Raw genomic sequence first — 140,851 nt, 5'->3', positions numbered from 1 at the left:
CGCGGGACTCCAGCACGAGGAGGGGGCCCCGCGGGTCCCGATCCCCGCAGCCCGCGGGTCCCCGCCATTGGCAGAGCCGGAGGGGGGGTCACCCCCCGGGGGGGTGAATGGTACAGTCCTCCGCCCTCGCCTCGGCCGGGCCCGCAGCGAGCGAGCGCCGAGCCCAGCACAGCCGCCCGCGGAGCCCGGAGCTGAGCCCGGAGGGGAGCCGGGAGACGGCGATGGAAGGAGTCAGCAGCCACCGAACCCTGTCCTATAGCCGCTGGAGCTACGACAGGTAGGCGGGCGCCTGGAGGATGGGTCCGCGGGGCCCCTCGGGTGGCCCTGCGTGGGCGCCCTCCGGTGCTCTCATTCCTGCAGCGAAGCAGCGCTCCGGGGGGTGGGAGAGGGCGTGAGCGCTGGGAGCCCCCCCAGCGTGGACTCAAGACTCTCGATCATCCGGGACGTGGTACCGAGAGCCTATTCGAAGCGGGAGCCGAGTGAGGGTGTCCTGACACCTGCGGGACACAGCTGTCGGGGGCGGACACCGGGACACTGGGACGTGCGAGCTGCCACCCGCCTCCCACCCCCACCCCCACCCCGACCCCGACCCCGGCTGCCCCGCGGGTGTCCATCTGTCCGTCGGCGCTGGAACTGCAAGAAGGAGCGCGGAGGCAGCCCGCGGCGGTTGGGGCGAGGAGGGGCGCCCCCCTGGCTCCAGGCCGCACCCCGCCTGGCACCGCGGCTGCCCGCGTCTGCGCTCCGGGGCCCCCGGCCAGGACGAAGGCCAGCCGGGGTGGAGCGGCCCCGCTCTCTGCCCGGGACCTGCGAGTCGCCGCCTGCTCGGCAGAGCGGGATGGCAGCCCCAGGCCGGCAGTCGGGGCGCCAGGAGAGCCCGGGCGCCCCCCGGGTTGCCAGACTCCCTGCCGCCCTGCGGGGATGGAGAGCGGCTGCCGGCGTGGGCGGCTGGAGACGCGCTCCCCACGCAGTCGTCCTGGAGGAAGGGCTCATCCTTCCTGGCGAAATGAGAAAAATAAGGACAACGGAATGAGTTGGTCATAAAGCAGAGTAGATTTATTCTGAGATTTTGTCTTTTCTACCTTTTTTTGGCGTGTTAAATGCCGCCCCTCTTTTTAAAATGAAATCATGATGAGAGTAAATCGTAGATTTTTGTTGTTGTTGCTGTTTTTAAAGTTCATAACCCCATGTCAATCTCCAGAATTCTGGAGTTAAATTTTCTGATCCATGGCCCTAAATGGTGTGGGCTGGAAGAGAAACTTCATTAACCGGCTGCTCTCGCCTCCCTGAGGTCCCGCTTTCTGCCGCTGTCCTTGCTTCACTCTGCTAAAACCTTCCTCCATCTCTAACAGCCCTTGCTTTCACAGATTCAGAGAAACAGGTGTCCCTCCTGCCCGAGGCGAATTCCCCTAAGACCCCTTGGTACCTTTGCTCCCTAGGTCTACCTCCCACTGAGCCAATCTCTCTTCTCTGTCTTCACCTTCCCCTCTTTACAGGCGAACTCCCCTCAGCCTGTAAACCTAGTCGAGTCTGCCCTGTCTCCCTCCTCAAGGTGGGTGCACTGGTCCACCTCCTTCTTTCTTTCATTGCCGTCTTTAGGGAAAAAGTATCATCTCTATTGATTCTGTTTCCTCATCAACCCTTCATTGCAGAATCCTAGCGATCTGCTTGCCGTCCACCTCACAATGCCAGTGAACTTGCCCTTTTGAAAAGCAGTGCTCTCTCTGGAGAGGAACTCTAAAATGATTGGAATATTTAACTTAAAATCACAAAACCTTCAAGCTGGTGTTCAGATCCCAGATCACACATGTATGTGTTTATTTATTCAACAAACATGTATTGAATGCAAACCATGTGCTGGGCCCCACAGATAAGGCGATAAGAAAACATGATTCATTCCCCCAGATGAGCTCACAGTCTAGAGTCTAGTAGAAATAAGTGGTAGCATATGTAAGCCAAAGGTCTAACACACATAATGGAGGAAAACTTGAAATCGAGGTAATTCTATATAGTAGCTAAACTTTCTTCCTGCAAAACAAACAATCAAACTCATCAGGACCGAAGTTAGAAGCCTGGATTCAAATCCTGACTCCCCCTAGCTGACCTTGAACAAATTACTTTCCCTCTCTAGGCTTCAGTTTCTTCATCTGTAAAATGGGGCAGTATAATGAGTATTAAATGAAGTAATAAATATAAAGGGCTTAACATTCTGCCTGGGACATGCAATAAGCGGTACCTGTTGCTGTTTTATTAATAAATATTGTAAATGTCCCTGGGAACCCTAGTCGTCCACACAAGCTTAGTTTGAAAATCATCATTCTCCTTTTTAGACCCTGAATAAAGACATTTCCTGGGCGTCTGTCCTCAGAACTCTTTTCTTCTCACCCTGACGACCTCCACACCCAGGGAGCTGTGGGAAGAAAGCAGTTTCCCTGGCCCTTGTCCAAACCAGCTGAATCAGAATCTCCAGGTGTGGGACCCTGGACTCAATGTTTGTGTAAAACTTTCCAGGTGATTCCTACAGTTGCTTTGGCTGTTGTCTGGAACCACTGGTCTAGACCACCACTTCCACTTTCTAGTTAGTACTTAGTTTTTAAAACATAAGTGGATTATTCAAAAGATTACACAGTCTTGGGGCCGGCCCCGTGGCCGAGTGGTTAAGTTCGCGCGCTCCGCTGCAGGCGGCCCAGTGTTTCGTTAGTTCGAATCCTGAGCGCAGACATGGCACTGCTCATCAGACCACGCTGAGGCAGCGTCCCACATGCCACAACTAGGAGAACCCACAACGAAGAATATACAACTATGTACCAGGGGGGCTTTGGGGAGAAAAAGGAAAAAATAAAATCTTTAACAAAAACAAAAAAAAAAGATTACACAGTCCTCAATAAAGCTGTTAAAAATAGTAAAGAAGCAACACATGCATGTAGTACACAGGTATTAAAAGTGAAATTCTGTGATTCTGCTGCCCCGTCCCCATCGCCACCCCCATCCCCTAGAAGTAAACTGCTCTTAACAGTTAGACTTTCCACCCTGCTGTCTGGCTTCTGCTCCTGCCACATCTTTGAAACTGGACCACACTCACCTTCAGGTCCCCATAGAAGCTGACCTCTCTGCAGTGTGTAACCTGTTCATTTAAGTTGTTTTCCTTTTTGCCTCTGGGGCCGTGTATGTATCAGTTATTGCTGTGTAACAAATCACTCCTAAACTTAATGGCTTAAAATAATCACTGTTTTTGTTAGCTCAAGATTCTGCAGATCAGCAATTTAGGCTGGGCTCAGCTGGGCAGTTTTCATGGTCTGGGCCAGGCTCAGCTTTTCTTGGCTGCACTTGGTCACATATCTGGTGTCTCAGCTGTAGCACTGAATTGGTCAAAGTAGGTTGGAATGTCAGCCCACGTTCAAGGGGCAGAGAAATAAGCCCCACCTCTTGAAGGGAGGAGCTGTAAAGAATTTATGGCCCTTTTACAATCTACCACAATATGTGGCCTATATTTCTTTAATTGCTGACTCCTCTCGTGCCCACCGTGCGAATGTGAGTACATGCCAAAGCTCTCTGCTCTTTTCCATTCTGTTCCATTCCATTCTGTTCTCAGGCTACACCCTGGTCTCAGTTATCATCTCAATGCTTTTAACATAGAAATCCATATCTTCAACCCCAGTCTTTCTGCTGACCCCTAGCCCTACATCTCTACACTCCTGTGGATATTCTACCAACATCCCTAACTCCACATGTTCAAAATCAGACCCTTCGCTGAAAGCTCTATATTATGTATTCAGCATCCTTATAGACAAGTGAACTCCCCAAAGCTTTGACATTGACCTTAAACTTTCCAAGTCTAGTCATTTCATTTGTCTGTTCTTACCTGTGCTACCAATTGCTAGAAAGATAAGAGATGAAACGACGTACGTAAAGTGACTGGCACAAAGTATCATCAAGTCCCTGTGTTCTTAACAGCTTGGTACTTAGTTGAGCATCTTGTCTCTACTCAACCTCCAGTCATTAACCCAAAAGGTTTCAGTGCCCGTGGAAGTGAGCAAACTAGCACTCTTCCCTCACAATTTCTGGACCTTCCCATACTAGAGTCTTTTCTTCAGTTATTCACAGGATAAATTCCTAGATGTTGACCCCTGGAATTGCTTCACTTTTAGTATCATACACACATTCCATTCTCTGGCCTCAGGCACCTTCCTCATAGATTGCTCCCCCCACCGCACCCCACTATGGAATCATCCGATGCCTCCATCTCTGCCTTTTCTCCTGGCCTGCCAACCTTTTCCTGGCCTCTCTTCTTCCCTTCCCAGCCTGGACCACATGGGAGATTATCTGAGTCACTCACTACCATCACATTCTACTTCCTCGAAGCAGCTCCAGCCCTGCATGACCCAGTGTTAGAATCTCTGCCTGTCTTTCTTATTGTGGCACTGGAATACTACCACAAAACCACACAGCTATTGTGTGCAGATTGTCACTACTTTCTTAGTCTTCATCTTCGGCGAGGCCATCTACATCAGCTCTCAGCTGATCTATTTCTCCCTGGTTAGCTTCACTCCCACTCCCCACAACAGCTCTTCCAAACCTGCATCACTCTCCCGGCCTCCCGTACTTGACTCCACATCCCGTACTCTAAGCGAATCATATTGCCTCCTGCTCCTTTGAGAAAAATTCATCGCATTGGGCAGATCTTCAGTAACTTCCTGACTCCACATCACTTCCACTGCACTTCAGTCACTCCCTTGTGGGGACTTTTTTATTGTTTCCAATTCTTCGCTATTATAAACAATTCCATGTTAAACATCCTTGTATACATTTTTTGCCTCATGACTGATTATTTGATTGATGTTTTGATCACAATGGACTGCATATACAAGGACAGTCCCGTAAAATTAGTACCATATAGACCAGGTGTACAGTAGGCTGTACCATCTAGGTTTGTGTAAGTGCAGTCTATGATGTCCACGCAATGACAAAATCGCCTAATGACGCGTTTCTCAGAACGTGTCCCCGTCATTCACTGAGACAAGACTGTAAACTCCTTGAAGAAGGGTTGTTAGTTTTAGATTTTAGTTATTGTTGCCAGATTGTCCTCCAGAAGGAGCGAATTGATTTATATTCCCACAGTCAGTCCCTCTAATTGCATTGTTTTATATGATCTGTTTGTGAGTTTGGCCTCCCAAACTCTGAGACAATGTGGCGAGCCCGCTCGGAACTTGGATTTTGGAGTCAACGTGACCTGACTCTGAAGCCCAGCTCCCTCAATTGTTGGTTATGTGACTACAGACAAGTGGCTTAACCTCCATCTACGGAAAGATAATAATAAAAGTGCCTGTCTCTTTAAGGTGGTCTATTCATTCCATATTTATTTATTGATTACTTCCTAAATGCCAGGCAACAATGTAGGCACTGGAGACAGAGCAGTGAACAACACCAGGTCCCTGGTCCCTTAGTTCTTACTGTCTAGTGGGGGAGATAGACACAGACAAAAATATACATCATACGTCAGTGCTAAGTGATTTGTACAATATGGTAAGTGCAAAGAAGAAAAATAAAGTAGAGTAAAAGGATAGAATCTGAATACGTGGGGGTTGGGGTGGTGGTGAATATGCTGTGTCACATAGTGTGGTCTAGGAAACTCTTTCTGATAGGGTGCTATATCGGCAGAGGCCTGAAAAAAGCCAGGGAGTGAATCACGTGGCTAATGGGGAAGAACGTTCCATGATAGGGGAACAGCAGGGAAAAAGGTCTTGAGGTACAAGTGTGCCTAGTGTGTATTCGAGAACGACAAGGAGACCAGTGTGTCCTTGAGTCTCTTTGTAATAGTTCCTTCCTGTTCCTCTCCCCCATCCTCAGGGAACCACTAATCTAATTTGTTTGCATTTCCTAGAATTTTATATAATTGCAATCATTCAGTATGTGCTCCTTTTTTGTCTGGCTTCTTTCATGCAGCATAGTTATTTTGATATTCTTCCATGTCATTGCATGAATCAGTAGTTCATTTCTTTTTATTGCTGAGTAGTATTCCATTATATGGAGATACCACAGTTTATTTATCTATCCACCTGTTGGTAGACACTTGAGTTGTTTCTACTTTTTGGCTATTACAAATAAACTTTTTGTGACTAATCATGTACACGCCTTTGTATGGACATATGTTTTTATTTCTCTTGTGTAAATATCTAGGAGTAGACTGGCTGGATCATATGGTAGAGGTGTGCGTTTAATGTTTTAGGAAACGGCACAACTTTTCCAAAGTGATTGTACATTTTACCTTCCCACGAGCGATGCATGAGAGTTTCAATTCCTCAATGTCCTTGTGACAGTTGGTACAGTCTTTTTAATTTCAGCCATTCTAACAGGTATGTAATGGTATATCATTGTGATTTTAATTTGCATTTCCTTAATGACTAAAGATGTTGAGCATCTTTTCATGTGCTTATTTATCCATGTATCTTCTTTGGGGAAGTGTCTGTTAAAATCTTTCTCCCCTTTTTTTATTGGGTTACTTGTTTCCTTATTCTTGAGTTTTGAGAGTTCTTTGTATATTCTGGTTATGTGTCAGATTGATAACTTGCAAATATTTTTCTCCAAGTCTGTGCCTTTCTTTTCATTCCCTGATGTATTTTTGAAGAGCAGAAGTTTTTATTTTTGATGCAGTGCAGTGCATCAATTTGTTCTTTTATGGATTGTGCTTCTGGTGTCACGTCTAAGAAATCATTGCCTAATTCAAGGTACCAAATATCCTCCTAGGAATTTGCTAATTTTAAGTTTAACATTTTAGGTCTGTGCTCCATTTTGAGTTAACTTTTGTATATGGTATAAGGTTCATAAAAAAAAAGATATCCAATTGTTCCAGCACCCTTTGTTGAAAGGACTTTCTCTTTTTTGTACCTTTATTGAAAATCAATTGTCCTTATATTTAATTTATTTCTATACTCTCTATTCTGTCTTGATTGCTGTAGCTTTATAATAAGTCTTGAAATCAGCTTGTTCAGGACTTTCAGCTTTGTTCTTTTTTATTTTTTTCCTTATTACTCCTCGGTTATAAAGATCCCTTTCTAGTTATACAGTGTTTGTGACCCTGCGCAGGGTCCATCTCCAACCCAGAATCAATGTCCAATTGTTTATTGCTAGTGTATAGTAAATACAGTGGGATTTTTTTTTTTGTGGTAAAATATGTATAACATAAAATTAACTATTTCAACAATTTCTAAGTATACATTTCAGTGGCATCAATTACATTCACAGTGTTGTGTAACCATCGCCAGTATTTCCAAAACTTTTTCATCACTCCAAGCAAAAACACTGTATTCAATAAGAAATAACACTCATTCACCTCTCTCCCCAGCCCCTGGTAACCTCTAATTTACTTTCTCTCTATGAATTTGCCTATCCTAGATATTACATACAGGTGGAGTCATACAATATTTTTTCTTTTGTGTCTGGCTTATTTCACTTGGCATAATATTTTCAAGGCTCATCCATGTTGTAGCATGTAAAAGAACTTCATTCCTTTTTTGACACAATAATATTGCATTGTATGCATATGCCACATTTTGCTTATCCATTAATCGGTTAATGGACACTTGGGTTGTTTCCACCTTTTGGCTATCATTAAAATGTTGCAATGAACATTGGCCTGCAAGTATCTGTTTCAGTCCCTATTTTCAGTTCTTTGGGGTATATACCTAGGAGTGGACTTGCTTGATAATTTGGTAATTCTGTGTTTAGCTTTTTGGGGAACCATCAAACCATTTTCGACAGTAACCGCACCATTTCACATTCGCACCAGCAATATATGAGGGTTCCCATTTCTCCACATCCTCACCAACACTTATTGCCTTTTTAAAAATATTATTATAGCCATCCCCATATGTGTGAAGTGGTTTCTCATTGTGGTTTTGATTTGTATTTCCCTAATGACTAATGATGTGAGCATCTTTTCATGTGCTTATTGGCAATTTGTATATCTTCTTTGGAGAAATGTCTATTCAAGTCCTTTGCCCATCTTTTTTGTTTTCTAATAAACTCTTGATTGGAAAATGCACATATGAAAAATGCACATATGAAATATGAAAAAATGAAATATGAAAAACTGCACAAATCATAGGTGAAAAGTTTGGTGAATTTTCACAAAATGATTACCCTCTTGTAATCAGAAACCCTCCTTGTCGCTACCCCCTCACACCAGAGTTACCACCATCGTGACTTCCATTAGGCTGACTTCTAATAGCAGAGATCAGTTTGGCTGTTTTTTGTCTTAATTTAAGAGTGCCAGATGTACCTATTGTGTCTTCCTTCTTCAGCTTAACAGTAGATTCATCCGTGTTTTTGCATGTAGTTTGTTCATTCTCAATGCTGGGTAATGTCCGCTGTATGAATTTACCACAATTCTCCATTCCACCATGATGGACCCTTGAGATGTTTCCAAGTTTGGGCTCTTATTACTAGTGGACCTTTTTATGCATGCCTTTTCGTTGATAGTACTATTTTGGAGGGTTGTTTGATTTTTTTCAGCTTTATTGAAGTATAATTGATGCATACAAATTATGTATATTTAAGGTGTATAAGTTGATGTGTTGATATACGTATACATTGTGAAATGATGGCCACAATCAAGCTAATTAACATATCCATCATCTCACATAGTTATCATTTCATTCTTTCTTTTTTCCTTTTTTTTCTGTGTGTGTGTAATGAGAACAGAAGATTTATCCTCTTAGCAAATTTCAAGGATATAATGCAGTATTGTTAACTGTAGCCCCCATACTGTACATTAGATCTCCAGAACTCATTCATCTTGCATAACTGAAACTTTGTAACCTTTGAACAACATCTCCCCATTTTCCCCACCCCCCAGCCCCTGGCAACCATCATTCTACTCTCTGCTTCTATGACTTTGACTATTTTAGATTCCCCATAAACGTGAGATGATGCAGTATTTGTCTGTCTGGTGTCTGGCTTATCTCAGTCAGCATAATGTTCTCCAGGTTCATCCATGTTGTAGTAAATGGAAGAATTTCCTTCTTTTTTAAGGATGAATAATATTCCATTGTGTGTGGGAAAATATATATCAAGTTTTCTTTCATCCATTCGTCTGTTGATGGACACGTAGTTTGTTTCCATATCTTGGCTATTGTGAATAATGCTGCAATGAACATGGGAGTACAGATATCCTTTCAAGATCCAGATTTAATTCTCTTTGTATATAGACCTAGAAGGAGGATTGCTGGATCATGTAATAGTTCTAGTTTTCATTTTTTGAGGAGTCTCCATACTGTTTTCCATAGTGGCTATACCAATTTACATTCCCACCAACAGTGTACAAAAGTTCACTTTCCTGATAATGTCCTTTGAAGTGCAACAGTTTTTCATTTGGACAAAGTCCAACTTATCTATTTTTTTCTTTTGTTGTTTATGCTTTTGGAGTCATATTTATGAGTCCATTGCCAAATCGAAGGTCATGAAGATTTACCACTATTTTCTTCTAAGTGGTTTTAGAGCTTATATTTGGGTCATCGATCCATTTTGAGTTATTTTTTGGATGTAGTGTGAAATCGAGGTCCAAGTTCATTCTTTTGCATGTTGAAATCCAATTGTCTCAGCGCCATTGTTAAAGAGACTATTCTTTCCCCTTTGAATGGACTTAGCACTCTTGTCAAAAATCAATTGGCTGTATCTCAATTTTAAAATTTTAAAAGTCAATTGGCCATAGAGGTGTGGATTTATTTCCAGACTCTCAATTCTATTCCATTGGGCTGTATGTCTATCCTTGTGCTGGTACCTCACTGTTTCGATACCACAGCTTTGTAATACGTTTTGAATAGGAGAGAAGGACAAGGAAGCAAGACGCGACCTGTGCTAAATATGTCTAGGGATGGGCGGGACTCCCAAGAGATGGAGTCACTGAGATGGCACAAAGAGGGCAATGGAAGGAGCTTGAGCTTTGTTTTTAGACAGATTTGGTTCAAATCCCAACTGTACCTCTTACTAGCTGGGTAATGTGGCACAGTTAGGGAAAATCCTTATTGTTTTGTTTGATTATAAAAATCATATCTACCACTTGTAAAAATGAAAGAAACAAAGGCCAAACAGTTTAGAAATGTATTAAGTAGATAGTTACTTCATATCCTTTAGTCTCAGTTACCCCATTTGTAAATGGGGTGATGATTTTCTTACAGTGAAGGGTCATTGTGAGAAGTGAATGAGATAACATTTGAGTGCCCTTTCAGGGAGGCTGTAGGTTAGCAAAAACAGACCACACACGTATCCACTACAGCATTAGGTAAAGGGAAATTCCTAATTTCATTGGCTTGGACCTTGTTGATGACAAGGGGATCACACTGGCCAGGAGTTTCTACAAGATTTCTTGGTGCAACTTTCTTCAGGCTCCTGGGTTCCCACCCAGGGCATACAGTGGCTGGTGACATTGTCTACACAGGTAGGATTCTGTCAAGTTGAGAAAGTAAGCAAATTCTTATTGTAAAAGTAGCCCTTTTGTACTTAAGACTTACTTTACCATTCCGAGAGAAATTGACACTAACAAAATATGTACTTCTGATTTCAAAAATTAGGCTTTCCTGTCACAAGGCAGAGAAAAGGCCCTCCTGGTTCTTGGCTAACTTGCTGTCAGCAAAGCCACATACTTTTGGCCGAGGTGGGGCTGTGGTGGGAGGGGAAGCCAGAGTCAGTGTCTGGATGGTCCTGAACAATGGCTCTGGCTCCTGTTTTCTAGTGTTCCAGAAAGTTGTTCCTTCACAGTATTCAAATCACTTGCACAGTACATGCGTGATCGTGGGAAAGCTACTTAACTGCTGTGAGCCCCCATTGCTTCATCTTTAAAATGGACGTAGTAGCAACCATGTCATAGGTACTATTGTTGTGAGGATTAAATGAGTCGATATGTGTAAGGCTGACTAAATGTAGAGTGCTTGGGACAGTGCGTGACACATGGTAAGTGCTATTTAATTGTTAGCTGTTGTTATCATGACTGGGCACATAGTAAGCCCCTCCACTACTATCAGGACTTTTCTGTCCAACTGAATCTCAAAGTTAGGCCATTCCTAGATGCAGGGATAGGTGTGGTGACCCAGGCAGGCCCTGCCCCAAGGAGAAGCCCTGTGGGGAGAGTGGGTAGGAAAGGAGAGGAGGCTGAGGTGGGCCAGGACTGCATCTCGGGAGGCAGTGCAGGGATTGAAGAGGCATGGCTAATGAAGACCCTGGGGGCACCAGCTGGGACCAGTGGGGTGAGAGGGGCACAGTTGCAGGACCTTCAGGCTAGGGATGAGAAGGTGGGTCAGATGGGGCTTTGGGGGCTGGGAACCTTAGCCAGTGCCTGAAGCATGGGTAACAAGGTTCAGCTGACCCAAGAGGGACTGGCTTTTTAGCCCCAATGGAGAATTCACAAGTAGATCAGGACACTGAAACAGATCCCTCTCTTAGGACTTGGACCTGTGCCGTAGCTGTTGAGAGAGCAGCACAGAGGAATCCGTAGAGATGAGCCATTGAACACTAGTCCCCACTGCTGGTGGGTCATAATCAGCAGAAAGGCTGGAAGGGACTGGGCAGCAGCAGGGCAGACAGGCCTGGGGCAGCCAGGCTAGCCATTGTGTTAGGTAGGTTTACATGCAGCTTATTCTGGGATAAGGAGGTGATGCTTTTACTGTCTGTACACTGAGTTTAGGAAGCAGGAAGATGTGTTGGAAAGAGCACTTTGAAGGGAGTCAGGGGTCCAGGCTTTGATTCTGGCTGCCCCGTTAATTCCCGTTCTGGCTCTGGGCAAGTCACTTGGCTCTCTGAGCCTGTTTCCCCTGAAGTTAAAGGGGCTGGACTGGTTGACTAAGCACTCTTGTAGTTCTGGTCTTCTGTGAGTGCATGGCCTATGGCCTCAGTGTGTGTTCTGTGATTGGAAAGCCCAGGGTGGAGCGGTGAGAATAGGGCAGGCTGGGATCGGAGGCCCTGGCCATAGCAGTGCCAGCTTAAGGGTTTTTGAGCAGGGTAGGCTGGGGGACCTCAGAGGCAGGTGACTGGAGGTCCTGCTTTCTTCCAGAGCTTTTGGAGTATAACTGCTTTCCTTTTGAGGGATTTGTAGCGCTATAGGACCTAGACCACTGGACTGGATGGGGCAAATGGGAGCAGTGGTACGGGGGGCAGTGAAGAAATAGCTTTGGGGGAGGGCAGTGAGTGTGGGGGGGTGGGGGCGTGGTCTGTCTCCCATGCAGCTGGTGTGATGGGGGCACAGGGTGATTACGGGGTGGGAAGAGGAGTCAGTCAGGGAAGCGAGGACTTCTCCAGTCCTTTGGGACTTGCCCATAGGGAGGTTTGAAGTCATCAGGCACATCAGTTTCCCTGGTAGGGTCACTGGGTGCATCCAACCAAAAGCAGAAAGACCCTGGAATATCATATCTGTGACCAAAGGTGGAAGGAAGGGCCAGCTATGCTCACAGTCTGGGGAAGAATTGCCAAGCAGAGACTCCTGGGCACTTGTTGATATTTAGTTCCTTCATTCTGGAAAATCCTGTGCCTAGATGAGAGAGAAATGCCAATCGAGCCTGGGTCCCTTCTGGGAGAGTCTGGCCCAGCATGTGCTTGGGAGAGATGCACACTTTTCTCTCCATCCTGAGCGGTGTGGGCTGAACTGGAGGGGCAGCAGTCAGATCTCCTGGCTGAGATGTGTGTTCCCAGTCAGCTGCCCTCTGCTGCCTGGGGCAGATGTTCTGGTCTTCTTTGTTTCTTCTGAACAAAGAAAACCCTAGATGTGTGTGTGTGTATGTGTGATGAATCTGTCGGTGAGTGCCAGGCCAGGCTGTGGAGAAGTCAGCAGGCTTTAGGGAACAGCCTGCCCATGCTGTTGCCATGGGGAGGCAGGTTTCTGCAGATGTATGATGCTAGAGAACCGTGCCAGCTGACTGGAACCTAATGTCAGCATGAGGGGCATAGCGTTCAGGTCAGGGGGACAAGGTCCCAGCATCTGGGAACCTTTGCAGTCAGGGAGGGCCCCACAGCAGGGTACCTGGGACCCAGGCTTATCTTCTTCTGAGGTCACGTTCCTCAGCAAAGAGTTAATCCCAACCTGGCTCTGCCTCTGTGCCCTCTCCGGCACTGAGGACCAATGGAACACCACGCCAGGAATGCCACAGTGCACCAGCAGGGCGCTGCCTTTGCCCTGGCGCCTCCCTCCACAGGCTGCTTTGCCCTGGATGGGATATTGTGGGTGGTATTCCCTCCTCTCCATCACCGAATGTCAAGAGCAGATACAGTGATCCGTTAGGCTCTTCTGGGAGAAGGCTTTCGTGAGTGTGATTCCCTGTGTGTGCAACTGAGTGTGTGCACCAGAATGAGCATATCTGGGGATGTGCATGTTGTGCCAGGGTGCATGTGCACCACTGCGTATAACAATGAGTTTATGCACCTTTGTAGGGAGGGGTGTGTAAGCCACCAAGAGTGGCTATGTGGATGTGTGTGAGTGGTGTGTATTTGAGTGGAAGTGAGTGTGCTGGAAAGAATTGACTGTGTGTGTGTGACTAGCCAGTTCCCTTCCTGCCTTCCTGCCTCCCTCCCACTCTCTTTTGCCCCTGCACCTGGCAGGGAAGATTGGGAAGTGCCAGGAGGACGGTGCACTGCCCCTTCCCTGGGCCCAAGACTAGGCGTGACTGGAGCCATAAGCCTGCTCTCACAGCCGCCTTTGCCTGGGCAGTTTCTGCCCACCTGCTGGGCTGTAGAAGCACCCACCCAGCAAGGTCCCACGGCGCTGGAGGGGTCCCCTTAGATCAGATCTCGGGGCTGAGAGGTGCCTGTGTGACCTTGGGCGGTGAGCTGTGGGCGACCTTTCCTTGCCGGCCAGGCCCATCCTAAAGGAGTTGGGAACAGGGACCCTGCATCGACAGGAGGGGCTCTGGGGCAATCCCCGACCACATCAATGTTGGATGAGCCTCTGCTACCTCCCCGGGGCCTCGATACCATCTTCCCTGGTCTCACTTTTAGTGTAACTAGAGAGCCCAGGGACCAGCCCGGGCAGCGACTGGAGATCTTCTCAAAGACGGCATCACCTGCGGGGGGATTGAGCTGGGGTGGGGAGGCTGGCGCAGGCTCCGGTGGGGTGTCCCAGCTGGGGTAGGGGCCGGCCCGGCCCAGCCTCGCGGGGCGGGGGTCGGTTCCAGCCTGGCCTCTTCTAGGCCCCTGGGTCCCGGTGCTGGGTTACACCTCCTCCTCCTCGGGCCACTTCTCCCTCCCAGGGGTGTCATCTGTCCAGCCGCGTGTCCTTGGGGCAGTTCAGTCCCATCCCCCCTCCTGGCTTTGGAGGTTTTCTGCTGGCAAAGGGGCTGGAGGGGCATCAGCTAGATGAAGAGAGATCCCCTAGGGCAAGGAAGGGGAGTAGCCGCCACACTGCAGAGCCTCCTTCCACCGGTGAGTGTCTGGAGGGCGCCCCATGGGGGAAAGGGAGAGGAGGGCGGGACTGTGAGCTGGGGGCCTGACTGGCCAAGCTTCTCGCCACTCTGACCTTTTCTACTTCAGCCCCTGCACCTTGTGCCTTGTGACACCACCCCCAGCCTTGCCCTTGGAGGCAGGTGGGTGAAGCAGGCTGGTAGTCCGCTGAGCATGTGGTACCTGTTGGCAGCCTTTGGGATGAGGTTATTGCTGGGCTGTGGCCTTGGTGGTTGAGCATGGACAGCCACTCTGGTGGGGAGCAAGTTTGGATTGGATGGGCAAACTGTGGCAGGTGGGCCGGCAGCCTGTTTTTGTAAATAGTTAAATGGAACACAGGCAGGCCTATTGTTTACCTCTTGTCAGTGGCTGCTCGCTACTGCCTCAGAGTTGAGTACAGCTTGGCTCGCAAGCCTAGAATATTTACTGTCTAGCCCTTTAAAAACATGTTTGCCCATCCCTCTCAGATATTCTCCAAAGCAGGCCCCCTTTACCCTACACCTGTCCATTCTCTTCCTCTCCCCCCACACCTGGGCACATCCCCTCCCTCCTCCCTCTGCATCCCCCGCACACCTGGCTCTCTCCACACCTGGGAACTTTACTTTGGGGACCACTCACCTGGCATCCCCTCCCTACTACTTTCTCTGGCAAGAAAGGAAAATGATTGAGGGCAACAGGCACTCCAGAATCCAACAGGACATCTGAGAGCTGAGGGTTGAGCCCCTGCAGCCTGACCTCAAGCCGAAAGTGAGGCCCGTCCTAGGCCACGGGAGCAAGGTGAGTTAGCTGATGGTAAGCAGTGCTCCTCAGGACCCCCAAACATATCAGGGCACCTGAGAGGCCAAACAGACCAGTTCTGGGTGTGGGCTTCCTGTCAACTCTCCCTCTGGGCCTGGCCAGGAGCAAGTGACAGAGCTGAGGGCCCAGTGGAGCAGTGGGGAGATACTGCTGAGCTGATAATTATAGGGCACCAGGATGCCCTGGAGGGAGCCTAGGAGCCAGGGAGCTCCAGAGGCACAGCCCCTCCCCAGTCTGCTGCCCTAAGCCTTCCAGACCCTGGGGCCCATTGTGCTCTCTTTCCTCCAAGCCCCAGGCCTTTGTGAACAAAGCTAAACCCCCTTTGTACAGCTGAGTTCAGGGGTCTGTTTCCGGGGAAAGACCAGAGCAGAGGGAAACCCCAGAGGCTGAAGACACAGCTGCATTCCTGCTGCTCTGTCACTAGGTGGCACCCTTGAGGTGTTGGCTCCTGCTGGGGAGGGTTCTGAGTGTTCTGGCACTCACCCCCCGTCAACGGGTCCAATTCCAGCCTGAAAAGCTGTGGTGACACACACGCTGAATCCCACCAGGCCTGACCAGCTCTGTCTGCCCCCTGAGGCAGCTCATCAACACCTCCAGACTCTGTAGTTCAGGACGTTTTTACTTGGGAGGTGGGACGGGGCCATCAGGGACTACCCGCAGTTGTGATGATCTGTTGTCATTACCTGCCTACCTATCCTCCTCGCCCACAGGGCTTCTTGAGAGCAGGGACTGTCTTATTCTCCTCTTGGCTGCAGGGCCTGGCACAGCCAAGAAGGCAGAAAGTGTTTGGTGGTGAACGAGGTGCACAGGAGAGAGTGTGGCCATCACTGTTTACCGCCATAGTGTGTCCATTGAAGGCGGTTTTAGTCTCCAGCTACCCCACTGACAAGCCAGGAGGAAGGAGTAGGCACGAGTGGACCCTGGGAAGGGAGCTGGTTCAGAGACAGGAGGAGCCTTCCCCACTACCCTGCTTTTGGGTGGTGCTGGCATTCTCGGGGTCCTCTAGTTGGGACGAGAGGCAGTGAGGGGACACAGGCTAGGGCCAGAGAGTGCTGCTTGTTTCCAGGGAGTGTTTCCAGGCATACCTGGCCCTTGTCTGGCACAAGGAGCAAGCACACGCTCATCAGGGATGGAGACAGAGGCTGGCAGTGGCCTTGCCCCTCTGACCTGTCCTCAGCTCAGTCCATTCCAGGAACCTCGCAGTCTAACAGGGAACAACTGTGTGGCTGTCCAAGCATCCCAGCAGAGGCTTAGAGAGCTGCGTCTATGTGGGGGAGGACGGCCACCCTCCCCACCATCTCCCAAGCAGCTGCTTCTGACCACTAGGGACGATGCTCACAAGGGACCTCCACCCAGCCCAAGGGGTATGGACAGTGTGAGTGAGGTCTGAGGTCTGAATTCTGCTGAGAGGCTATGGATGATGGGTGGGCGTCCCTCCCTGCTGCAGTTCCTAGGCAGGAGGAGGGATATTTCTGTTGACTGTGTCCCATTGAATCAGTGGAGGCCAGGCCAACTCGTGCTCTTGGAAGGGGGCAGCTTGCAGAATTCTCTCCCTGGTGGGCTGACACCGACATGCAGGAGCCATTTCCCTGTCTAGCACAGGCTCCAGAGCAAGACTGGCATCACTCACTGGGGTAATTACTGGTTTGGGTTCGATTTCCATTCAAAACAGTAATCCCAGCCTGAGCTGGGTGTCAGATCTGAAGGTTGATTATTAGTAACATTTATCAACAGCCTCTCAGCTTCAGGCAATTACAGCTAATCTGCCATTCCTGCTCCCGTTGTGCAAAACTGCCTGCTTCTTCCCTGCCCGCCCCCTCGGTTCCCCTCTCCTCTTCTTCTTCCCTTCCCTCCGCTTAGCACCCAGCCTGAGGGAGGGCAGGAGATGGGAGCCACCTTCTGAGTCACTGTCACCCCCGTATGCAGGGGGCACATGTGCATGCCAGGCACCTGGGCTCCCCAACAGCAATCTCCATGTTGCAGAATCTTGTAAATTCTGAATCTGGTTCTATCAGGACTGAGGGGAGTCCCTGCGGTTTACAGACATGAACCCATGTCTCCTGGCTCCTTGTCACATGATGTGTTTTCAACCGTATGCAGGTCCCTCCTGACGTGGACTCAGTCTGTCCTCCCCTCCAGGCCCGAGACAAGGGTGAGGCAAGTGGGCTTTCACTTCAGGTACAAAATTTAAGGGACTGCCAAAAAGCTCAGTAATCCAGATAAATAACATTTTAATGCGATAATTTTTTAAAATCAAAATTAATGCAAAAGCATCCATAATGAATAAAACCAAAATTTTAACAAAGACAGGCTCCAACTCTAGATTTCAGGACTTGGCCGCCCTTGCCTCACCCTAATTCCTGCCCTGTAGGACCCTGTCTTTGTTTAAAAGTTTGATATTTTATTGAGGATATTTTTGCATTCATTTTGATTTAAATATTATTTATTGGGATCACTGAGTTTTTTGGCACCTCCTTAAATTTTGCACCCCAGGTGAGTGCCTCATTCAACTCACCCTAGTCCTGGCCCTGTCCGCCCACCTCCTATTGGATCCTAGCCCCTGCTCCCTTCAGTTCTCACTGCCTACTGCCTCAGGTCGGGGGCTCGGCTTCTCTCTGAGCCGGGGCCCCCACCATGGGCTGTCCTTCCTGGATGCCCATCCTCCACTCCATCCCTCTGCACCTGCTTCAGCCTTCAGATACCTACAAGAGGGCCTGCAGGTTGCCATGGTGACTGCTGTGGTAATTGGAGGACAGAACACACTGGTCTTGCCCACTCTTATAATCATGTCCAGCCAGGGCCGACTTAGTGCAGGCATGCCTGACAGAGTCCCTGCAGGAATCTAAAAGGAAGTTAAAACACTGCTGGACATGTATGGAGATGGGGAAAATGACATTCACCTGAATCCCTCCCAGGGCGAGTGTGGCTGAAGGAAGACTGATGATCTGTGTGTGACAGGGAGGCGGAAGGCTGAAGTCAACGTGGATGCCGGCTAACCAGCCTTCTGCAGAGGGTAGGTTTAAGTCACTGAAGGGCCTTTGTTTTGCTCAGCAGCATCTGGAAGCTGCGGCACATGTGTGAGGAAAGACTGCTCTCCCCTGCGCTTCCGCCAGGCTGTGCTCAGCTGACTAAGGGCTAAACTAACGGTTCAGAAAGACCCATGTTGAAGGGGTGCCCAGAATGCCAAATTGAATCCAGGACTTGAGTCACTGTCATATCAAGGTCCAGGCGTAGGTCACTCGGCCACTCAGTGTCCAGATACTGTCACAGTGGGCAGCCCCAGGGTCTCAGGTGAAACATATCAGAAACACTTCTGCCTGTCCTACAGCTTGATCTTCCTTCTGAGGTCCCCATAGCACCACTGAGCTGGCACACTCTCCGTCAACCAGCCTGGCAGTACCTCATCCCGTGCCTACTCTGCCACCTACTGGGAAAGTCACTGCCCCTCTGAGCCTCAGTTTCCTCTTCTGGGAAATATCAATAATAGTGCCCTCCTTTGAGGGTTGTGCTCACAGTTGAAAGAGCCAACGTATGTAAAAGTGCTCTGCAACTGCCAGGTACTGTGACAGATGCAAGAGTCGAGGGCTGTAGGGCGCTGGAGGACAGAACCGGGATCAAAGGGAAGTGTGTCTGGGCTTGAAGTGAAGGAGAAATTGCCAACTGCGGAGGTGAAGGGACCACCCTGGAAAGAGTGAGCACTCTTATGGCGGAAATGTGATCACTGGTCAATCAGCTTAGCTTTCCCAGGGCTTCCTGCCCTGGGAGGTGTGACCTTTGAGGACGCAGTCTCTCCTCCAGCCCTGAGCTCTGTGATTCCTTCTGTCTATCCTTCCCCAGGCCTCCTTTAGGGTGTCATGCAGTTGGGCCCCACACCAACCTCAGGGGAGGCTGGGCCTCCTTGGAGGAAGCTGGCTTCACCCACAGTCCACATTCCAGTGGACCAATGTATAAATCTGAGAGTTTGGGTAGGAAGGGTACCGGGGGGACATTGTGCTTAAGATAGTGCTGGCCTGAGCGTTGGCTTTGAGATGCCCTTTGACCCTGACTGGAAAGTTGCAGTCCACCCACAGCAGAACAGAAGATGTCTGAAAGAGAGTTCATGAAGATGGAGGCATGGGGTTTCCAGTGCCAGGTGGGCACCCATGCACCTCCCCATCTAGAAGCTTCCACGTGCAGTCTGTCTGCACATGTACCTTCTGCCGCCTTCTTCACACTGACTTTGGAGCTTTGAGGCTTGTGTCAAAGTGGAGAGAACAGCAGACTGAGAGTTGGGAGGCCTGGCTCTGACCCTTGCTCCCTCTGAGCCTGATTTTCCAGCTGTGCCACGAAGGGTGTGGGTGAGAAACCCTTCTCAGCTGTGTCCATGGTTCTTCTGTTTTCTGGAGAGCCGTGAGAATTGACAGAATGGGCTCACCTTTGCACTTTCCTCCTTGGCCACTTAAAGTCTCCTAACAAGTCTTTAGGCTTGGCAGACCTAGGGGCCAAGGGCTCCAGGGTCCATCCAGAGTGGGGTCAGCGATGTCTGGTTTTGCATCTAGGCATCATTTTCTCCTCAGAAATTTGAAATTGAATCTCAAAGATTCCTAATTATTATTCTAAGCTCTCATTGAAAATCTGAGTGTAATTTTTACAAGAACATGGACAAGTTGGATAAGAAAGGGAAGAAATGGGGCTGCGGGAAGGGAAGAGAGAGGCAGAAGGTGATGTGATCCAGATGTTAGAGTGAGTGCCTGGTGGTAGAGGAGGCTGGAGGGGCTGGCAGGACTTGGGTGGAGTAAAGCAGCTTAGATTCTGTCCTGAGGCAATGGGGCGCTTCTGAAGGGTTTAAGCAGGGTCAGGAGACATGATCAGATTTGCATTTAGAATGCTCACCCTGATGCCAGTCGGAGGATGGATTTGAGGGGAACAAGTTGGAGACAGACACTATCCTGATGCCAAGATCCAGGCAACTGATAGGAAGGCCCTACAGGGGGTCTGGGTCTAGGGAAGGGGGTGGGTATAAAGTTGAGAGATGCCTGGTAGATGACATCGGAGGCCTTGATAATTGTCTGCACTGGCTGGGGAAGGTGGACAGGTAAAAGTGGGAAGCTATGATGGCTGGAAGCTTGTGAGGCTGGATGTGTCACTCACAGAGACAGAATACATACAATGAGTGCTCGGGCTCACAGGTCCCAACCTGCATACCTCAGTGCGAGGGGCTGTGGGACATCCAGGGGGATGTGTCCACAGAGCAGATAGATAGAGGGGTCTAGAGTTTAGGAGAGGGGTGGGTCCACGATACAGGCATGGGTGTTTCTCGATGTGGGGTTGGGGGAGGTGAAGTCCTGTGAGGGCACAGGATCACTCAGGACAACTTTGGGTAGAGCGAGAGGACAAGAGACTGAGGACACAGACAAGGAAAATCTAGATCCCCCATCAGTCTCTCAAATGCACAATGTATATGTGTCCCAGCACGGAGCCTGCCACTGACCTCTAGCACAGGGCTGGCCACAGAGAGGGCATCAGTGGATGTGTCCTCTGGCTGTGGTTCCTCCAGATGGGGCCTTTGTCCTCAGTGCACCTGGCTGTGCCTGGGTTGCTATAGTAACCACAGTTGCAGGGATGATACATGGTCTCTGTGTTGCCATGGAAATGAGTAGTTGGTTTTCCCTGAATGGCATGGCTGCTGAGGCCTTGGGGATTCAGTCTGTCCTGAAGGGTTTCGGAGGGAGACTGTGACTGGGAGAGAGGGTTTCCATGTCCTAATAATTCAGTGATGCTTGTTAGTCCGACTGTTGCCACGGTGATGGAGGAAGACACCCAGGTGGCTTGTGCTAGCTTCAGTACTGAGCCGATGAGACAAAGACTTGCAACAGGCTCCAGGTTTTTGTGTGCAGCCTGGAACAGGACCAGCCCCCAAACTCACGCCGTCCTCTGGCTGCCATGGGGGCCAGGACCCCTCTGCCTTCTTTTGGGGTTTGCACCCTTTTGCCGAGACAGGGATTTTGTTCCCAGGAGACACTCCCCGGCCCATGGGATCTCAGCATTCAAAGCAACACAGGAAACCTGGGCCCCTGAAACGAGGCCACCGAAGAGATCGGTAAGCACTCAGCACCCCCTCCCTCTTTGGACCATGGACCCCCTCCCTGCGTCCACTGCACCCACTCCCCCTCATTGACTTCACCCCTTTGCAGTTCCAAGGCCTCCCCTTCCCCATCACCACATGGAGTCCAACCTCCCATCCCTCCCAAAGCCTCTAGACAGGTGAACAGGGAGCCCTCGCTCCTCCCCTGCCTGGGATCTCCGGGGAGTCCTCTGCCTCAGGAGTGAGGCCTCTGCCCTTGGCACTTCCGCACTCCTGCCCTCTGGCTCTTCTGGTGGGCTCTTCCTTTCAGCCTCTCCCCCACCCCCACAGCTCTGGTCATTACTGCCTCATTCTGGGCTGCCTGCCTGCTCTCCCAGATTCCACAGAGGGAGCGCCCGACAGAAGTCCCTCCACCCTGGTCTCACTTAACTCCCATCTGAAGGGGCTGAGAGCGACGGCCTGAGGAGGCCTTGAATGCCCACGGTCTGGCCAGGCAAGGGGCAGCGATGGCGGGGTGAGGCAACAAGGCTTGGAGTCACCCCTGCTTTTCCTCCTCAGGAGAACAACCAGGAGGAAGTACTGGAAGGAAGGAAGGGAGATCGCTCGGTGAGCCGGCAGGGGCGGAGGGAGTGCTGACTGGGAGAGGGCCATCCACAGGGGACTGTACAGGGAGGTGGGGGGCAGGACGTGGGTGGCTCAGTGGTCATGGTCCCCATATGTGCTGGGCCGTGTGTGTGTGAAATGGGGTCCAAGGGAGGGTGTGACCCCTAAGCAAAGTCTGCGCTCACTGTGGCTGTTGTGGCCTTGGTTTTTTCTTCCGGGACCCTCCTGTGACCCTTTTGCCCCAACTCCAGCCAGGCGGTGCTGATGAGGGGGCCCAGAGTTCTGGACTCCGCTCCCCAGGCTGTCCTGGGACTCTCAGCCAGGCCTTCCCAGGACCACTGCGGGAATTCCTTCCCATTGTCCCCACCCAGAGCAGCATACTTCCTGCCCCAAGCGGGCATCCCCAGGCCTGTCTTCTACAGTCAGGAGATGGGTCTTTCCCAGGACTCCTGACCAGGACCTCATTTGTGCTTTACTGATGACAGGGTCCCCAGGATGTAATTTTTTGCCCAGAGTATGGGCAGAAATACCTGCCCTGTGAAGGAAGGGCTCAGCCCTGTGTACAGATGAGGCAAGGTGATGGGATCCCCTCCCCAGCTGCAGCTTGGCTGCTAAGGGCCTCCAGCACCTGAGGACTCTGCCTACCCTTCCAGGGACCAGGCCAGAGAAATAGGGGGGCATCTGGGACTCTGGTTTGCCCCATCATGGATGTTGGTCCTGGGTTTCTGATAGGGTGTGTGATAATAGTGTCCTAAAAGGGAAGCTCTGTGGAGATCCACGGGTCTCAGGTACGGCCCCGGGGCAGGGGCCCCCTATGTTCTCCCTTTCTACACACAGCCTCAAACCAGGTTAATTTTCAGCCTAAGGAAAATCTCATGAAGAGAAAGATGGGAGACGGAGGTGGGAGGAATGGTGTTATCACTTGAGCCAACTTCAGAGGCTCTTGGGAAGGAGGAGGGGGTGCAAGTGGTGAACCCCAGGGGATGCCTCTGCTGCATGACTCTAATGAGGCTTGAAGACTGCAGCTCACTTGTCTTCTACAGCTGGTGCATTTTGAGTGATGTAAGCTGATGAGAGGCTCCTTCCTGCACCCAGCGCCCATACACTGTCAAGGCTGGGAGAGTCTTTGAGATCCCACATCCAACCCCTTGTTTAACAGGCAAAACTGAGGCCTCAGGGCAAGGTCACACTGCAAGTTCGTGGCAGAGTCAGGACTAGAACCCCAGGCCCCCTGCTCAAGGCTCTCTCTCTGCACTGCAGGCCAGGGAGCCAGCCTCACTGTATGGGAGTCAAGAGGCTTACTGGGAGTGAGTGGTCCTTTGCTTATGACCTTGCCTCATGTGAACAGAGGCCCTGAGCGTACTGTAGACCATGTACCGACAGCTGATGGCTGGCTGGCAGGGACTCCTGGCCATAGTGGGTTTCTGGGATGCCTCATTTCTGGGATTTGGTGCCTCTCTACTTTATCCAGGGCCCCCAACACCACTCTGGCTCTTCCAGGTTGAAAGGCTTTGCCAGTATGTCTTAAAAACTGCATAATTCAGGGTGGTGTCAACAAGTGTGATGTTTCACCCATAGTGGCCAGTCCTGTATGGGCACATAAGGCTGTAGGTAGATGGATAAGGGAGGTGAGGAGCCAGGCAGTTGAGCGCTGAGTCATAGAAACATATCTCCACAGGTTGGGAATAGTCACAATTAATGGCAAAGATGGATGGTCCAGCCATGTAGAGATACGGTCAGAGCAAAAGAACCTTGTCTCAGTGTTTTTATCCTAGGTTCTACCATCATATAGGAGCTTCTACGTCCATGAGGACAGTTCCTCCATATGCTGGCCTCTGAGTTTCTTGTTGTCTTCAACTCATTGAATGGCACCTCCACTTCAGCTGCTCATTACTGTAATCTTGTCATCATTTGAAACTGTTCTGCCTCTGAAATCTTAATCTCTGTGTACCTCCTACGCATTCTGTCTCCCTTGCCTCCACTATATCTGTTCTTAGAGACCCTCAGGCTCCTGCTTCCTAGTTTTTCTCCTCGCCCTGAATCAACTCCTGAATCAAATCTATCCAATCTGGACCCTGTGGCTTGTTACTTCAACTGCTCGCCATTCACCACCTGGCCCCTTAGTCTGCTACTCCATCTCTAGAACATGGTAACTGCCTGCTTTCTCTAGTCCTGGCTTGTAGTGCTGGGGGGTGGGGGGTGGGGGTGGGAATCCCTTCATTAATTGACACTAGTCCAATAGCTTCAACTGAGCCTCCAGCAGCAGCCAGCAGTCCTGCTGCCTAGGGCTACTCCCGTTCCCCTACAGCTATTTCAAAGCTTTCACATAACCCTCTACGTTTCTACACCACATCTTCCCCAGTCATCTGCAGCAGCCACCCTGAGGTCTCTCTTCACAAAAAGAAAACTGGTCTGGAGGGAATTTCTTTAACCTCTGCCCTGGATCCAAACTTACCTGCATCCATTCCCATCCATGCCTCCGGCCCTCATCATGGCAGAGAGTGTCCCTCTTACGGTTAACCTCTCCACCAGAGATCTGGGAATCCTCCCCGCTGTTGGCGCCACTCTCCTGGCTCCTTTCATTGTAACTCAGTTAAGAAACAAAACAAAAACACCTTGACTTTACAACCTCCTCTCTCTCCTGCCCTTCTCAGCCAAGCATATTGAAATCAAAGTCACTGTTTATTATCCCCACTTCCTTACCTCCTGCTGAGTCCTCAAGCCACTAGAACCTGGCTCCTGTCCCCACTTCACCACCTACGCTTCTCATGCCTGTCTTCAGAGATTCTTACTGTAAATCCTGTGGAAGCCTTTCCGTTCCTAGTTTACCTCTTATCAGCATTTGACGCAAACTGAGCGGGCTGCCTTCTGAAGCACACTTTCCTTGCTTTCCATGACCTCACAGTCTCCTTCTTTTCTGCCTACCATTCTGATTATTATTTCTCTGTTTTCTTCATGAGATTTTCTTCTCCTGTTCACCACAGAAACGCTGATGCGGCCCAGGATTCTGTCCTGGTCTCTTTTCGCCCTTACGCTTGTTTCTGGCGATCTCATCAGTTACCATAGCTTCAGCTTCCGTCTCTAAGCTGATGACTAGAGTTGCTCCCTTCACCTTTCTCCTTAGTTTCATTTTTTCTTTTCAGTTCTATCAGTTTTTGCTTCATGTGCATTGAAGCTCTGTTCTCAGGTGCATAAACGTTTAAAATTGTTGTGTACTGTCAAGAACTTAACCCTTCATCAATATGAAATATCTTTCTTTCTCTCTGGTAATATTCTTGTTCTGAAGTCCAATGGGTGTGATATTAACATAATCACTCCAGCTTTGTGGTGATCAGTGTTTGCATCGCGTATTTTTTTCCATCCTTTTCCTTTTAACCTCTCTGACTTTATATTTAAAGTGGGTTTCCTTTTAGAAAGCATATAATTGTGTCATTTTTATCCAATCTGACAAATTTCGCTTTTTAATTGGAGTGTTTAGACTATTTACATTTAATGTTATTATCGGTATGGTTGAGTTAAATCTACCATCTTGCCATTAGTATTCTGTTTTTCCCGCTTGTTCTTTGTTCCTTTTTTCTTTTTTTCTTGCTTTTTTTGAGATTGGATGTTTTTTATAATTCTATCTCCATTCTTAGCTTATTAATTGTAACTCTTTTTTGGTTTATGTTTTTGGGCTTTTTCTTAGTAGTTGCTCTAAGGTTACAATACACATCTTCAACTTACCATAGCCTACCTTAAAACAATATTTTACCACTTTATGAATATCATAAGAAGCTTACAACAGTATACTTCCATTCTCCCATCTTGTCTCTTGAGCTGTCGTCATGCATTTTGCTTTTACCTGTGATGTAAACCCAACAATACGTTATTTTTCTTTCTTTAAATCGTTATCTTTTCTTAAAAAAAAAAACACCTTTATTGGGATATAATTCATATACCATACAGTTCAGCTATTTATAGTGTACAAATCAATGGGTTTTAAGTTGTGCAACCATCACTGCAGTCAATTTTAGAACGTTTTCATAACCTTCCCCCCAAAAAGACCCATGCCCATTAGCGGGGACTCTCCTTTCCTCTACCCACCCACAGCCCTAGGCAACTGTTAATTTACTTTTTATCTCTATAGATTCACCTGTTGTGGAATTTCATATAAATGGAATCACATAATATGTGGTCTTTTGTGACTGGCTCTTTAGCATAATATTTTCAAGGTTCATCTGTGTTGTAGCATGTCTCAGTATTTCATTTCTTTTCATTGCCAAATAATATTCCATTGTATAGATATACCACATTTTCTTTATCCAATCATCAGATGATGGACATTTGGGTTGTTTCCACTTTTTAGCTATTATAAATGATGCTGATGTGAACATTTGAGGACATGTATTATTTCTCTTGGGTGTATATCTAGGAGTAGAACTTCTTGGAAACTCTGGGTTCAACATTTTGAGGACTGCCAGACTGTTTTCCAAAATGACTGCACCATTTCACATTCCTACCAGCAATGTATGAGGGTTCCAATTTTTTTACATCCTTGCCAATAAATATTTTATCTGTGGTTTTGATTATAGCCATCCTAGTGAATGTGAAGTGGTATCTCATGGTGTTGACTTATATTTCACTGATAACTAATAATGACTAATGATGTGCCTATAGGCCATTTCTATATCTTCTTTGGAAAAATATCTTTTCAAATTCTTTGCCCGTTTTTTAAATGGGTTATTTGTCTTTTTATCATTGAGTTATGAGCATTCTTTACATATTCTAGATACAAGTCCTTTCTCAGATAATGATGTGCAAATATTTTACCCCTGTAAAATACCCTTTGCAACATAAAGGTTTTAAATATTGATGAAGTTTAATTTATCTATCTTTTCTTTTGTTGCTTGTGCTTTTGGTGTCATATCTAAGAAATCGTTGCTTAATCCAAGGTCGCAAAGATTTATGCCTATGTTTTCTTCTAAGAGTTTTATAGTTTTAGCTCTTACATTCAGGTCTTTGATTCATTTTGAGTTAATTTTTGTATATAGCTTGAGGCAGGGGGCACCAAGTCATTTTCATTTTGGTATTCAGTTGTCCCAGCACCATTTGCTGAAAAACTATTCTTTCCCCCATTAAATGGTCTTGGTGTCCTTGCCAAAAATCAGTTGAGGTAAACGTGAGTATTTCTGGACTCTGAATTCTACTGCATTGATTTATGTGTCTTACCAATACCACACTGTCTTGATTACTGCAGCTTTGTCCTAAGTTTTCGAAGTCAGGAAGTGTGAGGTGTGCTCTCCAAATTTGTTCTTTCTCAAGATGTTTTTGGCTATACTGAGTCCCTTGAATTTCCATATGAATTTTAGGGTCAGCTTGTCAATTTCTGCAAAGAAACCACCTGGTATTCTGATGGGGATTGCGTTGACTGTGTAGATCAATTTGGGGAGTATTGCCGTCTTAACAATATTTAATCTTCTGATCCATACACACAGGATGTCTTTTTATTTATTTAAATCTTCTTTACTTTCTTTCAAAGAAGTTTGTGGTTTCCAATGTACAGTCTTACACTTGTTTTTTTAAAATTCATTCCTAGGTATTTTATTCTTTTTGATACTCTTCTAAGTTGAGTTGTTTTCTCAACTGCATTTTAGGATTGTTCACAGCAAGTGTCTAGAAATATATCTAATTTTGTATATTGATCTTGTATCCTGCAAGCTTACTGAACTTGTTTATTAGTTCGAATAGTTTTTTAGTGGATACTTTAGATTTTCTTTATACAAAATCATGTCATCTATGAATAGAGATAGTGTTACTTCTTCCTTTCTAATCTGGATGCCTTTTATTTCATTTTCTTACCTAATCATCTTGGCTAGAACCTCCAGTGCAACATTGAATAGATTTGTCAAGAGCGAGCATCGTTCTTTTGATCTTAGGGGGAATGCTTTGACTTTCACTTTTAAGCATGATCTTAGTTTTGGATTTTTCATAGATGTCCCTTGTCAGGTGGAGAAAATCCCCTTCTATTCCTAGTTTGTTGAATGATTTTATCATCAAGTGACGTTGAATTCTTTCAAATGCTTTTTCTGCATCTATTGACATGATTATGTGGTTTTTGTCATTCATCCTATTGCTATTGTGTGTTGTATTAATTGATTTTTGGATAAACCAACACTGCATCCTTCAGATAAATTCTACTTGGTCAAGATGTGTCATCTTTTTCATTTCTTGCTGGATTCAGTTTGCCAGTTAGTTTTTTTTTTTTAATGAGGAAAAAATATTTCATACGTACCTACACATTTACTATTTCCAATGCTCGTATGTGTATTCAAATTATCCTCTAGTCTCATTTTCCTTTTCCCTGAAGGGCTTATTTTAACGTTTCTTGCAGTGCTGATCTGCTGGTAGTGAAATCTCTTAGATTTTATTTGTATGAAACAGTCTTTATTTTGCTTTCATTTTTGAAAGATACTTTGGCCAGAAATAGAATTAAAGTTGATAGTTTTTTGTTTCAGTGCTGTAAAGATGCTGCTCCACTGTCTCTGAGTTTGCCGTGTTTCCGATGAGAAGTGCACTGGGATTCTTTTCTCTGTTCCTGTTCGTAGTCTCTCCTCCTTTCTCCTTTTCTGGGTGCTTTTAAGATTTCCTCTTTATCACTGGTTTTCAAGTTGATTATGAGGTATCTTGCTGTAGTTTTCTTCATATTTCTTCTGCTTGAGGTGTTTTGAGGTTGTTAGGCTTATAGTTTTCATCAAATTTGAAAAAATTGGGGGTATTATTTGTTCAAATATTTTTTCCTGCCTCCCCCCTTCCTTTTGTTTCCTGGAATGCCAATTACTATTTGATATTTTCTACTGTCCATTGATACTTTGGGTTTTCTTTTTTCAGTAATTTTTCTCTCTAAGTTTTATTTTGGAATATTTCTATTGCTATGTCTTTGAATTCATAATCTTTTCTTCCCCAAAGTCTAGTCCTATGCAGTGGATTTTTTATTTTAGGTGTTGTGTTTTTCGTCTCTAGAAGTTTGATTTGGGTCTTAATTATATCTTCCATGTCTCTCCTCTTCTTAATCATGTTTTCCTTTACCTTCCTTTCTATATGGAGTAATTTTATAATAGTTCTTTTCACATTCATCCGCTAATGCCATCATCTTTGTCATTTCTATTGTGTTCCTAGTGATTGATTTTTTTCTTCTAGTTATGGGTCCTATTCTTCTGATTCTTTGCATGTCTGATAATTTTTGCTTAGAGGATGGATGCTGTGCAATTTTACACTGTTGGGTGCTGGACTTTGCTGTATTCCATTAAATAGTGTTGGGCTTTGATCTGACACAGTTAAGTTACTTAGAATTTGGGTCCTTTTGAGGCTTTCTTTTCATCGTTATTGGGGCAAGTCCCGAACAGCCTTCAGGCTCGGGTTGCTTGGGCCTCACTACTAAAGCAGGACCCTTCTGAGCACTCTGCCTGATGTCCTGTGTGTCAGGAGGTCTTTCTACTCTGACTGGTAGGAACACAAACTATTCCCAGCCTCCTATGAGTTTCCAGGATTATCCTGCCTACTCTTCTCTGGTAGTTCATCCCCCAGCCTCATGTAGTTTTCTCACAAGCGTGTGCAGGTCAGTACTTAGCCAGAGTACAACTGCGCATGCTCTCTCTCTTTCTCCCTCCCTCTCCCTGTGCGCCACCCTCCTCTCTGATATTTGCCATCAAATTTCAGCTCTTTAGGTCTCCCTGAATACAGAACTCTCTCTCCTCCCCTAAGTGAGACCACTAGGCTCTGTGTGGTGTTTCCCTCCATAGGCCAGGCCCTGCACACTCTCTCCAGGCAGTAGTTTGGGCAATCGTGGGGCTCACCTTGTTTACTTTCCTCCCTCAGGGATCACTGTTCTGCACTGCTTTATGTCCAGTGTCCAAAAACTTGTTTCATATATTTCACCTGGTTTTAAAATTTCAAGACAGAAAGGTGGTCCCTGTTACTCCCTTGTGGCTGAAAGCAGAAGTCTCTCCTTAGTTTTAGGCTCACAAATTTAACTGCACACCCTACATCCCCACTGGATATCACATGGACTCCTCAAACTCGATGGGTCGAAACCAACATCTTCCCCACTCCCCAACCTTTCCCTTCTCTTACTTCCACTATCTCATGGGGGCATCCCAGCCCCAAATCGTAGAGACCATCACAACCTCTTCTTCACCCATCCATGGTAGCTAACTTAAATCCTGTCAGTTTCATATTCTTGGTTATTCTCAAATCTGTGCATCTCTTTGTGTCTCTCTGGCCACCGGATCGATTTAGACCCTCACCATTTTCCATCTAATTGACTATAGCAACCAGCAAACTGCTTCTTTGCTTCCAGCCTTGTCTCACTCTAATCCATTGGCCACACTAAAGCCAGAGTGCTTTTTCCAAAGCACAGATATGATCGTATCATCCCCCACTTAACGTTTTTCAGTGGCTTCTCTGAAGCTTTAGCATAAAGCCCAGTTCTTAGTGGAGACAGAAGGCTCTTTACTCTCTGGTTCCAGCTACGCTCTCCCGCATCCTCTCATCTCCTGCCTTTCCCCCGACAAGCCATGCCAGTCTCCCAGTCTCATGTGCTCTCTTTTATTTCATGTCTGCACCTGGGGTTCCTTCCATTTCTTCACCTGGTAAACTTCTCATCATCCCTCAGGACTTGGTAGCACCTCTTCCAGGAATCCTACTCAGATGTGCTCAGTCACACACAGTGCTAAACTCTATCATAAGTTTTGATCAACTTTACTGTAATCATGACTTATATCTGAATCTGCTCCTGGGCTGTGACTCTGAGGGTAAAGCCCTGTCTTGCTTGGCTCTCTACCCTTAGTCGAGGGCCTTGCACAGAGGAGGTGCTCATTATAAACGCACTGAATGAATGAAAGCTAGATGTGGAGGCATGGCTGGTGGAAACAAGGAGACCGGAGGCCAGCTGCCCTCCAGTGACCTGGATGTCCCCAGGGCTGTCAGGCCTAGAGCAGAAGGGCTCAGTGCTTGGCTTGAGGGTTCGTGCTATCTCGATGCTCTACTGCACATGGGCTGGGCTTACACGAGCCTTCCTGTGGCTGCGTTCATACTGCTTCAGAGGGAGCCCTGCTGTGTCACCTCGGCCTGCGTGGGCCTGCACCCCAGAGAGGGTCTTGGGGTGGCTGGACCTTAGGCTCCTCAGCAGAACCATCTCCTGCATGAGGGTTAGAAACTGTGTGACAAGGAGCCTGACGTGTCACAGGAAATTCTTATTCAAAAGAGATTTTAGAATAGGATGTATTGAAGGGTTCTGATGACTGGGACATGCCACCTGCAGTGTAACTCTGCTGGGAAAGGTCTCATTGGCTCGTCCATTTAAAAATTATTTATACATTTACTGTCATTCGATTACAGGCTCCATGAAGGCAGGGGCCATGTCTGCCTTTTTCATTGTTGTGCCCTCAGCCTACAGTGCGGGTATACAGTCAGCACTCAGTAAAGAATTGGTGAATGGACAATCATCACCAAAATTTACTGAGGACTCACAGTAGACCAGGCACAGTTCTAAGCCATTTACACACATTAACTCATGTAACAGTCACAGCTACCCTGTGAGGTAGGTACTGTTATCATTCTCAACCTGCAGATGAAGAAACTGGGACACAGAGAGGTTAAGTAAATTGCCTGGGGTCACATTGTCACATGAGTGGTGAGGCAAGCTTTCAAAGACTTGTACCCTTAACCTCTATTGAATGAATGAACGAATGAATGAATGAATGAATATTTTGATTTGTAGTGTCTACAAAAGGGGACCATAATAGATAAAGGTATTTTTCCTAAAACAATTATTAGAACTTCAGATTTTCCATAATTTGGACTATCCACACTCAATATCAATGAATCTTTCTCTCTCTCTCTATATATATATATGTGTATATATATAATGTTGTATACTTACATATAGTATATATCATTACTATCAGTGTTGTGATCTTACTGCGGGCCAGGCTTTGTATTAAGTGTTTTACATACATTGTCTTGTTTAATATTCATAATCCTGTGATATAGGTGTCAGCGTCCCTGTGAGTTCCTATGATGTAGCTAAGAGCTAAGGTTCAGATAGGTTAAGCCCAAGGTCGCAGAGCTTATTACAGAGCAGGATTTGCGCCCACGTCTATTTGACTCCACATCCGTGTGCTTAAGGGCTTTGCTCCCTCTCCCGTAGTCTGGCTGAAGCAAGGCCACCCTGGGCTTTCCAAGCTCTTGCTCTCCCAGGAAGCTCTCAAGTCCTAGAGCACGGTCCTCATTTCACAGCCCTCCCCGAGGGGACTGTCAGTGCCCCAGGCAGATTTTCCGGGCCCCTGTCCAGTAGGGAGAGCTGAAGCTTTGACAGTTCAGACACTGTGGTGCATAGTCCTAGTGCTTTAGAACTTGAGGGGCACCATATTGGAGCCCATCCTAGACAACTGAATCAGAATCTCTGGGAGTGGGGCCAAGAATCTGAATTTTTAAATAACTCTCCAGGTGACTCTAATGTCTAGACAATTTGGGAACCACTGGCCCAGGCTCAGAAAAGAGGACATGGACACTCCTCAAGAAAAGAAGTGGTGGCTTCCTGCCCAGGCCAACTTCACAACACTTCTAGAAGCATGTCGTGTGAACATATACTGTAAAATAACATTAAATATTTTTGAAAGACATATGTTCATTGTAGTAAATTTGGAATACATGAAACCACATAAGGAAGAAAATAAGATTACTTGTAATCCCAACACCCAGAAGTAGCTCGTGTTAACGTTTCAATTTATTTCTATTTTTTAACTTTCTTTTGAAATATATATAATATACCTAAAAATGCACACATTTTAAGTACACAGCTAATAGTGCATTTTCACAGCTGAACACAGCCATGTTAACAAAACCCAGACCAAGAAATAGAACGTTGCCAGCACCCGAGAAGCTCCCTTTGAGCCCCTTTCTGGTAACTGGCCCCTCCCGAAGCAGTTTTCTTGCTTCCTGATTCCTGACATCATAGGTTAATTCAGCCTGTGTTTGACATTTATGTAAATGGAATAATTCCTTATCTCCTCTTTGAATCTGGCTTATTTTGCTCAATATTATATTTGTGAGATTCATCTGTGTTAGGCATATAGTTATACAATTGTTAATTTATTGGCACTGTAAAGAATTTAATTGTGTAACTAGAACAGAATTTATATATCCGTTCCGCTGTTGATGGGCATTTGATTTGGGAAGTGTAAAGTATTTGTCAATCATGACTAGTGCTGTTGGGAACATTCCTGTACGTGTCTTCTGGTGCACGTGTGTGTGCATTTCTGTGGGGTACGTACCTAGAGTGAAATGGCTGAGTTTATGTTTGGCTTAAGTAAATCCTGCCAAAGTTTTCCAAATTGCTTCTACCAATACACTTTCACCAGCGGTGTATCAGTCCTGGTTGCTCCACAACCTCACCAAAACTTGGTCTACTCTGTCTTTCTATTTTAGCCATTCTGGTGAGTGTGTGGTGTGTGGTATTGTGGTTTTACTTTTCATTTCCCTGGTAAATAATGAAGTTGAGAATCTTTTCCTTCATACATTTAATGAAGTTGAGCATGTTTTCCTTCATACGTTTAATGAAGTTGAGTGTCTCTTCTTTCATACGTTTCTTTTTAATCTTTTACTTATGTGCCCACCCCTTGTAACTCCTTAGTTCATTTAAAAAAAGAAAGAAAGAAAGAAAAAGAAAATGAGTAAGGCCAAAAAGCTGTTACCATAAAGCAAAAAACTGCGGGTAAAGTACTACATTATTTTTCCCTTTGTTGAAGTCTGTCATCTTAAAAGTAAGTTCTTTCTATTTGTAAGATCTTAAAGAAAATATATGCTCTGCTGTTCTGTCTGTTAGCTCTTTCTTCCTATGCTTTTCTCAGCCATTGAATTTTCACTTGTTCCACCAACAGCATTTGTGTCTTTTGGGGGGATGCATTTGTATCAACTTTGCACTAATATTCTTCCAAGAAAGGTTGTTGTGACAAAGGAAAAGCTTCAACTGAGGGTGAGGAAGTAGGTGGCTAATGCCCAGCAATGTCACTGTTGCTGTTCCACTGGGAACAGCAGGACCTTTGCCGAGCAGACACGAGTTGTGAGCATTGCAGAGTAGATTCTAAAAGTGAGGTTGTTTTGCTTTGTTTTGTGTTGTGACTGCAGAAAATTGTTCGCTAATTGAAAAAAATGGGTTTAAATTCTTTTTAGGTGCTATTTTGGGGGAAAAAAATCTTCACAGGTGTTATCTGAAAAAATACACAGTATGAGTTTGTTCTCAAGTGGTGATTATATACGTTTGTGTGCGCATATATCCTTTCAACAAAGTTGTGTAGATTTTTTCATCTAAATTTTTCGTGTAACATATTTTCCCGTATCATTAAATATTATTAGACAAATGATGTTTTCATGGCTATATAATGGTTCTTTTATAGAGTTCTTGAAATTTATTTCACCATTCTCCTCTTTTGGTTAATTCAATAATTTCTAAATTCTCAATGATAAACACCTTTGCATATAAATCTCTGCGCTCACCTGATTACTTTCTTAGAATAGCTTCAGAGAAGTGTAATTAATGGCTCAAAAGAGGGCATATCTTTAAAGGGGGTTGATATGTTCCTATTATCACATTTCCTTCCAGAAAGACTACTAATCAGCACGCTCCCCAGCAATAAGACATGCCTCCCTCTTTGGGCGCTTGCCAGCCTGCGCTCGCTTCAGTTACAGCGTCTCTTGTCATCTAGAAGACTGTGGTTGTTAACCTAATAAAATCTGTGTGGCTTCTGGATTTAGGAACATGCCTAGAAAAGCACCCCTACTTTCTACACGCGATTAGAAAAATATTCGCTAACATTTTTACTTGTAGTCTTCTCTTTAAAGTAAATCTTTAATCCATCTGCTATTTGTTTCTGTGTATGATATGAAGTAGGGATATAACTTTTTTTCCCCCCAAATGGACAGCAAGTTGATCTCTAACCCATTTGCTAAATAGTCCCACATTTCTTCAGCGTTTTGCAAGGTTCTTTATCATGAACCAACCTCCTTTGTAGACATGGGTCTATTTCTGCATTGTGTTGGTCTGTCTGGTCATTCTCGAGCCAGGACCACTGTTTTGGTTATGTCAGACTCCTAGTAGAGTTTGATAGCTGGTGTGGCAAGTGCCTCTTTATCCTTTTACTTTCGCAAAATTTTCTTGGCTATCTTGGGAGATTGGCTTACTTTTCCAGGTGCATTTTGGAATAGATTTGTCCAGTTGAAAAAAAAATCCTACTGCACTTGTGATTAGAATGATGTCACATCTGTAAATTCATTTGACAAAATTATAGTACCATAAGGGAATGGAGAATGCATCTCCTTTTATCAAGGGTGTTTGTCTAGGTAAGATTTCTGGTTTGTTTTATTAGAGTTTTAGTTTATTTTCATGTATGTGAAACATGAGACATTTCCCGTGAAGTTTTCCTAGAAGTTATTTTTTCTATTGCTTTTGTGAATAGGATCTCTGTTAGTATCTTTTTTTTTTTAGGAAGATTAGCTCTGAGCTAACATCCGCTGCTAATCCTCCTCTTTTTGCTGAGGAAGATTGGCCCTGAGCTAACATCTGTGTGCATCTTCCTCTACTTTATATGTGGGACGCCTACCACAGAGTGGCTTGCTAAGCGGTGTGTAGATCCGCACCGGGGATCCGAACCACTGAACCCCAGGCCGCTGAAGCAGAGCGCGCAAACTCAACAACTGTGCTACCAGGCCAGCCCCTCTTGTTAGTATATTTTTAACTAGATGTTTCTGATACATAGGAAAATTATTTAGAGTTGGGTGTCAGAGCTGAAAGGGTCTGGGTGAATTGTCATCCTCACTGAGCCCTGGGGACTCTGAGGCCAGAGGGTTAGGGACCTGCCCCAGGCCACAAGGTGAGTCACAGCCAAGCCGAGTCTGGAGCACTAGGTACACAGCGTGTGTCCACTGGAAACCCCCTAAGCTAGACAGAGAGAAGGGCATGTTGTAACTCATCAGTCAGGAAGCCAACTGCTGTTGCCATGGAAACCTGAAGGCATCGTCTTCTGGGAGGACCAGGATGCAGAGTCCAGAAAGAACAGGCTGCACTAGGGTGGGGCCATTCTAGGGCAGCCTGTCTCTGGGCCTCGGTGCGTGCAGGTGCGCGTGTGTGTATGAGAGAGAGAGAGGCAGTGGAGGGAAGGGAAAGAGAGAGAGAGAGTACACTTACTAAAGAGGGAGGTGCCCACCTCACCATTGTCCTCTAAGGCCTGGTCCAATACTCTGGATTATTGCTGGGTGGTGCTGCAAGAAGGGGCAATGTGCCACTGAGATGGCTACCCTGTGTCCATCAGGGTCCAGTCTGAGGCTCCTCTTAGAGCGAGCTGGAAGTGCTCTAGGTAGAAATGCTGGCATCTGCCAGTCACGGGCCCTGGATCCCAGCTGGCATCTGCTGGAGACTGGCTCCTCCTCCCTCAGATTCTGGGGTGGCCCAAGAGGGAGGCCTTCACCCGGGCCACACAGACAGTGGAGTGATGGGAGCAGAGACAGACCCCTCACCTCAGGACTCACCTCTGCTGCTGATGGGCTGGGGGGCAAGGACAGTGCAGGAGAACAGGATGATGCTCAGGAAGCCTGGACAGGGCCTGACCTTCAGGTGGAGCTGAGGGTTGGGACAGCCAAGGACAGGGTGTGCCTCTGCCACAGTCTCAGCCTGGCCAGACACAGGAAGGAGACATCCCCTGGAGTCCTGAGAGCATTTGCAGAGGTTGCAGCTGGGAGCCCTGACTTCCCGTTCACCTTCTTGCCAGCCTCTCCCCACCAGGAGCCTGTGCCTCTTGCCTTCTTATCCCTCCCTGTGAGCGCAGGAGAGCCTGAGCTCAGCATTCACCGCAGCCTGAGTAAGGCCCACAGACCCCCATGGAGGCCTGCTCTTGCCGGGCATGAGAGGACCTTCTGGAAGCAGGTGGGGCATCTTTGTTTGGGGTTGGGATGCTAGCAAGAGCTGGAAGGAGGCAGGCTGCTGGAGCCAACTGTGGTGCCTGAGGCTGAGTCTGATGGAAACAGGGGTGTTTAGCCAGCAGCCCTTGTCCCCTCCCTTCCCAGCTCTCTGTAGTCCTCCCTGAGTCTCAGGCTAGGGCCTGACCTCCAGGGATGTGAGCTGTCACCCCAGCTTTCCCACCTCATGCTGCCAGGATCCCCCTCATACTTCTTGATCTGGGGATATAGGCTTAAAGGGCTGGCAGGGGGAGGTTTTCTGTCTTGGAACATGAGGGTAATATGGGAATGTCTTGCGTGTGTGAGCTCTGTGTATGGGAGTGGTATGTGTGAGTGCCTGTGACATGTGAATGCGGAGAGAAATAGAGGTGGTGATGGTTTACATGTGAGCATGGTGGGCATGTATGTGCTGGGGAGGGGAGGAAGCGTGTGCGGTATCTCTGAAGTCATGGAGACGTGTGGTGGGTAGGGTAAGGTATCCACTGATGTGGGAAATGCCTTGAGTTGGGGGACAATAGGTATTTGGTGGGGGGCATGCATGTATGAAGCATGTGAAGGAGTTTTGGGTACATATGCATGTGTGAGCCTCGTGTGGTGGCTTGGGCATGTGGATAATGGGTGTGTATGAGATAGAGTTGGAGGCAAAAATGTATGTGGCGTTTCTGAGGTGATGTGTGGGAGGCCACTGTATACATGTAAGCTTGTCTGCGCGTGATGTAGGAGGGGCTGACACGTTACTGTATGTGGTGTGGTTTGGGGGGCTGCTGTGTATGGGTCCAAAATATGTGCATGGTGTGTCTGAGGTAACGTGTGTTTATGTTGGGGTGGGGGGTGATGGAAATGAACTAGTGGATGAGTGTGCAGAGTGTGTGGAGAAGGGATAAGTGGGCATGTAATCCACCCTACACCTCAGGAGTTGGTGGGCATGATGTTCCCCCCCAAGCTGAGGAACCTGAGGCTCACATAGGGGAAACGAGTGCCATCCCGTCCCTGGCAGCTCACAACCCAGACTCTAGAGGGTTGGGGGTGGGGACTGGCCCCTCGGGTGGCAGTGGTGGCAGGTGGGGGAGGGGTGTTTATGGCAGGTCACATTCGGTTCCTCAGGGTTACTGTCCTGGAGCTGGCTCTCATCGGCTCATGAGAATCTGTTGCAAGATCAAGGAAAATTTTTGTAAGCAAGTTGTTAAACATAGCCATCATTAAGAATTAAACTATATAAACTTAAAATTAAATAAATTATGTTTAAAACAAAGATAATAAATGCTCAAAACTCACCACTTTCTAATTTTCTTACTACACTGATCTGTGCTCTGGAGGGGGCTTACGTGTGTTGTGTCCCTGTGGAGGAAACCCGCTGTTAGGCGCTGCCACACGCCTCTTCCCGACCCTGCGTTCAGGCACATCACAGATACTCCATGGAGGGAGTATTTATTCCACAGAAGTCAGCAGATGCCACAATTAAGTCTTGACTTATTATTTTGTTGATTGTCTAGAGTTAAGAAAGTGATGGTCAAAATCTTACTGACACAGGCTAAATTTTAAAGTTCGTCATGTCTGTAGCTACTGCATTGTGAGTAACATAAAATACTGAAGAAATATTCTCTCAGTATTCAAAAACTATTAATCAATTAGCAGAGAAGTCGGTCAAATCACTGATGAGCGAGTGAAGTTCTGACATGTCTTCGCTGTTTCTCTTTCATCTTACTTGTTAAATGAAAATATCAACTGGCACTAGAGTTGGAACTACACTCGTTTGTCGTTGCAACCGTAGGTTGGCTCCAGTTAGAGAGTAAGGCAAAAATCAGCGAGCACATTGATTTCTGGGACAATCAACTGGATCTTTGGAATTTTTTGTAAATTACATGCTGTGCATCCTTGAGATGAGCAACATTTTTAATAAACTTATGTATGTGTACATGCAAACATTTTTTGGAGAGCCGGGTGTTAAACATCACTGTTTAAAGCTCTTAATAGGCCCTACATGACCCAGAACCCCCCACAGCTCTCCTTTATTGTACATGGCGGTTGGGGAGGGAGGCACTGGGGAGGTGGCAGGTGCAACTGGCAGAGGCACTGGGAACAGCTTCTCAGATTTCCAGACAACCCTTGTCTTGTCATGAGCTCAGCCGTGACCGCCTCCGGGTCCTGAGCGTTGGGGCTCACCTGGAGGCCCCATTCATTGTGGACTCGCTACCTAAGCGCCTTCTCTGTGGCAGGAGCTGGGGATTCACAGGGAGGCAGAAGACGTGGTCACTGCCTGCATGGAGCTCACAGCCCAGGGAGGGAGACACCAGTCGCAGCCAGTCAGTCCCTGGAGAGCGTGGGGCAGAAAGGAGGCAGCTCACCCAGCTGCAGAAGGAGGGCGGCCAGGACAAGGGGAGTTGGCTGGATACAGGTGTTCCACCAAGAGCAGTGCTTCTCAGCGTTCAACGAGCAGCACCCAGGGCATCTGTTAAAAATGCTGAGACTGTCTTTCTGGAGGTCTGGGCGGGGCATTGCCCGGGAGTGTGGTAGGCTATGGTGATGCTGGTGACCCCAGGTCACACTTGGAGAAACATTGATCTGCGGAGAAAAGAGGTGGTGCAGAGGCAGAGAGGAGAGAAAGATGAGGTGACATTGGGAGATCTGCAAGGAGACTTTCAGGGTGGCTGGAATGGCGCACAGCTGGGCCAGCCTGGAGAGGAGGGCAGAGAGGAGCAGGAGACAGAGGGGGCAGCTCGCACAGCCTCGCAAGCCCGGTGAAGGGGTTTGGATTCTGTCCTGTGGAACGAGGGGCCGTTGAAGGATCCTTGTTAGCAGACAAGTGGCATGCCCAGGTTGACTTTGAGAAGTGTGACGCTCTTGGAGCAGGCAGAACTGAAGGTCGGGAGACTGGAAGGGGGCTAGAGACACATGAGGCCCAAACCGAGACAGGCATCAGGAACAGAGGGCAGGGGATGGATAGGAGGGTGTCACAGGTTGAATCCACAGGGCTAGATGAAGGAGAGAGGAGTTAGGGTGGCATCTGAATTTCTGGGGTGATTGAGTGGCTGGCGGGGTCATTCGTGTTGCCGGAAACACAGGAGGAAGTGCAGGTCTGGAGTGAGACAAGTTCAGTTTTGGACCTGGAAAATTAAGGGTACTTCTGGAGGCCCCAGGAGAGCCATCAGGAAGTAGATTTGGGAGCCCTGCAGATAAGTGAGGGAGCCATGGGAGTGGAGAGGTCACCCCGGAGAACACAGAATGAGAAAAGTATCAGAACAGGTGTCCAGATCTGATCTAGAAGGGCCAGGAACTCACGTGCCTGTCTTGCCCTCATTTCTGGAAAGGGTGGCCTAATCGCCAGGTCCCTCCATGCACGAGAGCCAGAGAGAGGATGGGAGAAGGTTGGAGGAGTTCAGAACCACGGGCTGGGCAACTGGAGGCCACAATGGTTAGGAGTCATGGGGCCTCAGTTCTAGTTCCAGTCCTGGCTCTGCTACCAACTTGCTGTGTGACCTTTGGCAAATCACTACCCACTCTGGGCCTCAGCTTCTTCATCTGAAAATGTGAAGGTTGGACCAGACCACTAACTTTCAAGTGACATTTGGAGCCCAGGGTCACCAGTAGTAGATCCAGGGAAGCATTGTTGGGAAAGGGAGAAGCTGAAGATGTGGCATCCAGCCCCCACCCCACCCCCAACTTCATCCAGAGCCACTTGCTTTTATGTTTTCTATGTCGGCTGCCAACGGAAAACCACTGAGTCAGAGGATCCCAAGTCTGTGAAGCCTTGTCAGCATAGAGGCTGATGGAGACTGAAAAGTAAAAAAACCTGACGAGAAAACCAAAGATCCTCATTCAGATACTGTGTGGGCCTTGATGCCCATCTCCCACGTAGCACAGTCACGGTCACGCCCACCGTTACATGGGACTCGCTCTGCCTGGTTGTGGGCGATTTCAGCAGTCAGTGCAGCTCAACTTGCTCCTTCTCCTGCCTGCTGGGTCACCAGCCTCAGCCATCAGTGCGCCCCTGGTGGGGGTCCGTGTGACACTGGCCCTTCTCTGCGATTCCCAGGGTCAATGCAGTGTGAGGTTGGCTGTGAAGCAGCAAGTCCAGCCTCCCTGTCCCTAGATGTTGTCTGTCAATTGTCTCTACAAAGACACAGCAAAGATTCTCTGAATAGGACACAAAACACTTGAGTTCTTCCTAAGGCCTGGCCTTAGTGATGATGGCCATCGTGCGCCAGAGGCCTCAGTGGGTAGTGACCTGGCTTCCCTCAGCCCCGTCAAGCATCCCCCAAATGTCCCTGACGGCTGGGCACCATCAGTGAACTGGAGGCGAGGCTGGAGCTAGACCGGTGTTTGGGAGGGCCATGAAAGGGAGGCCCCAAGATGGGAGCAGAAATACCCTCAGGGCCTCCACACAGAAAACCAGGCCCCTTCAAGTCTGTGGACCTCACATCCCCCAGAAGCCCAAGCCTAGCTGCCCGCCTCTCTCTGGCATCCTGTGGTGCGGGAGGAGCATGGGGCCTCAGCTCAGAGGGACAGAGGCAGTGCTTGTCCGCCCTGTGCCCCTCCAGCCCAAGCTCATGTCCCAGCGTACAGGACCCTCCCACTGCTGGGAAGGCTGTCCTCCCCCTGCCCCACCCCTAAGGGATCCAGAGACCCCAAATCAGGCCACACTGGGCCCCAGGATCCCAGGCTTGAAGACAATGCTTTTGGGAAGCTCCAGGGTCCCCCAGCTCCCTTGCCACCCTGGGAACAGTTTGGAGGAAGATCTCAGCAGAAGTGGCCTCCTCCCTGTCACCTCCTCAACATCCCAGACAGGGCTCAGAAAGTTGCTCCAGGACCCGTGGGAAGAGACGCCCCCGTCCCAGCCCTGTTGTCCCTCCCTGCTCCTCCCTTTGCAGTCTCGGTTCCCCAGGACCACAGAGGCCACTTTAGCCACTTCTCACTCGGCAGGGTGGTTGGATGGGGCAGGGGTGACGACTCTCGGTGTTTCCTGACAACAGGCTGGGGGACGCAAGCACCAATGTGAAGCTGAAGAGTGTCGTGGAGACAGGGGGCGGTGAGACCGAGTCTGCCCAGGCCACGCCCGTGGCCGGGGTGTGGCCCTGGGCCTGGGGAGGGTCGCTGTTTGAGAGGAGAATGCAGCTTTATAAAATGACTCCGTAAGTATGGCCTGGGTGGGCGGGGCCACTGGCCCCCACTGCCCCATCTGGGACGTGGGTGTGGACGAGGAGCACTTGCAGCAGGTGGCCCTGCAGCGGGCACAGGGGGACCCGGAGAGCTGGGAGGCTCCTGGTGTCAGGGAAACACGAGTGTTTGGGCCAAGTAGAGGCTGGCTCTGAGCCTCTGGAGAACCAGGGAGCCCAGGTGCTCTCAGGGGCCTGTGGAGGGCCTGCCCTGATGTTCTAGGCCACTGGGCTGGGGCCTTCCCTTGAGAGTCGTGTGTGTGTGTGTGTGTGTGTGTGTGTGTGTGTGCATGTGTGTACACATGATGGGCTGTGGTCTCTGCCATGACTGCTGACTGCAAGCTGGCCTTTGGCCCAAAATAAGAGCCCTCTGAACTCAGGAGCCCAGGAAGGCAGGCCCATGACGTCTTTCTTGGGCATCAGAGGCTCCACAATGGTGATTTCCCTCATGCAAACCTCTGGGAGAGTTTAAAAATGCACATTCCCAGGCCCTACCCCCAGAGATTCTAGGATGAGGCCTAGGAATCTCTATTTTTACAGCTCCCCATGTGATTCTGATGGCCAGCTGTAGCTGGGTGAGGAAACCATCCCTCTATGGGGACGCCAACCCCGAGCCAGTCTTACTTTACTGTACGCGACTGGAAGCACAGGCGTCTGCCTCCAGGGCCACCAGTAGACACTCACACTTCGGCTCTTGAAGATGTTCTGGTAATCAAGAATCTCATGTGAGGGGAAGATGCAGCATGCTCTTTAATAACCTCTTCCTGAGGCACAGAAGGGAAAGAATGGTCCAAAGGGCGGGCCCTTGAGGGAGAAAGACTCAGGAAGGAGAGGGGTGGGGCCTAAGGAGAAGGATTCCTGCGTCACAGTGTCTGGGGCCTCACACACAGGCCCCTGCACTGTCCCCATCCTGTCCCGTGGGTGAGCCTGGCTCCTTTTGCACAGACAGAAGGAAAAGAGAATGGAGGTTAGAGAGGGGACCTCTTGGAAGGTGAGCATGCCCAAGGATAGTTATAAATTTCATCGACGGAGTTCCTTTTTAACATTTTTAATGTCTTTTAAAAAAGAACCCACTTAATTTAAAATGACCTTTAAAGCCCTCATAATTAACACAAAGGTTACTGAGCACTGAATTAACATGAAGTAAGGGAATGTTTACACGGTGACGCTGGAGTCTGAGCCGGTCTCAGTTGGTCTGTTTCCTGTCTGCCTGTCCAGGGACGCGCGTTCCTGTCTCCCATCGCTGCCTACGTCCACACCTCCTGGCTGTAGAGCAGCCGAGGTGTTCTCTCGACCCAGTTTGCTTTGTCAATCCCCAAGTGCTGAACCTTTGGGCTCTTTCCAATTTCTTGCTATTATAAATATCACTGCTATGAATATCTCTGTACAAATTACTTTCTTAGTATTTTACTGGGAAGCATTCCCCAAGCGGAATTACTAGGTCAAAGGGCATGAGCAATTTTATAGTTCTTGTCACACATTACTAGATAGTTCTTCAGAAATACTGAACCCGTTTACCACGGCAACAATTGGGTATGGCTGTCCCCACAGCCCTCCAGTATTACAGTTCCTTGTTTTTATTCGTTTGGAGCTGTATTGTTTTGATTTGATTTTTCCCTTTTTGCCATATGGTCAGGAGAGGTGCTGTAAAGTTGTCTTCAGTGTGTGTTACTGTACTGCTTGGTGAAGTTGGGCACTCTCTGAAGGACCCTGAGAACCTGGTGGACCTCATCTGTTCTGCAAAGCTTATGGTGGGATCAGTCCTGAGTCGAAGAGCTGGGCCAGGGCTGGGAAATGGAAAGTTCTGGCTTTCTAGACTTCCTCAGTCCTCAGCCCCTGGCAGTAGGCCAGCGTGCAACCAGGCCACGATTCCAGAGGCTCTGAGGCTGAGCCATGAGTGGGCTTTGAAAACAGTAGCCCTTGTCCCGGGCAAAAGACTGAGATGAAGAGGAAAGGGAAAACCCATGGCGCCATGCGTGTCCCTGGCCTGACAGGCTCTAATACTGGACGGCACGGCCACTTGCCCCAGCTGTGGCCTTCTGGGTGCGCAGATTACCATGTTGTACTTGTGGCCATGGCCGTGGGGATAAACCAGATTCGGGGCTTCGTAGCACACTTGTCTGTTGTCTTGATCCTGATGCTCACTGGGGAGCGGCACCCAGAGTTTATCCACTGCCTATCAACCCAGGGCTCTGATGGTGCCGGAGAGGCCAACTGGGTAAGGCCAGGAAGTCTGGGTCCTCGTTTCTGGGCTGAGGTCCAAGCATGGGGAGTTTGGGATAAGGAGGGCATTAGGGCACACCGACCCAAGGCAGGGTCCAAGACTGTGGCCTGAGGGTAATGTTGGGAGCACTCATCAGTGATATCAGGGACTCAAGACAGAGACAGTCAGGTTCAGGGGCATGAAACCCAGTGATGGAAGCTGGTGGCATGGCTGTTGCAGGCAGGGCCATGAGACATCTGGGGATCTCAGAACAGACAGGCCAGATGAGGGAGGAGAATAAGTCTGGGCAGACATGGCTGGTGGGCAGCAAGAACTAGCATAGGGTGTGAGCTCAGCAGCCAAAGTCACAGCGTCAAAGGACTCAGAAAACTTGAGAACAAAAAGACAGATATGGACATTCCTAGGTAGGATGGAGCAGTAGGGCAGTTTGTACAAACAAGGGGGTCTTAGAGTCCCTGTACCAAGGGCCCATCCATGTTGAAGCAGGACCCTGGGGGAGGGGAGGGCACAGGGTCAGTGAGTGATGCAGCCCACTGACAAGGGCCCTGCCTCTTGGAGGGGAATTGGCAGAAGCTGGCCAGGGCATCAGCATTCCAGCCCAGCACCTGGATTTCAGCAGGCTCCTGCCTGCAGAGGGCAAGCCCGGATGGTGGACATCAGGCTAAGGGTGAAGCATGCATGTTGCTGGGGTAACAGGGAGCTGTCCTGGGCTCACCAAGGTCCTCTCACCTTTGGGAAGGAAGCAAATCCACTTCCCCTTTCATTTCTTGGTCACTGCAGTAGGGAATAATGGACAGAGGAGACACGGCAGATACCCCAGGACCAGCCAAATGGCAGCTAGACAGAGTTGAGAAGTGGTTTGGTGCGGCAGAAGTATGGACTTTAGATTCAGATAACCTGGTCTGATCCTGGCACTGTATGTCACTGTGGACCTCAGTTTAACATCTCTGAGCCTCAGCTCCCTCTTCTGTGAAATGGGAATGTTCATTATAGGGTGGCTGGAAAGGTTAATTTAGAAAAGAATACGTGGAAGTGCTCAGCACAGATTGTTGTTGCTCAACAAACGCCAGTTTCCTTCCTTTTGCCTCTTCTCGTACCTAGAGTGCGATTGAGTGGAACTGTAGACACAGGTATGCTTCCACCCTAGGCCAAGGGGGCCTTGGGCTGGGGAGTGGGGAAGTGGGGGCCGGGAGAGGTTGGGGGCCAGCATGCTCCCTGGTCAGCCCAGGAGCAGAGCTGGATAGAAGATCAGCTTCTGGGTCAATCTGACCTGGGGGTCACGATGATGAATTTAGCAGGTGCAGGTACAACATGAGAAACAGCAAGTGGATTGATTAAATCCTGGCAAGTTTCTTGGCCTCGGTTTCCTTATCTGAGAAGTGGGTATCTTAACACTTTGTTTCTAGAGTTGTGTGAGAACTAGCAGTAATATGTGGAAAGCACTAGCATCATTCATGCACATAGTAGGAGGTCCATCTGCAGGTGATATTGTGGCTTCTGTGGCTGCTGACACCTCTATAAACCTCAGAATCCTATCGCTATAAGGGGTTTCTCTCTGTGCCCCCAGCGTCCAGCTTGGGGGTTGACAGACAGGGAACAGCACATAGGCATGGTGTTAGTGCTCTGGCTGGCTCAGTCTGTGGCTAATCGTGTCATCCTAGACTTGGCTGAGGAGTGGTCGCCTAGCAGGAGGCTGCCCTGAGACCCCTGGGACCTTGGGGGCTCTGGGGCTACTGCCAGGGGCAGAGTGGGCACTTGGCAGTTCTCTTATCTCACAGAGGGTGTTCTGAGGGTGGCAAGTGCAGCAGGTCTGCTCAGGCACTGGGCTGAGGTCTCGCTGGGCACATGGTGGGGCAATGTTTTCCCCTGCAGAAGCATTATCAGAGGCAGGGTGAGGATGGGGGTGCCAAGCAGCTCTGTGCAGTCCAGAGGGAGCTGGCCCTGGGTTCAGTCCCTGTACAGGTCAGCTGCCTGTGTCCTGGCCCTGATCCCAGGCCTGGGCCATTCCTGGGCACTGGGGACCAGGTGATGGGCCTTACTCTTCTCTGGGGGCAGGAGGACTATGCAGGGGGTCCAGACAGCTGGGGAGAGTCAGACTGAAGCTGCTTCAAACTTCTCCCAGGGCCACCCTACCCTGGGCACCACAGCTTTGGGGCAAGAGGATTGCAGGGTTCTGAATCCCAATCTGCCACCTGCAAGCTGGAGACCTGGGGCAGGTCTAGTCTATTGACTCTTCGAGTGTCTTTTTCGAAAATGCCCTCATGGGTCAGGTGCTGTGCTTGTGCTGGGCATGCAGCAGGGGGCAGAATCAGACCTGGTCCCCACGCCATAGAGCTCTCAGTCTAAGGACCAGACTAATTACTGCACCAGGAACACCTGCTGATGTTTGGGGACTTCAGCAATGGCTACAAAAGCATTCTGAAGGGGTAGGAAGCCAGCCACCTGCACAAGGTCGGCACCCGCCAGGTACGCAGCCCCTGCACTTTGCAAATGGCCTCCAGTCCCCATCCCCCTGGGACGACCCTGGATCTCTCTGGACCCATCAGGGTCCTCTGGGCAACGTGTGCAGCCCATTGCCTCTCCCTGTGCATGTGCGCGCGCACACACACACACAGAGCCATCACTGTGTAAAGTGGGACTCCACCCTCTCATTGTGTCTGACCTCCCTTCTGAACCTCTCACTCTAGCCAGCTCCACGCCTGCATCTGATCCGCTCCCCATTATTCCAGTGTCTGGCCTCATGAGACATTGGTTTGCCGATGGCCTTACCCCATCAGTCAGACACTGCCTGGGTCCTGCTGCTCCAGCTCATACTTGTGGCTCCTCCTTCCTCCAACAAGACTTCGTAACCACCACTCCTTATTGAGCACCTGGGAGGCAGTACAATGGGACTGTGGATGAGCTATTTCCCAGCCTCCCTTCCTGTGAAGCCAGTGTCAAGCACACTACAGGGAGTCCCCCAGCCCTGGGTGTGCACCCCGGCTCTGCTCCTCACTAGCTGTGTGAATTCAGGCAAGCTGTGGAATGTTTTGAAACTTGTCTCCTGATCTGTAAAATGGGAAGAATAATAGTACCTTCTCCATAGGGCTGCTGTAAAGATTAAAGGAGACCCTGTATGTGCAGCTTCTAGCACAGTGCCTCGCACACAGTAGGTGTGTAATAAATGTTAGCTTCTGTTACTATTTTGTGCCTAAGAAAATATTTGGAGCAGATAACAGGAAGAATTATCCTCATTTATTCACGCAGCAAATATTTCTCCATCTTCTACTTTGTTCCAGGCCCTGCCCTAGTTACTGGGGACACGGCAGGGAGCGAGTTGGGAGAATCCCTGCTCCCAGGGAGCTTATATTCTCCTAGTTTCCACAGCCCCAGACCAGCCTCTGTCGTCCGCCCTCCCCTCCTCGCAGTCAGTGTCTTCCCCAGAGGCCGTCTCTCTGCCCTCTCTCCTCAGCCTCAGCCTCCTGCAGCCCTCGGGACTCCCTGAATTTCCATCTCCCGACCCATCCTCTCCCTGGGCTCCAATGCGCCCTTCCGCTCACCCGGAATGTGGTGTCCTCCTCGCACCCAGCGCATCGGAACTGGAATTCACCATGTCCAACCCCCTCTCAAACCTGCTTCTCCCACTGTTTCCCTGAGGAGTCCCTGACCACTCCTGCCCGCCTCAGACTGCAGCTATTCCATCATCATCATCATCATCATCACCACCTCTTCCTATGTCAGCCGCAGTTCTCAAGGCTTCCATTTATTAAATCATTTGTAAGTGCCTAAGAAATAGTGCCGAGAGTTTGCAGATGAGAAAACTGAGGCCAGCGTGGTTACATAAATAGCCCAAGGTTCCACATCTAGTAAATGGCAGAGCCAGGACTAGCAAAAAGCAAAAAGCCAAAAACCTGGAGACTTGAGGCAGCCTGGCCTCAGAAGCTGTCTCCAGAGGCGGTGCTTTCCCCACCCCTGCGCGGCCTGCCTCGGGTCCTGTGGGCGCAGCACCCGGTCCGCTTCTCCGCCCCAGGCCAGGCTGTCTGCTCCCCTCCTGCTTCACCACAGACCCTGCTCCGAGGGCTGCCTGTGATCTTCTCCCTCACGAGGTGGGACCAGGACATTTCCCAAGGCCAACTAGCCCTGTCATTGCCTGTTTTTAAGAGATTCAAAACCAAATACTCAACCTGGCCCTGAACAACCTCCCCAGACCCTTCTGCCCCCTGCCATTCCCTGCTTACCGCCCCCAACCCGAGTGCTCTCTGCGTCCTGTCTCCCTCACCCCTTCTTCCTTTATTAAACTTTTATCCAGCCTCAAATGCCACCTCTGCTGCAAAGCCCCGCCTGACCCCCCACCGGACTCCACTGCCTTCTCCCCTGCGCCCCCACGGCTCTGGGCCTCAGCCTCTGGCTGGGCTGACTCCACTCCTGGGGTTACCATTTGTCGTGTCTGCGTCCAAATGGGTCCTCCACTGCCCTGCGATCCCCACAGTCCTGCGCCGTCTCTTATTCATCTCTGGGTCCAGGGAGGAACAGGGCTGGTGCAGGGTGAGCCTTGACACTGATGTGAACAGAGTGGCCTACAGTGTCACCTGGTGATTCAGGGCAGGAAGGGTCTGAGTGTCTGTCTCTTCTCCCATTTGTCCCGCTGTAGAAATCAGAAATGGGGAATGATTCCTGGATTGTCAGATTCCAGAATGGCTGAGCTGGAAGGGCCAGTAGAGGTCACCTGTGCGAATCCCTTATCTTTGAAAGTTGGACTGAGGCCCAGGAAGGGGAAGACCCGGCTCAGGATGGCTGGGCGGGGAGAAGTCATGACTAGAACCCAGACCCCTGGCTTCCAGCCCAGCGCACTGTCCGCTTTGCTGAAATGTTCTTTCTTTTCTTTGCTCTTTCTCTACATGAACTACCTGCTACAGGCCCTGCAGTTACTGAAACTGAAAGTCAGTCCACAGTTTCCCAGCTCTGGATCTTTCCTTCTGCCCATCCGGATAACCCGTGCATCCTTTATTTTATGCCTTTGACATCTCAATTTTGCACTCTTCTTTTCTTATTTAGTATTCTCTCTCTTTTTTTGTAATTAATATTTAAATTAAGGTCTTCTGGAGAATGGGGTTGATTTCAGGGCTGCTTATTTTCTTCCTCTGAAGTCTCATGGGAGACACTAGTCCACCACCCTGCTGTTTTAGTTGTTGTCATTTGATATTTTAATATCTAGTAGAACTGGTACCCCTCTCTGTAACCATCATTATCAGAATTTTCTTTGCTTTTCTTACCTAGTTTATTTATTTTTTCTTCTAGATGGTCTTTGCATGGGTTTTCTAGAGGAATTCAGAGCAGGGAAATGGTTTATCCCATGCTGCCCCAATCTCGGGATCGACACAGGTCAATTGAATTGGGCACTCTTACCTCATGGCTCTGAAAATGGAGAAGAGGCCCATCAATTGGGTGAAATAGGCAAAAAAGGAAGCAGTGGCCCAAACCCCTGACCTCCTGCCTCCCTCCCCACTGCCCCCTATTCTACCATCCTGGGATGTAGGGCAGGATGCGCGCACAGTGGAGGCAGGCTCCCTCAGGATGGGTGTAGCTGGTGCTGGTGAGCACTCAGCGACAGTGGCCTTGCCTGAAACAGGGAGCCCCTGGGCAGCTTGCTGTGTAGGATGGGAAATCTGGAGAGCAGGCCCAGCTCACGTGTCCTCTGAACAGGCACATGGTGCCCTGTGGCATTCCCACCTCCCCGGCAGGGGCCCAAGCTTCCTGTAGAGTCTGTCTCCACCCCTGGGTCTCTTTGGTGCAGGAGTTGCCTCTCACTGCCAGCTCTCCCAAAGTTGGGGCCTCAAAAATAGCAGCTTCCCTCACATGAGTCTATATACTGCTACAAACACTCACTCGAGTTAGAGAGTGAACACCTAATTATATCATTGACCCAACTACTTTGTGAGACAAAATTTAGGAACACTATTGACTGACACTAGTCAGCAAGCCAAAGTGGTCTCTCTGGGCTTCTTTTCATAGAACCCGACTTCACAAACCGTCTTGGGATCGTCCTCACCTCCCTAGATCATCGCCAAAGGGAACCTTAAGAAATCCCTCTATATTATCAAGTTTCAGAATCCTCTTGGAAATTTCCTTTGAACTAAGTGAAGACTAATTTAGGAAGAATTACTATCTTTAAAATAGCCTTCTTATTCTATAGGAATATATTAGGAATTTCCATTTATTCAAGTTATTTTTACAAGTCTGTAATATTTTATAATTTTATTCATGTGGATCACAAATAAGTCTCATTAATATTATTTTAAAACATTTCAAACATAATCTTGTGAAAATGAAAATCTTTTTCATTTTCATTGTGTAAATGATTATTATTTTATAATAATAGAAATGTTATTGACTATTTTCATTTTATCTTTTTGTCTGGTGACTTTATTGAACTTTCTTATTCTAGAGGTTTTCTCGTTGATCTGCCTAAGTTTTCTCAGGATCCAGTACAGTGTGTCATACTGTACTGGATAGTTGCAATAATACAAAGTATGACTCCACCTTTCTGGTATAGTAGACTAATGACTATTCATCATGACTGTCGCCCTCAGGAGCTTTTAAAAAATATGGGTAGTTGGTCTAGCTCCATCCCCACTGAGCCACAACCTCAGGCTCAGCAAGAGGACCTGGGACTGGAAGGGGTGGGAGTGGGAGGTAGATTCCAGACCAAGGAGACAGCATCTTTTTTTTTGAGGAAGATTAGCCCTGAGCTAACTACTGCCAATCCTGTCACTGAGCTAACATCTGTGCCCATCTTCCTCTGCTTTTTATACGTGGGACGCCTACCACAGCATGGCTTTTGCTAAGCGGTGCCATGTCTGCACCCGGGGTCCAAACCAGCAAACCCCAGGCCGCCGAGAAGCGGAACGTGTGAACTTAACTGCTACGCCACCGGGTCAGCCCAGGAGACAGCATCTTTGGAGGGAGAGAGAGCAGGAGCCTGGCTTGTCTGAAAGCAGACCAGTGTGGCTGGAGAACAGAAGCTTGATCGGCTTTGTAGACACTTAAACTTTTAGTCTGTGAGCAAGGGAAGTCAGTGAAGGATTTTAAGCAGCAGGTGGGATGGTAGCTTTGCATTATGGAAAGATGACTCTCGCTGCATGTGAGAATGGACTGCGGGGGGCCAGAGGGAAAGGGGGTGCAGATCATTATGTAACAGTCAAGCAACTAACTCCTACCTCTGGCTTACTATGTGCCAGGCGGTGTTTGAAGTGGTTTACGTATATTAACTATCAAGTCCCCAGGGAATTCGTGGCAGAGCCTGGTTTGAAACCCGCAGATCTGGCTCCAGAGTCCACCCTCTGAAGCTCCCCATCCACAGATGAAGCAGTGTGGACGAGGGTGGTGGCATTGGAGATGGTGAGAAGGGGACCAGTTGAAGAGATACTTAGGATTTAATATCAACAGGGCCTGGTGATGGATTGGATATTGGGGAGGAGGGAAGAGGAGATATTAAGGTACCAGTTTTTCCACACATTTGGAGTTTCTCTGGGACTCGTCTGTTCTTTTCCCCATTGGGTTGTTCATATGTGCTTATCACCTCTACTCTTCTTCGTGGGGAGGGAGGGAGGGAATTGAGACCCACTGACAGGTACATTCTGCACTTCTGATCTGTCTTCTGGGTGGGGGACCAGCTAAGGGGACGGATCTCTGCTCATCACACCTTTTGCTTGGGGGTGTGAGAGCAAGATGAGCCTGGTCTGGGTGTTCTCTACTCAGCTCTCCCAGGGCAGTGGGAGTGGGAGGTGAGAAACACGTGTCCTTTTAATGTAAATTGTCCGATGGGGCCCTAGATAATGGAACTCTAGTGATATTGGGGGCCTTAGACATTAATCCAACCCCCTCATCTTATAGATTGATACATTGAGGCCAAGAAAAGTAAGAAGAGATTTGTTGATGGTCATGCAGGGGGCCAGGAACTTAGACCTAAAACTCAGGTTCCTGATGCCCAAGACACTAAAGGCATCTTTGGGTCAAGTGAGGACATTGGTCAACAACATTAGCAAGCATCTGGTCACCTGCCCCGGTGGGAGGCCCGGGGAGGATCCTATAGTGTGTCAGAGCCCAGAGGCGGGGTGGAGCAAAGCTAAGAATCGGTTGGGCTGAGCCAGAGAAATGCGTACTGACAGCTCATAAAAAGCGGACGGGCTGAGGTGCAAGTGTGGGGAGCTGGGACCCAGTATGGAGACCTGGTAAACTTGGGAGCAGGTGGGGAGGAGGCTGCAGCAGAAGGGAGAGTGACCTGAGCTAGAGGAACATACAGCACCTCTGATGGCCCTGTCTGCTGGGGAACGGAGACCTCTGAAGTCCATTCTGAGGGCTAGCCCAGCTTGCCCATCTCCGGGGAGATCCCAGAAGTCCTGACCAGTGTGAGAACCAGGACAGGGCCAACTGGCCTGAGAAGATCAGGTCAGAATCCTGGGCCTTGTCCTGCTGCGCAGAGCCCCTATCCCCAGGGCACCCACTCTCTACCAGCCTCGGGGTGGGTAGTGACGGCAGGAGGGAAGGTGGGCTATAATTAGGACCAGAAATCACGGAGAGAGATGCAGAGAGGTCCTGGGAGGCGTGGAGCAGCCTGGAGTTGGAGGAGGGCAGAGGTGTGTACTGTTGCCCCAGTGCCACCAGCCCTGGGCCATCTCACCTGAGGAAGCCTAGAAGGGGGCCACCGATGGCCCTCTTCCACGCCAGAGATCAGAGATGCTGAGGGGGAAGCGGCCCTCTCCTCCCTCCTAGAGCCCAGGCAGGGCGGCTACACTGGGACGGCTGTTCCCATGCTCCTCTGAGATGGGCCCAGCCCTGGGCACGGGCTTCGGCCGAGGCTGACTACATTCTTGCTCTTGTGACCACCCACGGTGCTTATGCTTCCTTCTGTATAATAGCTCCTCGGGGCTGCTGTGAGCAATCAATGAGATGATACGTGGACCGCTTAGCACGGTGCCAGCCCTATGTAAGGGCTCAATCAGCAGGAGCTCTAATGACTGAATGTTGTCACATCTCCGTGTTGCTTGGACTTCTGACACAGCGGTCACAGGTTCACCTTCCTTCTCTCTGCAGCCTCACACTCCCTGTGCAATGGGCAGGACAGGCATTGCCTCTACTTAACAGATGAGGAAACTGAGGCAAGCCTGGTGAGTGGTTCCTGGTACCCCTGTGCGTTAGCAGCACAGAGAGGACAAGAATTCAGCCCTCCTGACCCTAGCATGTTTTCACTGCTCTGGGCTTCTTGTATAAAATATAAGACTTTTATCCTTATTTCAGAGTTAAGCAAACTATAATCATCTTCTTTTGTCTCTTAATAACCCTGCTATAAGGAGTCAAAATACCAGAAAAATTTAGTGCTGGAAGATAGCCTTCAAGATTGTTCCACCCCATGATTTTCTTGAGGCACAGAGAGGCGACATACTCACTCAAGGTCACACAGCACATTAGAGCCAGGATGGAACCTGGATCTAGTGTTCTTTCCTCTCCAACCCCTGACTCCAGCCCCATAGCACCGCCTTTCAGGACACTGCTTCTTCAGTGACTGGGTGGCTTTAGAGCCTGATATTTATGAGCCAGCAAAAGGGAGGGGCCTATGAGTGAAAAGATGGTGCGTTAGGTGTAATGAACTTTGCAAATGGTTTAAATTGCATTTCAGGGTCTGATTCTTCTTGCCGGAGAGATTGGTTTGTGAATTCAGAGTAGGATTTTTCAAATGCATTTCACATTTTAAATAACCAGGGTTTTCTTAGATGAGGGTAAAAAAACAGGTCAAAAACGCAAACTCATAGGCTTTTCTGAAAGGTTACAAAATAAAATGTTCTTTGCTGGAGGATATAAAGGCAATGGCTCTCTGTTTGACAAAAGAGAGGGCTCTGCTAGATAAATCCTGCATTATGAACAAATGAGAGCTCTCTCCCGCTCTTCCTGATCAGCTGAATTCCTCCTTGCTTATCTGCAAATCCAATAACCCTGGTCAAACAAACCCTCCTGCAGGCTGAGCTCAGGCCTGGGCGCTGCTCCGCAGGTTTCGAAGTGGGCAGGAGGACTTGGCTGGGAACGGAAGCTTCCCCAGGACAGGGACACTGTGCATCAGCCCTGGGTCTCCCTGCCCCGAGCCGAGGCCCTCTGAGCAGGAACGCTGAGCACATGCCTCAAAATGCCTCAAGAAGAGCAGATCCCTGGCGAACTGGGCAAAGTGCGGGTATTAAGGTTCGGCATCCTTCCCGCACATGCCCTGTACCCCTCCAGGATAAATAACCTAGCTCGAAATTGCAAACGTTTCTCATGTCCACGTGCATTAGAGTGTGGCCACCTGAGGGTCATCTTGGTGATAATGTGATCCTACACAAGATGACTAAGGATATTTCACCTGCACAGCTTTTAAGATATTATTCATTTATTTACCAAATCCATTGTACACTGACAGTGTTTGTTTCCTGTCTGTCTCCCCCAACCCTGGTGGTGAGGGTGTTGTCTATGCTGTTTAGGGGTCCTAGGAGGTCTCAGGAGCCAAAACCTGGAGATAAGAAGAAGCCCAAACACCTGGAAGGAGGAACACCTGGAAAGAAGGATGTGGTCCCCAGGGTGGCCTCGCTGATGGCACTAGACTGTGTCTTTCTCACCCCGGGCAACTTTTTATGAGACCATTCATGTATGTGCCAGCGTGCAAGCTTCTTTATAGGACATTATACTTTGCTACAATATTGTATTCCATCCCATAAAACTGTTCTCTGCCATTAAAAATTCCTGGTAAAGGATGCTTAATAATCCATCCTGTGAACATAGAATTATTTACTTAACCCGAGTCTCCATTGATAGACATTTTGCACCCCCACTCCTGCCAATCTCCCCCACTAGAAATAAAGCTGTGATGACTCTCTCTGTACGGAAACTTTTGACTCCATTGCCCATCTCCCTTGGCTAGATTTCTAGAGCGGGAACTAATGAGTCCAAGGGCTCAGGCTCTCATCATTTGGTTTGCTCTAGAGGATAGCAGTTAAGCCTGTGGGCTCTAGAACTCTCCGCTGCCTGAGTTTGAATTTGAATTCTTCCACTTATTATCCGTGTGACTTTGAGCAGGTTATGTAACCTCCGGTTTCTTCATCTGTAAATGGGGATAATAAATAGTACCCACCTCACAGTGTTGTTGTGAGGATTACATGAGAGAAGCCATGTGTAACTGTTGGGTTGCACAGGCATGACTCAGGAGGTGTAGTCATAACGCAAACTTTATTTTTGTTTCCCACAGTCTCTTTCATTTTATTCTATGGGGCTGTTCTCCACCCCCCCACACACATCCCCCCGCAAATCTAGATGAAATTTAGGGTGAGTCCCATGACTTTTCTGGCCACTTCCAGGTAACCAAAGGTTGTCCTGTCAATAATCAATATGTCTCCACCGAAATAAAAAAAATCTTTAAACTTCTAAGTTACGCCAACTCCTCTTGCCCATCATGGTCTGCTGCAGACCAGCTGCCTGCGGGAGAAGGTCCAGCTTGCAAAGGTCAGTTCTGAGCCTTTCCCAGGGCCAAGGTGAAGGGAGGGAGGGGGAAGAGGAGAGGAGAGGGGTGGGAAAGTGCTTCCCTCACTGAGTCTGATGAGCCGGTGCCACATTCTCAGGCCAGTTCTGTCATTGGTGTGCTTTCGTGGGTTCCTGGAGACCATCTCATCATTGGGGTGTCTCCCTAAGGGCAGCTCCCTTGCCGTGGGTGATGCTGTCTCCCTATAGTGCTATAGGACACTAGGGTTCCTTTCTTAGGCCCTGAGAAACCTGGACTCATCCCCTCCCCCAGTGTCAGCTCCCCTCATGAGGCGATCCTCTTGGCTGGAACCTAAGATAATCTCATCTGGCCCTCCTGCTGGGACCCACACGGGTCCACAGGAAACACTCAGGTATCCTTTGCCCCACACACACCGGGGAGCACAGGCTGACCCTGAAGCAGTAGCACCCTCAGGGCCACCAGGGATACCAGCTGCCACCTGCTCTTTGGATTTCCAAGGTATGAATCAGTTGTCTGGACACTGAGGCCCCAAGACCATTGCGGCCACAGATTAAGCTCTCCTAGGGGTCTCCTTCAAGCCTCACTCTCTGGATTTGCAGTGAAAGCAATAGCACCCTTCACCCCCACGCTTAGGGCGCACTGGACCCTGAGGGCTCTCTTTAAAATTCCTCTTAAACCTCCAATAACCCTTTTTACAGCCTCTAGAGATGAGCATGTTTCTATGTCCTAGAGGTGGGTGCCAGCTAAGGTGCAGACCCAGGTTTACCACGCCTCTTTTCTAAGTCCCGTTCGGTGGAATCCCACCTCACTTTGGAATTTGATGTCTATTATCCTGGGGCCTCAACGGGAAAGTTCCACGTGTCATCCTATTGCCCACATTTGCTTTTACAAGGAGGAGGAGTGCCTGGCAGAGCGCGTGTACTCAACAAATGACATCATGTGTGACCCAGTCTCACAGATTCTCCACTTACATTCACTTTGTCACCATTACAGTTGGTTTTATTCCTATTACCTTGTTTTATGCTTGATGACTTTTATGTCTACTTTAGACTATGTGTGTCTCGTTGTTGTTCTTGTGGAGATTTTCGTTTGCTATTATCTCCAACTGATTTGGAAACTATTTTCCAAATGTCTATATATTGCTTTTAATTCTACTAGTGGTCTCCCTACATTTGCTCAAAGACATCAGTAAGCCTATTTATCTCACCTTAATCATGTACAATGGGGCAATGGTCTGTGTATATATTCTGAAGTTATGTAAATGGGAATTTCAGAGGGCACTCTGTGGCTGCCCGCACTCATGCTACCATCTTGCCATGATGTCTGCCCGACAGCTTTGAAGAGATACTGGGCTCTGATGTAGGGCCCGCTCACCTCTGTCCTGGACTTTCCTCTTAGCCATCTAGCAGTTTTCACTACCTCCAGTCTGCTCCCTCTCTCTCCCCCATTCTGCTCCCAATTATATCTTTCTAAAAGGGACATCTGGGCAGGTTACTCAGCTTAAAACCCTTTAATGGTTCCCCATTGGCTGTAGGATAAAATCCAAACTCTCTAGCCTGGTGTTCAGGGTGCCGTGTGATCTGGCCCTACCTGAACTTTCTAGACCCTTCTCCCGCCACATCAAACCACTTACCTCCAGGCCACCTCACTAGTTTGCAGCTCGGTTTTCAAGGACATTGGTCACACATCTAATATTCCCACAGCTCTGCTCATGTCATCCTCTCTGTCTGGAATGCCCTTTGGTAAAAGAGCCCAGCACGGCACCTGCCAGTCATAGAATCCTGGTAACTGGCAAGCTTCCCTTTTTCCTTTCTTATCAGTCTACCAAAACTCTACTCATCCTTCAGGGTCCACTTCAACTGTCATCCTTTTCCTTCTCAGGAAAAGCTCGTCCTGACCTGACTCCCCACCTCCAGTACCCTTTGACTGTCCCTCCTCTGTGTCCCGGGCCCCCAGCACTCTGCATTGTAATGCCAGCACCTTGGTGCTGCCATGTCTCCTGCCAGACAGAAAGCTGCCTGAGAACAGGACTGAGCCTGACGCCTGCCGAAGCCCCCGTAGTCCTGTATGGACCTTTGAGCCTGGTGGGGTCTAGTGGGTGGGTGATTGATGTGAATTGCCTTCCTCAGACTGCAATGAGACAATGCCCAGCTACTAGGCAGGGCACCTTGGGACTTGGTGCCCAATCTGAATAGACATTCATTTATTATTCATATCCGTTTGCTTCCAAAAGTGACAAGAGGTGGCCCACACTCAATAAAACTGTTAAATTAGAAATAGAAAATTTAAGACTCCACATGGAAGTGGCAAGGTGCCAAAAGGTTAACCTTCTTCTTTGGGTGAACTAGTCTTGCTGAGGGGAGGCTGCAGTGGGGTCCTCCAGCTGGGATGGTAGATGTGAGGGTTTCCTTTGGGCTGCTTCAGTCCCCACGCATTCCTTCACCCCACCTCACAAACCGTGACCATGTTTGAAAATGCCTAAGATGCAACGAGCAACGAATTTGCTTGAAATTCACAGCAAATCTCTCATCCTTGCAGGATTTGGACAGGTGGTGAGGAGAGCTCTTGGGCTTGATATGTGGCAGCGTTTCAGTAGAGATAACCTTGTTCCTGGGGCTAAATTTGAAAAGCTCAGGCCCTTCTTCAGGGGTCACTGTAGAGCACAGGTGCATTTTAACCATGGCCTAGTACAATATTCTTCATCTGGCTTTTTGATGGAAACTAAGGGCATATACTTAAAATGTCAACCAGGGAAGCCACTTGAGCAGGAAAACCCTTCGCTAGTTCTGAGTTGAGTGTGAACATTCACACCCCCCCTTAGAACTCACAAAAGCTTAGATCCCCCCATGCACACACCATCCACCAAAACCCATTCAGACTGCAGGACACCTCACACACACACACACACACACACACACACACACAGAGTCATGCACACTCACCCACACTCATGCGTACACTGGCACACAGTCCCACTGGCTCCCACATATCCCATGCACACACGCACAGCCTCCGCAGGAGGAGACATGGAGAGCCATCTTATTTCCGCACCTCACTCTGCCTCCAGCTTTTGCTCCCTTAGGATAGAAACTAAAGTGTCTATTTAATAGATTCAATTACTCCGTGCTCCTGAGACCTTCCAACTTGATTCTGATTGCCTTAAGGTGTCAGATAATTTGGGAATAAAGAAGAAAAGCAGCTTCAAATTCTTGAAGGGGAAGTCTCCTAGGCTCTAGTCAGCTCTGATGGGGTAGCTGCTAATGGCAGCTTTGGGAGGGGTGGTCTGGAGGGCGGGGCTGGCCTCTGGCTTCTAGGCGGGGCTCTGTCCACGGGTCCTGAAGGCCTCTGTCCTGGGGTAGTGCTTTGCCATGCTGCCTAGGCCTCTAAGATAGGGACCAGTCCTTTTCTGCTGCCCTTCCTGGGAGGGTGACAGGGTGAAAAGAGAGGCCCTGGCCAAATGTCCCAGCAGGCAAGAAACAGCCCTACTCTTTGCCCCTGCACCCCACTCCGAGGTGACATTTTGCCTGCTCTCTGTCCACAGTGACAGTGATAGCTCTTGTAGGGTGATAAATAATCAAAGGTCACAACCTTCAGGGAACACTGATGCTGTGCAAAGCGGAGACGGATCTGCCCTGTCCTGCACTCCGGAAGCCTGGAGAGAAGCTGGGTGTGTTTGCATGCGTGTGTGCATGAACGTGCACTGCATGAACAGCGACAGGCAGGAAGGAGACTAAGGGCAAAGGCTGTGGACCCAGAACGCTTGCGTGTGAATCCTAGCGTCACCATTGACCAGCTGTGGGACTTTGGGCAAGATCTTTGCCTTCTCTGTGCCTCAGTTTTTTCTGCTATAAAATGGGTATGATAATAGCACCTACCTCCTAGGGTGGTTGTGAGGATTAAACATGTTATAGTATATAGATAGCACCTGACACTCAGCAAATGCTCCAGATATCTTGGTTACTGCTTTTCTAGTTAATGGGCAAGGCAAGGCTGACAGGCTGAGAGAGTCCTTGGGTGGGGAGTCCTGGCTGTGGACCCAGGGCAGCAGGAGGGGCCCTCCCTCAGCCCAGCTGGCTGTTCCCACACTCTCTCCCACTGTGTTCTGCAGTCATGACGGCCTATTTAGCACCAAAGGATCCCCACATGGACACTGTTCTGGCATGGTTAGGGGGCTGGCGCTCCTGAATCCAGGGTGCACACGAGCCTGTGCCCCTCAGCAGACCCCGCCCTGATCACTTGGCCCTCCTCCCTGTTTCCACCAGCCCTGCTGCAGAGCCTCTGCCCCTCCCCCAACATGGCTTGCCTTGCTTTAAAGTCGGTGCCATCACAGCCAGGACCTCCTCAGCACCCGGAGCCGTGCAGATTGTCTTTGTTGAGAGATTTTTGCTTCCCTTTAAGCGTGGCTCCTAGAAAGGATTTTAGAGGACAGAGACCCTTGGTTCCATTTGAGCTCCATCACGTCCTACCTTTTTGTCCGTGGGCATCTTAGCATTCCTGAGGCTTTATTCTCTGGGAAATGGGGATAAAATACTTGCCTCTCAAGGCTATTGTGGAGATTAAATAATATAGATGTCTAAGGGCTGGAAATGCAGTAGACAATGTCATCCTTCCCCAACTGCTATAGCCTAGACGGGAGGGACTCCTGGGCTGGGAGAAACACCTCCTCTACGAAAACCAAAGAAAGAAGCTTCCCTGGGCGGGATGTGAGAACTCCCTGGCGGGGAGCGACTGGGACCGGAAAGGCCAGCCTCCTGCATCGGACCTTGCGGTTCCCGGGACCTCTTTTGGTCCAAGGCTAGCATCATCCCCTTCCTGCACAACTGGATCCCACCCGCTACTTCTCGCCCCTCCCCTCGATCTGAGCAGCGCTTTCCCATCCCTTAGTGGAGATAGGTAGGCCAGGTACATAGGTAGGTAGGTGTTAGAATGACCTCCGTTTCGCAGAGGAGGTCGGGGACCCGCCCAGTGGGAGCGCAGCTGTTTGCTCAAGGTGGGCGCGGGCGCGGGCGCGGTCACGTGTGGGGAGCCTGGATGCCGGCGGTTTCAGGGAAGGCACGGGAGCCGGCCTGGGGGTGGGGTCTCCTCGGGGGCGGGGCGAGGGAGGAGGGGGCGGGCCGTCGCTGCCACGCAGGGCCGGGCCCTCGGCGCGGGACCGAGCCCCTCACGCCGCGCCGGGCCGTGCGGGCCGCCTCTCCCGCCTCTTCGCGCGCGCACGGCGCCCTCCGCCGCTTTGCCCATCGCGCAGCGCAGACAGCCGTTCGCCGAGCCCGCGGCCGGGGCCCTGGCGTGCAGCGTGGGCCTCGGCGGGGCCCAGCGCCCCGGCCCGGGAGGATGCGGCCCTGGGCGGCCCGGGAGCTGAGCAGGGCCCCCGCGCCGTCCCCCGCGGGCCCCGGCCTCCAGAGCCGCAGCCGCCGCCCCGACCCCGAGAGACATGACTTCCAAGCCGCATTCCGACTGGATTCCCTACAGGTACGCGGACGCCGGCCCCCACCTTCTCCTCAACTTGAGGGCGCAGCCCGGCGCACCAAACTCCAACGCGGAGGGCGTGGGGCGGCAGGGTCGAGGGCGCCGGGGCGGGGGCGCCCACCACTCCAAACTCGGGGCGCAAGACTGTCCGGGGACACCGGGCCGGGACGCAGGGCACTGGTACCCTCCCCATCTGTTCCGACACTGGGGGCGCGTATTGGAGGCGCTAGATCTTCCTACCGCAACCTTGAGGGTCCCAGCGGACTGAAGCCCACCTGCCCTGCTTCCCCCCTTATCTGCCCGGGTTGTTGGAAGGGGCCAGTGCTCTGGGCCTGTGTGGGCCTTGTTGGGTCTGGCAGCGCCATGTGTCCGGCGGCTGGGGAGGGAGTGCACACTGCTAGGAGCCCCCTCCTAGGCCCAGCACACAGGTCACAGGCCAGGATAGTCTAGCCATGCGCACACCCATACATCTGCAGGCGTGCAACCACAGGACGTTGGCACATTAGGCCAGAGAGGCTCCTGCCTGTCGATTCACACACTCCAAGCAGGAATTCCTGGAGCCAGTTATTCTGAACCAAGAGCACAGGCTGCTTATGTACACACGGACCGTGTATCTCTACACACACACACACTGATTATTGGCCTCACACAGGTGCACTCCTACATTTCCATGTACACACACATCCTGTATTTGGAGAATACTTGACATCTGCTACCCACTCACAAGTACTACTCATATCTTTCAGAGACTCAGAAATCCACTTCCTAATGGGTCTATACCTGGACACACACCAACTCCTAATACGTAGAACTGCCTTTACGTGAACAAGAGCACTCAAAAACCCAGGCACACTGAGGGAAGCACAGCCACCCTCTGTTCCCTGACACTAACGTCTGTCCCAAGGACAGCTGGGCTTTCCCACCTGTGTGGAGGTTGGGGCTGGGGAGGGTCTCGGGGCTTCACACAGGTGGCAGCCTTTCCCCATCTACTACTCCATTCTCTCTATTACCACTGGAAAGGAGCTCATTGCCATGGCAGCACCAGATCCTTGGCCACTCATTGGCTCCTTGGTTGCCATGGGCTACGGGGCTGTCTCTAGGCCTCCTGGAGAGGCATGTGTGTAAAAAGGGTGCGGGACTGTTAAGGTCCACTACGTTATTGCTAGCCCAGGTGCACGTTCCTGTAGGTGGTAGGAACAGACAGACACCCAGGACCTGCCTTATAACACAGCCTGCTTTCGGGAAGGGACCTGATTCCAGTCACTGGTAGAAAATAATTCTGACAGAGCTCTTCTTTGAGCTGTCCAGATAGCATCCGAAATGGAAACCAGCTGAAACCGCCTGAGGCTTGTTAAAAGCAGATCCTTCTGCAAACAAGCACCTGTCACTGGCCTGGGGATTCGGGGTTTCTCTTGAGAATTGCTGTTGTTTCTAATCTCAGCTCCTTTGGGGGCTTCAGGGCTTCCCAGGTTGGAATTTGTGGGTGCCCCCTCTGCCGACACACACACGTGTACACTCATGAGTCACCCATAGGGTTTCCTGCAGACATATGCAGTCACTCCTCAGAATCTCACATGGACCAGGGAGATGATTCCCCTCAGGAGACTGGGGCTGTGCTGACTCAGAAGAGCTGCCACCCCACACAGGGCAGCCAGGCTCTGGGCAAGGTAGTTTCTGGAGCATCCTGGCTTTCTTGACACATGTGGCCTGAGGACCTTCTAGAAGACAGTACAGCCCCTCAAAGTACCATTAACCTTTTCTAGCCACCCAGCAGAGGTGCCTGGGTAGTGCCTGTGGGCTGAGTGGCCTCCTGCTGTGGAAGTAGCTGAATGGGGATGCAGGTGGCGGGGTGGTAGCTGTAGACTAGCTCATAAGGGAGGGAAGGGGCAGCACTTGTGGTTGTGGATGTAATGGTGTGTTTAGGATCTGGCAGACTGGGGGCCAGGCCTGGGTATGGTTCAAGGAAGCCTCCCCCAGGAGCCAAGGGCCATCATAACTTGTAGAGTGCACAGGTCTCAGAGGAAGTCTGCTTCAAACTGGGGGATGGGGCTAAGCCTGCCTCTGAGAAGGGGGGCCCCAGGGAGATAGGGTTGTCTCTGGGCAATGGCCCTGGCCTCCAGTGATTGCCCGAGGCCCTGGCATCCTGAGGAGTGATTCGGCACTTGCCCAAGCCGCCCATCCCCTCATTCCTTCTTGGGCCCACACACTCCACCTGGAGCACAGAATCCTGCCACCCTGGACACCTAGCCCTGAAGAGCAACTCAGCACCCTTGTGGCCCTGCCCTGCTTGCTGTCCCATTGCTCTGTCACCCCCACCCTTTGGCTCTGTGGCAGGCAGGGTTGGTTTTCTAGCTGGGGGCAATCTGTACTCAGAAGTTGCCAGAATCTCTCCTGCCTTGCTGGGAACTTTTTGAGCCTGCTCTGAGTCTGAGAAAGCACTGGACTTGGGGTGTAGACTTCCAGAATGGGGAGACCTGGGCTGAGAGGAGGAGGTGCAGTTGCCCCTTGCATTAACTGGGCTGCTGATTGCAGTCAAAGCCACATGCCTGTCTGATCACAGAGAAAACTGGGGCAGAAGACAGGCAAGGCGGTTTACTTGCAGATGCGGGGGATGGGCATGTGTGAATGTGCTCTGGTGTGAGGTTTCCCTAATGTCACAGCATGTCAGAATGGACTGTGTCATTTCGTTTGGGGGCGAGAGGTCGGTCGATTTCTTGTTAGCGCTCCTGGCGGGTGTTTCCTCCCTCTGTGATGGTTGCACCTGCATTCCCTGGCTTGGCTCATTTTCTTTGAAGCAATGACAGTTGATGATAATCTTCTTAAGAGTAATTGTGGCTCAGTTCATAATGATCATGGATTAATCTCACATTCTGATTCAGAAGGAAGCCGTTTAGTTTATAAAGTTTAACAGTTGGAATTTTTTTTTTTGCCTTTTATTTTTTTCTGTTTCAATAATTCCCATATCTGCTGTTTTCTCCTTACCTGTGTTCTTGAATATTAAATGCCCCTACTGCATAACTTTACAAGCTTTTATGAGTTGTGGGTGGAGCACTGACAGGGAGGTTCATGCTGGGTGGGAGTGATGGCTGACCCTGTCCTGGGTGTTCCATCTGCATGGTCCTGCAGCCATTGCCTGGTGTCTCCCTCCCCAGGCCCTGAACTCCTGGGGAGCAGGGACTGCATCTGGTTCTTGGCTGTGTGACTAGCATGACCCACATAGACAAGATGCCCACTACTTTGAATCAAAGTGGCATCCCCAGGTAGCTTTTAGGACTTCCTGGTTTCCTGGCCCCACCCGGGTTCTCAGCACACCTGAGGGAAGCAGTTCTCTCCCCTCACAATGGCGCTTCCTGGAGTGCTGCTGGAAAAGCACAGCTCTAGTTCAGAGAACGAGAACCTCGGGCTGGAGGGGCCCTCCCAGGCCGTCCAGTCCTCTGTGCATACTCCCTGTAGCATCCCTGCAAACGACCTTCCATCAGATGGCTGTGGCCATTAGAAAGTTCTTTCTTGGGGTAAGCATGTCTCTGCGTTTCCCCTCCTCTTGGCCCTTGTTAGGATCCTCCCACCGCTTCCTCACTCTGCTTTCTGGGGAGCAGAATATTACTGATTAAGCAAGACTCCTGACTCTTTCAGTTCTGCCTCTGGGGGCAGCCTCAGAGGGGCCCCAGATGCTATGGCCCACTGCTTTTCCTCTGACAATGGAGGAGGAGCAGAGCCTCTGCTCCTAGATCCACAGAGAAGCTATCTCCACTCCCACCCCAAGCCCCCTTGGGAAGTCTTCTTGCTGCTACCTGGGGTGGAAGGAGCAGGAAATACAAGGTTGATGGAAATGATTCAGGGAGCAAGGGCCCTCCAGATGCCCTCAGGTTGGTTTCTGCCCTCCTCCAGCTCGGGTCTGGGAGCTGCACGCAGTGTGCTGGGTGTGGCGTATCTAGCATCCAGCTGAGTGAGGCTGTTATTTCCTCACTCTGGACCCCTGCTCCTGGTGCTGCCCTTGAGCCCTCGCCATCCCGTGGGATGGCTTTGACTCACTGACCAGTCATCTTGAGGCCTCTGTAAACAAAACCCCAAAGTCTTTCATCAGGATGATGTCCGGCCTGTCTCCTTCATTCTGCCTGCATGGGGAAGACCTGGTTGTGGTCCCCACATGTAACACTTGACCTCCTCCACTGAGGTTTCTGCTTGTTATGCCCTTTGGTAGCTGTCCGGAGTCTTCTGAGTTCATACTGCCGTGCTGAAAGCTAGTATCTCTTCCGCTTTGCATCACCCTTGAGTCCGCTGAGAGGCCTGCCTTGTCTTCAGGTCATCAATAAACACACTAACCAAGGGAAGCATGATGCTGGAAACCTTCCTTGACTATGGCGTGACCCGTGGTTGCAAAAACCTTTGAATGTTTGTCTAATTGGACTAGCATGCCACTTACATTTCTTCGTCTTGCCCACAAGTCATTGTCACTGGTCCCTGTGATTCCATGTGGCAGCCTGGCTGTAGCGCCCTCCCGTTTTTTCCTCATAGGGCCTGAGGACATGTTTCCTGGCTTGCTGGTGAACTTGGGCTTGCTCCTAGTGATCACCTGTCTTCTAACCATTCAAACCACCCCTCTAGCTATTCAGTTAACCCCCTGCACAGTCTTACCTGGGGCCTAGTTAGACTCACTGAACTGCAGACTATTTCTTTCCCCAACTGAACATAAGGCTGCATTTGCATACTTCCAGCCTTGTAGCAGCTCTCTAATTTCTTTTTTGTTCTTTAGAGATCACCAGCTGTGGCTCATCGTCCCTATTTGCATAGCTGAGCATTAGAATCATCTCTGTCACTTGCTTTAAAAGAGAGAGTGAGGTGGGGGATAGATCCTGGGGCAACCTCCTCAGCAGTTCTGAATTACCAAGTGAGGGCTGAGTGCCCCTAGTAGTTTTAATGCACCTGCTAAGTTTGGGAGCCAGTGGCTGGAAGACTGGAACTCTCGCAAGCAGCATGGTCCTCTCCCTTCAGAGCTGCTCCCCCATTCCCACCCCCACTGTGTGTTCCCACCCCCACTGTGTGTTCTCACCCTCACTGTGTTTCCATGATGTTACAAGCAGCCGCTAGGCAACAGAAGCCACAGATCTGGGCGTCCTGGGGGGGTTTGACATTAAGAACAGGTTTGAAGGCAGACACCCTGGGTGGTATTTCCTCTCCTGACAGCCCACCTCCCTGATTTCCTGGGTCCAGCAGGGGCAGCTTCCACTGTGACTGAGGGGAAAGCATGAGGGCAGGAAGGGGAAGGGCGAAGGAGCATGGAGTGTGGTCTGTGCCTACGTTGGCCTGGCCCTCAGCTCTGATGGATTAGCTGGAGCATCTTAGGGGTGGGGTCTAAGAAGAGGGAGTGGGAGAATCGGCTTCCTAAATATGTTGGCCATGTCTGGCTTTTCCAGCCCGTAGGACAAGTGCCCCTGTCCTCATTTGTTGTCAAGCATGGTTCACTCTTCAGATACCTGTCAGGCATCTCAGGGGAAGCAAGGGGATGTGGAAGGACTGTCTCCCTGCGAGGTGAAGGGACCACCTCGTTGACCCTGGGCAGAGTGGATGGATTGGTGGACACGGCAGACTGGGCTTCTCTGACCCTCATGAGCCGGTGGCTTTGTGCTTTCCTGGGTCTCCCTGGTCCGGCCCCCAGCAGAAGGTGACCATAATGAAGGAGCTGCCAGGGTCAGCTGGAAGACCCATCCATCAGTGCCCTGTCTCCTGTCCGAGTCTCCTGGCGGGGCTGCAGCTGGCAGCCTGGGCTTGGCAGTGATTCCATAATTGGAGCCCAAGTCATTAAAAAGCCATTACTGTCTCTTCTTGTGGTTATCGTTTAATGCTGCCTAAAACAGTGCCCATCAGAAAGAGGCAGGCTGGGGAGTGTTGGTGAGAGGGCCAATGCCTGGGAAGGTGCTGTGGTAGGAGATGAGGCAGGGCTGGCTGCCGGAGAGGAGGGGCACTGGGCCCACCGAGGAGGGGAGAGTAGCTTCGGTTCTGCTCTCCCTGGGGACAGCCATCATTGTTGTCATTGTTGTCCCAACACGCTGCTGTTTGCTGGGAGTCTCTGTTATTCACCAGGGACAGATGTTGTGCTGCAGATACATTGTTAGGCAAAAACACCCACCGAGTACGAGCTTGTCCTTGCCACATGATTGTGGCCCCCTCGGACCTTTGCGGCTCTCCTAGAAACACCAGGAGCCTGCTTGCCTCCACGTGCTGCTGCCCCCCTCCTCCTTTAGGTGGGTTTTTGTGAGCCCTCCTGGCTGAGTCTTGCTCAGCCAGCCATATTCTTACCCACCAGGCACACATTGCTTCTCCCCAGCCTGCATGCTCCATTCCTCCTCCAGCTGCTCCAACGTGCCCGGTGGTGAGGGAGGTGGTGGGTGGCTCTCTAGGCACTTCCAGGGCATCTGAGTTTCTGGAATCTCTTCAGAAGCCTAGCCCTTGTATTCATCTATCTTTCTCTGAAGGCCTGTGGTTTAATCCATTCTACCTGTAGTCTTACCCAGGAACCATGTTCCCAAAGCCTGTGGCTCTTTGTCATTCTCCCCGATCAGGGAATGGAGGTGGGCGCCAAGGAAGAGGAAGTAATGTCTTCATGGAAGGCAGCCTCCTTCCCAGCGCATAACTATGTGGGAAGTACATGAAAGTGGGACAGTGGCCTGTGGTGGTAAAAGGCCCCACTGCATGGTTAAGGACAATAAGGGGACACTGGGCAGTGAGACCACTATAGCTGGAACCATCTTGTGTCAGTTGGGCAGCCAAAGTGACTGGCACTTCTGGAGTTGGCTATGCTAATGTGAGCTTACCTCTCAGCTGGATGTCCCCTTTTCTGAATGACCCTAGATATTAGTGTCAGCACCACGAAGTCATCTTCTTTGTCCTGTTCAGCCAAGCCCAGTTCCAGGGATGACCCAGATGATTGCCCCAGCCCTGCCCTGTGAAAGCGCGAGTGGCTTGCATCATCCCAGTAAGCCATGAAATGGCCTCTCCTGCTGGCAGGAAGGGGAGCCAGCACTCTCTTACGGAGCTGACATGGGCTCCTGTGGTTCTCTTCACATGACTGAGATTACAGGCTGCCCTATGCGTGCCCAGGCACAGAGCTTGGCAAGCAGAGCATGGTTGGATTTCAGGCCGCGTTGCGCCTATCAGCCAGGTACCACACAGAGCCTAGACTGCAGTTTGCATCCATGTTCTGGAAATCATGAATGAGCATGCACTGCTCGTGCAGCAGCCCACGGAGGACAGTGGTGTCTGCAGACTAACTCTTTGAAGTCTGTGTGAGCAGACGCTCTGCCCTTGCGTTATTCAGTCGGGCCATTGGCCTAAGGTGGAGAGACAGGTGAAAGAGTGTAGCCTCTGGACCTGGCAGGGCCCTGGGCTCTTGCTTGCTCTAGTCCCTTCACCCTTTCTTCAGAACTCCTGCTGCCTCCCTCTGTCCGGTGGTGCATCCTTCTGTGATGAGATGCTCATCGTCCCAGCCAGCTTGAATTGTTAGGAGCTGGTTCCCTGTTCTCTGGTCCTGGTCATGCCCTCAGGGAGTCCCACATGCAGCTGTGCACTCTTAGGCAGGTGGGCTGTTTTAGGTAAACTGAGGCCTTGACTCAGAAGCATGTCTGTTGAGTAGGGTTTTTCCTGTGCCCTGGCAGCTGAGGGTTCAGGGAATGAGGCTGTTCTGTGCATGGCCCCAGATCACAACTGGGGCTCCTCGTGAGTGCAGAGCAGCCCATGGGTATCAGGAAATACCCTCCCAGATGTCAAGGAGGTAGGACCGCTGCCAGTTAAAAATATGCAGAGTCCTCATAGGTTGTGGCCAGGGAGGCAGATGGGGGAAGCCAGGGGTGGGTGGCGCTGTCTGCAGTCCATGGACTTGAACACAGACACACAGTAGTTTGGATGAGCTGAAAGGACATTTCAGGTCAATTACTATTCCACCTAGGAAGGGCTTCTGCTGTCAGGAGGAGGTGGAAATGGCTTCAGCTTGTCTTCGGGGTGATTTGACCTCCACTTTCCCCCTTACATGCTTCCTGTACTCACCTGCTCACAAGGACGCCCACCTCTTCCACAGGCATTTGCATGCATGTGTATCCAGGTACATGCTCACACGTGTAGATACCCTCACACATTTGGACCCCTTCTGTGCGTGCACAGGCATGAGATAGACTTGCAGCCTCACACACAGACCTAGTGCACTCGGGCATGCCTGTGCAGGTGCCCACACGTGGAGTCTCGTTCAGAGGCGGGCTCCAGCATAACTGGGCCAGGGAAGCTGGGGGTTCCCAGAGCTCAGATCCTCATGCTCCAACCCCACCCCGTGCAGCTGTCCTGACTTTGGCTTCTGTAGAATTTGGGTGGGCCTACATCTCATGCATATGTCTTGGACTGGAAAGGTAGCTAAGTGATTGGAGCTTCCTACTTGTGCTCTGCCTTCCTGGGAGGCAGGCCAGTCTGTGTGAGATGATGCTGCCCATCCCAAGACCTTAGTGACTCTAGGATTTGATGCCCTGATGCCATCTGTGCCATGTCTGTGGCCAGGAAGGGCCTGGTGGCTGGTTGCTGGGCTGTGCATTGATGTGCTGTGTCTGCCCTGCAGATGTCCCCACCCAGCCCTAGCCCTGCCCTGAGACACTAGCTGGTTTCTTAGCTTCACTCTCTCAAATGAGGGGACCCTCAGCCCTCTAAGTGGGGAAGGGGATGGGCAGTGTTGGCACCTCCACTCTGTCACCTGGAGAGCCAGGAGGTTGCTTTGAACAGATCGGGAGAGAGTCTGCCCCAGAGGACCCAGCCTCCTCCAGAAAGGATGGAAAGAGCTGGTGAGATCCGAGAGGGAGCTGGAGGGGGTGGGCCCCTGGGTCTGAAGCTGGGCTTTGGGCCTAGCTTGCATGTGATGCCTCTGGACAGGTTCCCCTGGATCTCAGTCAGGCCTGGCCCTGCTCATGGGCCCAAGGGGAAAGTTTCCTCCTGTACTTACTGGGGCCAGACAGACTGGGAAGTCCTTGGGGCAGCAGGGATCCCAGCAGGAGATAAGCTCCCAAAGGGGCAGAAATGTGGCTCACACCTTTCTGTCTCGAGCTGGTTCCCAGACAGTAGCCTCACCCTCCCACCCTCTCCCATGTGCCCAGGAGCTGTGATGGGAGGGGTTTCAAGAACCCAGATGTGCTGGGGGTGGGCTCTGGGCTTCCCTGCTGCCTTGTGGGCAGGCCCTGAACCCTCCTCTCTCCCTCTGCAGTGTCTTAGATGATGAGGGCAGCAACCTGAGGCAGCAGAAGCTTGACCGGCAGGTGAGTGAGGCTGGGGTCAGGCTGAAGGGCAGTCAGCACTCAGCGTCCTGGCCAGAGTCTGGGATCGGCTCTCCAAGGGCAGAGGGGAAGGGTTGTCCCCCTTCCTGGGGTGAGCCTGTCTGGTGGGAGGAAGAAGCTCTCTGCTTTTCCAGCTTCAGCATTAGCACTGCCGCAGTACATGGGGCTTTGGCTGGGCCGGCAGCTGGGCTGACTGCAGTTAGAGGGCTGGATATCTGCTGTGATCCTGCTGGGGCAGCTACCTGGGCTAAATTTTGCCTCCTTTTCCTGGACCCCAATTCTCAGGGCACCAAAGACATAAGGTCTTGGCCCAGAGTGGGCTGTGGACCCCGTATTGACCTCTAGGACTCAGCTGAGCAAGCAGGGCCTTCTCTGCCATCCCAGTCAGGAAGCCCTTCCTGGGTGGAGGCGGTGGGCTGCCCTCCAGGGCACGCTGCCAACCTCTGTGCCTATCCTGTACCTCTGTAGCGGGCCCTGCTGGAGCAGAAGCAGAAGAAGAAACGCCAGGAGCCCCTGATGGTGCAGGCCAATGCCGATGGGCGGCCCCGGAGCCGACGGGCCCGGCAGTCGGAGGAGCAGGCCCCCCTGGTGGAGTCCTACCTCAGCAGCAGTGGCAGCACCAGCTACCAAGGTACACCCTGCTCTTGGGACAGCCAGCCTGGGGAGCCCTTGTGCTGGCATGTGCTTCACACCACAGCACTGCTTTAGGGAGGCTCTCAGGGACTTCCTGTTGACCCAGGGAGGTGGGGGGCTCATTCTGTCAGGGTGTGCCCAGGCTGAGTATGGCCCCCAGCCCAGGTGGACAGCTGAGTGGGGCCAGCGGAGGGAGGCTGGGACCCGGAGCCTTGGGCTCCTGCGTATACTCAGGCCGTTGGCTCCTGAGTCAGTTGTTGGGGCTGAAACCTTATGGATCTTGGAATTCAATGGTCTGGGTTTCTGATCTGGAGCGTTTCACTGAGAGCAAGAGGCAGCTCCTAAGAGCGGAACAGTCTGCTCCCCACCAGCATTCTGCCTCCTGAGAGGAATCTATCTCAGCATCCTGCCCATGCCAGCTAGTGTCTCTTGGCGACAGACACCTGTTGCCTCCCCTCCCTGGGGTCCCCACACCCTCAGTCTGCCTGGCTTCTGACCTGCAGGTCCCTTCACAGAGCCGTGGTGACCAGCAGCCTCTAGTTCCCATCTTTGCACACTCCGGTTCATCTTGCAGAGCCCACTTGGGGGTGGCAATTCTCTGCAGCTCATCCTGGCTGGGGGATGGCTCTATTTCATCCCTATGCTCAAGGCCCTCCCTCTTGTAGGTTAAGAGCACCCTAGGTCGCACAGAGGATGGGTCTCTCTGAGCCTGAAAGGACTCAGACTCCACTGCCCCCTGCTGGTGCTGGTAATCCTGGTGGCTTCTCCTCAGATAGTGACTATAAGAATGTCGCAGGCATCTGGCTTTTGCAGTTGGAAGGAACCTTAGCAACCAAGGTGCCCCCCTCCTTCTGTGGTTTCCTCAGGACATGCAGCCTCCAGCCACTTCGAACTACTGGTAGTTGCCTCACCTCAGGACTAACCTTCTTCGTCTGACTGCTGGGCCCTCCCCACACCCTGCCCCACAGTGTCTCAGGTTCTGCTAACCCAGCCCTTAGCTTACTAGATACCCTTGTCTGTGCCTTGGAGGGCACTACAGAGTCTCATTCACCTGCTGCCCAGTCTTGGCTTGGCACAGAGGACAAACTCGGTCCCCTCTGGGCACTCATTCCTCTGAGGAAACCCATTTCATGTCTAATATGAAGGCTGTCTTTAGGCCAGGGCCTAAGCCTGGTGTTAGGTGCTTTCCCTGCGTTATCTCATTTATCCTCACAACACCTCATTCTCCTCACCCGCTCAATAAGGAGATGGGCTCAGAGGGGTTCGACGACTCACCCCTGTACACTGTTAGTGAACATCAGGCCGAGGCTTGGAACCCAGGCCTGTCAGACTCCAGATGGCTTTTCCGCTATATTATGTTGCTCCTTCATAGTAATTCCCCACTGTGTGTGCTTCAGTTCAGCACCGGGGGCCACAGCCGGTATGCCTGCGCCCCACCTGAGAGGCTCTTCAGAGGAGAGGGTCAGGGACCTCAGCCTTGCCTCCTGTCTTGGCCCCAGCTGCTCCACATAGAACTGACCCCTGGCCTCACCCTTTCCTGGCAGCCTCCTCCTCACACTTTCTCCCAAGGGTACTCTGGGTCCTGTGGAGCCTGGCCTGCTGTCGTGTGGACATCCCAGCCCTGCCAAGCCTGGCACCTGACCGTTTGAGGCTGCACATGCGAGGGAAGCCCGCTCCTGGGAGTTTAGGTCCTGCCAACATCTTGAGGCTTTGAGAGAGTCCTGCAAGTCACTGATGTGCAGTCATCTTGGCAGGTGTTTCTAGAGCACTGACTGCGTGCTGGGGCCATGCCAGGCCCCAGAAAGACGGCAGCACCTCCAGAAAGAGTGCACGACCAAAGTCAGAAGACAGAGTTTCTGGTCAGGCCAATACTGGTCACCTGCTCACTTGTGACTGTGACCAACTCACTCACCCTCTCTGGGTCTGTTTCCTCCCCTGAAGAGTGAGGAAAAATCCTCTGCCTCAGGGCTTTGAAAACTGAAGCAGCCAGGGGATGTTCCAAGGTCGAATCAGCTAAAAGCTCTTCCCCGCTGAGACTCCACACCAGGCGGGGTGCGTGCTGCCCTTCTGGGGCCCAGTCTCTGCCCAGCTCTAAGTGGTGGGCAAAGCCCTGGGGAGGCTGCTGCCCACGGGGCTGGCCGACCTGGGCTCGGTGTTTCTGAGTGCCCCCCAACCCCACCTGCAGCTTTAGCCGCCTCCTGCTCTGCCCTCTGCTGGCTCTTGGTGTTAAATACAAGGTCATTCCCAGAGGAAGATAAGGGAGTCTGACATCAGTCAGCACTGACGGTTTATCCCTGCAAACAGGTTTTGATCTGCTGGCCGTGCTCATTCATGTAATATATTCATCCATTTCTTAAATATTTATTGAGAGCCTACTTTGTGTCAGGCCCTGGACTAGAGGCCAGGGGTCCAGGGTGAGCACAAACGGGCATGGTCTCTGTTCTCTTGTGGACCTTAAGGTCTAGAAGGGGAGAGAGAGTTAAACAGATGTCAAAGGTGTACTTTGTGGAAAGAAGCCAGGCTCTGTGAGTGAATGGCAGAGAGCCTGCTCCCAGAGGGTCAGGGAAGGCTTCCTTTAGGAGGTGATGCCTGAAGTGGACTCTGCAGGATGCGTGGGTGTTAGTGGGAGGGGACAACGGTCATGAGGGCAGTCCAGGCAGTGGGACAGCTGGCGCAAGGCCCCTGTGGCAAGAGGGTGTGCAGTATGTACAGAGCACTGAGAGAGCCCATGCGGCTGGGACCTGGGGTGCCTGGAGGTGAGGAGAGTGCAGTGAGGCTGAGGTCAAGACGGAGGGAGGTGGAGGAGCCAGACTGGCAGGAGAATATGGGTGTTCATCTTCAGAGCAATGAGAAACTTTTCAAGGAATTTGAGCAGACTGGAGTTCTAATGTGTGGAGAATTCAGAGGCCACCTGCTGTGACCCTTCCGTGACCTCTGTGTTGGTGTGCGCAGCTCCTTGTATCCCAGAATTATTATCCTGCCTCAGGATGCTCTGGCACCCAGGCTCCTGTGGGCCCATCCCATAAAGGCGGTGCAGGCTCCCTGGAGTGCTTGCACTAGTTGTGGTCTCTTTCAGGAGATGTAGCCTTTTCTGTCTTCATCCACCATCTTCAGTGACCCATGTTCTCCCACTCTCCCTCCCCCTGCCTAGGCTCAGACAGTTCGCTGGCCCAGAGCTTTGACTCTTCTTCTTCTTGGTTGATCCTGATGTGGGCCAGGCTGTTGACTTTATCATACTGGGCTGGGGGTGCCACTCCTTCCAGCTTGGCCTGCCCTGGGCATCTCTGCCTGGTAGAGATGAGTGGTACAGAGGCCTGGTAGGGCTTGGGTGTTGGGGTGGATCTGGGAAATGTGCTGGGAAGTGTGTCTGAGTTGGAGTTTTGGTCTCACCTAGTGCCAATTTCTTTCTCTCTGTCTCGGGCTCTCTCCTGAGCAGTTCAAGAGGCCGACTCACTTGCCAGTGTGCAGCTGGGAGCTGCCCACCCAACAGCACCAGCCTCAGCCAAGAGAACCAAGGCAGCGGCCGCCGCGGGGGACCAGGGCGGGGCCTCTAGGAAGGACAAGAAGGGGAAGCACAAAGGTTGGCTTGCCTTCACTGCAGTCTTCCTCAGGAGGCCCGGCCCCCACTGCAGGGTTGGGGGGTGGCTGATCTTCCTTACTCGGAGGTGAGGGACAGGGTGGGAAGCCTCAGTGAAGGCACAAAAGGGCACTCAGGGTCGCCACCTAGCTGACTCACGGGCCTCCTCTAGCTCATGGGTACCTGGGCTAGCCCGTGGGTGTGGGCAGGCCCTCCATACTGCTGGGAAGTGAAGTCCAGCTCAGCTGTGACCCAGAAAGCCCCTTACCCACCTGGCCTGAGCACCTGCTACCTCCATCCTGACCCGGGACACTCCCTCCAGTGGGGCTCACTGCCTCCCAGGCACCTGCCCCCTGCTTGTGCAGCACTCACTCAATCCCAGTTCCACCCTCTGGTGACAAGGCCAGTCTGTTTCCTCTCCTCCCCCCTTTCCAGAAAAGATCCCTAGAGATCAAGGACAGTTATGGTGGCCCCTGACCCGAGGCCTGTCTCTGCTGGCTGGATGCCCTGTTTCCTCAGCCGTTGTGCATGGCAGATTTCCAGGCCTTGGGGTCATGTGGTATGTCAGGGTCCCTAGGCTTCTGGGACTGACTGCAGCATTTTGGGTATAGCCCAGCCAGGCAGGGTGGCTGCCACCTGTGTGGGCCCAGTCTTGCTTCTGTTACTGAAGCTGTGGCAACTGGGGCAGGAAGGCCGACGTGGCATGGGAGGTTGTCCATTTGGGAAAGCGAGTTTCTTCCAACCTCAGTCTTTTTCACGGGGCACCATGTGTTGTAATGATGTGTATGAGTTACTGCATGTGTGTTCGTCTGAGAGAGAGAGGGAACATCAGCATCAGTAAGTGTACCTGGCCACGTCTGGGAACGAGTGGTGGCCCTGGCTATGGTCTGGATTGATCCTCGTTCTCCATCTCGTCTTTTTCACTATGCAGTCGGTTTTGTTTATGGCTGCTGTCTGCCTAGGAGTTGAGGCATTGCAAACCAACCCTTGGCAACTAATTTGGGGGAACAGCAGAAGAAAGGAAGCCCATGTCCCTTCATAGCTTGCCAATCATTAAGAGGCTGACAGCAGTCATTAGCTTTTTAAAAATCAGTTTTGCAAATGAAGTTTTGCAGAGGGTCCCCCTACTCATCCTTCACCCACTTCACAGACATCTGAGAATCCAAGCTCTCCCCTTCCCCTCCCGCCCCTGGACGGGACTCAGGAGTGTCCGTGGCCTGCAGGCACCAGCGGGCCAGCAGCACTGGCAGAAGACAAGTCTGAGGCCCGAGGCGCAGTGCAGATCCTGACTGTGGGCCAGTCGGACCATGCCCAGGACGCCGGGGAGACGGCAGCTGGTGGGGGCACACGGCCCAGCGGGCAGGACCTCCGTGCCACGATGCAGAGGAAGGGTGAGCCCCGTGGAGGTCCAGTGACACCCCCAAAGCTCAATTCTAGGGTCCCACATGCACCTTTTTTGGGGGAGCATGGCCCTCCTGTGTCTGTTCCAGCCCCTCCCAGGCCCTGGTGGGGGGCACACTTGGAGACCAATGAGAAGCTTGGGTGGGGGCCCCTGATAAGGCCAAGTTAAGGGAAAGAAGTGTGAACCAGGGTAACCAACCAGCCCCAGCCCAGCCTTGTCTCCCCAGCTCCTGCCCCCAGTAAGGCCTAGGTTTGGGGACAGATTTCCTTCCCCTTTGGTTCCTTTGAAAAAGCTTTTGCAAGATGTTCCCGCTGAGTCTGCTGAGCTAGGGGAAGCAGGGCCAGGGTGCCGAGAGGCAGAGCAGATCCTCCCAGGAAACTTGCCAAGGTTCCCCACCAAGAGGCCTGCCCCAGGGAGTCCCTGGCACAAGGTGTGGCAGAGGGAAGCCCGGCAGTGCCACACATTCTGAGGAATTTGATCGGGGACGGCTTCCTAGATAATGGACTGTTGAGGCAACTTGAGGCTGGGAATGGCATTCCAGATGGGGAGAAGCATGTAGACAGAGGGCCCTGGGCAGGCTGGGGAGAAGAGGAGTCCCTGGGCCCCGCACGTCAGGCTGAGTAAGGAGCTGGGCCATTCCCAGGTACATTCTGTGGCCTATGCCAGCCAAGGCCTCTAGTAGACCTGAGGCCAGAAATGGAGGCTCCCAGTGCAGGGTCAGCCCAACTCAGGCCTTGTGACAAAGCAGACAGGACACTGACTGCTAGAGAGGAGGGTGGTTGGATGGAGGGACTGAGCCAAAGCTGGGGCGGGGGCTGGGGGGAGGATACCCAGAAGATTGTGATCAGCCCCAGTTCATGCATGCATCTGAGAAACTGTGTGTCCTCGTGTGTATCTGGATATATGTGTGGAGTGTGTGTGAATGTATGTGTGTACATATGGCACTGTCTGTGTGTGTATGTGTACAGGTGACTCTGCCTGTGAACAGGTGTCTCTCTGGGTGTGTATGTGTGACCACTCATCTCTTCCTGCTCCTCTCCCTGGCCCAGGTGTCTCCAGTAGCATGAGCTTTGAAGAGGAAGAGGAGGATGAGGACGAGAATAGCTCCAGCTCCTCCCAGCTAAACAGCAACACCCGCCCCAGCTCCGCTACTAGCAGGAAGTCCATCAAGGTAAGTGGGGAGCTTTCATGCCCAGTAGGAGGGTGGATGGCAGTGTTCGGAGGGCTGGTCATCCAGGTTAGAGGTGCAGTGAATGTGAAGAAATGATGGAGAGTTGGCTTTCCTGGAGCCAAAGGCTGGACCCAGATGCCTATCAAGAGTTTCTCTGGTCTGAGCTCTTCTGTCCTCCCACCCTGCCACTCATTCTCTTCAGCCAGACCAGGAGCTGGGGGAGCTGGAGTTGGACAGGATGACCTCTGAGAACCTGCCCATATCCCCCACTCCTGGAGAAAGGGCTGTTTCTCCCCGGGGACTGCTGAGGTGAGGGAAGGGTTGAGAAGTTAGCTGCTGACCCCAGGGCCAGGATGGCCAGGTCCACATCCCAGGGACCCTGCCCTATCTCCTACCACCACCACCACCACTACCACATCAGGAGGTTACTTTGGATCCCAGACCATCAATTTCAGCTGCTCAGACTCCCTGGAGCTGAGGCTCCTCTTCTCCCCTGTAGGAGGCAGCCTCGGCCCCCAGCCCGACAGTCCCAGAGCCTTCCGTGGATCTTGAGGTCCAGGATCTTGAGGAGTTTGCACTGAGACCCGCCCCCCAGGGTATCACCATCAAGTGCCGCATCACGCGGGACAAGAAGGGGATGGACCGGGGCATGTACCCCACCTACTTTCTGCACCTGGACCGCGAGGATGGGAAGAAGGTGAGGTTGGCCTGGATGTGCAGTTTCACCTAGGCAGGCTTGAGGTCCTAGGGGCTGGAATGTAACCAGAAGCTTCAGATCAAACACTGACCTTTCAGTTCCCCCAGAGACAGAGCCTCCGTGCCTGGTCAGTGCATACCTTTGTGTTTGCCACTGCACATGTGTGTGTGTACATATGTGTGTTCGGGAGCTGAAGCAAGGGAGAGTCACTCGTGTGAGTGCAGGTGTGTGAGTGGCACCATGATCGTGCATGGACCAGAGGCTGGGCCTGGAACGTGACCTTGTTCCACTCCCCAAGGTATTCCTCCTGGCGGGAAGGAAGAGAAAGAAGAGTAAAACTTCCAATTACCTCATCTCTGTGGACCCAACAGACTTGTCTCGAGGAGGGGACAGCTACATCGGGAAACTCCGGTACCAGCACTCTCCTGGGAAGTAGGTGGGGTGGGAGGGAGGGGCAGGGGCAGGCCCTCTGTAGAGCCATGTCCTGTCCCTGCAGGAGCTCTAGACCAGGGATCAGAGCCTCTCCCAGGATCCTCTCTGTCCATCAGATCCAACCATAGGTCTGTGCCAGCCTAGAACCGGACCTGGAGATGGGCCTCACACACCTCACTCTGAGCTGCTCCCAGGCCCACCAAGAGTGATGGAACAGACCCCAGGATGTCACTGATGATGTAGGCTACCATCGAAGAGCCGCCTTAGCCTCACTGTCAGTGCCAAGGGGCAGGGCTGAGAGTGAGCCCTTGAGGGAAGAGAGAGCAACCTTGGGGTTGGGGAAAGGCTCTGAGCTAGGCCTCGGGGAGGGAGGGTTTGCTGAGGAACAGAGTGCCAGATTTGGGGAGCATGAATCAAGCTTAGCAGTGATAGAAGCTTTAGCTGGAGAATGGGGCTGGACCAAGACTCACAGCCTGGCCAGGACAGAGATCGTCTCATCCACACTCCATAGGGTGCTGAGTCTCCTCTATGGCCTTGCCAGATGCCATTCTGCTTGCTCACCTCCCGTGACAGGGAGCACTCCTGTTCCTCCAGGGAAACTTTCTTTGGAACTGCTTTACCTCCCTAAATTCCCCTCACTGAACTGAAATGCTCTTTGATTCAACTCAGAGCAAGTCCAGGCCTGCTGCCCATGAAGCGCCTTCAAGGATGGGGATTCAGTGAGCAGTGTGTCCCCAGGTCTGCTCCTGGCCCAGCTCAGAATGCTTTGCACACTCCTCATAGGACAGACTCTGAGCTGGTCCCTGCCCTGGGGCAGAGGGTGCATGACCCTGTACTGATTGTGCCTGTCCTTCAGGTCCAACCTCATGGGCACTAAGTTCACTGTTTATGACAATGGAGTCAACCCTCAGAAGGCGTCATCCTCCACTTTGGAAAGTGGAACCTTGCGTCAGGAGCTGGCGGCTGTGTGTTATGTGAGTCCTGGGTTCCTGGGTCTCTGGTCTCCAAGTTAGACATGACACTCAGGACTTGCTGCCTGATCTGTGGACTATCCCATCTATCTATGTGGGTAAACAAGCCTGTGCTGAGGTGGGCTGCTCTCTGTGGAGTGGCCCCTGCCTGGGAAAGGGGCTCTGGCCCTCTCTTGTCTTCAGAACTCAGACCAGAGCTGGCGATGTGCCTGGGGAGGTCTGGGAACCAGGCCTGGCTCTGTGCAGCCCAGTCTGGGAGTCGCCTGGGAAGGAGGCAGGAGGCCTGGGTTCTTATTGGTGCATCCCTCCAGTCCTTCCTCCAGGTCCTACATGGACCACAGGCCCTTTGCATACTCATCTCACTGAGTGTTCAACTTAAGAGCTCAATCCTATTCTTTATTATATGGATAAGGAAACTGAGGCTCAGAGGTTAGGTCACTTGCCAACGTCACATAGCTCATAAATGACCAGACTGTAATATAAATACAGGAGATTCTCCACTTCATTTTAAAATGAGGGATTGGTACACCCATTAATCTGGACATGGGCAGTTCTTGGAGGCTAACTGGGAATCCATAGCTGTTCTGTATGAGCCTACGGTGCCACCTGCTGGTCAACTCTGGGGAGGCAGCCCGACTCTCCTCAAATACTTACTGAGCCATGTTCCAGAGACTGTTTGAGGCACTGAGGATATAGTTGTGAACAAGGGACATAAATTTATACCCTGGTGGGACTTAAACCCCAACAGGGGGAGACAAGCTGTAAAACAGACATAGAGTCAAAAAGGATGTTCCTGATAAATGCTAAGACGAGAAAAATAAAGGAAGAGGGATATGAAATGTCCAGGTGTGTGTATGTGAGCTTTTAGGAAGGATGGCAGGGAGGACCACACTGACCTAGCTCTTGGGTTAAGCCCAGAAGGAAGTGAGAGCCAGCCGTGTAGGTGTCGGGGAGAACTTGGCGAGTGCCTGACACATAGGGGGAATAGCAAGGAGGGCAGAGTGAACGCAGTGGGGAGTAAATGGTGAGGAGAGGGAGGTAATGGGGCCGAATCGTGTGAAGCCCTGCAGGGCGAGGTAAGACCTTCAGCTTTTACGTTGAGTGAACTGGGGAAGAAAACAATCCGACTTAACAGGACCACTTGCTGCTGTGTGAGAACAGATGACGGGAGGAGGGCAGGGGGCCAAGGATGGAGACAGAGTCCAGTTAGAGGCTATGACTGAGATCTCAGTGACACATGGTCATGGTGAGGAGTGGGTGATAAGTTCTGCATATAATCTGAAGGTAGAAATGATAGCATTTGCTAATGGATTAGAAGTGGGATGTGAGAGGAGAGGAGTCAAGTGTGACTCCAAGTAGTCTGCCCAAGCAAACGGAAAACCTGAGTGCCATTAACTGAGGCGAGCTGTTTTCAGCAGAGTGGAGATGTGGGAGCTCGATTCTGGACATGTCAAGTTGACAGACGCCTATCAGACATTCAAGTGGAGAGGGTGGAAACTATCCATCATCTTTATTCCCTCCCCCCATCTCTCTAGTAGGTTAAGTAGAGTCCTCAGACAGCCAGTGTTGAGTTCTTTCTCTGTTTCCCAGGAGACAAATGTCTTAGGTTTCAAGGGGCCACGGAAGATGAGTGTGATTGTCCCAGGCATGAACATGGTTCACGAGAGAGTCTCCATCCGGCCCCGCAACGTGAGTCTCTACCCCCACCCGCTTCCCCCTCATCCCAGTCTTCACACGAGCTCCTAAGGGCAGAGCCCAAGCTGGTGTGTATATGTGTAGGAGACACAGTGTGAGAAGCCCTGGAGGTCTAGGGAAATCTAACGACCCCCACCCCTGGGGCAGATCCCTCTTTGGGGTGGTCATGGTGTCAAGGCCTGGGCCGGGCTTATGTGAGGCTGCTCTCCCAGGAGCATGAAACACTGCTAGCACGCTGGCAGAATAAAAACACGGAGAGTATCATCGAGCTGCAAAACAAGACACCTGTCTGGAACGATGACACACAGTCCTACGTACTCAACTTCCATGGGCGCGTCACACAGGCCTCCGTGAAGAACTTCCAGATCATCCATGGCAATGACCGTGAGTGTCTCTGCCCTTACTCATTACTGTCCACATGATAGATACCTGGGGCCCTTAGCTCAGGGTTAAGCTCACCTAGCTGTGCCCATATAGACCACAGCTTAAGGACGTGGGTCATACAGCTAGGTGAGACGTAAAGAACTTTCTAACCATGACTGGGAGGCCCTGGATGAAGTCCTTTGGAGCCCCGACCCTGGATCCTGTGCACTCAACAGGGTGTCAGGTGTGGGGAGTCCACCTTTTGAATGGACTTTTTCTCTTCTTCCCTGTCTTCTGGTGTTTGTATATATATCTTTCTCCTTTGTCACCTGCTTCCTCTCTCCTGCCTTTTCTTGCACTGCGTCTGTCTCTCTCCCCTTTGGGATTTCTTTGACATCTCTGCATCTCACTTTCTCTTCCTTCTTGTGGTTTGGATGTCTGTCTGTCCTTCTCCATCTCCACCATCCCTGCTCTGTCCTGTCTTTCTCTGTCCCCGCCTGTGCCTGGCTCCAGCGGACTACATCGTGATGCAGTTTGGCCGGGTAGCAGAGGATGTGTTCACCATGGATTACAACTACCCATTGTGTGCGCTGCAGGCCTTTGCCATCGCCCTGTCCAGCTTCGACAGCAAGCTGGCCTGCGAGTAGAGGCCTCCTCATGCCCTTTGGGGTTCTCAGCCTGGAGAGGAGCTGCCTGCCTGCCTGCCTGTGGAGACAGCCTTGCCTACCCTCTGTACATAGGCCTCCTGCCAGATGAACCTTTGGCTCTCAGTGGGCTCCCTGGCCAAGCCAGCCAAGAATTGGCTCCTCTGCCTCCACCATTGAGGCAGAGAAGTGGGGGTGTGTGTGAAGGGACCAGAGGGAATTCTTTCTGTGCCCCAAGATCCACACACACCCCCACTCTTGGGTTAGTATCCTGCTGCAATCATGTTTGCCAAGCTAGGCAGCTGCCTCAGCTGGGAAGGCGGGAAGGGGTGTAGCGGGAGAGGAAGCACAACGCAGGGCTGCTGTGGCCCAGCCATCCACTCAGCCCAGGAGTCAGATGACAGCGGTCCCCAACAGTGAAGGACACATGAGTATGTGTGTGTTAAAGTATGTGTAGGGCACACTGACTTTACATAGCAAAGAGTTTGGTAGCCTAGCCTGGCCCCTACAACTACAGAAAGTCCTCCGACTTGAGATGGCTTCAGCCAGGCCTGAGAGAAACTACAGGTTGGGGCAAGGTGAGTGGCAGGACCTTGTCAGGATTGCAGGGACCTGGTTGTGGCTCTGGGAAGTGGCTGTTGGCCTGGGGTTCTAGCTTATTTGATTTCTCTAGGTTTTCTCTGTGCAGGGGTGGCAGGAGGCTGACCCTCAAGGCCAGATGTCTTAGAGGATGGGGCACACAGGCCACAGGCTCAGCATGCAGGAGGTGTCTGGAACAGGTTCCCTCATCAGGCCTGTCCTGGGAGCCCTGTCAACTGCCCCTGGAGCTCTCTGCTGAGCAGCCCCTGTACAACCCCCAGGAAATGTGGACAGGGCCTAGGTCACCAGCCCCACACTGCACATAGGTAGGCATGCCTGGGGCTCTGGCTGGCAGGGCACCAGTCCTAAGCCCTGGCATGCTCCAGGAAAAACTTCTAGCTCCAGGTGCTCTTGCCTGTGCTCCCACTGAGTCAGCCCAAGTCATAGTTGCTGAGGGCTTCTCTGTGTGGTTCTTCTTGGGTGGGAATGGGACAGGAGGAGGAAAGCAGGGAGTATTTTAGAATCACAAGAGATGAGAGGTGGCAGGACCCTTAGAGATCAACTAGTACACACTGGTCACTTTAGGTGACCCACTCTCAGAAAATGGGACTTGCCCTGGGTCACGTGGCTGGTTAGTGGCAGAGTTCAGAACTTCAGCGCCCTTGATTTCTTTGTTCCCACCATCCCCTACAAAATTGCTATCTCCTGCTCTCTGGCCTCTCTGGGGCCCATTCCATGGGCCCTTGCCCTTTTGCCTGATTCCAGAGACTAAAAAACATCAGAGTTGATGTATGACATTGAAACCATTTCAGTAGGAAATTGGGCAGTTCCCTGCTGCTGAAAGCTGTCTGGCTCCTCCCTGACAGGCTTAGTAGGGCTGCTGCCCATTTCTCCATCTAGGTGTGATAGGTAGGTGGGGTGTGAGTGCTCCATGGCTGGGCCTGGTCTCTCCCTCCACCTGCATCCTTCTCCTTGGATGGCACCATTTACCCTGCAGACCTAGGACCTCTAAGCTCTTGCCTATTTGTCGTTTATCCTGGCAGAGACTACTTGCCTAAATGGAGATCAGAAATCAGTGGGAAGCAAGCAGGACTTGTTCCTTACTTCAGAGTAGATGTGGTTGGAAAGGCTATGTAGAAATTGATTTTTTTAAAAAATAAAAGTCATATTTTAGACATGTTAGGTGAGGTGAGGGAGGTCAAGGAGTTCTTTTGACCTAAGTGGAAGTAACACACTCTCCTTGTAGGCTAGGGTTTCCTATGTTGAGTGCTTAAAGCAAGGCAGACCTGTTCTGGCCTGGATCTTCCCTCAACTTGGGCATACATCTCTGTGAGAGGCCCCTCCAATGATCTCATTTTTGTTAACATGGTCTAGTTTCTAGACAGCTCTTGATTTGGGGCCTTTTCGAGGGCACTAGAACTTTTTGTACTGGAGCTGGCCCCTTTTCAATGACATACTGTGGTGCCATCCTCCTTTCCACGGTCCCAGTTTGGTTCTTCTTTTCCTGACTTTGAGAAGAGACCCGCTGACATTTAGGATGATGGAAACTAGATGATCTCTAAAGTCTGGTCAAGCTGTTTCTCTGCATCTACAATTCTAAGGTAGAACAGGCTTATTTTGGATCCTGGTGGCAGAATGGAAAAAACAGAAGCACAATGGAAAGCTTGTGTCCCCTGCTTTCTCCTCTGGTACACAGGAGAGGGCGTTGGCTGCATATTTTCATACGTTCAGAAACATGGGCTGAGCTTTCCGGTCTAGGTGTGGGGAAGGTCACCTCAGCAACAAAACCCTCTGTTGGGCACTGAGTGACAAGCAAGAGCAGTTGAGTCACCTGCTCGAGACCCAGCCTCACAAGGTCTGTTTTTAGGACCCCATTCCCGGTGATGCTGGTTTTCCTTGACCACTGGCCTCAGAGCCATGGGCCCAAAGACTCATAAAGCTGCCAGGGCCCCTGGAGACCACCTGGGCTCAGCCTCTCCCACAGTAAGAGTTCTCGCCCGTCACAGCCTCTACCCAGCTGGTCCTTGGTTGGGCAGGGAACTTGATGATGGAATGAGCAGTCCCTAAGGGTGTCGGGCAGCTGGAACCTTAGGCAGCTCCTCTGTAACTGCTCCCGATTCTCTAACAACTCCTGGGGCCACACCCCAAAACTCTACACCCTCTGCCCCAAAACAGTTCTTCTGCAGAGCAGTGAAGTTCACTTCCCCAACTCCTGCAATTCTAGCTTTTCTTTCCTTCTGGCTCCAAGGTGCTCTGTGTCTCTGTGTGTGTCTGTGTGTGTGTGTATTTGGGGAAAAGGGCAATCTGGAAACAATCAACTGAGGTTTCTTATTATGATCATGTTGCTAAGGATGAGTAGGAAAGGAATAAGGATGTAGTTGTGATCACCTGTGGATTTTGTTGGTGCATTTCATGTTCTTCGATCAGAAAGTACGCCTGGGAAAGGACCAGCTCGCTCTCTCAAGGTTCTGATTGGGAGGACACCATCCAGGAAAGGGGTTAGTTTTCCAGTTCCCATTCTGCACTATCTGAAGGAATTGGTGTTTTGCATGCATGCTTTTGGATGGATTTGAACATATTCTAGTGAATGTGCCTTAAAAATCATGACACTAGTTCAGAAGGAGTGTGTAAGGTCCAGACCATGCTGAGGACAGGGGTTGGAAGCCAGGGAGTGTGATAATCACAGGCTAGAAGAGAACCTTTGGAGCCGCCTCCTTCAGTGACAAGAAGGGTGATGACGTTGTAGAAGCTTCATGCTGGAAAGAGTGGAGCATTTACCTCTAAATAAATTTACCATTTATTTAGAAGCAGTTCTAAATTTAACAAGCAACAGTGATTTCAAACCAAGAGGTCCACGCTTTCCTCACAGTGGGGTCTGCAATGAGGAGAGGTGCGGGGCCGGCCGTGTCCTTGGTTCTGTTAAGGAAGCACAAATCCCATCTCTGAGATGGAGTCCCTGGTTCTCCCTTCTGCATGAACACTGGCCTTCCCCTCTCTAATCCCTCATCCCAGCCGAGAGATCCCTGCGGCCTCGGGATGCCAGATGGCCTCAGAGCACACTTTTCCAGATAGATGAGTGAGTGCTTTCTTGTGGTGCCCAGCACTGAGTAGGGCCTGATTCCCTACTGCCCTGGGCCCTGGCTTGTAGAACTGTAGCAGCCCCCAGGAATAGGCCAAGGGACAGGCTCTTGTTTGAGCTTATTGGTCACCTGTTCTTCCGTACCTCCCGTTTGCAATTTTCTGTCATCTCAGGGTATGGGGGAAAGGCATAGCAGAAGTATTGGGACAGGTCTGGTTATGGAACTTTTCAAACAGGGTGAGAGGCAAGTTAGTCTTACCAAAAGCACTATTGCACTTAGTAGCTATGTGACTTTGAGCAAACCACATCGTTTTTCTGGGTCTGTCTTTCATACAAAATGAGGTTGGACTGTCAAAGCTTTGCAGTAGGATTCAGGGTGAATGAAAGTTGATCCTTGCTTTCATCACTACCTTTTCTAGCTCATCACTGTGCCTTTTTTCTTCCCTAAGAAAGACATCACACCCCTTCCCTCTTCTGCCCTACTGTCCCTCCCCCTTCCGGCATCAAGGTCCAGGCAGAGCTGGAGATTAGGCTGAGATCCAGAATTTCCTAGAGTAACCTAGAGTGGCTTAGAAAGGGAAGCCCGACTCTGGCCTCTTTAATCCTGCATTTGGTGACAAAGGGGGCTTGGTCAGGATGGGTGACACTTCTCTTGCTGGGAGCATACATTTAGCCAGTTTTCATAATGCCTAGAATGTGTATGTCTATTTGCACAAGATTGTCTTTTCCTATTTTGGAGTGATCAGACATTTTATTTTTGTTCAAAATTATCTGGAGTTTTAGATGAACTTGCAAAACTGCGCTTTTATTAAGTGACTTTTTTGAATAAACTCTTTGGTATTCTGGAGCAAATGTATTTATTTACTGGTATGTGCAATGACAAAGTTGGTATTTTCCCATGTTGACATTATGTATGTTGTAGAACTTAGTGTTTGTCTAAGTACAGACCGTATATCAACTAATTAAACGAACTGTTTCAACACTGTGGTGTACTTTTTTCCCCATAAAAAGAGAAAAAAACACATTTCTTACCTAGAAGTTTTTTTTCCTACACCATTCATTCCTTCTGTCCTAAGATTCTCAGGGTGGGTGAGAGGGTGGTGGTAACAAGGGGATCACAGCTTGTTTACAGTGACACGTGTGCTGAAACTGTCCTCCCTCTGGCCAGGTTCTTGATGTCGAAGGATGGTCAGAACCACATGCAGAGGCTGGGAAGGGCTGGAAGGATGGGAAGGATACAAGGTACTTAAGTCTGAGCAATCCTCTGCAGGGTCAGCTGTGCCAACTGGAAGAATGGGTTGTTGGTTCCTATGTACCCCACTGTAGGCCTGGCCCTTGGGAACAAAAACAGGGCCACAGAACTGAAAAAGGCGAGAAGGCCAAGGTAGTAGTAATAACATGAAGACCCAGCCACTTGATTCCTCTGGCCCTATGCAGAGCCTAACCAATTTACACAGGACTTGGACAGACTTGGGGATTTTCTTTTCAGCCTGTGTCAGATCTGGAGCCATGAGCAAGGGAGGCTGCAGTTGTGGCTGGACGCAGACATGAAAGCTAACAGTCTGATGCTGAGGGAGGAGGTCAAAACTAAAGTTACCTGGAGACTGCGGAACCCTGTGCGCTGAGCCATTCCGGGCAGTCAGGGTAGCCTTGGAGGGTGTCAAGTCTAACAGCCCAGCAGCACAGGACTTGATGACAAGGATGATGCTGTCACGAGCACCTACCACATGCTACATCCTGGGACACTTTATAAACAGTATCTCATTTAACCCTAACAGCTTTGCAAGGTGGGTATTCTTCCCAATTCATAAGGGAGGAAATTGGTGCTCAGAGAAGTTAAGGAATGATTTAAGAAAAAGGAGAAATTTGTTCTATTTTCTCTGTATAAGAAAAAAGGAAAGGTTAGGTACATTTTAGGAAGATCTGTATAAAAATGGTCAAGGCGGGGGCCGACCCGGTGGCATAGAGGTTAAGTTCATGCACTCTGCTTCGGCACCCCGGGGTTCACAGGTTCATATCCCGAGGACCACTCATCAAGCCACGCTGTGGCAGCATCCCACATAAAATAGAGGAAGCTTGGCACAGATGTTAGTAACAATCTACCTCAAGCAAAAAGAGGAAGATTGGCAACAGATTGGCTTGGGGCCAGTCTTCCTCACACACACAAAAAAAGGTCAAGGCAAATTCATGGACACTTCATGTTTCTTCTCAATATTGCTGGATAGCTGAAGTACTGAGTTTGGGTTGAGAGGGAATTTAAGAGTGTTGTTGTAAGTAGGCTGATTTATTTATTACCCCAGATTTAGAGTTTTTGTGTGTCCAGTAGCATTTCCTGCCTGAACCATGGCCTAGCTCCTTGGTTCTGCCTCAGCAGGAAGCAGCCTATGCAGGGTGTTAGTAAAAAGGAAAGAGATTTTTGTTGTTTAGTGTTCACATTAAGGACAAATCTTTTAAATGGCCATGGATAGGGTGACCATATGTCCAGGATAGTCCCGGTTTACATCTATTATCCTGGCATAATTATTATTAAAGCTCCCTTTTCTCAAAGTGTCCCAGTTTGGACCATAAGTTGTTTGATCACCCAAGTCATAAGAGGTGCAGAGTGTGGTTCCCACAGGCCATCTCTTCTACAGGCCAAGTACGCCTCCACTCCTCAACGCACCTCCCTGGGCCTAGCTTTTGGAGCTGACCCATCACAAATCCTGGAGCTAACGAGGTGCTGTCCTTGCGCTCCTGTTACGACACGGGATCTGGCTGGATCACATACCTGATTTACTAGGCATGGTCCCAGGGGATGCAGGTGTTTCCTAGGCCAACTCTCTGCCCCCAGAGCTATGACTCTGTGCTCTGCCACAGCACCCAAAAGTCAATGCAGACCCAATGCCAGGGGACTGATCAAGTTCAGAGCCCAGACCAGTTCTGAGAAATGAAGACCATGCGGAAAGAGACAGCAGACAGGACAACAAAAACCAGTCCCATGATTTTGGTCATCCTGGGTTGTATAAACACATAACTGTCATCCCTGAAGGATAAAATAATTCTGTGAAGTCCACAAAGGACTGTCTAATCTGAAATGATGATTGAAAAGTATGTCAAAATTTCTGAAATATAAATATAGTCCTGCTATATAAACCAACCAAGAACTAGGGCAGCAAAAGCCATCCTGAGGTCTTAGTACTTCTGGCAGGAACTACTTCCATAAGCCAGTTTCCCCCAAAGGTTAACATTCAAAATAAAGAGTTTGTTTTGTAATTACATACCAGCCTCATCAAAATACCTGAACAACCATATACTTTCATACCCCACTGCTTTCTCCAATACCAGTCTTTCTGCCAAGAATCCTTTCTCTTCATTGCCCACCCAGAGAAGTTCTTAACTTGCTCAAGACCCACCCCCCCCTCCCCCCCCTAAGTTTCTTGGAAATACTTTGGCAAAAATGATCTGTTTCTTTGTGCTCCTGTAGCTTTGGGTCCATCTCTCAATGAGAGCCTAACACCTTGTACAAATAAAGTAGTCACCAGTCACTGAGTGCTGTCTTATAGGCACTGATGATTTCATTTAATTCTCATAAGCACCCTGTAAGACCTGGACTCTTACCCCCTCTGTTTTAGAGACAAGAAAGCCAAGGCTCAGAAGGGCTAAGGAGCCAATGACATTCTACAGCTACAATAGGCAGGGATAGAATCATGACCAACATTTCCTTGCCTGCAGAATTCACAATCCTGAGCCCTTTTATAGTTTATAGTTCATCTAAAAAAATGAATTGGGTAAGGCTTCCACATTAAACTAAGTTTTAAGTTATTAAAGGGAAGAATTGAGCCTTCTGTTCCCACTGACTAGCTCTGAGCAGTGTCTACCAGATGAATGAATAAGCTAGAAGGAAAACAAACGTATCTCTAATAAGGGAACCATATCCTAAGGGCACAAAGAAGTTTGAGCAAGGGACCCAGGACTCTCCTCATAAATCAACCCTTCGTGGTGAATGAAGGGAAACAGCAGAAAACAATTTCTCAAAACAGTAAAGAGCACCTACATTACTTTTTACCTTTAGCATTACATTACATCTCGATTGTTTTCAGTACATTTCCAACTGCATTCTTTACAAGTGAATCACATGTTCCACACAGAGACAGATGCAATATACTTTGTATAGACTCCACCTTCAATGACTTCCCTGTAGTTCATTAACCAGAAATGCCTAGGAGTAGCTGACACATTACCTTCCTATAACCCCATACCTTCTGCCAGCAGTCTGTATGCTTATGTGTGACAAACTATTTTCTGACATCTTACTCATGCCAGCACAATGAATTCTAAAAGCCATATCTACCTTTACATAATCTCTTAATTTTCAAATCTCCCCACTTCATGACTGGGAATGTCCTCGGGAATGTGTCCTCTTTAAACTTTCAGGTCGTACATGTAAACTGGGAACTCGTCCTTACTGGATGGAATTCATGGGTGCCATCCTGTCTCAAGGAGACACATGACAGATGGCAGCTTAGAGATTAAGCCTTTAGTTTGGTCAAAATCCTCCCAGTCCTAACCTACCTCCTGCTGACCCCAGCTCTCTCAAAGGACCCAGATATCCAAACAGAGAACAAATGGTCTCTTCCCCTGGGCACTGCTATAGTGGTTCTCTGCAACAGACACGCTGTAACTTCCCTGTTGGGCTGGCACTTTGTCTACAGCCTCAGTCCTTCTCATTTCTGTTTCAGTTCATGTGGTTGTGAGAACAAATTTCCCAGAGAACACAACATGCAGAAATAGCTTCTAGGCAAGGACTTGTCCTTAAGTGCAAGGCTTCTGTCCCTGTCACTGGTCCTCTGGCCTTCTGAGCATCTCAGAGCAGGACCATCAGCCTCGGGCAGGCTTTCCTGCAGCCTCAACAGCCTCAAATCTTGGCTCTGCAGGGCAAAGACTAAAGTCTCCGTCCAAAGCTTTCTCTGGCCACTGAAGACCATAGGTACAAAGGTGCTTCTGGATTTGGCAGTTCTGTTAAGCAGAACAGGGATAAAGGAAGCTAGAGATTCAGGCAATATCAGAGCAAAACAGTTCCCCAACAGGCCTCTGGGCTTATTCTCAGGTCAGTGAGAGTCTCTGCTACTCTGGAGAAAAGCGACTATCTGAGGCAGCATCAGTGCTCCTAAAAAGGCCCTCACTGTGCAAAGGGGCTTCAGCTCAGACAGCAGAGTCTTACCCTGCTCTGGCCCCATCATCCCCACAAACAAAATGTCCTCTTCTTGAACCTGGGGGACCACTAACCTGCTCAAGGCCCACAGAATAAGGCATCTTGGACTCTGAAATCTTCCCTCTTGCAACCTTAAGTCCTCATCATGTGTAAGCTGATGTTCGCTCAAAGGTGAACCATCTGTGACTCCTAGCACGAAGAGTCGGACCTCTGCCCTGAGTGGTCCCATCTGTAATTACGATAGATCAAACAAAACTACTCAGTGGATCAACTCTGACGGAGGAAAGGCAGGAAGAGAAGGAGGGAGGCTGTCTTGTGTTCATACTAATCCCTATGATGTTTTACAAGGTGACAGGCGTGTGAGCACCAGGATGCATACAGGATATCCACGGTAGTGGCCTGACTGGCTATGATATTTAAACATAGAGAATGAAGTACAAGGCACAGGGCCAAGGATGAAATCTGAGAGAGGAGAGAAAGGTCACCTTAGGACTAGAGTAATGGATGCTTTATCAAACTGGCTGTTTTCACTCTAAACCCTGGGGGTTCCGCTTCCTCAGTGTGCCACCTGTATATGCTTTATCAGCGCTGATGCCCAGCCCTTCATCTCTGAAGTCTTGGGGCCATACTTCTTTGGCGGCTTCCTCTTGTTCGCTGTAACTGTCTGCACTGAATCCAGCATTCTCTGCCAACACAGCAGGATCCTCTTCTTCAGGAAAACAGCAGGAACATGTTTCTGGCTTTGGGTCACATGAGGTAAAAGAATTCTCTTCCTGGGCTCTGGGGTCAGTGGGCATTTCCCACCCTAAATGGTCTGCTGCTGCTTCTTCTAGCACGCCCATCCTTTCAGCTATTTCTTCAGCAGAGGGCTCTTGTGGGTCAGGGTAATCCACCAGGATTGTTTCTTGCCTACGCTTGATGCAATCTGAAAGGTCATAAACTGGGTAAGTCTCTTCAGGGTAACCTAGAGAGAAAGGTAGCACAAAGTCTTAAAAAGAATGTCTCTTGAAAATAAATAAAGCGTCAGGCTCAAAGAGGCTTCTGAGACAGTAGCCATCCTATCCCAACAAATCCAAGAAATCTCTTAAGACGACTCTAAGAATTCTAAAGTTTCACTTGAGCAAATTCTTAGGCATCTGGCTGACTATCCCAGTGCTCTTTGAAATACAAACCAATTCAGATGAAAATCCCTTCTTAAGTGCAGGCTGCTTGGGGCAGAGTGTAAGCCTCACACCTCAGCTACTGCAGTAGTGATGAAGATTAAACAAACAACATGAGCCTTCAGTAAAAAAAAAAAAAAAAGTACCAAACACCAGATGGAGAGAGCACAGCTCAAGGCTAATGTTTATAATTTCTATTTGGAACCACTTCCAAATCTTCCTAGCAGGGAGGGGTGGAGGAGGAAAGGAATGCTGAGCTCTTTGAAAAATACACCATGAAGCCTTCTACTTCTCAAAACAATTGAAATGGCTTGCAAGTGTCAGAAATAGAGAGCACTTTAGCAAGACATGCCCAAGATCCCAAAGGACAAGCACTGCATTTTCACAAGACAGAACTCCCATTGTTGGCTTCTTCGTCTTCACAAAATGGAACAAAAGAAAACAACAAAATGGTAAACAAAATGAGTAATACTGGTACTGAATCCCAGCTATGACAATGAGAATAGAGAATATGTTGCCAAATTAAAGAACGAAATGAAATAAATCTGTGTCAGCCAAGCTGAGCCTGAGCAGCAGATGGGCCATGCTGGAGCTCATATGCCAGTGCTGGCAACAGCAGCCGTGCTCACTACACAATGTGGAAAGCTGGAGAATTCAAAATCCATTTGCACATTATGATAATTGGCAAATTCAACCCCAACATAAACCACGTTTTGCCTACAAATTCTGAAAAGCAGGGGTCTTTTTTGGTGCAGTGTAGAGTGTGGAGAGACATTTTTACATTTACTATTTTTTTGTAATTATAAAAGTCACAAAGAATCAGTGTAGAAAATCTGAAAAATACAGACAAGTTTTAAAAACACAAATCACCTAGAATCCCACCACCAATAGTGATTTGTTGTATTACTTCTGACCTTTTTATCATATATAAACATATATTTTTGTCTTTTTCTTTTTTAATAAAGGATCATACTGTGTATAAAATGGTATACCCTGATTTTTGTCATTCACCGTATCATGAGCATTTCTCCACGTCATTAGGCATTTTAAAGCTGGCTGCAAAATATCCCACGATACAGCTACATAACTGCTATATACCATGCCTCTTCTGTAAGTCATTTAGATTCTTTCAAATTTTCCTTTATTATAAGTAACATAGCAATTAAGATCTCCAAATATAAATTCATGTCCACTTCCCTATTTCTTTAAGATACACTTCTAGAAATATGGAAACTAGATCAAAGGGTATCAACATTTTAAAAGCTTTTTTTCATACTCTGCCAAATTACTTTCCAGAAGAATGGTAAAAATTTTTAGTTCTATCAGTGACATAAAAAACTGTCCATCTTATCACATCCTCACCATCACTGACAACAGGATGTTCAGAATCTTGTCAATGCAGTCTTAATTCCCAGGCTCAACTTACTGTGGACGGAATGTTAGGTAAAAAGGAGCTTAGCTACCCAAGGCCCTCAGCGTCCTTGGTCAAGGGCAGGGGCTGGGGAAGCTTACTTGCTAGTTAGCTCCCAGCCACTGAATGCTTAAGAGAAGTCCATTTTCTGGCATGTTCTTGCCTTCTCCCCACACCAAGAACAAAGTTTACCTTTGGACTTCCACGGCTATCTGCTTTGGTTAAGAGGGGCGGCCTGCTGAGGAAAATCACACCGTATGACTCTCACAAGTGGTGCGGTAGCCCATATCAACCAACACTACTGGTTACTCAAGAACTTCATTAAAAATATGAGCAAGCAACAAAAACTCACTGGTCTTCCGAGGAAATCAGCAGTTTAAACAGGGGAACCAAACTAAGCAAACTATGTAACTAGCCCCTACAAAATAGTCAACGCGGAAAATAGGAGTTAATGTCAGTCGACTTCAAATTGATATTTCCAGTAACATCCAAAAGGATTTTGCATTGATAAAACCAACCAGGCTTCAATATATTTTTTTTAAAAGGAGGAAAGAGGAAATAAGAAAGCGTTATTAGAAAGTCATAATCACAAAAAACATTTAAACTTAATAGAGGAAGAAAACAGCACATGAAATGGACATGGCTGAAAACCAAATCAGCACATTAGAAATCCAAGTTGAGGAAGTCTCCTAGGACAAAGATAAAAATGACAAAGAAACGGAAATTATGAGAAAAAAGATAAGCTGCATGGAAGACTGATTCAGGATATCCAATCTCAGAATTACTAGAATTCTAGAATGAGAGGGCAGCATAGGTTAAATGGAAACAATAACTAAAGAAATTAAAAAAGAAAATATCCTTTAGCTGAAGAAAGACTTGAGTCTTCAGATGGAAGACTCTTTAAATGCTAGGCAAAAATACTATGAAAAATCCACACCTTCATATACACTCAGACATATGCCAATGAACCTGCACAAATTCAAAGTTTTAAGTATAAAAAGAATACAAATTTCTAGACAGAAAACTAGCTAACTAACTAAAAACAGGCTGTCCACTGAGAAAAAGAGACTAGGATAAGATTTCTCATTTTCAAGATCAAATGAAAGTAGAATATGAAGCAATATTTTCAGATTTATAAGGGAAAATGGCATGATCATATAATTTTATACCCAGCCAAACAATTATTTATATAAAGGTGAAAAATGATCTTGTAGATATCCAAGTACAGAGTACACCACTCTATGGGGGCAGGGCGGGTACTTAAGGAAGTATTCTGACAAATAAAAATTAATCAAAAATTTAAATTTAAGAAACAAGATACTGTATATCTGAAAGTTATATATTGTTATAATCCAATGTTACTGCAATTAAAAAAATTTAAAAATTTAAAAAAAACAAAATACTGTATATAAAAAAATGGTAAACAGTGAGTCAGAATTATCAATGTAAAATAATTATTGATAATGTGATTAGAAATTTAATGCCATTGCTATGAAATACTCAAAACAGAAAAGGCTAACATCTTTAAAAGTTAATAACACTTGTAGTTAAAATTCCACATAATTTCAACAACACCTAAGAGGTAGACAGAAAATAAATGTGATAAAGATTTTACCTTATTTGGGAACAAGGTTATATAATGAAGATTAGCAATTTGGAGGAGAAAAGGAATTCCAATTTTCATTTCCTTGATTACTAGTGAGACAAATACTTTTTCATGTTTTGTAGCCAGTCGCATTTTCTTTTATTCTGTGCACTGCTTATATAGGAGGATATCAGTGTTTTCTAAATTAGTTATAGAACTTTTTATATATTAAAGATATTAACTTCTTTCCAGTCATATTTGTTACAAATATTTTTCCGGTTTAGTGTTGGCTTTTCAACTTTGTGGTATTTTCTGATCTATAGAAGGTAAAAGTTTTATGTATTCAAGTTACACTACCCTTTCCCTTTCAATTTCTTACACTGCTTTTAAAAAAATTAATCTTTTTCTTTTGAGATAATTATAGATTCACATGTAGTTATAAAAAATAATACAGAAATCCCATGTACCCTTTACCCAGTTTTTCCCAGTGGCAACATCTTGCAAAACTATACTACAATATCACAACCAGGATATTAACATTGATAGAGTCAATGTACAGAACATTTCTACCACTACAGGAGCCCTTATGTTGCCCTTTTATGGCCACATCTACTCCCTCCTGCCCCCATTTCCTCCTTAACCTCTGGCAACTAGTCTGTTCTTGATTTCTATAATTTTGCCATTTCAAGAATGTTATATAGGGGCCAGCCCCATGCCTAGTGATTAAATTTGGCATGCTCCACTTTGGCAGCCCAGGTTCAGTTCCTGGGTGTGCACCTACACCACTTGTTGGTGGCCATGCTGTGGCAGTGACCCACATACAAAATAGAGGACAACTGGCGCAGATGTTAGCTCAGGGAAAATCTTCCTCAAGCAAAAAGAGGAAGGTTGGCACAGAGGTTAGTTCAGGACAAATCTTCCTCGGCAAAAAAAAAAAGAATGTTATATAAATAAAATCACACAGTATGCAACCTTTTGGGATTATCTTTTTTTAATTCAGCATAATTATCTGGAAATTCATCTAAGTTGTTACATGTATCAGTAATCTGTTCCTTTTTATTGCTGAGTAGTATACCACAGTATTGACGTGCCACAGTTTGTTTAACCATCAACCTGTTGAAGGATGTTTGGGTTGTCTGCAGTTTGGGGTTACTACAAATAAAGCTGCTATAAATATTCATGTGCAAGTTTTATGTGAACACAGTCCTCATTTCTTTGGGATAAATGCCAGAAGTTCACTTGCTAGTTTGTATAGTAGTGGCATGTTTAGTTTTTCTTTTCTTTTCTTTTTTGAGGAAGATTACCCCCGAGCTAACATCCGTGCCCATCCTCCTCTACTTTATATGTGGGACGCCTAACACAGCATGGCATGCCAAACGGTGCCATGTCCGCACCCAGGATCCAAACCAGCGAACCCCGGGCCGCTTAAGTGGAACATGCATACTTAACCACTGTGCCACCGGGTCAGCCCCGACATGTTTAGTTTTTTAAGAAACTGCCAAACTGTTTTCCAAAGTGGGTGGACTATTTTACATCCCCACCAAAATGTAGGAGTGAATCTAGTGTCTCCACATCCTCGCCAGCATTTAGTGTTGTTACTGTGTTTCATTTTAGCCTTTCTGATAGGTCTGTAGTGGTATCTCATGGTGATTTTAATTTGCATTTCCTTAGTGGCTAATGATATTGAACATCTTTTCACGTACTTATTTGCCATCTGTATATCCTCCTTGGTAAAATGTCTGTTTATATCTTTTGCCCATTTCCTAATTGAATTATTTTCTACCGTTGAGTTTTAAGAGTTCTCTATATATTTTAGATATAAGTCCTTTGTTGGATATGTGATTTAAAAATATTTTCTCCCACTGTGTAGCTTTTCTTTTCATCATCTTAACAGGGTCTTTTGTAGAGCAAAAGTTTTTAATTTTGATGAAGTACAATTTATCAATTTTTCCTTTTATGAATTGTGCTTCTAATGTCAAGTCTAAGAACTCTTTGCCTAACTGGAGATCTTAAAGATTTTCTATTTTTTTCCCAAAAGGTTTATAGTTTTACAATTTACATTTATGTCCGTGATCTATTTTTAGTTAATTTTTGTAGAACATGTAGAATTTAGGCTGAGGTTTATTTTAGTTTTTTGCTATGGATATCCAATTGCTCCAGCACCTTACGTTAACAAGGCTATCTTTCCTCTGTTGAATTGCTTTTGCATCTTTGTCAAAAATCAGTTGTGCATATTTGTGTGGGTCTATCTATGGGTTCTCTGTTCTGTTCCTTTGATCTGTGTGTCTATTCCTGTACCAATACCACACTGTCTTGATTACTGTAGCTATATAATAAGTCTTGGAATCAGGTAGACTGATTCCTCCCACTTTTTCTTTTTCAAAAATGTTTAGTTATTATAGTTCCTCTGCCTTTCCATATACATTTTAGAATAATCTTATCTGTATCTACAAAAAATCTTACTGAGGTTTCGACAGGGATTGTGTTAAAGCTGTTTATTAATTTGGGAAAAAGTGACATTTGTACTATGTTGAGTCTCCCAATCCATGAATATGTCCCCCCATTTATTCAGATCTTTGATTTCTTTCACCAGTGTTGTATAGTTTTCAGCACAAAAGTTCTGTACACATTTTGTTAAATTTATACCTTTTTTTGAATGATTACATATTTTTAATTTTGATGTCAAATTCTTAATTTTGATGTCAACATATTCACTGCTAGTATACAGAAATACACTTGATTTTTATATGTTTATCTTGTATCCTACAACCTTGCTGAACTCACTTACTAGTTCTAAGGAGTTTTTTAAATAGATTCCTTGGGGTTTTCTACATAGGCAATCATGTAATCTGTAAATAGGGGCAGTTTCATTTCTTCCTTTTTAATCTGTAGGCCTTTTACTTCCTTCACTTGCCTTACCACACTACCTAGGACTTGCAGCCCTGCGCTGAATAAGAGTAGTAACCTTGCCTGTTCCCAGTCTTAGTGGGAAAGCAGTCATCTTTCACCATTAAATGTAATGTTAACTGTAGGTTTTTGTAGATTCTCTTTATCAAGTTGAGGAAATTTCCCTCTATTCCTATTTTTCTGAGAGTTTTTATTATGAATGGATCTTGCATTGCTTTTATGCTCAAGAAGTCCTTTCCTGGCTAAAGAGCCAGTACATATTCACAACCATTTTTCTAGTTTTTAAGGTTCCTCTCCTCTATCCTTACCTATTTAGTATATCCAGAATTATTTTGCTGTTAAATGTGCAGGCTCTTCTGCTCTGGCAATAAGGGAAGCATGGGGACTCCTCCCATTAAACAACTAGAAAAGCAAAGGAAACATGAGAAACACCACTTTTTGAACATTACATAATAGGTAGCGTAGCATGATCCTGAGAAAAGGGAAACAGAGCCTAGTGGTCTCACCAAGTTAAGAAGACAGATTAGTGTTCAGGGAGGCCAGGGCAGCTAGAATTTACAGGGAAGAACACTGGAAAGAACAGAGCTTCAGAGAGAAAGAGCTCCAGAGATCTTCAGAGGGAATTCTTCATGTTTTTACTTGAGTTCTGATCTGTGCATTTATGGGAAAGAACTACCCAAATTCAGGAAAAGAACCACTGAAAGCATTAGGCCTAAAAATTCTTTTACATAGCTCATAGACAGCTGGGAATAGTTCATGTTCCTACTAGCCAGAGTGGAAAGACCTTCTGGAGCACCAGGCAGAGTCCTGGGAAGGGTCCTGCCTTACTAGTGCGGCTAAATTAGTCAGAGAGTAAAGGCTGCTCTGTACCCACCCTAATAAATCTTAAAAACAAGCCTTAAAGGGATCCAAGTGATTTCTGGTAACTTAATTGTGTGTCAGAAAGAAGTCCAACACTATTTAAAGTACTAAAACAAAATTCAGCATCCAACAATGTAAAATTTGCAATATCCACCATCCAATCAAAATTTACCAGGCATGCAAAAAGGGCAGGAAATTAGGACCCATAACAAGGAGAATCACTAGACCACTAGACAAGAGCCTGGTGCTGGTCTAGTGGTTAAGGTTCGGCACTCTCACTCCTGTGGCCCAAGTTTGTTTTCCAGTCAGAGACCGAGACCACCTCTCTGTTGGTTGTCATACATGATGGCTGCATGTTGCTGTGATGCTGAAAGCTATGCCACTGGTATTTCAAATACCAGCAGGGTCACCCATGGTGGACAGGTTTTAGCAAAGCTTCCAGACTCAGACACACTAGGAAGAAGGATCTGGCCACCCACTTCCAAAAATATTGGCCATGAAAACCCTAGGAATAGTAGTAGACCATTGTCTAATATAGCACCAGAAGGTGAGAGGATAATGCAAAAAGATCAGGCAGTGTTCTGCTCTGCTATACACATGGATGCTAGGCATTGGAAATGACTTGATGGCACTAACAACAAACATTAATCACTAGAAAGAGACCAAGAAATGACACCATTGATAAGATCAGCAGCCAAGACTGTTAAGAAGCTGTCTTATATATATAAAAATATATCACATATTTTTAAGAAGGTAGAAGAAAATATGAATATATGAGATAAATGAAAGATATTAAAAGAAAACCCAGGTCAGGCCCATGGTCGAGTGGTTAAGTTCATGTGCTATGCTTCAGTGGCCCAGGGTTTTGCCAGTTTGGATCCTGGGCACAGCCATGGCACTGCTCATCAAGCCATGTTGAGACAGCCTCCCACATAGCACAACCAGAAGTGCTCACAACTAGAATACACAACTATGTACTAGGGGGCTTTGGGAGCAAAAGAAAAAAAAAGATTGGCAGCAGTTGCTAGCTCAGGTGCCAAGCTTTAAAAAAAAAAATACCCAAATGGAACTTCAGAGATAAGAATATGTGACATTAAAAATACACTGAATGAGATTAGGAGCAGATTATATACTGCAGAAGATTAATAAACTTGAAGATATACCAAGAAAAATTATCCAAAATTAACTATTGCATGAAAGAGACTGAAGAAAAGAACAGACCATAGAGGACCTGTGGGGCAATATCAAAGGTCTAACATATGTGCAACTGGAGAACCAGAAGAAGGGGGAAGAGAAATAGGGGGAGAGAGAGATCATTAATGAAATAAGGGCCAGAAATAGATTGAGGATCTAAGCTTCCACCTTGAGAACTTGGAAAAAGAATGGATAAATTCCCAGAAGCATACAACCTACCAATCATGATGAAACAGAAAATCTGAACAGACCAATTACTAGAATGGAGATTGAATCAATAATCAAAACCCCTCAAGAAACAAAAGTCCAGGACCAGACAGCTCCACTGGTGAATTCTACCACATTCAAAGAGGAACTAATACCAATCCTTCTCAAACTCTTCCAAAAAACAGAAGAGGGGAAACTCCTCCAAACACATTTTCCAAGGGCAGCTGTACCCTGATACCAACACCAGACAAGGATGCTACACACACACACAAAATTACAGGACAATAACCCTGATGAACATAGATGCAAAAATCCTCAACAAAATATTAGCAAACTGAATTCAACAATACATTAAGAGGATCATACACTATGATCAAGTGGGATTTATCCCAGGGATGCAAGGATGGTTCAACATCTGCAAATCAGTCAGTGTAATACACTACATTAACAAAATGATGGATAAAATTCATATGATCATCTCAATAGATACAAAAAAAGAATTTGACAGAATTCAACATCCATTTATGATAAAAACTCTTAACAAAGTGGGCAAAGAGGGAATGCACCTCAACATAATAAAAGCCATATATGACAAGCCCACAGCTAACAGCATACTCAATGGTGAAAAGCTAAAAGCTTTTCCTCTAAGATCAGCAACAAGACAAGGATGTACACTCTTACCACTTTAATTCAACATACTACTGTAAGTCCTAGCCAGAGCAATTAGGCAAGAAAAAGAAATAAAAGGCATCCAAATTGGAAAGGAAGAAGTAAAACTATCACTATTTGCAGATGACATGATATTATATATAGAAAACCCTAAAGACTCCATCAAAAGACTGTTAGAATAAACAAATTCAGTAAAGGTGCAGCATACAAAATCAATATTCCAAAATTCATCATGTTTTTTTACACTAATAACTATCAGAAAGAGAAATTAAGAAAACGATCCCATTTACAATTGTATCAAAAAGAGTAAAATACCTAGGAATAAATTTAAACAAGGAAGTGAAAGATCTGTATCTTGAAAACTATAAGACGTTAATGATAGAAATTAAAGACATAAATAAATGGAAAGATATTCCATGCTCTTGGATTGGAAGAATTAATATTGTTAAAATGTCCATATTATTCAAAGCAATATACATATTCAATGAAATTCCTATCAAAATTCCAATGGAATTTTTCACAGAAATAGAACAATCCTAAAATTTGTCTGGAACCACAAAAGACACCAAATAGCCAAAGAAACCTTGAGAAAGAAGAACAAAGCTGGAGGCATCATGCTCCCTGATTTCAAACTATATTACAAAGCTATAGTAATTAAAATAGTATGGTACTGGCATAGAAACAGATGTACAGATGAATGGAACAGAATATAGAGCCCAGAAAAACACCTACACATATATGATTAATTTACAACAAAGGAGCCAAGAATTTACAAAGAGGAAAGCACAGTCTCTTCAATAAATGGTGTAAAACTGGACAGCTACGTGCAAAAGAATGAAACTGGACCACTATCTTACCCTATACACAAAAATTAACCCAAAAATAGATTAAAGACTTGAACATAAGACCTGAAACCATAAAACTCCCAGAAGAAAACATAACCAGTAAGCAACTTGACATAGACCTTGGTGACGATTTTTTTCAATCTAATACCAAAAGCAACAAAAGCAAAAATAAATGAGTGGGACTACATCAAACAAAAGCTTCTGCACAGCGAAGGAAACCATCAGCAAAATGAAAAAGCAACCTACTAAATAAGAGAAAATAATTCCAAATCATCTATCTGATAAGGGGCTAATGTCCAAAATATATAAAGAACTCATACAACTCAACAGCAAAAACAAACAATCTGATTAAAAAATGGTTAGAAGATCTGAATAGACATTTTTCCAAAGGAGACATACACATGACCAACAGGTACATGAAAAAATGCTCAACACCATTAATCATCAGGGAAATGCAAATCAAAACCACATGAGCTACCACCTCACACCTGTTAGAATGGCTATTACGAAAAAGAAAAGAAGTAAGTGCTGGAGAGGACGTGGAGAAAAGGGAACACGTGTACACTGTTGATGGGAATGTGAATTAGTGCAACCACTATGGAAAACTGTAAGGAGGTTCCTCAAAAAATTAAAGATAGAACTACCAAATGATCCAGTAATTCCACTTCTGGGTATTTATCTGAAGAAAACACAAACACTAATTTGAAAAGATATATGCACCCCTATGTTCACTGCAGCAATTTTTACAAAAACCAAGAGATGGAAACAACCTAAGTGTCCACTGATAGATGAATGGATAAAGAAAATGTGACACACACACATACATACAATGGAATATTATTCAGCTATAAAAAAAGAATAAAATCTTACCATTTGTGGCATGGGTGGACCTCAAGGCATTATGCTAAGTGAAATAAGTCAAAGAAAGACAAATACCTTATAATCTCTCTTACCTGTGGAATATAAAAATAAACAAACAAAAAAACCAAGCTCATACATACAAAGAACAGATTTGTAGTTGCAAGAGGCAGGAGTGGTGGGGGTGGGAAAAGTGAGGGAACTGTTTTTTTTTTTTTTCAAAGATTGACACCTGAGCTAACAACTGTTACCAATCTTCTTTTTTTTCTTTTTCTCCCCAAATCCCCCCAGGACATAGTTGTATATTTCAATTGTGGGTCCTTCTAGTTGTGGCATGTGGGACACCGCCTCAGCATGGCCTGAGGAGCAGTGCCATGTCCGCGCCCAGGATCTGAACCAGTGAAACCCTAGGCCGCTGAAGCAGAGCGCGCAGACTTAAACACTCAGCCACGGGGCCGGCCCCTGTTTTTTTGAGTTTAAATAAACTGAATAAAAATTTTAAAAAATACTACTCAGCAATATAAAAAAAAAAAAGAACTACTGATACAGTCAACATGTAAATCTCAAAAGATTATGCTAAATCAAAGAAGCCAGAAACAAAAGAGCATGTGCAGGATGATCCATTTATATAGACAGGGTAAACTATAGAGACAGAAAGCAATTCAGTTGTTACCGCGGGCAGGAAGGGATTAGTTGCAACGGGGGAGGGAACTTTGTCCAAGATGGTAAAAATGTTCTACAACATGACTGTGGTATAATTACACAACTCTACACATTAGTCAAAACTCAGCCAACCATACACTTAAAATGGGTGAACTTTATTGTATATATACTATACTTTAGTAATAAAGCTGATTTTTAAAACGTTTGTAAGATCTCTTTTCTGGGCTGACAGGTAACACAAAAATGAGAAGATATTATTTACCTTCCCAGTCCTCCATATAAGGGGCCTCCTCAGCTTCTTTCTCTGGAGTGGGTCTGTCAATGAATTTCCCTTCTTTCATGACCCTGGTGATTTCTCGGAGCTGATGCAGCAACCGCTTTTCTTGGTCAGAAGTCACAGTCTGTGCTCTGCGTAGAAATATCAGCCATTTAGTGATAAATCTTCTAGGCAATGAACTTAAACATCACTACAATCGGTCTGGATCCTAGAATAGGAAGTCTAACGGTAGCAGATTACCTATTCGAGGAATTGATCCTAGAACTGCATAGATGGTAACTAGACATATTGTTCAATGTTTTGATTTTACAAATGGGAAAACTAAGGTCCAGAATCAATTAAGTGATTGCTCAAGGGCCCAATGAGTTCATGTCTATACTGGGTCCAGATCCCAGATGTCTCAGCTTTCAGGTCAGTGTTCTTTCAGTATACATATACCCCTGCTTCTCCAATCTCTAAGCAATTTCACCATTACTTACATTACTCCATTTACTACAAGCTACTTTTTTCTGAAGTGAGGTCATCAAAAGAAAATATGCTGGGCCATTTGCCTCAATTAGGGAAAAATATGCTCCTAGGCCAACCCTAAAATCACCATCTACTCGTGCAGAAACAGAGATAAATATCCTAAAATTTCAGAGCTGGATCATTCTGAAAAATCAATCATCTAGATCAGGGAAACTGGGGAAACTGAGGCCCACAGAGGGGAAATTCTACATTTATTCCTATTGCTAGTTAATGTCAGCAATTAAACTAAAACTAAAATCTCGTGGCTTCTGATAGCATTCTGTGCAATTCTTAAAGCACTGTGCTCAAGTTCCATAGTTTAGAAAACCTGAGTTTGAGTCCAACTTAGCGAGGTGGCTCTGGGAAAATGTCTGCAAAAATCAGCTGAGGCTCAAGGCTAATGGTATGACTATTTTCTCTGAGACAGAAGCACGGTATCACACTCATAGGCAGACAAGGCCCTACTTAGAAGACTGAGAACTGTCTGCTTTGGGACCAGTTTTATTTAGTGGCAAGATTTAACAGAGGCTACTTATTCTCCTCTTAAAAACCCAAAGCATTTGAAGTCGATATAACACTCATGAAGGAAAAATACGTTCTGTACCAGCCTTGTGGAGGTGCCACCAATTTTTCAAATCAGCTAGTCCTGAGCCTGTGTTCCTTTTTATGCTTAGCCTAACACACTTTAGCCTTAATGACTAACAGGGAAACCAAAAAAGTGTTTCTCTCTTCAATGTTAAGATGGTAACTAAGGAAAACGAAGGTGCAACATTTCCACAGACCTCAGGTGGGAAGAAAACAAAACCACCGTGAGCTCCACTTCTTTCACACTAAATGGCCTCAAAGCCATGAACTGAAGAAGCCTGTCTAGTGTGCACACAGCTAAAATCTCACATTTATTGGGCCTCTGACAGCTAGCTCTATTCTTCCCATCAGTACAGGAGTCCTGACTCACCACAACAGCTCGTCTCCTCTACACAACCCCTAGTTCTTACTATTACAACCACCCACCCTGTGGGAGGCTTCTCAGGCAGCGAGGTCGCCCCCAGCTTGAAGAGCCCCATGCTTATCACAAAGCTCTTGCCCTCAGGCTGCACATGTGACTTCTCCGGACTGTACTCAGTGTATTCTGATTTTTACTGAATGACACAGTCTTGATTCTGTTTCTTAACTCATGGAAAATTAGAACTTTAATTAAAAGAGGGATGGCTAGGAGAAAAGAAGCAGAAACAGAGAAGGGAAGCTTTCTTAGAGAATGCAAAGTAAAGCAGCCTCTTTTATCTCTGAACAAGTATACTCATATTGTCCATATCACACATCAGACAATTAATCATGGCCCACCTTATGATAACTTCTGAATTTGTCATAATGAACATTTTCATGGATTCCTTATTGTCTCAACTTGGTTTGATACTCCTGGAGGGCAGTGATAAGTTCACAACTGTAAAGGCACAGTGCCACGAACACTGTAAGCTCAATAAATATGTGCTAGTTTGATTGGTTCCCATTTCCTTACCATCCATTTTCTCCCACCTCCCTGAAATCTGGCTTCCATTCCACCATTTTACCAAAACTTGGGAAAATCATCAATGACCACTTTACTCTCAAGTCCAAAAGTCTTTTTCTCACATTTCACTCTTCTTGACTTCTCTGTACTGTGGACCATCTGCTCCTTGAAACATCCTCCTCCCATGGCTATTGAGACATTTGTATTTGTGGGGGACTGGAATTGGCCACCCCAAGATATGTTTCTTTGGCAGGAGGATTATTTTGGGCTGGTTACTTTTGAAAACTGCAGACAGGAAAGAGACTCTGAAAAGTGGAATTTACTTACCCTTTGTTAAGAAACATTTACATTGTAAAGGAAATCTCCATCTGTAAAGGTGTCTCCCTCTCTGTGCCAGGAAGGAGGGATGACCTTATCTCTAGAAACTATTATCAATGTGGAAGGCAAGGACTTAAATCTGCATAATAATATTACTCCTGTTTACTGTACTTGTCTGGTAACCTCCTGTAACTCACTCCCCCCTCCCCCAACTCCTCCTTTGTCTTTAGCTGAAGATGGTATTTAAGGTGGTGCCTTCGGCCATTTTGACGAGTTGCTCAGTTTGCCTGAGCCTCTCCCATGTATACATGTTATAAAGCTTTGTTTAATTTTCTCCTGTTACTCTGTCTCATGTGAATTTAATTCGTTCTCCAGCCAGAACCCATGGTGGGTAGAGGAAATGTCTTCCTCCCCTACATATTCCTTCCACTTCTTTAACTATTCCTTGTATCTCTAATCCTGGCTCACTTCCCTCCTTCCACCTCGTAAAACATAGTTTTTCTAAAGGCTCAATCCTAGGACTCTCCTTGCTCCATTCTTACAATCACACCCTCAGGAAACTTACCCAGCATCACAGATAAAACCATCACTTCTACACAAATGATGCCCAAACTCTACCTCTAATTTTGACTTTTCACACAAAAGCCAGTCTCATAAATCCAGTTATCTCCAGGGCATTTCCACCTGGAGACCTTACCACTACACTGGAATTAACCCTAAATGCACCCTTCAAAACCAGGTCCTGGTTGGGCCCAGGATCATGAGCAGATGCATGAACAGGCAGGCTAGGAGAGGTTGGGTACGGTAGATTCCAAGATGCTAGAAAAATAAAAGGTCAAGTTGAGAAATAACCTCACCAGATTTTTGAATGCTATAAACCCAGAGGAATAATCAAATTCTGAATCCAAGAGTTAAGCACCGAGAGAATGAAACATTCATGGTTAGAACAGAATTCAGATTAGCATAAGACTGCAGGCTATTGCCACACAGCATGATACGCCTCAAGGCATTTTTATCTTCTTCTTATCCTTCATTATTCTTATCTAGTTAGTCATTTTCTTTGGGGAACCAACCCCTCTTCTGCTCACAGGGCACAGATTAGGGAGAAGCCATCCATCCCCTCACCCCTCCATCAGGGGTGACCATGTGGCTCATAGCTAATCATTACACTCCAGCTCCTTGGCTGCAGTGATTAATTCAGTGACATATACAGGACCCAAGTTGGGCCAAGTGTACTTTCTCCTAAAACTGGATCTTGAACATAGTAAAGGCTGATCTGAAAATTTTTCACATTAATTCATGCTGGCAGCAGCCCTTGAAGAGAATGTCCCTTTGTTCCTGCACCCTAAATCCCCAGAGCTGCTCTAGTTCCCACTCTTCCTGAAACCTGGATCTTTAGCTAGTCCTTTGATACTGTGAGCTACCCCATACTGTTCTAATAAATTTGCCACCCGCTCCTAATTTTTACTATCCAGAATTGGCTGCTTGCAACCAAGGAATCCTGATATAGCCTGTGATTTTCTTTCCCCCATGAAGTCCCCTTAATTTGGCCCCCTTTTCTATTTACCAGCCTATTTATTACCTTTTGCTAGAACTTTTTCAATAACCTTCTAGCATGTAGCTGCTCTGCATATCATTATAAGAGTTATTTTTCTAAAGCACAGTAGACCATGATATTTCTCTCAAAAGCCTTCAGAGGCACCCCACTATAAAGACAATGAATTCCAAACTTCTCAGCCTACCATTCAGGACTTTCCAGTCTGGCCCCAGTTGACTTTCCTAGTTTTTCTCCCATTACTTAGCTCCCCATCCGTTTACCCCAGCCTTGCTGTACTCCACTCCAGATACCTAGATTACTTTTTGCTCCCTAAACATGCCTTGAATCTCTTACCTTGTTTGCTGCTTACGCCACCCTCTCCCCCTGAAATATTTTCCCCCCAAACTCTGCCTGAGGAAATCCTTCCATCCTGCAAGGCTTATTCAAATTCCCCCTTTTCCATAAGACCTCCTGTGGTAGGCAGAATAAGATCCTCTCGCCCCTCAAAGATGTCCACATCCTAATCCCTGGAACCTATAATGATATCATCTTATAAGTAAGGGGACTTAAGGTTGCAGATGGAATTAAGGTTGCAAATTGGCTGGCCTTAAAATAGAGATTATCCTGGATTATCTGGGAGGACACAATGTAATCTAGGGTCCTTAAAAGGCGAAGAAGGAGACAGAAAAGGTCAGAGATATGATGTGAGGAGGTCTCAACCCAATGTTGCTGGCTTTGAAGATGGAGGAAAGGGTCTATGAGCCAAGGAATGTGGGCAGTTTCTACAATCTGGAAAAGGCAAGCCGGCCTAGTGGCATATCAGTTAAATTCATGCGCTCTGCTTTGGCAGCCCGGGGATTGCTGGTTCGGATCCCAGGTGCAGACGTATGCACTGCTTATCAAGCCATGCTGTGGCAGGCGTCCCACATATAAAGTAGAAGAAGATGGACAGACACAGATGTTAGCTCAGGGCCACTCTTCTTCAGCAAAGAGAGGAAGATTGGTGGCAGATGTTAGCTCAGGGCTAATCTTCCTTGAAAAAAAAAAGGCAAGGAAATGGATTTTTCCCCAGAAGCTCCAGAAGGGAATGCAGTCCTGCCAACACTTTGATTTTAGCCCAGTGTAGGACTTCTAACATACAGAACTGTAAGATAATAAATGTGTATTATTTTAAGGCATTAAGTTTGTAATAATTTGTCACAGAAGCCATAGAAAACAAATACATGTTCCTAGGGCACACTTTGTCTCTGAGATGCACTTCCTTACAGAGAAAATAATACCACCATTGATAACCATACAGGGCTGCTGTATGAGCAGCAGAGCAAATCAAAATAGGTACCAAAGAAGGTATCTTACTACTGCTGAATGCCTGCTTTAAAGTACTTTTTCAGATCTACCTCATTCATTTCTTCAACGTGTACTGACATTGTCATGTGCTAGCACTAGGAATACAAATTTGAACAATGAAAATTCCCTATCCTCAAGAAGGTTACAAGGCATTAGGAAAGACAGAAAAGTTAACAAATGAACAGAAAGTAATATTATGCTTACAATAGCTGGCAAACCTGGGTGGTGTGGGAGCACACAGGAGGAACACCTAACCAAGTTCTGGGTTCAGGGAGGGAGTGTGAGAGAAAATGATGTCTAAGTTGAGACCTATAAGACAAGCAAGAGTTAAAATAAGTGTGTGTGGAGTGGGGATCAGGGGGCACCCAAGCAAAGGAAAAAAGCATACGCAAAGTTCTAGAAGCAAAAGTGCACAAGTATTTTAGAGGAACAGCAAGTCGTCAGTGTGGCTGGACCACAGAGAGACTGGTGCAGTAGAGGTGTGCAGGACCATGTCACGCAGGACCATGTAAGCCATGTTAAAGACTCTGCACTGTACCATGAGCAACAGGGACCTGTTGAAGGGTTAAAACAAAAGACATAACCCATCTGCTCGGAAAGCAGAAAGTGAAGTGAAGGGAGGCAAAATTAGAGAAAAAGAAACCACATGAGACAGTTCTGACCTATGACATAAGTAGAGGCATTTATTCATTCGTTCACTCACTCTTTCTTCCATTTCAACTAATACTTTTTTAGAGCCTACTATTGGCCTGTGCTAGGCTCTGGGAATAAGAAGGATAATCCCTGCTCTGATACACCTAAAGAGTCTTTTGCAGGGAGACAGACTTATTAATTAGGAAGAAATGACAAGACATGGTGATTGATTAGATATGGGAAGTGAAGGAAAAGGTGAATCAAGGATGACATCTAATTTCTGCTTTGGGTAACTAAGTAGATGGCAGAGCCATTTGCTGATGGGGAACAGTAAAGGTAGAGTAGGTTCAGCTAAGGGTAGATGATTATTTCCAGGTTGGACATTCATTTGTGCAAGAGAGATTTATTGTTTGATAAGGATAAGGGTAGGGACCTGAGACATGGAAGGTATGACCCTGAATCTAGAGGTCAGGAAATGAAGATAAAGATCTCAACTGGGAATGACCATGATTTATTCTTCTACCTTGATAATGTATCTACAAATGCTTGTATCAGAAGTGAATATCTATTCTTTTTAAACAATAAGTATTACGCAGTACCTACCATGTGAACCCAATGAACAAAACAGACTAAGCCTGTCTTGAAAGAGTTTATATTTCAGCAAAGCATGCTAGAAATCTACCAACCTACAAACATACTCAACATGCCTGCCAGGGCTGTCTGCTGCCAGAGGCTGCACCCTCACTTCTCCCCTCAGGCCATGCCATGCTTCTGGGAGGTGAACCATTACAACTGGACATGTCTGGAAGGAAATTTTGCAATAATGAGGACACCTCAATTTTGATTCCTAGACCCTTTCCTTAGTCTTTGTGTCCTTGCGCTGGATATTGTGCTTAATATCAGACATAAAATGGCATAAAACCAACCTTCCAAAAGCCTTCATTATTTAAACACGTGTACAGACATATATCACTCACAGGCAAAAGCTGTCTGAAAAGTTATTAGACAATATTAAAAACTTTCCAATGTTTTGATTCTTACATAAGCATTAAAATGAAGTTTCAGAAACTGCATATTTCTGAAATTTTAAACAAAATCTTGTAGCTATAGAGTGAATATTATATAAAAGGACTTAGAAGGCTGTAGATGAACCTGTCTTCTTTGTCTTAAATCCTCTCCTTGACCCCCAGAAGCCTGGAGGTATGATAAAATCTTTATCTGAGAGAAAAAATAGTAGGGTTTTCTGGGCTCTTGCAATAATCATACAAGCACAGACGCAAAGAAGAACAAACGCCACAGCAGGTGAGGAGAAAGGATCTAAGGGTAAACAGGAGACAGTGGGAAACACGGCTGCTGGTCCTTGCAGCTTCGAGGGCTGAAGTCTCACAGGGCCTACCGTGAGGATAAAAGGTGTTAGAGTGAGGAGTGTCAGAGAGAAAGTCACATCCCTATGGAATAGAAAATGAGAGGTGTGAGAAAGAGAGCCACAAGCTATGTTCTCTTCAGTGGATGGGAGCAGCTCCCCAGTTCCCGAGAGATACTGTGGAAAACGTTTTACACAATCATTGCCATGTGGCAGGCTGGAATCAATATGCTCTCGACAAGTCCACACCTCAGCATCTTATAAGAGGTAAACGTTCTGAGCTAGGACCAGCAGCCCCAGAAACAATGGGATGGCACAACTCCAGCTGCAGGGCGGGGACAACTCCTCTGTCTTTGTACATAAAATACAGAGAAGTAATCCAGCACAAAGAGGACAGACAGTAGTTAGAGGTTACAGTGCTGCGTCTCTGGCTTAGACAATGGACAGATGCTATGCGTGGGTTAGATGGTGGGGTTATTTGATTTGAGCTAAGGGACTCTGACTAGCAGTGAGTAATAGTGAGATGATATCTTCATGTGGTTTCTTATACAAGGCCCAGGGTTGGGTCTCCCAGGTGGGAGGTCCTGCCCACAGGTATTCATCTATGGTTTTCATGATCCTTAGGCATGGCCTGGGCTTTGAATGGACCACAGCCAGGGTACAGATATTTTTTGAGGCATGAGGGTCTATAAATGCCTGGTAGCTCTCCACCCAGACTGTGAGTGGTATAGGGTAAGGCCAGAAAAGGCCACAACATGGTTCAGTCACACTCATACAAATATTTATACATTAGATAATGTATATGAAAAATTTAGCTCAGAGCTTGGTCCTCAGTAAGGGTTCAATAAATATCTAATATTATTATACACTCACACAGACATTCTCATGTATAGCTATGCACATATACCTTACCACTTTGGGGAACAGTCTAGGTAGTCACTCTGCTTTCTGGACCAAAAGAAGGTCAAGGCTCCTGGGCCCAGACAGGTAAGGTTCATCCTCATAAATGTCATTTCAGCAGCACTGTAGACATTGCAGGGAAAAGCCAAGTAAAGAGGCTGCAATCTGAGTGTGTTCACTCTTCTCTTATCCAGCCAAAGATGGGTAGGGCTGGGGCCAGCGAGCAGAGAAAGGGGCATGGCACTAGTACCACCAAGGATGGCAAACAGAAGGGGCCAAGGTGGAGCAGCAGTTTTCTGGGGCAAAGACTCCACAGGGAGCCCATGGAGCTATAGCAAGGACCTTTCAACACTTCTTTCGGCAAGGGATTTTGTTTCTCACCTCCAGTTCTTCCTCCATTCTTGTCAGAAGGCCCAGCTCAAACTGAATCTGTCCTTGTTCTCAATCTCACATTCTGGTTTTTCCTTCCTGACCTTCCTACATGCATGTTTTCTTAATTGTTGCCCACTTCCATCAACCACCTACCTCTTCAATCTGTGACCAGCCCTTTAGCAAGAGAAGTAAGTCTTTCCTGTGGGGCATCCTAAAGGGCTAGTTTGGCTCCTGATACATACTTTATATGTCTGATTCTGTTATGGCATAGTTGACACAGAACACAAATGCCTAATCTGATCAGACTTGCTCTCTTCTCTCATTTTATCTCAAATAGAAAGCACAATATTTAATAATCTGGTTCTACTTAAAATTATGCCTTTTTTAGACAGCTAGGAAACTGTCTGCCTTAACACCCAGTTATTTCACCCTGCAGGATATGCTCACAAATTTGCTCTCACAATAATGTCCACAACCCAGAAGATACACTCTTATAAACTGAGATTGCTTGATAGCACGAAAACGGAAATGTTAAGTGAGAAATAATATGTAAATGACAAATAAGTTAACAACTATATAAAAGTGACCCAGGTGCCAGCCCCATGTCCTAGTGGTTAAGTTCAGCATGCTCCACTTCAGCGGTCCAGGTTTGGTTCCCAGGTGCAGACCTACACCATTTATTGGCAGCCATGCTGAGGTGGCAACCCATATACAAAACAGAGGAAGACTGGAAGAGATGTTAGCTCAGGGCAAATCTTCCTCAAGCAAAACAAGGAAGATTGGCAACAGATGTTAGCTCAGGGTGAATCTTCCTCAGGGAAAGAAAAAAAAAAGTGGCCCAGAAATCAAAGAAAAGCAAAATTTTGAATTGATTCTCTAAAGGGGAAATAGCCTAAGTCCTGTTATGTGAAAACCTACCTTTCACCATTAGGTCCCACTCTGTTGATTAATTTTTCCATGGCTTCTTCTGTCTCTTTCAGTTTTTCCTGTAGTTGAACAAGCTCAAAATTGGCTGAAAAATAAGCATCAATCTAAGAACCATCACACACAACTCCCTAAGCTCTTTTCTGAAACATGGCTGGCTGTAACACTCTACAATAATCCAGGCTGGTCCTGAGACTCAGAGAAGAGACAGAGAGTCACTCCCACTGATCCAATCAGCACACAAAGGGCACTGAGGTCTGTGCTGCGAGACCTAAAGGACACATATTTAGCAACTGACGAATAAATCACTCTCTCTTACACACAGAAATACTAAGAAAGATAAGCTAAGAAAATACCAAGGGTGAAAAGCACACCCTTACACAGTCACCCAAGAAGAAATGACGAAGATAAACTTACCCTTTCTAATCCAAATGATGCTTGAGGGTAAAGTACCAAACCTATAAGGTGCTTTAGAAAAGGAGTGAAGACCCTGAAATGAGCAATATTTTACCTGAACCTAAGGTTTGAAAACAACTGGAAGATAATAGTTTAAATGTTACACTCCTTCAGTAGAGGAAGCCTTGAACTAGAAACCTCCCTGCCCAAGGTTTTCTGACCTAGTCACCTGGGATGAAGCGGTGTAACCTTGATTCCCAGAAGTAGTTTTCTCAACAAGGGTCAGTAGAAACCACATCTATCTACTGAAACTAACATCAAGACCCTAAAAATAGAACATAAAAAATAAATCACTCAATCAGTACACGAAATGAACCAGGAAAGGAACTAGGCAGTAAGAAAATAAGACGTTGTTCATTATGTAGATAATCTAGTTTTTCTGTTTCATAACCAAGTACTATTCTATCCAGATACACTTAGAGGGTCATTGTAAAATGTAATTTTTCAAAGGCCTTTTAATACTTCTGGAACAAATTCTTCTTCAAGCAGTTAATATTTGTAAAGTGTCTAGAGGACATAAATGCTTAGGTTATTTTTATTTTCTGCATGATTAAAAATTGAAGGATAACAAGCTGATATAACTGCTACTACATTATAAAGCAGCTGCTCTTAGGAATTCATTGTATTTACAGTCACGTGCCACAAAATGACACTCAGGTCAATAATGAACTGCATATATGACGGTGGTCCCTAAGATGAGTACCATATAGCCCAGGCGTGTAGCAGGCTATACCATCTAGGTTTGTGTCAGTACACTCTACGATGTTCACACAGTGACGAAATTGCCTAATAATGCATTTCTAAGAATCTCTCAGTGACGCATGACTGTACTTCTTTTTGTTTTAAATGCATTATGTGACAAGACACAGAATTTGCTGCTCTTTAAAGAGTCTACAAACCTTTCAAAAATTGTTTTACCAATGCATTTACCATCACTGTTAGTTACACACTATCTCAATTAAGAGCACAGCAGCTTTCTTAAAGGATTCTCTGAATAGTTAAGATCTCCAAAAGGAAGGTAGAATGTGACTGGGACATCTTCTTCCACAGAGAATCCAGAGTAAATCCAAAAAGCAATTATGGGCCAAGGGCAGATGCCTCAAGTGGTCCAGCCTCACTTCATTTTGCTGATGTCTTTCTTTTAAAATCCTCTGAGATTTCATTAACCCCAGGATAAAGCAGTTAGGCTTCCAAGGCCTTCAACAACATGGCTTAACCTACCTACTCTTCAGGCCTTCTTTCCCACAGCTGCCTGGTGTCAGGCTGTGTGTTACTCAAGCCATCCCATCTATCTGTCAGGCCCTCCTCCACAGCCACCCAGCTAGATGTGATTTCCTATAAGGCTTTCACCAAATCCCTTCTTTCTATAGTTTCTTCTTCTTTCACAAGTTATTTTTCCAAACATCCATCCTAGACTATAAATTCTTAGAGGGAAGGGCCATGCCATGTACATTTCATTTCCTCAGTGAGCACAGAACATTCCAGTTGATCAGTAAATATTTGATGACCATGTTTCAAGAGTCTGAAGTGTTAAACTCTGTCCCTAGATCTAATAACTGACTTCAGCAATGACTTGATCTCTCCATTTTCCCTCTGTGAAATAAAGATATTTGCTACCAATATTCTGAAGTCTGGAAATGAGAAGTAACCCATTCAAAATGTGAAATATTAATTTGCTAACATATAAAAAAGAGAACTGGCGGTCTTGTACTTCTTGTAACTCTCTCTCCCTTAAAAGGCCAACATCAATATGGAAACTTTTGAGAATTCCCAGAAGTAAGGTAAAAATGGCATCAGATTAATTTGGGGCAACTTTTGAGAAATGCTTTTAAGACATATCCACAGAGTGTCCCTCTGGCTGTATTAGAGCTGTCTGACTCCAACCTTGTGCATATACCAGAAAGGGCACTCACTAATTTTCCTGTGGGTATTTCCAGGTGTGGCAGTGGAGCATTTCCGATCCTCTGCAGCAGTCTTCCCCTTGGAGAGCTGAGAATTGAAGGAGGTACAGCACACATCAACAGCAGCTCAGAACCTCAAAGTCACAGAACCCCTCATAGTAAATGAAGGGAAAAAAGGTTGGGGGACAAAAATTAAGCCAGAAATTAAACCAAATAGCAACATCAGAGAAACATCTCAAAAAAAAAAAAAAGCCAACAGAAAGTTTATATGTAAAACATTATCAAGGCACAAGGAAAAAAATATCTCTTTATAGGTCATCTGCCTTGTCCATGCTCATCCAAGACTCAACTCAGGCTGCCTGCAGAATTCCTGGGCAAGAAGGAACTCACCTCTTATCTAGTTAGAAGGGGAAAGTGACGCTCCTACCTCCACTTCACAGTGCCCAGACCCATGGCCTGCCAAAGCCTGCCTGGAGGTGGAACTTAACTGGGAGTCTGCTTTTAAAGGACCCAACCATGTCTCCCCAGAGCTAGGAAATATCAGGCTTAGTTTCAGGATGTGGCAGTCCTGTTTCAGGAGAATTACTGGAAATGATGTTAAAAACAGCACTTCACACTCCTGGAGGGAAAGAAGGATAAAGTGGTATTGGCAGTCCTTATATGGCCTCATAGTAGCTTCATGGAAATCACTATGCCAATCCTAATAAAAAAGTTCTTAGAACATCTTTACGCCTTTTCAGCTTGCAAAAATGTCCAGTCAAAAAAAATTGGGGGAGGGGGCCTTGAACTTTATTGCTCACTGAATCAGGAACTAGAAGATCCCGGTTCAAATCCTGATTTGCAGTTTCAGTTATGAATTCTGGGGCCAATCATTTAAGCTCTGAGTGAAGATTTTCTCATCTGTAAAACTGAGATAAGAGCTATCCTAAGTACCTCATAAAGAGGAGGCAAAGTTTAAAGAGATGATGGATTTGAAAAAGGGTTATGAACTGTAAAGGGTTTTAATGCCGACAATGATTTTTATTACAATGATATTAGATTTTCATTGATGTAATATGATCAAGATGATTCCACTCACCTTAAATAGAATGTACAGTATATACAGAAAAATCCCAAAACCATAGATGGGAATTATCTGCCCCATCAGGCCTCTTCCACTACCTCCTCCTCCAATGCCTCCACCTGATCCTTTGGCCTTTGCAAATGCCTCTGCAAGGTGAGACCTCTGGAAACGAGCCCCAGGGCTCTGGCCATCTGAGGGTGCCTGGTGATGATGCATCATAGGTGGAAATCGACCCAACTTTCCTGAGAAAAGAAATTAATCAGTCTTTATTTCTTCTACTATTTTAAATATGGTTATCATGAAAACATCTCACATACTGAGGTACAAATAACAGAAGCCAATTCAAGTATGAGAAAAAATGAGAACTTAATTAGAAGGATATAGAGGTATCACACAGATAATATGATGTGGCAATCTCTAACTGTTCACCAAACCCATTTTCTCTTCCTTTTGGGTCCACACCTGTCACACAAATGACATTTTTCAGCTTCCCATACAGTTAAATGAAGCCATGTGACTGAGTTCCAGCCAAAGGAATGTGAGTGATATGTGCTAGTTCAAGGCCTGGCCTATAAAACTGCCCATGCACTTAACTCCACGTTCATTTCCCTTCTGCAGACTGGATGCTGACACCTAGGGAGACCTTGGAAGTTATGTGGTGAAAGTGGCAGAGCTTTCCAGTAACCTGGGTTCCTGAATAACTGTGTGGCACAGAGCCCTCCAGTGGTGCCACTCCACCAACTTAGAACCATGTGGACCTGTTTATGTGAGTGAAAAATAAACCTCTATTGTCTTAGGGCCATTATACACTTTGGAGTATATCTGTTACAGCAGTTAGCCACCTCCAATACAGATAAGGAAATGCAATCTGGTCTCAGAAGAGAATAGAATCAGAAACTGGAAAGCCATCAGGATCTAGGACAGCTACTCTCACATTCTAGCTCAATCTTTCTCACTCTCTATGGGGCCATAAGGCCTCTTTCTGTGCATATCTTCTTCATTCTCCTTTCTCTGCAGACCACTTTAGCTTCTTTGTGAACATGGAAGAAGATGTTCATCCCAAAACCCCTCTATTTGCATGTTCTTCAAGAGGCCAGCAGAGACTAGTGATAATTCCAAATTGCTTGGAAGAAGATTCTGAGTACTGAGCTTGGGTAGCTGAGCAGATAGGATTCATGCAGTGCCAACAGGGTCACAGGGGCTCATCCCTGTGAGTGGAAGCAGAAGGCTTAGAGAAAGGAGGGCACATCAATTTTCTTGCGTTTTTCCTCCATCAGGAGCAGCCAAACATTATCATCCACTGCCAAGCCTCCTTGAAAGCCATAGGTGGAAAAGAAAAGAAAGACATCCCTTCAAAAGGCCATGTAAACAGGTTTGTGTGGAAAAACCACTGGGAGATAACACTAGAGAGCAGAAAACACTAGAGAGCAGAAAGACTTCATAAATCAGACTCTAAAAATAGAAACTAGAGAGGCCACCCTGGTGCTGTCGTGGTTAAGTTCACATGTTCCACTTCAGTGGCCCGGGGTTCGTGGGTCAGATCCCAGGCATGGACCTACACACCACTCATCAAGCCATGCTGTGGTGGCATCCCACATGTAAAGTAGAAGAAGACTGGCACAGAGGTTAGCCCAGGGACAGTCTTCCTCAGGCAAAAAGAGGAAGACTGGCAACAGATGTTAGCTCAGGGCCAATTTTCCTCATCAAAACAACACAAAACAAAAGAAACTATACAGTGAAAAACTGTTGGATTTCAACAAAATTAAGGATTTCTGTTCAATAAAGAATACCATGAACAGAATTAATATAGAAGATAGACAAGGAAAAGTTTGTGCAACATCTAAAATTGACAAGGGATTAAATCTCTATAATAGACAAGGAATTCCTACAATTTGATATGAATCTCACAGGAAACCCAATAAAAAAATGGTCAAAAGACATGAGTAGGGAACTCAGAAAGAGAAACTTAAATGGTTGACAAGTATATAAAGAGATGATCAAATTCAAAGTAAAACCAACAAGTAAAATACAAATTAAAACAATGGGATAGCACTTAAACCTCTCCAAAGGGCTAAAATTAGAATGGTGGATAATAGCAAGGGTTGGTAAAGATGTGGGAAGGCAAGAACTCTCAAGCACTCTGAGAATGTAAACTGATAGACCCATTTTGCTAAGTGATTTGGCTGTACTTAGGGACATTAAATATGTCTATGCCCTATGATCCAGTGATCCCACTCTGGTGGAGAAATTCTCAAATAAGGCTGTGTATATCCAAATTTGAATTACAGACTTTATAGAAGTGTGCGAGAATGTTCACTGTGATGATGTTGTACCAGGGAGCTTGAAGTAACTTTGATTTCTATAACTGGAAGACTATAAAATCAAAATGGAGTGGACACAAATATGGAACTCTATGTAGCTTTTAGAAATCACACTTTAGAAGTACCTACAGCAACATGAACATATCTTAAAAAGCACAGTATAGAGTAAAAAAAATAAGTAAATACCATTCTGTAAGCTGAAGACACACCATAATCGTACTATGTATCTTTCAAGCAAATATGTAGGTATAAGGACATAAAACACAAACGTTGGAGTGAGTGCACGTGAAGGGGGAAGGGAATGGGCATGTGGATCGAAAATAAAGAGTTTAAAAGGAAAGAACAACACAAGAAAGGAATCTTTCACTGATGACATTAATCAGGTGTCATGAACTGGGGACTATCTTAAGTCAACTCTCTGCTCCTGAGATAAGAAAGAAGGTGGATGCACAGGCAGGAAGGTAAGACAGCGAGCCACTGGCCTGAGAGCTGCCTTCTGCCTTGTATCCTCTCTCAGCCAAGCTCCACTCCAAAAATCCTCATTTCTCTCCTAATATTGACTTTGGATGACATGGAAATTATGAGAAGAAATGCTTCTTTTTAAGAGCAGGTTAGCAACAGAAGCACAGCTTCAGACAGAAGGAGAAAACCAGGTCACCACTCCTTATTCTGTGTGCTGGTGACTACGTTGCTATTAAATTGCCAAAGATCTTAATACATTAAACAGTGAGCACTGGCTTTAAGGCTTTAAAGCATCTTCAAAAACTGCCTAGCTCAGGGCTGACCCTGTGGCGTAGTGGTTAAGTTCGGTGCATTCTGCTTCGGTGGCCCCAGTTCGTGGGTTCGGATCCTGGGCAAGGACCTACATCACTCATCACTCATGCTATGGCAGCAACTCACATATAAAAGCAGAGGAAGACTGGCACAGATGTTAGCTCAGGGCTAATGTTCCTCAGCAAAAAACACACAAAAAACTACCTAGCTAGCATCCAAGAAGCTATCTTTTCTCTTGAGAGAATCTGATATATCAGGTGGCTACTTTCAATAAACTAGATTTAATATTTGTAGTAATATGTTGTTGAACTTCATTTTACTGTACTAAGAACAGTGTCTTCAAAACTTGGCATACAACAAAACATAAAAATTCAAAACCAGGTAGTGGCACAAAAGACATTATTTTGCATTCCTAAAACTGAAAAACGATGATAATGCTAAACATTACACATCCCCCCTAAAACTTGTATAGATCTGTCAGCCAGGAAGATCTATTGGACAGTTACTATGTTGAGGACTCTATGCTGTAGGTGGGAAAGGAGGAGAATCACAAATGAAATAGAAACAATAGCTCCCAAATAGAACAATGTTTTTAAAAATTAGTATATTCAAAACAACAAACAACAACAAAAAAGGGACAGGGTATCAAGTACCTTATTACTAGACTAAATGTCTAAGTACTGAAAGAATGCAAAAAGAAAAAAAATGAAGAGAGGAGTCAAATGAGATCAATCACTGAAGGGAACGAGATTCAGAACAGCAGAGAAGCAAAGGCACACCAGGAAGAAAGAAGAATGCATGCACTGAGAAAGACATGAGAAAAGAAATAAGAATGAAGAATAAATAAAGTTAACTACCAAATTAGTTTGGCTCCATTTAGGGAAGTAATGAGAGAAAGCAGAGGGAAGTGGAGGTGGGAGGAGTTTAAGTGCTAACTTGTGGTGTATAAATTTGATACTGTGAGTCTAGGATCAGGGAAATGACTGAATGAGAGGTGTGTTTGAAGGGGATTGATCTGGCAGTTGAGTATAGGGCCTAACGCAGAGAGAAAGAAACTAGGGTCTGGGAAATCAGCAAAAAGGCAATAATTTAGCTCTGAGATGCAAGGGCCTGAGGTGCATGCTATAGCTGCAAAAAGGAAAGGATAGGTCCAAGGGCTCTTACCATGTAATGATTAGTAGCATTTAATACTGAACAGAATAGAGAGCTAATGGAGGAGAGGGTCAGAAAACTCGAGGGTCACTTTAAGATATGAGAAGACAATGAGGAAAACCGGAAGGGCTTATGTTAGGGGCAGACTGAGTACATTTTTCACATGTTCAATTCCAGGTGTTGGTGGCACATTCAGAGGGAATTTTTATTAGACTGTAGTTAAGCTTGAGAAGAAATTCTAAGCTACCTACATGACAAAGCTAATTAAAAATAAGTGAGTGAATGGTTCACATACCAAAAAGGCTGGAGGGTATGTGAACTTACATGTAAACAAGAGGAAGAAAAGAAAACTGAGCTTGTCAAAGAGGTCCAGAAGCAAACTAGCATCATAAAAGTCAAAGGAGGATAAAATTGAAAGCAACTGAGAAGTCCAGAAGAAACTGATAAAAGACTAACAGCAATCCCTGTTTTTAGACATAATGTATTCTTGGGAGAAGGATGGCCACTACATGAAATCTTGACTGTCCACCTGATTAGACAATAAAAGAAACCAATATACTACAAAGCATCATAGAATCTTCAGAGTTAGAAGGAAACTTAAAAGTCATCCAGTCTCTCAACAAATGGTATGGGGACAACTAGATATGTACATGCAAAAGAATGGACCCCTACCTCACACCATACTAAATTTTTAAAAATTAGCTCAAAATGGATTAAAGACGTAAATGTAAGAGCTAAAACCATAAAATTCTAAGAAGAAAACAGACATAAATTTTTGTGACCTTGGGTTAGATAACATTTTCTTAGATATGACACCAAAAGCACAAGCAACCAAAGAAAAAATAGGTATACTGGACTTCATCAAATTTTAAAACTTTTGTGCTGCAAAGGACACCATCAAGAAAATGAAGACAACCCACTGAATGCAAGAAAATATTTGCAAATCATATATCTGATAAGGATCTAGTATCCAAATTATATAAAGAACTCTTACCACTCAACAATAAAAAGACAAATAACCCAATTGAAAATGAACAAAAGATCTTAACAGACATTTCTCCAAAGAAGATATATAAATGGCCAAGAAGCACAAGAAAATTTGTTCAACACCACCAGCCATCAAGGAAATGTAAGTCAAATCCACAACAAGATACTAATTTACACCCATTAGGGTGCTATAATCAAAAAGACAGACAATAAAAAGTGTTGGCAAGAATGTCGAGAAAATGGAACTATCATACTCCGCTGGTGGGAATGTAAAACAGTGCAGCCACTTTCAAAAACAGTCTGGCAGTTCCTCACAAGGGTAAAGTTTCCATATGATCCAGCAATTCTACTCTTAGGTATACACCCAAGAAGAATATGCTCACACAAAAACTTGTACACAAATGTTCATAGCAGTATTATTCATAATAGCCAAATGTCCATCACTAATGAATGGATAGACAAAATGTGGTATATCCATACAATGGAATATCATTTGGCCATAAAAAGGAAGGAAGTACTGATGAACTCTGAGAATATAATGCTAAATGAAAAAAAGCTAGTCATGCAAAACCACATATTATATGATTCCATTAATATGAAATGTCCCGAATAGGCAAATCTACAGAGACAGACAGCAGATTAGTGGTTGCTTAGGGTTGGGGGAATGGGAAGGAGAGTGACTGTTAATGGGTATGGTTTTTGTTTGAGGGAGAGTGATAAAAATGTTCTGAAATTGATTGTGGTGACGGTTGCACAACTCTGTGACTATATTAAAAACCACTGACAGTATACTTTAAATAGGTAAATTGCATGGCATGTGAATTATATCTCAATAAAGCTGTAATTTCTTTTTGGAGTCATCTAGTCTAACCATTTGTGTTCAATTCCCTCAGCTCTCTTAAGTGGTGGTCCTAACTCTGCTGAATAGCATCAAACAGGAAACAGTATTTCCCTCCAGGAAGCCCATGCCACCTCCATACAGCTCTGTTAGAACTGTCTTCTTTATATTGAGTTAACGAGTGAGTAAGAAAGGAAGAATAACAAGGTTTCAAAAAGCAACACTGAATGAGTCACAATGTGGCAAGAAGGAGAGAAACATTAAAACTGATTTCAAAAGAGGTTATTGATAAAGAGATTGTAGACTGGAATCAAAGAGGTGCTGAAAAAGTAGAGAACACTATTTTCAAAGGTAGGAGAGGGAATTGGAGAGCAATGGAACAGACAGACTAGATGGTAAAAATATGTTTATATCCTAGGAGAAATCTGAGCATTTTATATTCAGTGTAGTAGTTCACATATTTACTAGTGAATACTTAATGTGCCAGACACTGTGGCAGACATAGAGATTAAAATGATAAATAAGACAGAGTCCCTGTCTTTACAGAGTTTACAGACAAGAAGTATAGTTACAAAGCAACATGGTAACTGTACCGTGACCATCAAATCCAATGACTTTTCCTCAGTTCTCACTCTTAAGACTCCTCTGCAACATAAAAAAGTAAATAACCTACTAGTCATTCCATAAATACTGAATTAATCTGAATAAATCCTTGTCAACTTTCCCGCCTTAATCTCTATGACATCACTCTCCTGACTTCTTTCCCCACTGACTGATCCCTCAACCTACTCCTTATCTCTTTCAGGTTCTTCTTTAATCCCCTCTCCCTGAGATTTTGTCTCAACTTCTGTTCTTTCTTTATCCTTTTTCCTTTGGCAAACTCATTCATTCTCAAAGTATCCATTATAATTTCCCAAATGTATAGCTCTAATGCTGACCTTTCCTACAAGCTGTTGCCTCTTATCTCTAAACTGCATTAGCGTATACGTCCTTTTGTACGTCTATCATCTCAAACCTAAAAGTGAAACTCATTTCCACCTTCCAAAACCTGCTCTCCTCCTGTATTTCTTTTCTTTGTAGAATCATTCTCTCAGACCTTTAGGCCTCAGACCTATAACCTCTGACACCTGTGACCAAGGGTACACTTGAGATGGCAGGCTGGGGTCAGAACGCTGAATTTGGAAGAGATTTTTCTTTTCCTAAATTAACTGTCCTCAACAGGGAGCAATCTCACCTCTTGGATCTTGGTACCATTATGTTTCTTAGAACTGAACAGCCCAGAATGTTTAAAAAGTCCATGACCATGAACACTTAGAGACGCCTAGTTGAAATTATTTTTTAAAAAAGAAATTTTTAAAATGAAATATTCCAAGTGTACAAAAAAGTATGGATGATAACATACGAGCGCTTGTATACCCACCTACCATGCAGATGGAACTGGAGCCCCTTGCATACTCTCCCTCCCACCCTCTTGAGATAGCCGCAACTCTGGATTTGGTGCTTATTAGAATGTGTGCTTTTAGACTTTAGCACGTAAGTATGTGTTCATAAACAATATACAGTATAGTCAAGTGTTTTAAAACTTTGTATTATGAATGGATGGTAGCGATGGTTGTATAACAATGCAAATGTATTTAATGTCACTGAACTGTACACCTAACAGCTACAATGTTATGTATATTTTACCAAAATTTATTTTAAAACCTTTATATTATGGTATCACACTGTACTCATGCTTCTCCAGCTTCTGTTTTTTGCCTTTTTTCCAGGTGGGGACACATATTTTGCCTAGAAATGCATCCACGTTGACAGACGTAGCACTAGCTCACTCACTCAAACTGCTATGTGGCACCTCCTCGTACAGCCACATCACAGTTTATCTACCCACTCTCCAGCTGATGAACATTTAGGTTATTTTTTATTTTTCACTATTATAAATGTTCTACTTTATAGCTACATTTAAAAAATCCCGTTTGTAATTTGCTTAAGGAAAAAAAAAGCAGCTACAGAGATCAGAACATTAAAGATATGAGAACATTAAAATTGCAGACTGTCCAAAATAGAAAACAGCTGTCTTCACTATCTCTATATGTACTTAAGTATTCTACAAAACGGAACTTGACTAAATCCCAATTGTTTATTGAAAGCTTTCCTCATATTTAGGTTTATTTAATAATTAAAATTTCACTTAGCAATCATTTAAGCTTGACTAAAAACTTAATGGATTTGATACAGAGTGAAGCTCTACTTCCCCTTGTTAATAACCATCCCTATTGCTAAAAACAAAAACAAAAACTCTAGCACTGTTAACAAAAGAGCTTTCTGAAAGCAACATTAAACCATCTGGAGCATTTCATTTCATTCTTAGGGCAAACAAATCAATAAAGAACTGGATGTGTTTATATTTCTGATTACCGCAGTTCGAGAAAGGTCTTAATGGACTAGTTCCTTAAGATACGTAAGCTTCTCCCGAAATACTAAGGAAGTTCTAGAGGCCATATTTAATTCAACATTACTTCAAGCGGAGGCTGAGACAACAGCTGACTGTTTCTTCCTCACTAGTCTCCTCCAAGGGCCCCCATCTTGTTACATTCCCCTTCTAACTCTACTTTGCTGACCACTGCTTTGATGTTTTCTACTAGTTTAACCAGGTCTTTCCTTCATTTTTTACCAATCTCCCCACTCCCAATTCATCCTAAGAGACATTTGTGTGTCTAAGTTGCTTAGCACAGGTCCTAGTCCATATACTCAGTATGTGTTAACTATTACTGTTTTGTTACCAGAGTAATCTTCCTAAAGCATAATTCTAACTTGTCTTGCCATTTCTCTGATCAAAAGCTCTCAATGGTTCCCACTAATGACAAGAGGCTGTGTTATACGAGGCAGCAAAAGGAACTAAAATGAGTACCATCTTTTTGGTCAGTTATTAGTTAAGATCCTGACTGTTCCTCCAACCATTTAAATGGAGGTTAAATGAAACTTTTTGGAGCTCATTTTCATCATCTGTAAAATGGGTATAATGATACCTACTTCTCAGGGTTTTTACAAGGATTACAGATTAAATAAGATGACATATACAAAGTACCCAGCACACACAGCAGGTATTTAACAAATTCTGATTTTCCTTCCCTTACAAACTGAATTCCTAAACAATTCCATAATCTAGTCCAAAAGTACCTCTTCATACTTCCTTCCCATTACATACTCTTGATTCAGCCTAACTACACTTTTCACTGTGCTTGGAGCCAGCCTTGCGATTTCTTGCCTCGAAGCCTTTGCTTTCTGCTTACTCTGATGGTTTTTCTTTTCTCTTTAACTCCACATATCTAACCCAGCCTATCCTCCAAGGCCCAGGCCAAATACTGCCTTCACCTCCAAAGCATTTTCTCATGTCACCCCCATGCACCTAGAACACACTGCTTGAACCTCTTTAATTGCACTTACCACACCTGGCCTTATTCAAGACTTATAATTACGTATCTTACAGCCTCTGCTTGAAAGCACTGGGAAACAGAAATAGGTAACATCTTCTACTAAGTACCATCAGTGCTGACTGAAACCTACAAATCATATCAGAGAACAAGAAAAGCAGCCTCCAACATCCAGAAGCTGGCCTGGTACTATCAGCTAAGTCTTGGTGTTGCTATGAGCTTGCCGGGCACTCACAGTTAGGTCTTGGTGTTCTCCTCTTAATCATAAGCAATTTCAGAACATCAACATCAGACAAAGCCATTCTGTGACCACGATGGATCAAGACAAAAAAGTAAGACCACTCTGTAATCCACCTAAACACAGACAAAACATGAATACCGTCTAAGCCAAAAAATATCAAATAGCCTCCATTCCTGGATAACAAGTGACTGCTGCTTCATCAATTAACAGCTTTAGCCTTTCTCTAGTCTGCTCTCCCTTTAGATAAACTCTATTAAGATACCCAGCCATAGAATCTGCCCCACTTCCTGACAGCACCCAATCCAGAGTAAAGCCCCACATCCTTAAACCTTCCTCATCATCACCTAACACACACCCAAATCCTATAATAAGATTTTTCTGGGGCTGGCCCAGTGGTACAGCGGTTAAGTTCGCACGTTCTGCTTTGGCAGTCTGGGGTTCCCCAGTTCAGATCCCGGGTGCGTACACGGCACCGCTTGGCAAGCCACGCTGTGGTAGGTGTCCCACATATAAAGTAGAGGAAGATGGGCATGGATGTTAGCTCAGGGCCAGGCTTCCTTGGAAAAAGAGGAGGATTGGCAGCAGTTAGCTCAGGGCTAATCTTCCTCAAAAAAAAAAATTTTTCTAACACACTCTTACTGAGATGCCACCTGCTGCCCCACGGTGTGTATTCTCCCTTGCTACAAGAAGTAATAAATCCAACTTATTCAACTACAGGTGTATTCCTGGTGCTCTGTGGCTAGAGGACAAATCAAGAACTTATTGAATAAAAGTCTAGTGTTTGCTCTATGGTTGGGTATCCTACAGGGCATGCCCTGGGTCCTGCATGCTGTACACTTTGTTGAACTGATCTCGATGATTTATACTGTGCCTATAGGCCTTACTGGAATCTCAAGACCCAGCCCAGTCACTGTCAGGGCTAAAAACAGTTTTTTACTTCATTATCCTGAGTGTTTTCAATTTCACAGTTTTGAGAAGAGAAAACAGCAGTCAGGTTGACTAATCAAGGTGCTCCACACCCACCACTCTGCTCCATACCCACTCACCTATAAGTTTCTGAACTTGAAAAAGTATCTAATTTACATGCATTCACAGTCTCTCAAATTGTCTCCTCTCATCTTTGCACACTCTTCCAGAGTAGATACCTGATATTTCACTGGGAGAAAAGAAAAGGTAAGAGAACAAAATAATACATTTGTCCTCAGATACTTACATACCAACACACAAAGAGCTAATTTAAGATAACAAAGAAGTAGGTACGTATGTATATGTGTGTTATATATGTATACACACATATACGTGTGTGTGTTTATTTTCACACCTCCGGCCTCAGTGGGTAGGCCTCACTTGAGGAGAACATGGTGACAAAAGTCTCAGCTATTCCAGAAGAACAGGGCTACCTGGGAGGGGCTGGTGAGAAACCCTATTTATGGGCATTCACAGTGAGATGTTCACTGGAAAACATGGACAGGTAGGGTCAGCAGGAGAGATGCCAGATGTCATTATAGGAGCACACAGGGCCGGCCAAGTGGAGGTGGTGTGCAGGACTCTCCTGAAGTGAGCTCTAGCATAGAAGCAGCATACTGTCATCTTGGAGGGCTTCAACTGCTCTGGCACCTGTTCAACGTCTCAGTCAGCTAACACTGGAACAACTGACAAATTCCTGACCTGGTGTGCTGACACGTTCACATTCCACAGGTACCTAATGTGAGTAGGGGAACTGCTACTCTGGCTGAAGAAGAAACTGGTCGGTGAAATGAAAGGAGAATCATAGGAGAGAGAGACCATCCCAACTTAGTATTTGTGGCAACAAAGCAGAGGTTGTACGGCACAGGCTCTCAGAAGGCAGAATTAAGAAGTTCTGAAAACAGAGAGACACAGTTCCATGGCATGAGACCCTCTCTAAAAGGAGAGCTCTTAATATGCATTTCTGCTTGGGCATTTCAAAAATTCTCAAGCAGGTAGGAAAGGCAGAGGCAAAAAAGGAGATGCACAGGTAGCTCTTCTAAAAGAGCAGACAAAAGATGAACAGAAAGACACAGAAGCAATCAGCATGAATGAACAGCAAGACTTGGAAGAACCACACAAGGAAGCCAAGGTCTAAAATAATTAAGATTTAGAAAATCATAGTGTGCTTGCTAGCAAAAGCAAAAGGAGTATCTTTAGAGCAAAAAGGCTCTAAATGTAATGCCTGATGATAAAATGTAATGCTGAGAAAGCAGAACTCCTCAACTGCTGTTTTTCTTCCATATTCTGTATCAAAGGGAATAAATTTTGGGCTAAATGGAAGAGAACTAACAATTCTGAGAAAGTAAATAAAAGTCCCAGATGGGTGAGGAGGGTAAGTTCATGTCTATTCACTAAATAACTTCTACCAAGAGGAATGGAAAAACTTGCAAATAAGATCACTGAATAAAAGCAAAATTTAAGAAATTATGTTGATAAGAAAAGAAATCTTGAAAGAATGGAGATAGATAACTATTGCTCCAGTCTGCCAGAAGTAGAAGGTGGATGGTGGACTTTTCAACTATAGAGAAGTGAACACGTTGTAGCTCTTAGGTTAGGTTCTAAAAAGGATTCTTCCATTTTTTTGATGGAGTGGATGTGGGAAGGAAGAAAGTTTTTTTTTTTCTGATTATAAAAGAAATGCATACCTATGGAAAATTGAGAAAGTACAGAAAAGTGTAAAGAATAACAACCACCCATAATTCCATGATCCAGAAATAACCATTGTTAAAATTTTGGCCTATTTCTTTCCAGGGAATATATATAGTGAATATATCTTTACTTTTCACTTATATAATTTTCCCATATCATTTAAAACTCTTCATGAATTTACTATATTCATAATAGTCTATCACATGGATGCAGAATAATTTATGTAACCATAAATAATAATAATAATAAGGTAATGGCTTAACAAATGCTAACAGAAGAAACCATGATACCTATGAGCCAGCATTCATTAGTTCACTCAATTCACCCATTCTTTCCTTCATTAATAAATACTTATTGTCTACTCTATGTATGCCTGGTCTAAAGCTAGAGATACAGCAGTGAACAAAACAAAAAGACCTTCCCTCATGGAGCCCCCTTTCCAAGTGGGAAAAGAGATAAGATAATGACAAATACTAAGGAGAAAAATTAAAGCAGGCAAAGGGGATAGGATATGTTTGGGGGAAGTAAAGATTTTAGCTGGAGTGTCCAGAGAAGATTCAGGAAACGTCATTTGAGCGAAGACATAAAGAAGAAGAAAGAAAGGTACATGGATATCCAAGAAAGAGCACTGCAGGCAGAGGAAACAGCAAATGCAAAGGCCCTGAGGTGGGAGCATGTGTGGCATGTTCAAGGAACAGCAAGGAGGCCAGTGTGGTCAAAGCAAAGGGAGAAAGAGGAAAAAATGGAAGGAAATGGGGAAGAGGATTAAGCAGGGCCTATTAAGTCATGTACAGCCTTTGTCTTTTCACCTGAGGGAGCCAGGAATCCACTGGAGGGCTTTGTGGAGGGGAGAGACTTAAGCTTTAACAGAATTAGTATGACTGCTGCATTGAGAATAGACTGAAAGGGGGAAGGGGGGAAGCAGGCAGACCACTGCCTAAGATGGACAGAATTAGATGGAGTAAAGCAATCAAATGACCACCTGGTTGAATAACTCTACACAAAAGGTTTCAGTGAATAGGTACGACCCTAAGAGCAGTTTCAAATAACTAATACATTATAAAAAAAATAATTTGAATGATCTATCAAGAAGACATGCTGATCACAGCCAAGGGTGAAATTGTGAGAAAAAAAAATTATGAGGCAGTGGGAGAAATTTGAACGACAACTGGATATTTAATGACATTAAGGAATTATTGTGGTTTTAGGTGTGATAATGGTATTGTGGCTATGTTTTAAGAAGAATCTTTATTTTTTTAGAGATGTATACTAAAGTACTTAAGGATGAGATGATCCAGTGTCTGGCATTTGCTTCAAAATAGTCGAGGGTATGGGGAGGAAAGCAGGTGGGGATATCCATGACAAAGATGATGGCTGTCGAAGCAGAGTGATGTGGATTCACTTTACCACTCTCTCTACTTTCGCTTATGTTTGAAAATGTCTTTAACAAGAAAGTTTTTTAAAAATCAAGAGAGAGATGGTAAACAAATACACTGAATGGAACAATGAATGCTCTGAAAAAATTTCAAGAGGCTAGAAGTTTGAACCAAATTAAAACAGATAAAACGCAACAGGGAAGACTATAAAGTCCTATATTTGACCAAAACATCAAGTTAATAGTACAAAATGAACAAAACCTAGACGAGTAGCTCCTATTAAAAAAGAAAAAAAAAAGGAAGCTTAGGATTCTAACATACAGCAAGGTCAGCAAGTAAAAGGCCAAAAACCTAAACCAATCCCCAGGATGCATTAAGAGAAGTAAAGAATTTTAAAAAGGAGGGTGGGGGGAGGCAATAGGTTGCTCTTCCATAAGCTAAACAGCTACACTTGCTGTTGTTTGCCTTCTAAGAGGCTGTGTTGAGACACTTGCAACTATGTCGTACGAGGAACGGATGAGGGAGCTAGAGATGTCAACGTAGGAAAAAAGACTGAAGAAGGGGACATGATTCTAGTCTTCAAATTCTTGAATTTACCACCTTTCCCTTTAATCTACTTTTTCCCATTCCTATTTTGGTCAAGGGTTATCACCTATCAATCTATTCACCTAAACCAATAACCTGAGAGTAATTCAAGACGCCTCCTTCTCCCTCACCTTCCACTTCTATTTAAAAATGTCTCTTAAAATTGTTTTCTTCCCTCCTACCTAATGTTGACAGCCTCCCCCGCTCCATTTAGTCCTTCTTCCTCAGGACCTCTAATTGAGAATCACTCTCAATTCCAGAGTGGTTAAGCAGTATATTCTTTCCACCCACAGCACTGCAAAAATTCAAGCCATTAAGATGGGTGGATACGTTAGCCGGAACTACTAAGAAAGGGAGGGAAGAAATAAGAGTAAGGTGGCAGTGAAGGAAGGTTTAAAACAAGACACACTCTCACTTTCTCTGGACAATGGAATGTGAGGAGGCGATGTGTGGAACTGTTGCAACCATTGTTGCTACCCTAAAAGAGCAGGCAGAAGACAGAGGCAACTTGAGAAGAAACCCAGTAGTGAAAAGTACACAGGAAATCAGAACTGGAGCCCTGACGAGACTGAGTCTCTGCATCAAACCACACTGGAAGCCAGTTCTAACACAGGGTCTTTTAATTTAGACAACACAATAAATTCCCTTTTTGTCTTAAGACAGCTCAAGCTGAATATTCTGTCACTTGTCATGAGCATCCTAACTGATAAGCCCAACAACACTGGTTTAAAGATGCTCAGGATGTCTCAACTGGACTACTGCAACAATCTTCTCCCTGACGAAATCCTCACAGTGCAGCCTCTACACTGCTGCCAGGGTGTCCTTTCTAAAACCAGACTGGATGTTTCTCTTCTACTCACAAACTCACGACGGCCTCCTCTGCCTTTAGAATAATATCCAAACTCCTCAGGTATGGCAGGGAAAAATCTTCACATTTTGGCTCCTGCCAACTTCTCTGGTCTCATCTCTTACAACTCTAAGGCTATTTCAAGGCTCTAGGTTGGTTTTTTCTTTTTCCTCTGTGTTCCCTCTGCCTAGAATGCCCTCTTCAATCTGGCTGATAAACACAGATTAAGAGTTACCTCTTCAATTTGGCCAAGGAATGCAAAGTTGGTTTAATGTCAAAAAATCAATTATGTAATACATCACATCAATAGACTGAAGGACAAAACCCACACGATCATCTCAACAGACACAGAAGAAGCATTTGACAAAATTCAACATCCTTTCATAATAAAAACAACTCGACAAACTAGGAATAGAAGAGAACTTCCTCAGTCTGATAAAGGGCATCTACAAAAAATCCACAGGTAATATCACACTTAACGGTATGAAGGCTTTCTTCCTAAGATCAGGAACAGGACAAGGATGTTCATTCTCACTACTTCTATTCAACATTGTACTGGAGATTCTAGCCTAGGCAGTTAGGCAAGAAAAAGAAATAAAAGACACGCAGATTGGAAAGAAAGAAGTAAAACTATATCTATTTGTAGACAACATGATCATGTACTAGAGCTAATAATTCACCAAGGTTGCAGGATACAATATCAATACACAAAAATTAATAGTATTTCTATACACTAGTAATGAACAATCTGAAAATAAAATTAAAATAATTTAATTTACAAGAGTATCAAAAAAAATAAGATACTTAAGAATATATTTAACAAAATCAGACTTGTACCCTGAAAACTACAAACTTCTTTGAAAGAAATTAAAGACAAACAAAAAGAAATACTGTTTTCATAGACTGATAAGACTAAAACTGTTAGGATGGTAATACTCCCGAAATTGATCTACAGATTCAACATCATCTTTCAACATCTCAGCTGGCTTTTTTTTGCAGACTTTGACAAGCTGATCCTAAAATTTATACAGAAATGCTGGGTCGTAGGACTTAGAAATCAATCTGGAAAAAGAACAAAGTTGGAAGACCTACACTTCACAATCTCAAAAGTTACAACGAACCTAGGGTAATCAAGACAGTGTGGAACTGGCATAAAGATAGGTATATGTGACACCTCTCTCCCCATCTCTCTCTCAGTGTCTATCTATATCTATATGGATGGGACAGAATTGAGAGGCCAGAAATAAACTTTCACATTTATAGGCAAGTGAATTTCAGCAAGGGTGTCAAAACAATCTAATGTAAAAAGGACAGTCTTTCTAACAAATGGTGCCAGAAAACTGTATATTCACATGAAGTTGGACTTCTACCTCACACCATATACAAAAATTAACTCAAAATGGATCAAAGACTTAAATTTAAGAGGAAATACTATAAAGCTTGAAAACACAGGTGTAAATCTTCATGACCTTGGATTTGGCAATGACTTTTTAAGATATGACACCAAAAGCAAAAGCAACAAAAGAAAAAATAGATAAATTGGACTTCATCGATATTAAAAACTTTTCTTCTTAAAAGGACACCATCAAGAAAGTGAAGACAACCCAATGAATGAGAGAAAATATTTGCAAATCACATATCTGATAATGGACTTGTCTCTAAAATATGTAAAGAACTCTTATGACTCAATAATAAAGACAAGTAACCCAATTTAAAAATGGGCAAAGGATCTGAATAGACATTTCTTCAAAGAAGATATACAAATAGCCAACACACACATGAAAAGATGCTCAATGTCACAGTCACCAAAGAAATGCAAATAAAACCACAGTAAGATACCACTTCACACCCACTGGGATGGCTATAACTAAAAAGACAGAAAATAACAAGTGTTGGCAAGATGTATAGAAACTAAAACCCTCATACATTGCTAGTGGGAATGCGAAATGGTGCAGCTGCTCTGGAAAACAGTCTAGTGGTTCCTCAAATGGTTAGACAGAGCAATCATATGACCCAGAAAGTCTATTCTTAGTTCCAGCCATACTAAAATGCTCACATTTCCCAAATGGATACGCCCAAGAGAAATGAAAATATACATCCACACAAACATTTGTACACAAATGTTAATAGTAGCATTATTCCTAATAACAAAAAAATAGAAACAACCCAAATATCCATCAACTGATGAATATATAAATAAGGTAGACCTTTACAGTGGAATATTATTCAGCCATAAAAAGTAATGAAGTAGTGATACTTGCTACAACATGGATGAACCTTGAAAATATTATGCTAAGTGAAAGAAGCCAGTCACAAAAAAATCACATATTGTATGAGTCCATTTATGTGAAATGTCCAGACAGGCAAATCCATAGAAACAGAATGTACATTGCTGGTTGTCTAGGGCTGAAGGGAGGGGGTTGAAGGGTGATGGTTAAAGAGTGTGGGGTTTGGGGCGGCAGGGGGATGACGAAATGTTCTAAAATTGACTGTGGTGTTGGCTGTACAATTCTGTAAATATACTAAAAACGAATGAATGTACACTTTCAATGGGTGAACAGTACAGTATGTGAATTATATCTCAAGAAAGCTGTTACACACACACACAGACTCTCCTCCTCTATGACACCTTTCTTGAGCCCCCAATAAAACTGACCATTTGACTGTGTGTCTCCACCTCTCCACCTGCAAAGACCTGAGTACCTGCAACTGATGCTTTTGTGCACTTGTCTGATACCTGTTTTCCTCTACCAAACTGTGGGTTCTTCAAGGCAGAAATTTGGCCAATTTTTTCTTGGAACCACAGTATCTGTACACTGTGTGTATACTATATTAAAGGGTACATCATAAATATTTGCTAAAAGACTACCTTAATGGCTGTCATATGGAAAAGGGACTGTGTTCCCCAATGGGCAGAAATGGAAGACACAATGACACAAATTTTAAGAATTTTCAAATAATCGGGCCAGTCCCTTTCTTCAAAGCAGGGGTTTTCTGGGTTCTGTGAATTCTCTGAATTGATACTCAAATTCTGAATGTATGTATAAACAGTATGTGCGTTTCTCTAGGGAGAAAATGCATACTTTCATCAGATTCTCAAAGGGATATGTAACCTAAAAATGGTTAGGAGTCACTGTTTTTAAAATGTCAATGTAGGGATTTTAGTTGGCAAATTTCAGTTACTGGAATATTTCTTTCAAGGTAAGTTCTTGCCTAGATTATACTACTTTGGTAACTAATGTAAAAAAAGAATTCACAGTATCAGTAGCTTCAGAACGCTAAATTATTCCTTTAAAAGTATCATTGACTGCCTATTACACGCCGGGTGCTGAAGAAATAGTGGTAAACAAGACAGACAAAGTTCCTGCCCTCATGGAGCTTAGGTTGTAGAAGGTGGAGACAAAAAATAAATGAGTAAACAAATAAGAAAATTTTGTATCATACAGCAATGCCTGCAATAGAGAAAACAAAACAACATGATGGAATAAGGAATGATGGAAGTGGAAAGAGTTATTTTTGCTAGGGTCATCAGTGAAAGTTTCTCTGAGGGGGCTACATTTGAGCTGAAACTTGAATGATGAGAAGGAAGCTGAGGGAAGAGGACCTCAGGAATAATGAGAACAGAGAGCGCAAAGATTGTAAGATGAGAACATTAAACACCGGCCGGCACTTGAGTTCTCAAGGGAAAGAACCAAGTCTAATCTCCACTCTATACTCCACAACCTTCAGAGGAGTGTCTGCCACTCATTCATTAGAACTTATTCAAGACAATTCAGCATAATGGGAATTCAATTCAGTGAAATACTGCTCCAGAAGAATCTTACTGCTGTAGATTATCATGAGTTTACCCTTCTTCAAGGCAGACAGTATCATTAGACAAAGTGAGTAAAACCTTTGGGGTTTTGCAATAAGAAAGAAAGAAAAAAATAAGAACAAACATGTAAAGATTTTTTAGAAGTCTCTTCCACGTAGGTAGTTTTACAAGCATAAGGATTATCAAGCAAATTCCACAAACAGAATTCTAGATTCAATCTGCCCTCCACTCCTAGAGCTTGGTGCTTTGCACCTGTAGTATTTATAATCTATGATGTGCAAGAGGGTGGAACTACAGGCAGTGTGCACAAACTAGAGGAAGGTTGACATCAGTGCAAAAGGAGCAGTCCATGAATCAACAGGTTGAACACTAGCGGAAATGTTTGGAGACTGTAAAAACATGTCTCAAGGATGTTACAGAGATAACTTAAAGGAGAAAGCTGCCAATAGAACTTCATGACCTGTAGAGAATTGTTCTAGTTCCTTCTCCCAGACTTTGGTATGCATGCCTTCACACTCAATCATTATGTGAAACCCCAGAATGCAACCAACAGGGTGGATTTTTAAACACCACATCATCATGCCAATAACAAAGGATTAACAGATAAATAACTGTTTAAGAGGTATGTAGTGATTTGTTCATCTCAGTAGTTGAAATCTGGATTATTAAAATCTACAAGTTATATTTTAAAAGGCACAAAAAGAGGCTGAAGCAGTGAGAGCCCAACACCAAACTGAAAGTACACAACGAATTAAGGTTAACACCACCAACTGGAACTGACTTTATTTCACACAAAGCACGACAGAAAGCACACGGAAACCCTACAGAGGGAATCCAAGTGGGAGCCCTCTTGACTCAAAGCACCTGACCAGATGGTGACAGGTTGAGTTAAGCAAGTGAGGGGACGGGGGAAGGGTGTGTGAGATGTCACCTAGAGGATGCTCAGGCATGTATGCATGCATTAATGGCCCTTCCTGCGGCAGGAGGTCAGGAGGGACCCGGCGCCCGGTGGACTTGGGCCGCTCCCCACTGATGCCAAGGGAACCGTGGTGCTTGGCGCCTCCCAAACGCCGGCCAGTCCGCGTTTCGTGGATGTCTAGGTGGGGACGGAGACCCGGGGCCGCCCCTCCCCGCTCAGCGCTCTCCGCGCCCGAGCCGGCGCCGGGGGCCGAGAGGGCGCAGGCTGCGCTTACCTTCGGGCGCCGGCGGCGGCTCCTGCCGCTTTCCCCGGGACAGGAAGGCTTTGGGCAGCAGCAGCGACACAGCCAGGACGAGCCCCGAGGCCAGGGCCACCCTCTGCACCGTCGAGTACGCCATGGCCGCTCGCCCTCGCCACAGGTGCCGACGCCCACCGGAACCGGAACCGCAGCGCCGGCGGCCTCCTGCGACCGAACCGCGGGCTGCGCCGACGGCGACGCGCGAGGGACAAGTGCGCTGGGTGCGTGCGCCTCCGGCTCGGCGGTGCGGGGCGGACCGCGGCTCACGCGAGGTCACCCGGCGCTGTGAGTGGTACCCCGCCGCCCTCCTGTGTGTGCAAACTGGAAACCCCTCGGCCTCCCGCCCGCCCCACCACCACCTGTGCGTTCTACCGCCGACACAGCCCACCCGCTCCGCACCCGCCCCAGGCCGCATCATCCGTTTCCTCCGGACCGCAGTGAACTCAGTCTTCCAGCTTCTACCCATGCCCCTCGCAGCCAAAGGTAATAATGCTAAAACGCAGGTCTAATCATCTCTTTCCCCAGCTTAAACCCTTTCAAAAAGTCTTCTTTATGCTCAGAACAATGATCAGACTCCTTTCTATGACCTTAATGCCCTGCATGATCTGGTCTTACCAATGCTGCGTTTAAACTGGATCGTTTGCCATTGCCCCAGCATATTCCTTGCTTTCAGGGAACCTTCTCTTGTTCCCTCTGCCTAGAAAATTCCTAACGCCATCTCCACCTGTTAAAAACTTCTCTGCGGAACAGCTGAAAAAATACTACCCTCATGAAACTTTTTCAGTCAGCCTCTCCTTCTTCTGTATCGCCACAGTTCTTCGTTACTGTCTTTATTCATTTACTTAATAAACATTCTTTTGGTTCTTACTACGTATCAAAGCCTGAAATGGCACTAAAAGGTCTGATGAATAAGGTGGGTTCCCTTGTGGGGCAGATAGGTATCTAAACAAGAAATGCAGGAAATATTCTGGACTCCGGAGTAATCAGCTGAACTGGGAGGAGGAGGAGTCAGGAAAAGCTCCTGAGAGTGGGTGAAATTTCAGTTTTTGAAGGGTGGGTAAGTTACTAGGCAGATGCGTGGGAGGAGTTAGGGTATTCCGGGAAAAGGACGCAAAGAAAGAAAAGACGTGAAAGCTTGAAGCTTCCTGATGTGTTCCCAAAACTATTAGTAATTCATTTTAGCTGGACTATAGGGTTGGTGCCAGGACATGAAGTGATAAGACTGTTGGAGCAGGAGCCAGATTGTGACAAGCTCAGATATGACTTCCAGTTAAACATGGCAGATGGAACACACCCATTTATTTTTGCTTTCCCCAGACACCTCATAAAAAGAAAATAAAGAGATAAAGTGTATCAACTACAAGACTAAAGAGAATGGGAGAAAACATGACAGCAGACAAGAAGTGTCAAAATTTTGTAAGATGAAACATTATCCAATAGAAAGATAATGCCAGTCACATGTGTAGTTAACTTTTCTAGTAGCCACATTTAAAAATTGAAAATAAACAGGTGAAATTAATTTAATAATATATTTTATTTAACCCCGTATACCCAAGATATTATCATTTCAACACGTGTAGCACTAGTCAGTCACACTTCAATGGCTTAATAGCCACATATGACTAGTGGCTACCATGTTAGACAGTGCAGGTATAGAGCATAAAAAGTGAAGTGCCTACAGAGGGAACACCTCTAAGATGCAAACTAATTTCCCCCCAGAACCTATAAAGTCTTAGGAATTGGAGGCACTGAATACCTTTAAAGCCAGAGATGTGGAATGGGGCTGAATGAAGAAGGATTGGTTGAAAGTCTGGTTAAGACTTAGCAGTTGATATCATCCAAATCTAATCCCTCAATTATTGCAGCCAGGTGGTTACCCCTACTGGCATCACTCAGGCATCATCATCCTTGATATCATCCACATCTCTTAAAAGTTTTTGAGTATGTACTATGTTCCAAGTATTTGCATAGCAATTGATTCTCCTAGCAACTTTATGAAGTAAGCAATATTGTTATATACCCATTTTACAGGTGAGAATACCAAGGAATAGAAAGCTTAAGTAACTTGCCAACAACTACATAGTATTAATTGGAAGCTATACTTTGAATCCAGGCATGCTTACTCCAAGACTTGCCCTCTTAACTATTACTTTTACTCTCTGGAACCAGAGAAGCTCTGGACTCATGGAAAACAAGTGCAGCTTCAGGAGGTGGTAAGTAATGGGACATAGCTTCTAAGAAGTGCAGAGGAATCTGGGATGATCCCCTAAATTCTGGCTTGGGTGACTGGTTAGACATTGATTCCATATAACAAGATTTTGAGAACAAAAGAATCAGGTTTGTGAGAAAGATGATGAGTTCAGATTTTGACTAGTTGAGTTTGAGATTCCTTGAAATATCCATGTAGAGCTATCCAGTTTGATATATGGATTTGAAGCTCAGAAAAGATGTTTGGGCTGGAAACAAATATGGAAGTGATTGGCCAATCAATAGTAAATGAAGTCTGGGAGAAGATGACATTAGCAAGAGCACTCATGTAAAGTGATAAGAGGCCACAGTGGAAGCCTAGGTTACACCATTATTTTGAAGTTCCCAAGTGTGAAGATGGAAGTGAGATGGAGAAGAAGATAAAGTCCCAGGAGTTAACATCTTAAATGAAGAAGGAGTTATTGGAGGGTTGGAAGGTGACAGGAACAGTGGGTATGATGAGCAGCCAAATGGCATGCTCTTCTAAGGAGCTGTAGTTTTTTTTGTTGGTTGGTTGGTTTTTAGAGTAGCTGTAGGAGCAGCAACAGGCACTCATAGGCACACTTCTAAGTGCTTGTTACATACATAAATAAATTGGTGATGATACAAAACTTCCTGAATAAATACCAGCTCTTATTAGTAACTGCTTGATCCAATTCTATTTTACATTGTTCTACACTCAGAACAAACCTCTTGTCTCTCACCTGCAGTCCCACTGTCACGGAACTTGTAAATTGCTCCCTAGTAGCTCTCTCTTCTGTTCCTAGAATTCATAGCCCCAGGCTCATTGCCTTCACAACAGTCCTAATTTACCTTCTTTCTGCTTTCATGACACACAGCTTCAGCACAGAAACAAACTGCTTCTAGGCTGCAAGACCCAGAGAGGAGAACCCACCTACCACTGGTGTGCAGTTGGAGGCAGAGAGAGGTTCTCTCAGCCTAAGCCCCAAGGAGTGGGGAAACCTCTGGTTGCCTCCTTCTCCTTGAAATGTATTTCCACTCTGCCTTGTAATGACTGACGGGGCTCCCTGATATGAGGCCCTTGAGGCCCTGCAGCTGGAGCCAGCTAACTCCAGCTTCTGCCGACCCAGCCTGGCTGGGGGCAGGGACCGTTCCTCGTGCGGGGCATCACAAAATCACTCAGTGTAAGTCGGCACATACATAGTCATTGATCATAGTTTGCCCTGTAGCCAGCTCTCTGATGGGCTGTTGACTTAGTTCTGTAACTTACATTAGTGATTGTCACACTTGATTTTTTCTGATGACAGATCTTGAGTCCGGAAAGCACAGTAAGCAGAAAGTTCGGGAAGTCAGAGAGAGGTAGGAAATGCAGTCAGAGTAAAATACATACTGAGCAGTATGGCGATGAGTGGCATGTGAAGAGGGATGATCTGGGTAGCTTGAACTTAGGATTGTGGCCAAGGTGAATGGACGGGAGTCGTGACCCCATTAGTCCTGGAAGTGGCCTAGAGCAAGGTGGAAACACGAAGCTATAGTCCAGAGTATTTAGCTGGGACCATGTTCATTGTTGCAGCCAGGCAGGGTATGGGCCTGGAGGAGGTAGGGGCCTCCTCAGGGGGGCAGAGCTGTCAGTCACCTCTTGGAGTGGGACCTGGAATGTCTGCACTCTGGTGGCTGGTGGTATTGTGGAGCCCCTCGAAAAACTCAGGTCTTACCCCCTCCAAGTGACTGCTCAGTTTTTCCAATAAAGTAACAGTAGAGAACTGAGATCAGAAGTCTAATGGCTATAGGCTAAAGAAGGAGCGAATGACGAGGAAGTAGAGAGGGCAAATGCAGCCCACAGTGTATGGAGCTTGCATGGAGAGAAAGAGGAAAGATATAGTGATAACTGGAGGGTGTCTGAGAGATGAAGGAGGCTCGTTCTTTTCTAAACAAAGGAGAGGCTTGAGCATGTTTGTATATTGAAGGGGAAGACATTAGAAAGGGGGGA

At 46.7% G+C, this 140,851-nt stretch overlaps 2 protein-coding genes across 3 annotated transcripts; one reads left to right on the top strand and one right to left on the bottom strand.

Annotated features, from left to right (window-relative positions):
• Positions 1-21,135: 21,135 nt before the first annotated feature.
• On the top strand, positions 21,136-86,738 carry TUB (TUB bipartite transcription factor). Its single transcript, XM_046685405.1, is given in 14 exon segments — positions 21,136-21,177; positions 21,180-21,292; positions 21,836-21,883; positions 70,444-70,495; positions 70,982-71,144; positions 74,583-74,726; positions 75,947-76,114; positions 77,175-77,296; positions 77,796-77,993; positions 78,292-78,404; positions 79,282-79,399; positions 80,987-81,085; positions 81,304-81,475; positions 81,968-86,738. Coding segments are annotated over 14 exon segments (1,686 nt in total). The 3' UTR covers positions 82,102-86,738.
• Positions 86,739-89,285: 2,547 nt separating this feature from the next.
• Positions 89,286-137,554, bottom strand: RIC3 (RIC3 acetylcholine receptor chaperone). Of its 2 annotated transcripts, none has more exons than XM_046685407.1 (6): positions 136,630-137,554; positions 116,428-116,654; positions 115,362-115,437; positions 112,987-113,080; positions 103,570-103,715; positions 89,286-91,872 (listed from the first exon to the last, which is right to left on the bottom strand). In XM_046685407.1, exons 1-6 carry the CDS (start codon positions 137,117-137,119, stop codon positions 91,475-91,477), a joined length of 1,431 nt encoding a protein of 476 aa, XP_046541363.1. In that variant the 5' UTR covers positions 137,120-137,554; the 3' UTR covers positions 89,286-91,474. The 2 variants fall into 2 exon arrangements, with proteins under 2 accessions (XP_046541363.1, XP_046541362.1); XM_046685406.1 differs by having other exon boundaries at positions 89,286-91,911; positions 136,630-137,552.
• Positions 137,555-140,851: the final 3,297 nt, after the last annotated feature.

This window comes from Equus quagga, chromosome 14 (assembly GCF_021613505.1).
Source record: "Equus quagga isolate Etosha38 chromosome 14, UCLA_HA_Equagga_1.0, whole genome shotgun sequence".
Lineage (NCBI taxonomy): Eukaryota > Metazoa > Chordata > Mammalia > Perissodactyla > Equidae > Equus > Equus quagga.
Note: the sequence above shows the minus strand (reverse complement) of the source record. Positions and strands in the feature narration are given on the sequence as shown.

Excerpts from the sequence above, each read along its gene's own strand:
- RIC3 (XM_046685406.1), bottom strand. The coding sequence starts at position 137,119 with ATGGGTAGAAGCTGGAAGACTGAGTTCACTGCGGTCCGGAGGAAACGG. Across the intron at positions 103,716-112,986 it reads GTGGGACCTAATGGTGAAAG|AGCACAGACTGTGACTTCTG; the intron begins GTAGGTTTTCAC and ends ATTTCTACGCAG. Across the intron at positions 91,912-103,569 it reads TTATATGGAGGACTGGGAAG|GTTACCCTGAAGAGACTTAC; the intron begins GTAAATAATATC and ends CTTTCTCTCTAG.